This window comes from Blennius ocellaris, assembly GCF_963422515.1.
Source record: "Blennius ocellaris genome assembly, chromosome: 11".
Taxonomy (NCBI): domain Eukaryota; kingdom Metazoa; phylum Chordata; class Actinopteri; order Blenniiformes; family Blenniidae; genus Blennius; species Blennius ocellaris.
In genome coordinates, this window is record NC_137660.1 from 14,179,768 (window position 1) to 14,323,946 (window position 144,179).

The 144,179-nt window shown below is 40.1% G+C and overlaps 4 protein-coding genes across 4 annotated transcripts; 1 reads left to right on the top strand and 3 right to left on the bottom strand.

The window, feature by feature from the left end:
• Positions 1–20,671: 20,671 nt before the first annotated feature.
• Positions 20,672–30,398, top strand: LOC308136242 (excitatory amino acid transporter 2-like; the record flags this gene model as incomplete). The annotated part of the gene is made up of 11 exons (XM_080504499.1): positions 20,672–20,709; positions 22,845–22,984; positions 24,440–24,592; positions 24,967–25,217; positions 25,494–25,641; positions 26,051–26,177; positions 26,378–26,611; positions 26,694–26,888; positions 27,494–27,628; positions 27,787–28,051; positions 30,327–30,398. 11 exons carry the CDS (start codon positions 20,672–20,674, stop codon positions 30,396–30,398), a joined length of 1,758 nt encoding a protein of 585 aa, XP_080360625.1.
• A 6,158-nt stretch (positions 30,399–36,556) lies between these two features.
• On the bottom strand, positions 36,557–52,058 carry LOC308136244 (CD44 antigen-like). Its single transcript, XM_080504501.1, has 8 exons — positions 51,775–52,058; positions 43,069–43,234; positions 41,956–42,098; positions 41,755–41,820; positions 39,901–40,338; positions 39,082–39,168; positions 38,564–38,642; positions 36,557–38,429 (listed from the first exon to the last, which is right to left on the bottom strand). Exons 1-8 carry the CDS (start codon positions 51,839–51,841, stop codon positions 38,216–38,218), a joined length of 1,260 nt encoding a protein of 419 aa, XP_080360627.1. The 5' UTR covers positions 51,842–52,058; the 3' UTR covers positions 36,557–38,215.
• Positions 52,059–59,143: 7,085 nt separating this feature from the next.
• Positions 59,144–87,453, bottom strand: pdhx (pyruvate dehydrogenase complex component X). The gene is made up of 11 exons (XM_080504500.1): positions 87,307–87,453; positions 82,551–82,634; positions 80,433–80,533; positions 74,833–75,041; positions 74,336–74,434; positions 69,632–69,797; positions 68,920–69,067; positions 66,710–66,768; positions 65,274–65,432; positions 60,900–60,964; positions 59,144–60,074 (listed from the first exon to the last, which is right to left on the bottom strand). Exons 1-11 carry the CDS (start codon positions 87,440–87,442, stop codon positions 59,819–59,821), a joined length of 1,482 nt encoding a protein of 493 aa, XP_080360626.1. The 5' UTR covers positions 87,443–87,453; the 3' UTR covers positions 59,144–59,818.
• Positions 87,454–92,824: 5,371 nt separating this feature from the next.
• Positions 92,825–99,974, bottom strand: ehf (ets homologous factor). The gene is made up of 9 exons (XM_080504502.1): positions 99,858–99,974; positions 97,797–97,945; positions 97,054–97,311; positions 96,182–96,226; positions 96,017–96,061; positions 95,824–95,889; positions 95,630–95,674; positions 95,314–95,509; positions 92,825–93,520 (listed from the first exon to the last, which is right to left on the bottom strand). The coding sequence occupies exons 2-9, from the start codon at positions 97,870–97,872 to the stop codon at positions 93,421–93,423; spliced, it is 831 nt and encodes a 276-aa protein (XP_080360628.1). The 5' UTR covers positions 97,873–97,945; positions 99,858–99,974; the 3' UTR covers positions 92,825–93,420.
• Positions 99,975–144,179: the final 44,205 nt, after the last annotated feature.

The following is a 144,179-nucleotide window of genomic DNA, read 5'->3' on the forward strand; positions in this document are numbered from 1 at the left end:
TAAGTGAGTGAACTGTGGAGAATGTTTCTCCCAGAGGCAACGTGATAAGACAAGCAAAACTTGTTATGTAACAAAATTAAAACAATTGTAGATAGCAGAAGTACACTGCAGGAACATGCTAAGCATCCATCCATCCATCCATTTTCTGCCCCTCATCCGGGGCCGGGTCACGGAGGCAGCAGTCCGAGCAGAGTTGCCCAGACTTCCCTCGCCCCAGACACTTCCTCCAGCTCTTCTCGTGGCACCCCAAGGCGTTCCCAGGCCAGCCGAGAGACATTGTCCCTCCAGCGTGTCCTGGGTCTGCCCCGAGGCCTCCTACCGGAGGGACATGCCCGGAACACCTCCCTGAGGAGGCGTCCGGAGGGCATCCGAAACAGATGCCTGAACCACCTCAGCTGGTTCCTCTCGATGTGGAGGAGCAGCGGCTCTACTCCGAGCTCCTCCCTTGTGATTGAGCTCCTCACTCTATCTCGTTCTTTTGGTCATAACCCATAACTCATAACCATAGATGAGGGTAGGAACGAAGATCAACCGGTAAATCGAGAGCTTTGCCTTTTGTCTCTTTGGAGAATGTGTCTTCCAGAGGCAACGTGACAAGATAAGAAAAACATGTTCGGTAACAAAATTAAAGCAATTGTAGATAGAAGAAGTATGCTGCAAGAACATGCTAAGCAAAGGAAAGCAATTCTGAAGTCTAGAAACTAGACATCTTTCTCACACATATCTGTGTAAAACAATTCTCCCTTTTTGTAGAAGAGCCATAAATCTGTCACCCTGCTGTGCAAATATGAACAAAAAACAAGTTGAGAAAAGGAAAAAAAGAATCTTGGAAGACTGAATGGATTAAAAGTTCAATCATGATCTCTGGTAGAAACAAATGAACCATAAATCGAGAAGCAGATGTAGCTGATAACCTTCAGTTTTTCTTTAAAATATATGAACTTCTTTATCTCATCTTTAAAATTAACCTTAGGCGGGGAGGGGGGGAGGGGGGGTCAGGTTTATGTACAACACGCAATGTAATTTACTTTGTCTGTTCGTGTTGTTTATGATTTTGTCTGCTTGGAAATTAAAGCAAATCGACCAAATCTTGGACTTGTAATTGTACTGATTTCCTCAACGTCTATTTGCCAATTTTATTGAACGTTTTTGTTATTTTTTGGTTTGTTTTACCTCAAACTTTGACATTGTGACTGATCATCCCCTGATTCATGATTGGTTGTTTGGGGGTTTTATTTTATTTTTTTTACAAATTCAGATTCATTTTCTGTATAACACTTTGAAATGATTAATAACATCCACCATCATCACATGTTTCTTCTCTGCTTGTGGTTGCATATTATCCAATCACACGATGGCATCAAACACTGAAACACCACTGCAGCCATTCACCTATAAAAGCACCAAATGTTTGCAAACCCCTCTTTTGAAAACTCAAAAGCGTAATTCAGCTGATTGCCTGTGGAACGTGTGGCAATTGAAAGCACAATCTATTTGACTGTGCAATTTAGCAAACTGTATGCACTATCTTAATAAATCCGTCCTTTTTATTCCTGTGTGGAGCAGATTTATTTACTTATTTATAAGAGGAAATAAGTGATTGCTCAGAGCATCCATGCTCTCCATCACTTTTTGTTTCGTAGTCAAAACCAACAACAACAACAAAAATCAAACAATAAAAAAATAGTCTAATGTAAGTTTTCAGCAATAAATAAATATTTTCACATTAATGCAACAATATTTTTCAATTAATTTGATTAAAAAAGGCTGAAATTGCTTCACATGTTGTCCTATATTAACCAGTGCAATGGTAAAGATGGAAACGGACCCAAGGAAGCAGGCAAAAACTATTTTTACATGATGTGGTTATTTTTTATAACGTTGATGAAAAGAATAACTGATTATATAAGTGCTGGGAAATCTTACCTGGTGGTTCCTGCTGAGCAGAAAAGGGTTTGGCAAACATTACTGGCTTTAAAGAAGCCAGTTTAGAAATAAACATTTAGATATTTAAGAAAGTCACATTTAACTAGAGATACAGAGGGGGTAACTTGAGAGTAACTTAATTCCAGCTATCTAAGTCTGGATCTCTACTGTAACATAATTTAAGCAGTCAGAAGCAACAACAAAGAAAATACATTCTTCACTAAGAATAACATTTCATTCCGCATTGTTGCTTTCATACATGTAATCATCATTTTCTTCATTCATGGAAGCAAGTCCACAAATAGACTCAGTAAAGAGTCTTAATTAGAGCCACCCACACAAATGCCAGCCAGTGAGCCACTTTCATACAAGAAGGAAGATTTCTCCAGCTGTGAAACAGTGGGATATCATCGGAAAACACACACTTTGTATTTAATCATGTTTGCAGAACTGGAATATCAGCTCATTTGAAGTGCACCAATGCTCTCATGGATGAGTCAGGCGAATTATTCCTGATGGTCCACTTTGCTGCTCAATAAACTTTGAGAAGGCATACACAACCCCGGCTGCATCAATATTGGAATAACAATTTAGTGCTGCAACCTCACAGGAGTAAGATGGACAAGCTTCAGTGTTGCTAAATCTGAAGTGCTTTTTTCATACGCAGAGATTCTGCTTTTAAATTGGACGGATTTTTTTTTTGGTTTTCTTTTTAATGAAAGTGACCAGTATAGAGTTTAGAAACACCTGCACAACTCAAAAGGGTTAACTTTTATTTTTTTTAAATCAATCTGATTGTCATGGTTATATGAGCACTGGATAAAGTGACCAGCTTGATGTTCCAGTTTATGCACCAAGAACATCATTGGATTCATTCACTGGATCAATTCCATCATGTTCTGTAATTGTATATTGGCGAAAACTTTTTTTATGTGATGATGCAGCGTTGTCTCGTTCATTGACCAGTTTTTCTTTGCCACTGTCATCTTTAAGTTGGGTGGAGTGGGTGAAGCACACACACGCACGCACGCACGCACGCACACACACACACACGCACAGGCACACACACACAAAAGTCAGACAGTGGGAAGCAATCTGAGTCGTTGTTGTTTACATATCACATCATTAACACCACTCTGAACTCGGATCAGATTCTGACTTCAATCAGATAGAAATGTTGATAAGTTCTTATGACAGAAAGGCTCCTGTTATACATTGTGACAAGCACTGCAGTTGACGAAACTGCCCCCTTTAATTCCCCCTTGGTCTCAACAGACAACTGTTATATTTTACTGCAGCTCCATCCTGTCAGGTACACTTCACTGAACAAAGGGATACTTGGACCATAACTTTTCTCTACAGAGGATAGTTGACATGCGGACACAGTGCTATGTCTCTAAAGTAACAAGTAACTTAAAGTAACTTGAAAGTAGTGACTAGTAACTGGAACTGAGTTACTAATTTAAAGTAACTTGCCCAACACTGGTCACGAATCCACTTTTTGCCTTGAGCATAGTGCGCTTCGCTCTCATCCTCTAAATCACAATCGCCTGTTTCTCTTTCTTTCTGTCCGTTATCACTTTCTCAGCATGCTTACAATATTCCATCACATCATTCATTCCAGCAGTCCCGCGTGTCACACCACTGATCTCAGCACAGCAACCTCTCAAGAATGCCGTATTAAGGTGTTGTTTAAAAGGTCCATTCGGATCAGCCTGTGCCGGTCTAGTCAGTCCACCATGGACCTGAAACACGGGCTTTTCCATGTTTATCACAAAGAAAAAAGACAAAACAAATATGTGACTTTACAAAAACCATCTTGTTACTAGAACAGTTAATAGAAGGGAAGTAAAAAATACAACCCTGTGGTCAAAGCTGACCTGCCAGAGGGTCCATCTGACTCAACATTGACAGGTAGGCACATAGAAAACATAATGCAACACAGAGACTTGAGAGAAGAGATCAACTGCACCTTTATGATGATTTTGTGAAAAAAGAAAAGATGCACACTAAAGGCTGCATATTCCCACAGATTGAAAATATAGAGATCTAACTGTATTCTGCCCCACGCGGCTCTGTTAAAAAATAGCATAATGTTAAAAGTGCACTTTGAATTAAAATGTTAGCTTGTTATTGCTTTGTGACAAATGTCATGGTTTGCATAATGTGATCATTCCTCTTGACGTTACCACAATGGAAAGCATTTGGAGTTGTCCCAAAAGTTTAAGTATCTGTAAATTCAGATTTCATGACATTACATTTCAGAAATATTTAAATTCATAGTGGATTTTGGGAAGAAACCCCAAAACAAAACAAAACAAAAATATACAATTTCTTTATGTACTTGTTTCTTGTGTACTTGTTTCTGCGCTAAGGAAGAACTGAACCTGGAATTTAAAATAATGCTATGATTTTACCGGTCAGCCCAGATTCAGTTTATAGCTGGACAAAATTAGTCAAACAATCCTGATTTATTTATAAACTCTGAAGTAAAAATGCATGAATTCTCGAAGCAATGCACACTGCTGCAGAATTGATCTGCATAGGTCAACAGTGAAGATTTAAAGGAACATGTTATCTTCTATCATTTAGACTCCAGATCTGCTTCAATGAGTTTGCAATATTAATGGAGGCAGGTGGTCATACAAACATTAAAGATTGGCCAATAGGGGCAATGGAGCAGAAGATAATCAATCATGCAGCACAGCCTCTGCATGGTAAATCCACGACTTAATTAGGATACTTTCTCCAGTGGAGATGTACGTGTGGGTTTTTTTTTGTTGTTGAATTTCCATGCAATAAGGCAGATCTGGCTCTCTGTGCATGTCTTTATAAACAGGTTTCTCATGAACTTTGACAGGGAATCGTACTTGGATGTGTGTATGAGAGAGAGAGAGAGAGAGAGATAGATAGATATACAGATAGAGAGGGGTCGCGGACACACACGGAGAGAGAAAAAAAAAGACAAAAAAAGATAAATGGGTACGGTATACGCTGCATCCTCCACCAACGGGAGCTGACATTCCCATGGAGAGGAGACAAAGAGGGGGGAGGGAGCGCGGGAGGGGGGGTGGTGGTGGTGGGGAGGTAAAGCGCAGAGGAGTGAGGTGAGGCTCAGCTCATTCAGCGGGATCGTTGAGCTGCGGAGCTCCTCGGATTTTACTGACAGAAAGAAAAAAAATCCCCCCGTTTGGTCGCTTGAAGCGCTCCTGTCCTGGACGGCTGTGCGCTCTGCAGCTCCCCTCTGCACTCTGCAGCAGGCTGACCACCTCTCTGAAGCGGATGCCACAAGACCCAGCAAAGGGACAGCACCCAAAACTTTTTACATCACCGTCTGCAACAAAGGTAGGATTGCTATTTAGGGTTTATTTTGATTTTATTCTATTTATCATTTGAGCCTTCAGACTGGATGGATGGACGGACACCCAATATATGGGGGGGGATTTATTAATTATTCCAAAATACATGGCTTGCCTTTATCGTCATTTGTGACGTGGTTTTTAACCATTTATAACAGATAAACAGAGGTGAATCTTTTAATTAAGAAAACCCTGCAGGTGCACGGTAGAATGACTGCAGATTGACTGAACCCTTAAAAAGAAATACAATTCCAAATTGTTCTTTAACCACTGGGGATTATTCCTTTTTTTATTTTAATTTTCAGATTATTCATGTCCAGGTAAACTGGTTAGAAACATTCTAACAACCTGCTGTGAAAAATCCAGGAGCGCACAGCTGAGATTGCATCGCATTACACGAGGCACGCTGGGAATATTCATATTTCTCTTCGGATTTCACAAACAAAATGACACTGAATTGCATTAATTGAACACAGATTGCACGAGATTTTCATGATTTGTTTGTTTTTTTGTTTGTTTTTTTTACAAATGAACGTTGCACATGGGGCGACCTGAGGGGAGCGATAAAGTGTTGTGATTTTAGTTGACTGCAGGCTTGGCCAGCATGTTGGTCGCAATATGTGAGATATAAAACTCGAAGTACAGTATGTTTCCCCCCCTCTTGTGTCCCAGAAAGTTTCCCTTAGGTTTAGTTCATCAAAATGCGCAATGTTTCACTTTCCACTCTCTTTGCGCGTTGCTTTTTGGTGTAAAGTTGCCCCTTTTGCTCAATTAAAACGAATAAGCTGTTTTTTTGTTGTTGTTTTTTTAAGTAAACCACGTGAAATTTTTTTACAACTTCATGAAAACTACACTGTTGGTAAACAGGTTTGGGGTTTTTTGGTACAGATTTCGATGGGAACATTACTCAACAAGTTGAAAATTGAGTTGTGGTTACAAAGCGCGCTCTGGTCTAATAAATAATGCACACTGCAGGCTGAAAAGCTTACTAAAATAAAGATTGCTGCATGTTGTTTGCACTTTGCAAGCTGTCTTTGAGAATATGTGTTGCTAAATGACCAGTGCGGTAATCCCTGAAATTCCCGTAATTTTTTTCTCTTTTTTGTTGCTCCACTCAGAAAAGAAGCTTTTTTAATTGTATTCAAATCTAAGCGAAGCTCCTAGAAGGAGAATCTGAACACTCCTTTTTCACCTTACTAACGCCACCCACTTCTTAAGCCAATCGTTGAAGCCCTTTCCCTCCTTCATGTTAAAATGCATGCACGCGGAAGTGCGCGCGCGTGGACCGAAACGCTCACGCGCACACTTGCAGTTTTCCAATCGCACCATCATTGTCACCATGGAAACCATCTCTCCTGGTACCCTCAGTTGATCGCCTTCTGCATCAGTCTTGGCTTGTCTTGAAAAAAAAAAAAAAAAAAGTGTTCTGGGTGTGTTTGTAGACGCTCCTGTGAGCAGGATGGTGATGGATGCAACCTGGATGAGAAGCAGCGCTTCTCCTTGCACAGATGAGAGTGCCTGGTGGATTTTAATGGGCATTGGAGGGGCCAACCGGCGGTACCATGTGTAGTGTGTCACAGGGATGGGATCTGAAGAAGCCTTCAGTGTAATTGCTGGGAAAGTGTCCGTGCAGCTAATGCGTTTTGTCCTTTTCCCAGAGGCTGCTCTCAAAACTACTGCACTGTGGCATTTGCTGCCTTACATGAATGAACACAACAGACATTTCAGGCGAGCTCACACTTGCTGAAAGGGAAAATGATTCATTTGATATATAGACCCATGTCCTGAATCTGTAGGGACTGGATCTTCTTCTATCCTTTAACTGTGCAAGCATATCTGTTCAACACGTGAGATGCAGCCGTAACAACAAATTCACAAAGTGAGAAGTCATATCTACTTCAATAGGAGTGTGTGTGATCTCATTATGTCAATATTTAGCATCCATTTATACAGAAGACATCATTAGTGTGAGAAGGTTTATGCACTTTTATCTCATAGAGCCCCATTAATAGTAATAGTGTAGAAAACCCTTTTCTTTTTTCAAGATTATTTTTATTCTCTTTGGTTCTTTTCTGGAAACTATCTTTTCCTCATTGTCTTTTCTATTTTATTCCATTATGAAGATGAACGAATGGGAGAACGTACTGTATAAATATATGGGATGAAGTACATAAAGTACAAGAGCAACAATATAGAACATTTTCACTCTTTAATATTTTTTTTTTTTTAAAGAATCATCCTGATCAATAAGGAGCCATCTTTGTTTATGAACATACACCTTGCATGGCGACAGCAACACTTGCGATTCTTAAAATATCGCAGTGAACAGTTGGAAGTGACTAAGTCCAAACTCAAATGATAAAAGTAACAGCCCGTGCTGAGCATAAATACACCCCAAGTCGTCACACAGGAATGTTCCCGCAGACAACCGACACAGACGGACATGTGCTCAAACAAGACAAGACCCTGTGGTGTCCCTCGTCTCCCGCCGCAAGTGAAAAGAGCCAAACTCATCTTTCCTTGAATCTGCTATGTTATCCATCTGTGAAGATGCTTTAATTAGGAGAGACAACACTCGGGGTACTGTAGGCAGGAGAGGTGTTTACATGGAAACACACACACACATGCGTATACACACACACACATGCGTATACACACACACACACACACACACACACACACACACACACACACACACACACACCCACACCCACACACTTAAGGGGGATAGCAGTTGAGAAGATGAGGGTGAAAACGACGGAAAGGAAAAGGAATCAGTGGCGTATTGGCAAAAATCAATAGGCCGACTAACTGATTGCTTCTTCAGCGACTGTGCTGCCCTGCAGAAATTAAATTTCATCAATCAATAGAAGCAGTTTTATGGATTGATTAAAATAATATGATATACTCGAGGATTCATATAGGAAACACCGGCATGGGTTTGTCTGCAACAATCTGGGGTGGCTGGGAGCATAAAACCAGATGGCAAATGAGACATAACCAGTAAGAAGACATGAACTAATTAAAACAGAAATTTAATCTTCACTGTGTACTAATAAATAATTGAATCCTATAGGAATGTCGGAGGTGACAATGTCGTCGCCAAATTGCTCTAATCTGTAAATTAAAAACCTTTAAGTGGCCTGATCACTTGAAAGCTTGAAAACCTGTGATCCGAGTCAAATTTGGACATGGCGCCCTCTTTAATGGCGGTAAAAACAATAAAATATCAGAACAATGTGGAAACACCTCAGCTTCTGCCAGACAAACTGAGATTTTACACTGCCAGAAGTGTGAGATTCAGTGGGAGAGACTTAGAATGTAGGAGTGACACAAAGACAAAGAGATGGGGAGGACAGACAGTAAAATATAGAACTGTAAACAGACAAATGGCTAAAAGATGAAGTGAGTAACAGAGGAGGTGGCCTGTTTCTCCTTCAAGAGGCATCATTTTCTCTGAATAGAGAGCTGTGCTCCTGCAAGAGAAGGGCTGCATAGAAAGTCAGGAGATGGAGCATATGTTACCTGTCTGTGAGCAGACACGTCAAGCATGTCCTATCACTGCTGCCTGGAAAAGCCATAGGCAGAAGGATTCTGGGGGCAAAAAAAACAAAACAAAGTGAGTGTGGAACAAAAGAGGACATGAAGATCAAGCCCGGACAAGTGTAGAAATGACAAAAGAGGTAAAAGATAGTTGAAGTCAAGGAAGGGAAGGGAACAAACAGGTGAAACTGGCACTGGGAGACATCTACGGAGGTGTGTGGGTGTGTGTGTGCGTACATGCGCATGTGTGTGCGTGTTTGTGTGTGTCCATTCACGAAGCGCCTCTGTAGTTTTGCTGGCAGTCTGTGGCATCTAGTGCTTAAGTAATCCTCCTGGGAACACACTGAAGTTGCCAAAGTGCCATCCAGCTTCTCTTTTCACTATTTACCACCCTCATGCTTGCCTATCCTCCCTCTCTCTCTCTCTCTCTCTCTCTCTCTCGTTCTCCTTTGCACTTTTCTCAGTACTCTTCTTCCTCTTCCCGCTGTCCCTTTCATTTATATCCTAACCAATAACCTTAATATCATCCAAATTCCCCCGCATTCATCTGACCGTCCTCTCCTCTGTGGACTTTGTGCTTCGTTCCCACTTCATCACTGTATCCCGTTTGCGAATGTCTCCAGTATATGGAAGTGGGGATACATGCTCTTTTTTTTTTTGTTTGTGTGTTCTTGTCTATAGAATCAGAGTTTTGTTTCTCAGAGACTTGAACAGAGTGAGGCCTTTCCCATGGGTTGACCAAACAAAGAGCTTGGCTCCCTTCACTTCTGTATGACTGCACAGGAACAGAAACACAGGCATTCCCCGAGCGAGACTGCTACTGGGCGGCAAAACGATAGATCTCAGTTGGTCATGGTCGAGGCACTTATTCAGTTTCACCATGAGACAGGACTATAAACTGCCCATATAATCTGTGTTGATGTGTCAGGGAAGAAAACAGACCCCACCAAAGTAGAGCCATGTGTTGTTAGCATTTCATGAACACTTACTTTACCCAGCTGGCTTTTAGTGGCTATTTCAATCTGAAGTTGTGCGAGGAGGAAACATCACCTCTTGTTTTGGTTTCACATTGATCATTTGCTGAGAAAATGTACTTTTGCCCAAGGACTCAAAATGCAGGTAAAGGAAATCACCTGATACTGGTGACATGCCACCAATTCAGCAAAAACGCATAATGCAATGTGAAATATGCAAAATGCATATTTCATTGAGAGTAGGTTTATTTCGTTGCAGATACAGTTTATGCAGAAAGGAGCTTGCCCTGGTGAGATAATGCAGGGGAAAAAAAACAAGTGATGCAATCTCAACACAGAAAAATATCCCAGGTATCATATATAATTTAAAAAACAACAATCAAAAGAAAAACGACACAGTGTTTTGCAAGATTTTGCATTGCTCTCCATTTACTGCCAATTTGGAAGGTGGTTTATGATTCAATTTTAATTGAAGCTTGTGGAAAAACTAATTTGATAATTTATAGACACTGCAAGAGGTTACATGTGGCCCTCTGGCCTGTACATAGACCATGTGTTTTTTTTTGTTTGTTTATTTTGGCTTCATCTGCTGGACACATGCTATAAGTGACATTCAGAGTGGCAGGTGCACTATTGACTAAAAAAAAACAAAAACATATTTGGTCAACAAGTCTTGAAAAATACATAAATCCCTGATTTTCCTTGTCAGGGCACGCAGATATGCATTCTGTTTTGAAAGAATAAGGTCAGACATTCACATACTGGCAGAGGGCCTCCTCACCCGCCCCTGAGCGACTGAGTCAGTGATTACTGGTACAGTGAGGATCTCATCCCACCCACCTCTTTACCGGCACCACTGTCCTCCTGCCTGAAAACCCCAAACCGCCCACATCCCATTGGCACCTGCTGCATCGGAATTCAGGTCAACGGGGGGAGTCACGAAAATGCTCAGAGTGATTGGTAAAGGGAAGAGGCGGCAGGACAGTGGGGGTCTCATTTTTGTTTTGTTTTGTTTTGTTTTGTTTTTTTCCCTTTTTTTCTCCTGGCACCAAAGAACCATGCCACTGCGGACAATCGGCTTATTGTGGTGGCAACAAAGGAATCATAATTAAAGCACATTAGGTGATTTGTCCAAAACAAATAGGAGACTTCATCTGAACAGTTGTCGCAAGATTTATTCTGACAGATTCACACTGATTACCATGGGGAGCCACGTTTTGCTTTTGTTGTGTCTCTGTGAAATTTCTATCTGTTGGTTTTATGTCTATAAAGTGGAAAAGTACTTAAAAAGTACCTAAAAAAAAACTTTTCCACTTTCAGCTTTAAATGGCTTTCACTTAAAAGTGTTTTATATATCTATATGTGTATGTATATATGTGTGTGTGTGTGTGTGTGTGTGTGTGTGTGTGTGTGTGTGTGTGTGTGTGTGTGTGTGTGTGTGTGTGTGTGTGTGTGTGTGTGTGTGTGTGTGTGTGTGTGTGTGTGTGTGTGTGTGTGCATTGGGACATTTGCATTCTGGGGCAAAAATGGGAGACGTTTGTCCAGATTTGATTATATGCATAGCGAACAAATGAAAAACAAATAAAGTTTAGCTTTAAATGAGACCACAAAAATTTTAATTAAAATAAGATGAAAGTCATCTCCCACTTCACCCAGTATCCCTCCCATGCTCATCCACCTTCCTTTTCCTTTGCCCCTTTTTTACTCTTCCACAAATCCTCAATTAAGTGCGTAATGGGCCTCAGAGGCAGGTTTCTGTGCTTCTTTGTTCAGCCTTGGGGGAATCGGCCGGCATTAATGTTCCTCTTGAGTATGTAAATAGCTCGAGCTGTGGGAGCGCAAAGCAGAGCTGCCACTTGTCCGCTTAATCGCAGAGAGCTCCATCACTTTTGGACATTTTAGGGAGCCAAAACGGGGCATGCATGAGAACTGCAGTGCTAAACACAATGCCCACACTTGGAGGAGTAACCTCAGCACCCATGTCCGCCTCCCACTGCTTCCGGAGTGAGCCCCCTTCTTTACTCTCTCTCTCTCTCTCTCTCTCTCTCTCTCTCTCTCTCTCTCTCTCTCTCTCTCACTGTGTGCCTCCAGATTCCCTCAGAACCCTTTCCCGTCACCCCTCTCTCTATCCTACTCTCCCCCAAAATTGGCAGTGACCATCACTCCTCCTACTCACCAATCCCTGACCAATCCTCACTCTGCATGTGTGCTGCTCCCCACTGCTCAGCCTATCCCACCCCAGCGAGCTCCACTTGATAGACTCGACAGTCCAGTTTTGTTTACCTCACCCATTTGTCCAGTGGAACACACAACAATCCTGTTCATTGCCTGTTTGTCAGCCCCCTTTTCTGAATTAAAAGAGGAGAAAGAGAGGGGGGGTGTTACAAAAACAAAAACGGGGGAAACAATTAGGTTGCCCCTCCTCCTCATGAACCCTGTGCAAGCGGTTTCCCAGCTCTAGATTCTGTGAACTAACTTGGAGGCCTGTAAAGTGGCCCATTATTCTAGTGGAGGTGGCGTGTTCCAAGAGCGGCTTGCCTCAATGGCTGATTAACACAGAGAGGTTTTTGTTAGAAGGTTTTGGCTCACCACATTATGTACTGGTTAATTAGGAACTCTATCTATCTATCTATCTATCTATCTATCTATCTATCTATCTATCTATCTATCTATCTATCTATCTATCTATCTATCTATCTATCTATCTATCTATCTATCTATCTATCTATCTATCTATCTATCTATCTATCTATCTATCTATCTATCTATCTATCTATCTATCTATCTATCTATCTATCTATCTATCTATCTGTGTGCAAATGTCACATCTGTTTGATGGAGCATCCAGACATCCATGCAAAAGGCAGTTGTCAGCCAAAACAGTTTGATCACACTTCACTGTAAAATTAAACTTTGTGTCAGAAGGTTTGCACAAAGAAAAACCCATTTTGTCACATCAATGGTGAAAATGTTTAAAGGATGAAAGTGCACCCTTACTGTAAAATGAGGCCACGTTTCACCCCACACAAAATTCAACTTTGATATATGCCTGAAACTTATTGATGCAGGTTTTTTTTTTTTGTTTAATGCTAAAGCTTACAGTAAACAATACATTTACAGCCGAGTGATTGGGATTTCTAGTTCAGTATAATGTCTGTATAATAATGCAGACAATAAAGCTCATGTATCATGAGCAGGTTCTTTGCCAAAATCTTTACTGTAATTTCTGAAAGGTGTAAGATTTTCACTTTACTGCAAATCAGCTTATCAGTCTTGGCAAAGTGATTGAGTCAATAATTATTTTATTGATTTATTTTCAACCATCATTTAAATTGATAAACAATTACTGTAAACACACTGTTTTGATTGTGAAAAATCTGAATGAAGAGCTGGAGCAGAGCGAGTGAAAACAACTAAGATTTCTTTATTTCTCGTATATTGAAATCAGTTTTTGTGCCTCACATTGTACACAATATTTCTAATACACTGGCACAACAGGGGACCATGGGATTCCTCTTATAGTCCAAGGATTACCATGAGCCAGGGTTTGGGGGAATTTGTATGCCTTAAATCTCAACTGACGGGGGTTTACTATCCTCTGAGCTCGCTAAGATGTGTGTTCTGTGGGGATTTGGCCGGGATCAAACAGTGGAAATGTGTTGAAAACGCTTTTGCCTCAAGCTTGTGATAAGAATTGGCTGTGACTATACGTAGGCTGTCATAATTAGGTGGTGGAAAAAAGCCTATGCGAGCGCTCGCTCTCAATGGCATTCCTGTGCTGGCTGCGACTAAAGACATGTTTACATAGTTTGACAAAGTGTGCAACGAGTATTGACATGGAAAGAAAAACAACGAACTGAAGAGCAGTGGGGGTCTCCCTCTGGCATTTAACGCGTGACAACAGTTTGCAACAGAAAACAGGTAGCTATGTTTTAGGAATATGAGAAAAGTGCAGTTTATAGGTGGCAATGTGGGTCTGGAAGCACTGTGGTTGTGCGTGCATGCATGTGTGACGTGGTGCTGAAAGGACAGCTGAAAAACAGGAGCCTCAAGTTTGAGTTGAGTAAGTATGGGAAAGGAATTGAGAAGTTTCATTGTTACATCGTCATATAATTTTCCTTACGGTTGAGTTGTGTGACCTGAAATTTCAGGTGTCACTATCCACAGCTTCTCTGAGGCAACACAGCAACTAACCGGGACCAAAGTGAGGTCCAAATACCGGCCTTTGCTATAAATGTCATGTTTGTTTGTTTATATGTTTTATTAATGTATAGCATGTATTTGGCTGTGTGTATGAAGAAAAAGAAAGAAAAGCAAATAAAAAGAGTGAGAAGATAATGAGGAGAGAGTTGCATACAGTAGAAAAAAGCAACACACATGAGAGAGTGTTCAGCTGACAGCTCAGTCTCACCTCCCTGATTTCTACACTTTGTTTTAGTCATCCTTGATGTTGTGTGTTTCCCTTCACAGACAGAGATGCACGGGGAACTGGTGTCCTAATTGGAAAACGAGGAAAATAAACACAGTCCATAATTGCATCGCATTTAGAAGTTATCGTTAGACTGCATTCAAATATATATGCCGGGTCTACAAGTATTTCAAGGTCTATTTAGGGTAATAACTATAGTATCCTATCTAATTAGTGAATTTGGTGACTCACTCATCAAAGACACACAAGAAATGTTTGAACTAAGCAAAACTTTTTCATATATTGACTGTCAGGGTTTCTCTTAGTTGTATCGACTTTCACCTGAACAGTTTGAGGACAGTTTATAGCAAGAATATGTTATGTTTGATGAGCTGCTGTAGTATTGACGTCACAGCTGAACGCTAAAATGTGGCTTTCGTCTGACTTTATCTGGTTGCACTCAAAGCTTAGAATCATCACATTATCTTAATTTGAGAAAGTTTTCTTCTTGACGCAATCAGTTTTTTTCAAGATAGAAGAGGATTCAAATCAATCAACCAACTGAACTAGAGAAACTATCATCAATCAATAAATCAATCAAACTTGCTTAGATTCGCCTTTTAAAGCCATTACAGGTGTTTTATGGTACCGCAAAGACGTTGGACAAACGTGTGAGAAAACAAAACAAGGGAGGTATAAAAAAAGAAAGGTATTAGAAATGTCATAATACTAACAAAGAGCGATGCTTATTGTGAAAGCTTTCATATACATTTTGAATTATGTGATAGTTGGATTTAAAAAAAATGTTTTATACCTCTCATTTAAAACACTTCCTCGTCACTAAAGTATATAAAATGCGCATGCGTGGTGTGTGTGTGTGTGTGTGTGTGTGTGTGTGTGCGCGCGCATGCAGGAATGCCCTTTTTGTCAACACTGTGGGGTGGTGTGAGGAGAGCGGGGCAAGGCCACTGCTCCAGGCTGCACTCAGCCCCTACAGACTCCAGTGTTTAATTAGTGAGAGAACATCCATCCTCCTTAGTCCTCTTATTGGCAAATTCTGAACAAGACTGTAACCCGCGCTCACCTTCCTTCAAATACCGTGGGATTGGATCTGCAGAGATTTATGATCAGAAATAAGAGTGCAGTATCTTATGTGTGCACGTGTGGTTAAATTGGTGCTTTTGGTGGGATTGACTGTGATGATTAACGCACTGTCTGCATTCATATATATTTGAGAGTGTGTCAGGTGAGTCTAGTGATGTATGAAATGTGATTTGTGCTGTAATCCCATTTCATGGGGCCAGCTGCCTAAAACAGATGTCATCTCTTCATTTATCCACCGATAGCACAGGAGCCCTGCACCTACAGTAAATATACTTGCTTTGTCTCTTTGTCCACGTTGCTCCATCCGCCCTGGATCCAACACTGTGTCCTCCACCTCACTCATTTTTACATCTGTTTCCACGCTCATTCCTTTGTCTCCATCCTTACCTTCACCAGCCACACCTTCCTCTTTTTACCCTCCCCCTTTTTTCATTCACCCTTCCCCCATACATTGTTACTCATCTATCTTTCTATGGCATTCTTGTCGTTTCAGCCCTCCCACCCCTCCTGTCATTCCCCCCTCAGCTATAGCGGGTATACTGTAGTGGTGGTTGTAGTAGGGGGTGGGGTGGTCCTGCCTTACTGGCTGATTTAATGAGCTCCGGTGGGGAATCGGACCGAAGCCATCAAAAGCTGCGTGCCGCCGTACAGCAAGTTCTGTTAAACAGATGCGCCTCTGCTAATGATGGTGCTGTGGCTTCGCTTCATATGCAGCCCGGCATGAACACAGGAGCAGGAGGAGCGAGATGAGAAATGAGAGGGTCTGCAGTAGGTGTGTAAACCATCATCTGATAGGGGAGGTTTGGAGAAGTGCAGTAGTAGCATCTGACATGACTATGGATGATCTTCTTTTCTCCACTGATCTTTCATCTGTGCAGCTGTGGGCTGACGATGGGGGGCTGGGGGATAAGGGATATTGGATGAACAGTAACGAAATCCTTTTGGTAGCAGCTTATAAGGACCCAACAGCAAACACAGCATCGCAGTTAAGACTCTTAGAACATTATGAAAGAAAAAGGGAGGAATATAAATGTTGATCCATTGTATGGGAAGATCAGAGGTTTAAGCATGGATGACCTAAAATCTCCTTTTAATAATAATAAAAAAAGACTTTGATGTGTTCTTAACTTTAGCTCCCACTATGAAGTAGGTAATAGTTGAATTACATAATCAAATTAAAGTCTCTTTCATACATTATGCAAATGATTTGAAATCACCTAGTTCAGTCCAGTGACAAGCCGGCCCGGGAGTAATGGGCTGTCAGGACGTAATTACAGTGGGACTGGTCACATGTGAGAGACCTATGCAGACTCCAGCTTCAGCACTCGCAGAGACACACTCTAATGACTCCCTCATTATGGACACAAAGTGTTGTGCTGAACAAAAGGGAAACTTTACTGGTTACTGAAAGAAAGGCACGAATGAGCAATATATTTACTGCCTGGATGGTGATGCACACTGATTGTACAATCACAGTGAAAAATACTGAATGTGTCATAAACAGAAAGAAAACGTTATTGTGTTAAAAAATACAAACTGAAGCTTTTTATATGTCATCGTTTAGTGAGGGCATGATAAAATGTCCTTTCCGTACAGGTGAATGTGAAAACCTGCTTGCTTATGTTTATCAAAGTCAGAAGAGTGATTTGCATTCAGGAAAGAGTGAAGGCACATGTTAACCTCAGGATCAGCTGTGGTGAAAGCCACTTCAGCAGCACCTTGGAAAGTCAGTTTGACCTGTGCTCAGGCCGGAGGCTGTGTCTCTGACCATGGTACTGAATACCTGCTTCGTAAGGCTCAGCTATTCAATGGCAGACCGCTCAAATTCTTTCAGAGATAACCCTCTACAGTCAAGACACTGATCAGAAGGATATCCTTACAGCTATTATTCAATTGAAAACACATATTTCTTTCACATTTAACTGTAGCAACTGTAAAAAAAAAAAAAAGAAGGTATATATATATATCATTTTTATTATGTTATCGAAAATATTTTTGCTTTATTACTGCTTAGTAAAACTTTAAATAGAACTCCAAACTGACACATTGTATGGTGTTATAGGTGTTATAGGTTCGTGTATTTTTGAAAGTGTCACTTGATCAACAATCCATTAGCTCCTTTTAATTTGGTTCAAAAAACAATCAATGACAGCAATTGATTAGACCGGGGTGGTTTAAGCAAAAATCTGCTTCTTTCAATGTGCAATTCCTTTGGCTCCACTCCAGTCTTTGATCAGATTTTACTCTCACTCCAGGGCTCACTTGGAAGTAGTTCAAGACGGCTTTCAAGTGGACCACAGTGTGACTCTGTGAATCCACTCTCTTAAATTAACTTAAATCAAGAGGAGAGCGGTTTGAGTTCAGTGATACAACATCTAATAACTGGACACTCCATTTATCGATCCAGGATTATGTGTGCTTTAAATTAGTGTCTTTACAACCAGCTAAGAACACAATGCAGATCTAATTTAGATGTAAAACACAATGTCATACAACTAACAACTTTTCTTACATCTTTAAAACCTTACCAAGAAATGAAACACCTGAGAACTTTGTGGCTGAAGTAAATCTGGGCAGATGCTTGAGAAAATAGGCACACTGAGTGTGAATTGAAAGCAATGCATCAATTGTGGTCTTGTATTCGCACTTGATAATGCAAAGTTTTCAGACAATTTCTCCCGAAGGGAAAATGGTTTTGCAAGAGACATCTCTCGATCCCAACGACCATCTCAGGATACATAGTTGAGAGCCATTGAGACACAAAGCTTCCCTTTATTGGGATCCTGGAATTTATCTCCCACTTCCTATGCACAGCACAACCTGAAGTGTTTGCTGAGACCTTCCTTTTTGAGGGGGCGTTGGTGTGGTTGGTTCACAGCTACTAGGCAGCCAGTATGTGTGAGCCCATTTCTTCCCACTGTAATGCAAGTGGCTGTGAGGCCCAGAGGGGCCAGTTTATATCCGGAGCCTGGCCCGGCTCCAGTTGTCTTTACCTCACAATATATTGTGATGCACCAATCATGAGGACGGGCAATGGGCCCCTCGAGAGACCAGTGGGAAACTCGTATTCTCATTTACATCTCCCTCTGTGTTGTCGCATGGACCGCGACAACCACAATGAGACAAGTATAACCACAATTAGACTTCAATGCAAACACGTTGATTATTTATGTGAGTACATGATGTGAAAGGAAGAGTGGCAGTGTAGATCAAAACATGTGACAGGAGCTTGTACTGATGAAGCAGAACAACAGCCGAGTGCGGTGTCATGTAAATTTTGTCAAACTTTTTTTTTTTTCCCCCTCTGGCATATATTTCCCTGTAGTGTGGTGAAGATAAAATGTGTCTTTCTGTTTGAAGACACACACCATTCATGTGTAGTGTTTGTGGAGAGGATGTGTTTGTGCGCTGGGTATGTGTGTGGCTGTGAGCTTCCTCTTCCCCCTTCATCCCTTTTCTCTCTAAGCCACAGTGTGTTGCTAGGACAACCCCTCGTGGTCCTTACTGCACTGCAGCGGACCTCAATGCCAGCACTCAGGGAACCTCCTCGCACTGGGAAGGCTGCATAAAATTGGGATAATCGCCGTCGATTATGGGACACAATGGAGTGCCGCTTCTGAAAGATTCATTCATCCCGGAAAAAGAGACTGTGGAGGGGAAAAGAGAAAGGGGCGCCTTGGTCCCTCCGCTGCTCTCCCACGGTGGGCACAGGCATGACATCAGTGGCCTGAAAGAACTGGCATTCTGGACATGCCCACTGCCCCCCCCCAGTCCCCCCCTCACACCCGCCCGCTATACCCTTGCACCCCCTCCCTTCTTTTCTCGACCCTGCCAGTTTGGATGCAGCGCTTGGCCGGGCGAGTTGGGGCCACTGCCACTGTTTGCATGTGAAACAAAGCCCCTCAGAAGGAAGAGAGAGGAAGCAGAGAGCTTCACATGGTACCAGCCAAGAGCAGGGATGGCTGCCTCGGACTTCCCCTCACAGGCCCCTCTTTTGGCTGAGAGGTGCTACTGTGACCCCGGTACCCCTTTCTCCCCTAGGGTCCCTCTTACTCCCCCCCTGTAACCCCTTCTCCTCTATCCTAGTCCCTTGCTCTCATCCTGGAAATGCACCCTTTTTTCCCCGAGAGAGCCCTTTGAATCAGTACGACATGTCAAGGGATTTAGGATGAGTGATTTCTCATGACACAACCTTTGCAGACAAGATGGCATTCCTCTGGCTTTTGTTTTGCAGTTGATCATTTGTTTGAAGAGGAAATAGCTTTCCAACACATTTCCCTAATTAGAATAATGTGATACTGCTCAATACGATGTGAAGTCCCATGCTGCTGGGAGACTAGAGGGGAATCAGCGTGACACCATCCTCACATGAATCACATAGATCATTTGGGCTTTGGAGTTCAGCACTTTGCAGTTTGAATGAATGGTGGGAATACATATATCTATATTTTGAAGTGTGTGAGCGTGTGTGTGTGTGATCTGCATGTGTGGGTCTTTTTTTTTTGTGTCGAGCATTCCTTATTCATTACGTAATGGTGTATATAAACAGTGAATGTAAGCCCGGTGATAAATGCTGTTTTAACTACAGAGAGCAATCGACATTAAACCCTCATCCTCTGTTCAACAAGATGACCTCTAAGCCCCCAAAACATTATGGACAGTAAATCTCTTATCCATCATTCTCCTGTCATTTATTCCCTTCTCGACAAAAGGAGTACTTACAAAGCACTACTGTCCACATTGTGCCATTAGCAAGCACCATCATGCTCATCTCCAGTCTGGCCTCTCGAGCTTTCCATGTTAGCGAGATGAGTCTGGGAGCATACACTCTGGGGGGATTACAGTGTCCAGGGAATGGAGGGACCCTCTGGGATTTGGCTCTTAAGCTCATATATTGACTCCTCCCTCCACTTCTTCTTTTTTTTCTATTTATTTACTTTTAAGTTTGATGATTATGTATGTGTGTGAGTGTGTGTGTTCTTGAAGTGTAGCTGCCTGTGGGTGTTGGTGGAGTCGGGAGGGGTGTGTGTGTGTGTGTGTGTGGGGGGGGGGGGGGGGGGGTGGAGGGGAGGCGGGGGGGGGGGGGGGGGCAGACATCAGGATGAGGCAATTCAGGTTGTGGCTGTGGCTGAAGCTGTCGTCTGGACTGTGTTGACTTGCTTCTCTGTGGATGCTTTGAGCGATTACGGGGACAGCTGAGAGCGGCTAGCTGTCAGAGCAGCTCTGGTGTTTTCAGCTGCCAGCTGTACCTGGGACCTCATCTGCTGACATCTGGCAACGTTTTTGGATGGAGTAGTCGAGATTTGTGCTAACACTTGCTGATTTAAATACCAAAGCTTGGAGTTTGATGCCGGTCAATGTATATAGCACTTACCTCAACTCCACCAGAAATGAAGTAAGTAAAGTGCGTTTTTAGCTTGAGCTTCAGCAGAATGTTTGGACTAACTTTCCGTTTTTGTTCAAGACAAGTTTTGTGTGCAAGTGAAATTAGAGCCAGAACTGTCAATATTTTTTTACATCATCCAGCTGAGATTGTACATAATCTGGCTATCACTCTTAGTCCGGTTAAGACGTCATTAATTTTTCATGGCTTTATGGTTCTGTAATTCAATTAATGTTACTAAGCCCTCAGTCCAGATTAACTGGTTTAAAAGATGATCCCGCTTACAGACTGAGAAGAAAAAGAAAAAGTGGCGTGCGCACATGTCAAAATGATGTATTTTTTCTTGATATTTTACATTAAATCCAATTTGTGAAATGCAATTACTTGATGATACTCTATTATCACCACATTGACTTTATAGTGCTTTTAGATGCACTATAAAGAAGCATCTTACACCCATTCAACTGACGAATGATAATTGAAAACTTTTTAAGCCCAGTAGCTCAATCATTTTCATTTGGACACAGATACTTAATACTTAATTCTAAGATCATAAAATATTAATCAAATATGAAATTATGTACAAGATTAATAAACACATAGGTTTTTCAAAATATAAATATATATATTAATAATAATCATAATATATAATAAAATATAGATCTTGGATTATTCTTAGTTTCTTTTCACATTCATCTTTCTTTTGGTCACACAAACCTGCTCCCTCATCCGTCTCTGACTCAGTGAGAGAAGTGCTAATGAGAGAATCATGACAGAATATCGCCTGCTTCCTCTCTTAGTGCTAAAAATAATGAAAGGAAGAGTAAAAGGGGGGAAATTCAATTAGCAGTTCTCATCACTCTTATGGAATGGTATTACTCAGGACTGCATATTTTTTCCCCATTATTTTATTTCTGAAGTTCTTACAAATTCTCCCAGCTTTGTATGAAATAACACAGAGTGATAGTGGCTGTTATTTTCCTGCTGTCTGCGTGCACTTTCTGCATTTCACACTTCACTTTGAAATTAATAAGAGGAGATAGGACCGGTCCATCTGTGTGCCTGGAAGCAGACCAGGTGGTCTTCCTATAGTCAAGCTTTCAGCGCCGCAGCACATAAAACTGGGGGAGGTGTGTGTAAGTGTGTGCGCGTGTTCATGTGTAATGATTGGCGACTACTTACACAACAATAACAGCACCATGACGAGTCTTTGGTTGTGGGGAACTTCTCCACACGAGGCCCACTGACGACTGCTCCTTTGATCAAATACGCTTTGAAAAGCTGAAAAAATCTTGACAGCTGGTATAGTTAGTAAGTGAAGTGTTTTGACTCCATAGTGGGCTATAGGGGAGTGAGTTTGAGGGGGAAAAAAACAATTACCTCACGACTAAAGGACCTAATTGTGTGTTTTCAGCCATGAGCCCCAGGGGTGAGATCAAAGGTCAACGTGACCTTGTTTCCTTCTTGCTGTTCTTTGTAATCCATCGCTGGGAAAAGAATAGCAACACACGCATTTTCATTCCTTCAGAGACACAAAAAACAAGATGTCGAACCAAGCAGGATAATCTGAAAACATTGTTTCATACTTGTGACAGGAATGACGAGTATTTTGCCACGATGCCTCTTTTTTTTTTTCTTTTTCTTTTTTTTCCATTTTCTCTGATGAAGACGTTGAACACCTGCCTCACAGCTGGGTCTGCTCTCTGTGACAAATTCATTCACACATTTCTCAGAAGTGCAGGAAACTGCTCTGTGCTCTCCGTAATGGAACATCACCTCTCATTCAATTAAATATGCAAAACCATTCCTCTGTTGTAAGTGAAAATATAGAAGCAGGAGCTTGAAGTTAGCTTCCATCTGTTGTATGATAAAGTAACCATGAGCAAACTTGAAGCAGCAGCTTTGCAAAACCTGAACGCTTGACATTTATACTGAACAAGTTTTCTTTTAGCCCTTTTAGGCCATTTTAAAGTCACTACAAAGCCTTATGTATGTATGTATGTATGTATGTATGCATGTATGTATGTATGTATGTATTTATTTAAAATGGCCAATAGTGGCCAATTATGATCATGTCACATACAGTTATGGGTAATACTGGACCAAAAAAAAAAATCCTTCTCAGTTGTTGTTCCTCTGTGTTGCAGTGCCAACAGTATGCCTAAACAAGTGGAGGTGAGGATGCACGAGAGTCACCTGGAGCCCATTGAGGCCAGGCCCCAGTCGAAATGTGCCAAAATCTGCTCCAAATTGTTCAAGAACCTTCTGCTCACGCTCACTGTGCTGGGTAAGTGACCTCATCATCTCCTTCCTTCTGTCTGTCTGTTTCTTCTTTTCCTTCCTTCTTTCTTTTTTTCCTCAGGCACCTCATAAAAAAAGCATATCATGCTAAAGACGGATCCTGACAAAAACTGAGCGCAGTCTTCTGTTAACTCTGCACTCAATTATGCAGCATGCTGGTGATACGATGAGGAGATGCCATCTGTGCATCTGTGTAGCAGACACTGAGATGACTGGGTGTTCTGACCTTCCTCAGCTCTGTGCCACCTGTTGCTATCAAAAGCTCTGTGCCACACTGGACGCCCAAACAGCCTCTGGTGTTGCTTGAGCAGTATTCTGATGATAGCAATGGCTCATAGCACTGCAGGAGTGAGTTAATGAAAAAAACAAAAAGGGCAGGAATGTAGTTATGTAATTTCTGCTTTGTTGTTTCCTATAGTATGACATCTTCAAAACATAGATGCATACATGTACCAATGTAATGTTTATATGTATTCTATAAACACGTATTTGTGCAAATATCGCACCACAAGGCTGCATTCTCACATGCCAGCATGACCATTGATCATCTGTCACTTGGCAGATAAGAGCCTGAGGGGGAACTTGCAAATTGGCCAAAGAGAAAGCACAGGAAATCAAGTGCCATCCAAAATCATTGGGTGTGCAGAAACCATGTGATGCTCTTGACTGGCGGATAGACTAAAGCACAGAACATACAATGGAAGCCAAATCAAAAGAAATGGGGGGCAGAAAAAGCTGGATGTATTTTGGTTCCAATGTGTGTTATTAAACAATATATCAGACTGTTGTTATCTTTGGCAAAGAAAGTACAGCCCGAGGGGGGGCACGCAGGAGTTTTGTCTGGCTGAAGACAGACGGACACAGAGGCCAACCAGCAGGCCTGTTTGGCAGGTGGGGAGTAGACTACTCAGAGGTTAGCTTCACCTTCTGGCAACAACAGTATGGGGTGGGAAAAGAGCTGCTGCACAGTGACACAGTGAGTCTCTAAGGGGTCATATGGCCTTTTTTTTTTTTCTTAGATTAACTTCAAATGTCACAGTTTTGAGGTGACGGAGGCCAGGGGATAGGTGAGGAAACAACAAGCTCATGAAGGGAAAGTATGAAACTGGGATTATGGACCAAAGGTTCTGGAAAAATTATTTTTTTTGTTTGGATTACAGATGTTGCACCAAGACTCTGAAATGCTGCACCTATCCTACATCAAACACTTAGAGCTTTTCCTAACACTCCTTCAAACATCCTCCCTGATATGGCAAGGGCAAGATACTAAGACATCAATAGGGGCAAATCATCCAACAATCCTTGAATGATTCTTCTCAGACTAATGCAGCCCTGTAAAAATGTATGTGTTTACATGTAATAATTGATTATCTTCTGGATTTGCTTCTACTCTCTAATGTGGCACACCCAGAACTTTCATTCACATTACTTTACATTTCAGGTGTGATCATGGGCGCTGTATCGGGAATGCTGCTTCGCGTCGCTTCCCCGATCCACCCAGATATTGTCATGGTGATTGCTTTTCCTGGAGATATCCTGATGAGGATGCTGAAGATGTTGATCCTGCCACTCATCATCTCCAGTTTAATCACAGGTGCAGTGTGACTGATAAACCGCATAAAGTGAGAATATTGGATCATTTAAATAAAATACTGGTCTCTTTGTATTTCATATTTTACACCCTCAGCAGCAGGGGAGCAAGCTCACAGACCTTTGAATTTCACTGCAAGAACACATCCATTTTTCATATTTCTCCTTCACTCCCTTTGCTGTAATATCACTGAAATTGACTTATCCTGTCTTGAAATTCATATCTGACAGTTATAATTACAATAAATATATTTAAGGTCAATCGACCATCTCCAATCCTAAAAGGATTTTTGCAAAATACCAAACATTATTGAGTCAGTATTTTCCAGTTCAAATGTAGCTACCATGCAAACCTGATGTCACTTGTCTTGGCTGTAGGTCTTGCCGGTTTGGATGCCAAATCTAGCGGTCGCCTGGGCACCAGAGCTATGGTCTACTACATGAGCACCACTATTATTGCTGCTATCCTGGGAGTCATCCTGGTGCTAGTAATCCACCCTGGCAACCCCAAACTAAAGGAGAATCTGGGCGAGGGCGAGAAAAATGACGACGTGTCCAGCTTGGATGCTTTCTTTGATTTAATCAGGAACCTGTTCCCAGAGAACCTGGTGCAGGCGTGTTTCCAACAGGTAATGGATGAAGAAGATGTGGGATAGAAAAATGCTCATTTTGAATTTGATTTGAAATATCCTTTGAAGTTCAAGAATAGAAGAAAGTTCAAATATACTTTATAGAAAATATGCCATTACAATGTCTGGTAAAAGGTTTATTAAGCTGAATATGAATGTGCAAGTACAAAAGATCACACGCTTAAATACAAACCTAATAGACAAAGCATCACATTAACAACAGTTCAGTAACTTTATCCATCAGGCTGCTCGTAACTAATATTTCTTTTCCTTCAGATCCAGACAGTCACAAAGAAGGTGGAGGAGGTCGTTGTGGAGGATGTCAATGCCACCACTATGGACGGTCTCCTGGCCAACATTACCAAGGAGCCTCAGTTTGTCGTCAAAAAGTCACTGCAATTCAAAAGTGGCATGAATGTTTTGGGTATGTAACTAAGAGCACAATGCATTGAATTAAATGTTATTGGCATGTTAAAAGACCCAGTTACCATGCCGATACAGAGATAGTGTTTCTTTTTTGTTTGTTTTTTAGAACATTCACCATCTCAGTACACAACACAAGTACTGAAGTGGCTGATGGGAATGTTCTGAGACTAGTCATCACGATATGCAACGCAAGACCTTAATCGTCAGAATGATTAGGACTCATTGCTTGTGCCTGATTAGTGTTCATAGAGCATTTTAGCTTAATGCTGCTGGCATGGCTAAATATAAAATCATTTATGTTAATAAATGTTCAGGCAACTCCTTAAACCTGTCATTTCCTATTATCACCTCACTTTGAGAGGCCTCCTGGTATTCAAAGTGTGATACATATATTATTTCCACCACAGGTCTGATTGGTTTCTTTATTGCATTTGGCATCTGCATGGGCAAGATGGGAGAAAAGGCCAGACTCATGATTGAGTTCTTCAGTATCCTCAATGAGATTGTGATGAAACTTGTCATCATGATCATGTGGTTAGTATCACAAACTATTCTCATTGACTCATTTCGAAACTCATTCAAGTCATCTCAGTCAGAAATAACTTGTATTTAAGTTATGCAAAGTTATACCAGCTTCATTCTTGCTTTTGACCCCATGAATCCTGTGTTAAACAGAAATTGACTGAGTGCAATGACAATCTATTTGCTGTGCGTGACATAATTTGTCTCATCAGGTACTCTCCCTTTGGTATTGCCTGCCTAATTTGTGGCAAGATCATCTCCATTAAGGACCTGGAGGTGGTGGGCAGACAACTGGGCATGTACATGATCACTGTGATCATTGGCCTCATCATCCATGGAGCTATCTTCCTGCCCAGCATTTACTTCGTTATCACTAGAAAAAACCCCTTCACTTTCTTCCTGGGAATCTTCCAGGCCTGGATCACTGCTCTGGGGACAGCCTCCAGGTCAGCATCAGTGTGGATTGACTAATAAATGTGGAATATTGTTTATGCAAATCATTATTCATTTATTTGACTTCCTCTTCAGCGCTGGTACACTGCCTGTCACGTTCCGCTGTCTGGAGGAGAATCTGGGTATTGACAAGAGAGTCACTCGCTTTGTGCTGCCAGTCGGCGCCACCATCAACATGGATGGAACTGCTCTGTATGAAGCTGTGGCTGCCATTTTCATTGCCCAGATGAATGGTATCCACCTTGACCCCGGTCAGATTGTCACCGTCAGGTCAGAACACCCATCAATACAGTTTGAATTTGTACGACGTGACTGTAAATTGTGTTTTAAATGCAGTCAATGTTATCAGAAATGATTTTTTTCTTTTTATGTTAATTTTGAATGCAGATAAAAGTGAAAAGAAAATGAACACTATTATAGACAATCAAATGTAGATGAATAAACAGTGTGCAGAAATAAACAGAGAGCTTCAAACACTGAATTTAAAGAAGCGAATGTCACTGTGAAGGAAACTACTTACCACATGTAAACCAATGTTTGCTAGACTGCTCTTCTCAAAACAGATTTGAGGATGGATGACCTTCACTCTGACATTTTTATGGCATATAAAGTCCTGAACTCTCAAATTAAAATATCTAATCTCTTGCACTTATGCCTCTCCTCACCGCTGGTAGAGGACCCACTCTGGTCCTCTTTGGCCCCTGCTCTTTACACAAGCACCATAAAGACTGAATGTCTTTATCTGTTGCTGTGAAGAGCAGTAAGGTCTCGCTCATTAGCCATCTGTAGAGTTTGTGTTGTTCGAGTGGTGTTTTGGTGGATACGTTAGGTGCAACAAATGTGTTCAAGTGCTGCTTGGCTGTGTCTTCGTCCAGTCTGACTGCCACTCTGGCCAGCGTTGGTGCTGCCAGTATTCCCAGTGCCGGCTTGGTGACTATGCTTTTGATCCTGACTGCTGTCGGCCTGCCAACCCAGGACATCAGTTTGCTGGTTGCTGTCGACTGGCTGCTGTGAGTTTGACGAGAGAATAAGAAAATGTGGTTACATATCGAGACTGACACTTTGCTTTTGTGTTTTTGGTTTTGTTTTTCCTGCATCTTGAAATCATTTCTTCTCTTTCGACGAGGCGTGCAATTCTGTCTCCGTGTGCTATTGTCTTTGTCTTCAGGGATCGGTTCAGAACCTCAGTGAATGTGGTGGGTGACTCCTACGGTGCAGGCATCGTGTACCACATGTCGAAGGCGGAGCTGGAGGAGCTGGATGCGCACGCAGCTAAATCCGACGACATCGAAATGATGACAAAGACCCCGTCCTACTACGACGACATGAAGAACCACCATGAAAACAATTCCAACCAGTGCGTCTTAACCGATACCGCTACTACAACTGCTAGCGTCACTGCTAACAATTCTGTCGTAGTAGATGAATGCAAGGTACATTTAATGCTTCCGGACGTAGAGACTTCTATATAACCCTCTTTGCTGTTGCATGCTCACCCTACATCTCTCCCTGACTGCTTGTTGACTGCTGCATTACATTGTCATGCACAGCTATGTTAATAGAGCCCGTTTTTATCCATGAACCAATAAAACAACAGATGCATGTGTACACATTTATTGATTTCTTTGAAATAGCAGCTTTTGTGTTAAATGATCATTCAAAACATTATGCAAGATTAGAGGTATTGAAATGTAAATCTGCTCTGAGTCCTATGAATGTAAGCTGTTGAGATTTGGCTCTCACTCCAAATGCAGCAACAGATAATCCTCATCACGACCCTGAGGAATTATTTAAAAGCAATCCAAAGTTCAAAGTTTACAAAATGCTGAAGAGAATGATCTCATGTCATATATTATACATTGGGGGGGAAAACTGTTCTTATTCTACTTTTATTTAACTTTAAGTGTTATTTGACTTTCTTTCTAGTAAATTGAAGCTGATTTCAGTTGTCTAACAGGTTTATTTTTGCACAGGGTCACCATTTGTGGTACAGTTTACGGTACCAATTTAAAATACAGAGAGAGGTGTTATCACTAATTAACAGTTCATAAATACCCGACATACACCCATCTACCACATTGTCAATGAGTCATTGCCTGCTCGAGATTTTGCATTTTGACACCATCTATTTTTGCCCATTTTCTTCACTGCATTGTGAACCTGAGAACTGCAACGCATCTCCCACTATGTAGAGCATAGGGTACTTTGAATCTCAGTACTGAATGCAGTTTGAATTTTAGGCTTTTGGAATAATATATGGGAGTTCAAAGTGCTTGAGTGAGTGATCACTGATATCCAGTACACACACACACACACACACATGCACACACGCACACAGGGAAAAGTCTACTGATGAGGCTATTCATTTATTAAAGGATGAAGATTGTTGCCTAGCAACGTTGGTAGCCTGTCACACAATCCGTCCATAGTAAAATAAAATAAAAACGTATATCCTTCCCTTCGAGTCTCCTTCCAATAGTGTCTATTTATATATTCATGTGACACAAAGAGCTGCTATTTCCACTGTCTGCGATGACCTCATATTTCAGTTTTTCTTTTGTTTAGTTTCTTGTTTGTAAATACTGTGGCACACTTTTCTAACCCAAAGATGAAAACCATACTTGCAAAGTAGTTCTAACCCGACAATGCATTCATTCTTTAGTGTGTGTATCTTGTATTTGTGTTGTGAATTTTAACATTTGTTGTCAATGTTTTTTCTTGCATGAAGAGTCTGACTCAAGTCATCATGAATATGTGGTCTGTCCTGCACCGTTCGGACTGCCATAAGCATGACCATCAGTGGTTGACCAGGAGTTCCAGTCTTCCTTCAAACTTTTTGCATGTTGCAAAAAAGCAGTGCCACCTCTGAGGCTTTATTTTTTTCACCAATGTACAATATTAAAAATAGATTTGATGCAATTGAGGTTTTAGAGTCAAGTAAACACAGTGTGCGATTTGCTTCTATTTAGTTTCTATGCATGGAGGGGGCATGGAAATCAAATGTATTCATTCTAAAACACTCCCACTTAAAATGGACAGGACATGTAACCTAAGATAAAGGTATTTTGAATTGTGCGTGAGTTTTCACATATCGAGGGTCAATTGTGGACGTGATTACCTCAAAGCATCTTTTTTTCTCCCAACAAGTACTACTTTTTTGATTGACTGCACACCTTTTACACTTGCGATCATTATACGTATTGTAATTGTTTTATTTAGCTCACATTATTGTATTCCATAATTTTGTTGCTGAAATGTCTAGTTAGCTACATTATAGCTTATAAACATTACTTTTTAGGGACCAAGCCTGAAAGGCAAGTCCTCCAAAGGCAGCCATGCCTAGAGAAAAAGACCCTGATCTATTTTTAAATTGTGATTTATTCTTGAGCCCCCCGCTGCTTACGTCACAAATCGCACCCTGCGTCTGCATATATGCCACCATATGGCCTGTAGAAACACATTTTTACACAATGGATTGGTAAACTTGCTTCTTATCGTAGCAGAAGACAAAATTGAAATAAATCTGACAGATGGATGGCTTTGCTTGTTTAATATCTAATGATATTTAAGAGTTGGGAGCACTGAGTCCTTATTACAATGTTATTATGTGCTATTTTAGGCTATGTTTGAACTGAACTGTGTGTTGTTGTCTTTTTGGAATGTGTGCCTTGGGTCCAATGTTTCGATCTCCCTGCTAACTGCTTGCAGGTAACCTCAGCCACAAACGGCTCTGCTGCGGAGTGCACGCTTGTTGAGGAGGAACCATGGAAACATGAATAATGGCAGCACAGAGATCCCCTGCTCCTGGGCTCCACAAGCTTTCTTACCTGGTGATAAAAAAAGAGTGAATGAAAAGTCACATGAACAGAACTACTAATTGTATTTTTATGTAGTTTGGTTTTTCCTTTTTTTATTAGTCCCTTTAAAGGTTTTTGTAACTGTCTATCTGACTGATTTATATTTACTAATTCACTTAACCGTGAAATGATAACATAGGTATACCTCACCTGCTAGAATGCAATTGTGTCCCGTATAGCAGATACTTGCACAATATACTTCAAGGCTTGGAGAGGGAAGGAAGTGAGAAAGCGAGTCAGATAAGCCATTCTGAGCAATACATCCTGGTTCTACCATTTTATGACGAGATAAAGATGTACGACATGAGGGTGCACTGAGACCATCTCCCATAGTTCATAAAGGTGATTCATTATTCTGATTCCAGAGGAGGAGTGGGAGTTAGAGCATTAATCGTGATGACCAGTGCAATGTACTGGATTTCTTTGCATTCCTGTCAGTCTGTGCCATCATAGCATGTTCACAAGGCCACATGTTAAGAGTTTTTTAAAGGGCATTTGACTGAAGATATATTTGGCCTTTATGCTCACTGTCCCTGGAAGAACAGCATTCAACAGGAAAACCATGCTGAGATCATAGCACACAAGTACTATCAAAGTTAACACTTAAATGACAAAGCACAAATTATGCCATGGAGCATTTATTTTTATCCTCCTTTTGGTTTTCTTTTTTCTGGTCTGTGAAGAAAAGGGACTTTTTTTCTTTTTCTTATTTCTAATGTTTGTGTGATATTGAAAGAAAGTGAGAGAAAGAGAGAAAAAATGTGTGTGTGTGTGTGTGTGTGTGTGTGTGTGTGTGTGTGTGTGTGTGTGTGTGTGTGTGTGTGTGTGTGTGTGTGTGTGTGTGTGTGTGTGTGTGTGTGTGTGTGCGTGTGCATGTGTGTGTGTGTGTGTGTGGGTGGGTGTGTGCATGAGAGCTAGGGTTAAAAACATGACCAAGTCAGTTTTCGGGACCAAACAGGCAGAAAATCAATCATCTCACAGAGGCCTTTGAACTGCCTCCATGACGTCACTCTCACCACATTTATTAGGTTTTTCCTAAGTTGCCCATTTCTAACTGGCTGGTACAGCAGTTGTTATTATTAGTTATCTGATGAAACCTAAAACCGAATGCAAAGAAAACCGCTGACCCAAATTTTTACAGCACTTTTCGCCCTAAAATGAATTTGACTCATTTGCCTGTGCAATTTAAATCAATTAGCTTCGAGATCAAACTGCCATGATGGAGTGAATGACCTATAGCACAAATGAGAAATTATATTAAGCACAAATTAAATAAAACAGCACAAATACATAGGCACAACTTTCATTTTCAGTGATTGGCACGATCAGAATCACACATATTAATGTCCCATTTCAATGATGATAATGTTCAAAGTTAAAAAGAAAAAAAAAAAATTCTAAAATTTAAAAAGCATGAGGAAAAGATACTCAGGCTAGTTTGTTTACACCTTTGCAGGGAAATCCTAAAATGTTTACGTTCTCAGCAAAGCTTCTCACTCAATAAAATTACTTGTTAACAGCACAACGAAGGTTTTCACGATTTTTAAAAAATGGCAACCGTTTACAGAAAAGGCCTCTGTTGAGAGATAGTTATATTTATAATATGATAGGAAGCAAAGCTTCCCAGCACATGCAGCAGGCTCTCATATTTGAGAAGACATTCCAGTGGTTGAATGACCCTCTGAACCGGTGTACCATCTGAAAGCACAGACAGATATTATTGAACACTGACAGAACAACACAAGGTGAACCTCCAGAAATCATTTGGAAAGGAGATGCAGAGAGAAATGGAGCAGCACTCAGCTGTCAGATGGATTCTTGGCTCGCACAAACAAAGACAGATCATCGATGTAACGGTCTTCAGGAAGGCTTGCCAGCGTCTTGTTTAGCCAGACCTAAAAAGGTAAACAGTAATATACTTTCTGCCACCAGAGCTCAAGACTGTTTCTACAAACCCTAGATGCTGCAGCTGTGTGCCCATGTTAGCGAGGAGGCGTTTATAAGGAGACTCAGAACAAAACAATGGACATTCACAGCAATATGCATTATGCCAGAATGTTGACAGCTATCAGGTAATAAAAAAATATGATCCTCTCATAGAACCAAATGACTCAAGGAGATGGCAAACACATAAACAAAGCAGGACTACTGGTTGTTCATCTTTTCTAGTCTGTGTGAGCGAGACGTGAGACTTCTGTGTTGTGGATGTGAATTTGATTTCTTTGAAAGCACCGTGTTATCTCTCCTTTTGTTTCTTTTTTGCTTGTGCTGAATGACAACCTTGCCTTGAAGGTGTTCACTTCAAACATATGCCGATTAAAGTTAACAGTAGGAAGCTTAACACAATACTTAGAGCAGCACTCTTCCGTTTAGATCCTGAAGCACCGTCTCAGAAGACATCTTTCACTTTGCTTTTTAAATATGAAAAAAAAACAAAATGGGCTCACGCAAGTGTGCTTTGATACATCGTCTCAGGCACACTTGCCGTTCTGCTCAATTGACACACACACACACACACACACACACACACACACACACACACACACACATACACAGCAAACATGCATGCGCACCTGCACACACAGAGGCTTTTATTTCTATTCTAATTTTTTTTTGTTTTGTTTTACTTATGCACACATGAATAAAAAAAAAAAATGCAAACACTCTAAAACCTTTATATTGTAAATCAGTGAGCTGCAGAGCATAGCACTGACACCCTAACAGGCTCCTGGAGCCTAATTGACCTTTTGACCTTGTGATCTTCAGGAGGGAAACGTCCCTCATGCAAGGTGACAATGCAGATCGTAGCGTCATCAGTGGGGATTGAGTGTTGGACCACTATTATGTTCAAACTCACTGTTTTAGAAGCATGAATAAAATAAAATAAAATATAATTATAATTATTTTTTTGCACCACTATCTTAAAAGCATGATATTTTGAAGTGCCTCCTTGCACTTTGTGTATATATTGTAGGTAACATGTTATTTTGGGGTTTGTTTGTTTTTTTTTTGCTTTTTGGGGGGGACATTGAAATGGTTTGTAGTAATATAGTTTCATTGCTGTGACCTTTTTAATGTAACCCTCTAGAAAAAAAATCATCTATGTCCTGAGTAAAATTAGATTAGGAAAAAATGTATAGAGAGGAAATCGTGTCATAAATTGCTTGTTTTTTTTTATTGTCTAATAGCTGTTAACTAGTTGTTTTACTTACCTGTCACACACAAATATATAAATATCTTTTTTTGTATCTAATGTAAGCGTTTTGAATGTTTGTTCCATGAAGATATAAGCAGTGTGAATTCATTTTCATTGTACATACATAAATATATAATTGTTCTGTTCAGTGGCAATGCAGAAGTTTCCAGAATTTTACAGTGATCCTGAAACAAGCACTGTTGTTTGCATGAAAATGAGAAAGAAAGAGATTTAGAAAGGATGGAAATTAAAAGCGAGGGGATGTTTCTGGTTTAATAAGAATAAAAAAAGATGGGGGGAGCCAACATGAGCTATTATGTAAGAAATTACTGTGATAAGGGGTCTTGAAAAGAGAGACAAATAAAGGAAAAAGGTCATATTTGCCCTGTATGTAGGATAGAGCAAGGAATCAAACTCAGTCTAGTAGTTGATATGAGTGGAGTAATTAAACTATGTCAACAGTATTCAGATGCCTGCAACAGTATAAATTCCTCAGGTGACTCATCTGAAACATTTTATCTTTTCAAAGGGGAAAACTGGCTATAGTCTCAGGCATCTTTGTTTACCTGGTGCATGTGCATTCAAATCTGCAAAGCACAGACATCAACATCTCACTGGTTCTGTGTTTGCCTCTCTGCATAACGTCATCTAATCACATTTGACCTCAGCTGTGTCTTCAACGTTAAGGAGGTGTAGAGAAATCCAACTCGGTAAACTGCCTTTACTTGTCTTGCCTTTTTTGCGTCGACAGAGAAACTTGCTGAGCAAAATAGTACTTAAGTGACACGACAAAATAAAGCCAGTATGTCTTCAAGTATGTCCTTTTCTACTGAAATGTGTCATTTTGAAGAAGCTCCTAAACAGATCACGTGTCTCACTGCTGCCTACAATGTGCTTTCCTGATCTTACTTTTCGAGGCCTTCCCTCTTTGTAAAGCTGTCGTAATCTTGATGTAAAGGCAGAGAGTCTATGTGTGGGAAATACACTATCAAGAAAAGGGAAAAAAAAAAAAGGACAAAAATAGTATGAAAAAAACAAATGAATTCTTTCCTCGGTCTATGGTATACATAAAAAATCTGTTTCTACATATCAATGAGTGTTGTACCTTTGGTGTACATATACAAATATAACTAATAAATGTTGATTCATAACTAAATTGGAGTTTTTGTGATTGATTTGATTGTCATGAAAAACAGACATGCAATACATCATCTGTTTCAGCCATTGAGTGCAAGCAGCGATAGCCACTAGAAAGTCCAAACACACCTTTTTTTTTTTTAAATCAATATCCTATATTAAGATCAGTAATAGGAGTAATTTAGAGGGGTAAAACATTTTGGGTAGTGACATTTGTATGAAGTTTTGTGTGGTGTTTGAAAACTTAGATTTGGTAGATGTCACAATGCTCCATACTCCTGATTGGAATAAATGTCTTCTGTAGCACCTGTATAACAAACTCATTCATTTCACTCAGGTCTACTGGAGCACATAGACATCTGCAACATACAGCTGAACAAAATGTAAAAGTTTATTTTACCCTTTTAAATTCAGTTAGATAGAGATAGAGATAGAGATAGAGATAGAGATAGAGATAGAGATAGAGATAGAGATATAGTCCATCTGTCCAGGTACCTATCTTATTTGCAGAAATCTCTGTTCCCGCAACTTCCTCCAGCTCCTCTGGGGGGAACCCAAGCTGTTATGACACATTTTCTAAAAGCTTCAAGTCTGAATTTGTTTGAAAATCAAAACTACATAAACTACAGAATGCCAAACATTGAAATATTTCCTCAGGTCATACGGTCTTTAACTTAATGCCATAATCATCACAGTAAGCTTCAGGAATGCTTGAAACTTTTTGACTCATAAGTTGCGAGAAATAATGAAACAATACATTTTTTATTGATATTTTTATTATTTTGGGTTGTTTTTTAATACACCTGGAAAGAAGCCGAACAATAAGAACCACTCAACTTTACAAAAAATAGAGTAGTCTGTCCAGAGGAGGAAGAAAGAATAAACTACAGAAAGACCATACAAATGTCCAGTGTGTTGTTCTAGGTTCTTGGCCATTAAAACGTTTAATCATTAAAAGGGCAAATGTTAACCCTGGTTTATATTTGAAATAAAATTTGAACTAATAAAATGAAGATTCTAATTTTGTAAAACTGACAAAAATCTCACAATTTCCACAAATTTGAGTTCGGGTCTTTGGGATTAACTTCCTGGATGGGCTGGATGGCCAAACCAAACTCAAACCAAACTCATACATTCTTTCCGTGTTCTGAGCTTTTGCCAAGTGTGAAGCATGCAGATTTACAAGTTGTGATTCAAAACATGTGAGTGAATCATGGAGAATTTGCTAATGACACCAGTTATTGGTTTACACATGCATGCACATTATGTAACTATTAAGTAAAATAGCCAAGCTGAGGTGTAGTTAAAAAATAAAAAGTGGGGGGACAACTCTCGGAAACATAAATGATCCTGAATAATATATAAGTGGTACAGAAGATGTATGGATGAGCATAAAAGAAAATGGAGGCTGAATCATTAACTTCCATTTACATTGTGATTTTAAGCCTGGATGGTAAATGACTCTGTGATAAATTCATACAAAACAACATGTACTCTCCTCTATTGTTACATGCATTACGCGCTTTTCAATTACGCATAGAAGCTTTTTTCTCTGTCATTCAGTATGACAGCTTCATTCTTTATTTCCCCGTGTTCACATGTTCTGCCATCATGACCTTGGTGCCATGGAAACCTCACTTCCTCTCGCGCTGGAGAAATGTAACCACTTGTGTTTCCCGTCATGTCGTTCAACGGCTCACTTCTGTGTGTTCAGAGTGGTCAGAGTGAACACAAGATTCAACGCAGACTCCTATTTCTATACACATTTATTTCATTCAAGAATTTACAAATCTTTCAGCAACATATTTTGTTAATTTGTCCAAAAAAAAAAAAACCTACCTACTCTAATCACATTTGCTACCTTTCCTCAAAACAAATTGGAAGAGAAAAAGGGAAAAAAAACTATTCAGTTTGCAGGTCACTGTATGTGATTCAGCTTCATACTGATCAGCAGGCAGAATGAAAACGAGCTGTCACACAGATAATAGTATTAATATGACACAATGCATGATGTGTTTTACCAAGAGAAGGTCAGTAGAAAATAAAAACGGTTTTTGTTGACATGTTTGAACGCACACGAGGCTCGAGCAAGCACACAAGCTGAATTCATCGCAGGCCCCTCCCTCAGCTGCACATTAACAATGTTGTCACAGTCTCGCTCCTGTGCAGAAACCTCATACATTGCTCTGTGTTTACAGCACATGGGCCCCCCATTATATGTGCGAATTGTCCTAGTATCCACAGCTATGCCCCTGCCGATCACAAGCCAAAACTGAGCCTAAATTTGCATTAAAAAAGTGATTCATGTGCTATAGATGCCGTCCAATTCTTGGTTTTGTTTTTGTTCCTCATGATTGATATACACACTGTGTATAAAGTATGTATGCATAATAATTAAGACTATTCTTATCCTCAGGATAACATCCGAATATCATTTTCAAGCACTCAATATAAATTTATATTAAATGAACAGACTTCAGTGTTGCATAAAATGCACAATTTTGGCTACTATACATCAGATTGATTCTCACAGTACCCCACCCTCACCCGCTCAAATTGTAAAATCCATCCACAAGCATGCACCTCTGAGGTACAGAATCTAATTAAATAGCTCTTGGACACATTCCTTTAATCAAAAACGGTTACACATTCCTCCTTCTACCATGAATCAAAAAGCACTGGAAGCTATGCTAAGTCACAGATAGTTTATATATACAAAGAACAAGAAATGAATACAGGATGCATAAATTAAGGAAGTGACATCCCTTTGATAATAGAAAAAAACCAAAGTTCGATCAATAGGCAATGTCTGAAATATACACATGGCAAACACATTAAGCCAATTAAACAAAATGAAATATATGGAAAACATCAAGAACTGTTTGCTTATCTTCTTTCTATTATTTTAAACAGCATCAGATATCAAGATTAATTTATTATTCCCCATTTCAGCTGGCCGGCTCAACATTTGAACATTTAACTAATTCAGAATGGGTTAATGATTTTCAAATTTTTAATTGCGTTCTTCATTAAAAAAAAAAAAAAAAAACACCTTTAAGGCCGCTGCAGATCCAGCGCCGTCTATGATAAAGCCTGTCACAAACACAATAGCTGACACAGAAAACATTCCCAACACATTGTTGACTACTATTCAGTCGGAGCTAACTTCATATGCCAAACATACAAGAAGTTGGCTTCAAACATCCGGTGTGACTGAGAGGCAGCAGATCCAGATCCAGTGCAGGGAGGCGACGACCTCACATACAGACAGTGTCCTTTCAGTGCTTTACAACCCCAGCGTGTGGAGCATCCTCCCATCATTTGTCTCCTCCACTAAAAACATCCCTCACCTGTTCTCTCCTCCTCCTCCTCCTCCTCACCCACTCCTCCCTGTCTGCACTCCTCCCTTACGCCAGCTGCTCTTTATCTGGCGACTCCTCTAGCGTGATGACGGTGAACTCCTCTGTGTTGCCGTTTTCCTGGATCTTCTCCTTGTTCATGAGGGTCACCATCTCCTGCTCTCGGTCCGGGTTGTGGGAGCTGGACGCAGACGCTGCGGTGCCGTTGCCCTCGCCACCGTCCTTAGACGTGATCATGAGGGTTTGTTGCCTGCCGCACCAGCTGCAAAAAAAAAAAAACACCCACATTGACACATTAACATTATGCATTTTCAATTTTGGCATCTTTAGTCTTCAGGTAAATAAAGTGAAACTGGGCCCACTTTATGTCAGAGATGTGTGAAAACCAAGTTGTACCTTTTTCTTTTGGCAACAGCAGCACAGACGAGGAGAATAGCAGCGACTGCCACAATCACTCCAATAATCACCAGCCAGTCTAGAAGAGAGACACAACATGCCAGGTTTATATTGTGTTATAACTGAGTCAGATGCTAGAATTAACCAGGAAGCTGCTACCTTCCGGGTCACCACAGGCAATCATAAGATTGCAATGTTTTCATTTGGCAAATTTAAATGCAGAGATATAATTTCCCTGACGGAATCAATAAACTATGCTTTCTTTTGACTTTCACCCATATAAAAAATCTGTTTAGTTCAGGGTCTTGCTCCCTTCTTGAGGAGTTGGGAGTCTTGCAGACCCAAACATTGGAGGACAACCAGTAAGTTTCTCTAACCGTCAAGACTGCACCAAAAATGAGAAATACCAATACTCATTTTGAAGTGATGAAATAGGAATGTGCCCTCTGTGGCCGCGTTTCACTTTAAATGCTTTAGATTTCAGAGGGGTGGAGACATAATAAAATCAACATGCTCACTTGATGAGTCGGCGGTCTCCGGCTGACCATTCTTGGGTCCATCAGGACTGATGATCCGTCCTTTGCCTTTAGGGTTTTGTTGTGCAGCTGCAGGACAAAGAAAAACAGTGGCATTTCAATCACCCTTGCCAATAAGGTGACATACTTGGAGGTGCAGTCTTCATCAAGATTGCACTTTTTGACGCAGTACTCGTCACATTAAATTGTCTTGAATCCTATTTGTATCTCCCTATGTTTGTAAGACTGCATGCTCGGCACACCAAGAAACACCCAGCAGTGACATAAAATAGTTTACCTTTTCCCTCAGTCTGAAGCATTTGTTCAAAATTTAAGTGATTTCATATGGGGTTCACTTATAAATTCACTTGACTTGCAGATATGTTTCAGTTCCTCTCTTAAATATGTGGCGTGTTTGTGAAATAAAGCAGCACATCTCCCTCCATAGCCCAAGCCAACACAAGGGGGCGTCCTACGTTCTAAAAGTTACTTCAGTTCTCCCAAAACCTGTTGCTTCTGCTTTCAGGATGTGGATCCTCTCATACAAACTACATACAAATGAGACTGGCTGTTTTTCTATATGTTGACATAGATAGGGATTAGGCACATCAAAAAACAGAAAGTTACAAAGGTGATAATGCAATCCAAACATAAATGTAACGGGATTGGTGCTTCAAGCTTTTTTTGGGCACAGTCTCTGGAAAACATTAAGCTGATGTGCCGAATGGTAGTCAAGTTATGTCGAGTTCTGAATACTACAGGAAGTTGTTACGCAAGTTTCCAAGAAATGTGACTTGTACTTTAATTAGCTTTCTTTCTCACCCTCATCCTCTGTTTTGGCAGCATCACCTCCCTCCGGCTTTACTTTCTCATCATGAGGTTCACTTCCCGGAGGAGCCTGTGTTTTGCCTGACGTGCCGACAGAGGCCGTCGGTGAGGCTTCCTCCTCCTCAGAAATGGGAGGCAGCATCCCCGAGCCCGCAGTCTGATCGAACTCTGCTGGGGTGAAGGTCGGCCCAGCAGTGTTGTTCTCACTCCCCCCGTCTGGGTTTTCTCCCACAGCAGGTTCCTCAGATGCGGCCTCCGGCTTCTCCGGGCCCTCCTTCATGAGGGTGGTGGTGGGGGATGGGGTCTGGTCCGTCTCCTCCATGGCACCATCTTCCCCTGGGGCAGCTGTTGGGTGCCAATCCTCACGACCTGCAGCGTCCTCATGTTGGGGACTTGGAATTGTCGGCTCGGCTTTATTGTCATCCGAATGAGCTGATCAAAAAAATAAGTGACGGTCATGCATGTATATAATCACACAGACAGGACCGACATAAAATATTGCTATGTTATAAAATATAGTTCTAACGATAATTATAAAGGTTAAATTTCCCCTTCCTGCTGGGAAAATGAGAAGTTTGTGAGTGCTCACAGATTTGTGGTTTTTGTGGAAGTTAAGAAAGTACACAGGACCCAGATACAGAGCAGTGAAACAGCACATGTGAACACGGTATATTGGGAGGTAGGGACCCTCCCAAAAGGGTTCAAAAGAACACGTCCAATCTCCAGCTGCATTAATACACTATATTTTACAATACTTGCTGAATGCATTTTTGTAGGATTCAAAGTGTTACTACAGAATACATTATATGAGAATAAAGCGTGATAGCTGTATGTTATCAAACTGATTATGTACTAATATAATAAATGTAAAGAATTTTAGACCAACTGACCGTGTGTTGAGCTACATCTTATGCATTTAAGCTTTTTTAAACTTTGTATATCTATTTGTTAATCACATGATCTTTTAGATATGTCTACTTTTGTGAAGCACTTTGTGACCACTGTCGGTGAAAAGCGCTATATAAATAAAGCTTACTTACTTACTTACTAGAGAAACTAATAAAACCCATAATGAATGACATGTTTAGACTCAGCCAAATGGTCACAATGTTATATTAATAAAGCTCATCAATATTAGATTGTAAAATGTATTTGATAACACAAACTGCTTGACAACATATTATATTGCTGCTGGTATGAAAAAAATGTTTTTTTCAAAGAATAACTGGTATAAATTTAATATATTCTCAGATAACTGTTCGCAGAGATTATTTGTATCAGAGCATTTCATCTTTAAATTATTATTGATTAGACAAGTAAAAGCAGAGCTAGTTTTATCAGTACATACACATTTGGTACAATTCATGTACATTTGTAGGTTTTTCAAAACTAAATAGAAAAAAAGGTTATGTGAGTTCACTGCCACTGCTCATAGATCAGGTTGACTGTGCAGTTATGTAATGGAAGCAAAACTCATTGGTTTTGGTTGTGAAAGTCAAATTTTACTTGCAGTTGTGGCTAGAACAATGAACCTCAGCCAACATTTGCACCAGAGATGGTTTGGGTTAGCCACATGTTGGGTTAAACAGCCAGGAGCTGTGTGTTGGAGGAAAGTGCAGAGATGAATGAGATCATTTGGAAACCAGGCCGGGCATTCAAACGAGGTTTCATTTTCTTCTCTTCAGTTACAGGCATTTGGATGTTCTTGCGACTGTGAGATTTGATCTCTGTGCATTTCATGATGCATTCTAAATATGTACATGATATAACTTGCGCTACTTTTTTTTTTTTTTTTTTTAATCTAGCCTGATCTAAGACAGGAAATGGAAAGTGAATGTACAAACAGACCTGGTTCATCTGATGGGAAGCGTCCATTTAATGCAAATGCGTTATCACAGTTTACGTCCGGCCCATCTGACACATGGTGGAACAGGAAGAAACCATCCCCAAAACAGGGGCAAAAATGCAATCAAATGTTAACAATGCAGACTTTATGTGCATCAATAAAATAGCAAAATGGAACTGATTATTTCCTCTCAATAAAGTTACCTTGCTCATCATAGCAGTATGCATCAAAGTGATCTTCTGCATTGACGCGAGAGTTAATAATCAGCCCGGTCATGTTCCTTGAACAGTTTTCATGCTGATTCTGTCTGAGGATGGCGATGCTCACGTTACTGATCCAGCCGTTTCTGAAAGGACATCACAGCACTATTATCAAAGGCAAACATTTGCTGACACACAATGCAATCTGTCTCGGGGCTGCAGGGACTAATCACATCACATTCAGCTTAAAAACACAATCAGTCAGACCGGTCAGGTAAATACAAGATGGTGGTTTCCCTTATTAAAGGTGGCATTTCTGTCGTGAATGAAATCACTCTATTAAAGACTTTTTTTTTTTAAATTGAGCATCCTATTAGCTACAGTGTATCAAAAATCTTTATTTATTTATTGCTATTCACCCTATAAAATTTGGTCCACTGAGTAGAACACTTTCATATTTAGTTGGTCGTGTGCCAGTCCAAGAGGCATGAAGATAATTGCCTCTGTTAACTGTAGAGTCATCTTTTTATTTTGATGGATGTTTTATCAATTTTTTTGTATTGTGTCAGTTGTAAATTAATATTGTTGATCACATGCAAATTATTATCTTGATTTGGACTTTTAACCAGAATTTGGGGTGGAGAAATAAGCCACTTTCTCACTTTTTGTTGGGTGTAATTGATATCTCTGTGTCTGAGTCAGTTAAGGCTTTGTCGATTTGTGTTCATTTTAGATATTATTGATCTAAACGCAGAGAAATTGGTCTTTCACAACCCTGTACTTCTATTTTAGCGTGTTGAATAAGATTAACTTTTTCATGTAAATGATGTGGGTTGTGTTAATCGGAGTGTATTTGTTTGACGTTAATGATTATTGATTTGTTTGGTTTTTTTTCCGCCAAACTGCCAAAGTCATGGAGATTGTGATCGTGAGAACTTTGCTTGTTTTACTCATTGAGCGAGAAAGAAAAAAGTCTCGTGAGATTCTCTCACATTGGAATTGTTCCAGTTCTAATTGTTAATGGCCATTCCTGATGTTGTGATTGTGGATCCACTTGAATAATCTTTAAAGATGTGTCGGTACAATGTACTGGTGGATAAAGTTCAGATGCGTTACCTGCATGTTTGCATGTTTTTGTCGTAGGCCGCCTGCAGTTGTTCTGGGTTTGCCAGAGTACTGTTCAGCCACTCACACACCTTCTGAGCCACATCAAAGTTCAAGGAGTGACGGCTTGCTCCTTCCACATGAAACACCCCGGCGAAGCTGCAGCCGCGGGAATTCACTGCAGGAAAACAAAGAAACAGAATGCAACACATCAAATAGGACCCATTATATTGGAGATGTATAAAATAATCAAAACCTGCTTTGCAGTTTACTAAAGTAAAATAATAAAACTAATGGAAATACACTCAAAAGTAACAAATTGTTTCACACTGTGGAAATCTTTAAAGCTCACTATTAAACGACTGAATGGCACAAGGTAATTTGGAGTTTAACTGGAACACATTTTTGAATTTTAGCATCATATACAACAGCATTATCAGCATATGGTTCCCTTTGAATCAATGATGTGGCTTAGTTTAAATTTCTTGTAAAATCAACAAGAGACAAACAGCATGCTAGCAGAAGATTCATTCCATAAATGAAGAAAGTGGTGACTCCTAATGGTGTTTTGTTTGGTTTTGGATCTGCAGATCATAAGCTACTCAAGCCCCTCAATGATAATATACATAAACACATTCCCAGCCATAATGCATGCAGTATCTATGGCCTGGTTATGTGTGTTGTTTCTTGTTGCAGCATTCAACAAGAAGTCATGGGATATTTGTGCTGTGATGAAATTTCAGAGAAAGAATTATCAATAGACCAGCAGCATTCCAATCTTCAATGTTTGACCCTCAGGCATTTCAACCATATTTCGGTATTTTTATTAATATGTTTTGCTCCAAGCAATGAGTGGAAGAAATTGTCTTGGACAGCTAAACAAGGGTACCCCTTCATACATATTCACAATCATATACACACAAATACACATGCAGCCTGATTACTTCATCTAATTCCAGTTAGGACACGATAAAAGCGGCAGCATGTCAGCATCACAAAGCTTCAATACACACTAAGAATGTGAGAATGGAAATAATAACAAGTATATGGTTGAGCTCACTCTCTGCTTTTATGTGTCGTCATGTTTGCATTGGCTATCTAGCAGTGAGCAGAAAGTGTAACAGTGTATATGTTTGGACGAGTTCAATCATAAACCAAATGTCTGAACTGTAAAATGTTGTCATCTAATGTAGATATTAAAGAAACTCAAAGAAAATGATCATGTCATTTCTATATCTACTGCAATATATCCACCAAAACTACAAGTACGGGTCACAAAAGGGAAATCAAAACAACAACATTGAAGTATTTTATTTTAGAAATCTGAATGGTTGCACTGAATCTTCTTGTTAAGCCATGCGATAGATGATATGTTTTTGTTTTTGTTTTTTTTACAATAGGTGACAAATAGCTCTGGATTGTGAGCACTATATCCCAGCATGCTTGTCAAAGAAAATGAGTGAAGTTGAAAAGTGATATTATCTCATTAAAACACAAACGTCATCAACAGAATCAAATGAAGGTTATTGCAGACACAGGAAAAGGCATTAACTGTAAAAAAAAAAATAAAAAAAAATTATTTATATATGACAAAATCATGCAAGGTGTCACAGGTTGCAGTTGCAGGTCATAAAGACTGACTTAACAGACTGTTGCAGCAAAAGCTTGCATTCTATAGACTTTTGTGCATTTGGATCCTTAAAAGTCCTTTCCAATTACAGCATTTATTATTAACTCCGGACGTCCATCACTCAAACAAACATCAATACTTTGAGCAATGTAAATCATAGGCAGAATGATGGTTGAGAATTATTAGCCTGCCTCTCACTCCCCATGCTAGATGGAAAGTAGCCATGGTTTACAAAACAAACTCAGAAGGAGGATGAGTGAACATTAAGGGGAGTATTTTCCGGTCAATCTCTTACAAATTGCATCAGGCTTCATAACTTGTTGATCCAAAGGTTTTCTAAACATTATCTGCACAACTGTTGTTATCATCTAGCACCTTTTTTCAGATTGTTCAAAATGAGAAGTGCCACAAATAGTGCCAAATTAATCTCAGGTTTTCTGAGGATGAGATCATTCAACATCTTTGCTGTGTGCTGTTGACACAGACAAAGACACAGACAGGATCGTCACTCGGACAAACCTTTGCTATGGTGCCAAAATCCAATAAAGGAAACATGTCTTTATAAAGGACTGATAACAACAACAAAAAATGTCTTATATTGTTTTGTTTTTTTTGTTGCAGTTTTTAATTGTTGGCAATCAGTAAGAAATGTGATACTTGGATTACAACTTATATTTCAAAAGGCTGTTTATACTGTTTGTATGCCCTTTTATGAAAAGTATTATTATTTTTCTTTTCAGAACATTACAAATTCTTAACGTGAAGCTGAAACCAAAGTCTGAAACTTTTTTTTAATGTTTCGAGGATCATCAATTTGTGAAGTTTGAATAAGAACTGAAATATAAAATCTGGGGGCTAAAGCAGAGCAACAAACCGGTGTGTTGCCTAGGTGTTTCTCACAAGATCCTTTAGGGAAATGAGTTTCTGACACGTAAACGTAAACAAGAAATGGGCTGAGCAAACAAGAGCAAGCAAGGGTTTGTGTGCTCATGGTGACCACACCTTTCAGATCACCACACATAAACCCCCCCCACAAAAGGCTCTGAAAAACGGCCAAGAAATCATTTATGAGAAACAGACACCTGAGGGATTTTCCTGTCATCGACAGGTCAACATTTGTATTGAGGACAAGCTTTGGAAACGTCCTGTAGCCTAATAGACTTGAAACGCAATGCTCTTATTTGGATATAATAGCTTGAATTCATTGTGACACTGAGTGTCATCATTTCTGTGGAAGTCTTTAAAAAGTTAAGTGGCAAAACATCTAATTAACCATTTCCGATCATTGCGGGTTTCATGGGAAATCATTGATAGAATCTGAACTTTCTTATTAAGACTGTTGAAATGGCACAATATGAAATCTGAAATGAATGATGGGAATAATGTGTTGTTTGTGGATGTCTAACATGACTAGCATGACTAATAATTGCAAAATACAAATGCCCAATATTGAACAACAAACATCACACATGCCATGTGGATTTATTTTTTTTTGCTTCACAAAGTAAACAAAAGCTTGCTCAATGTTTGTTAGATAGCGTTGCCATAGTGCATGACTTGTGTAAGCCATGATCACACAGCAACAGGAAATGAACAAACATATAGTGGCAGCCGAGCAGCACTGCTGCTGCCGGTGTGAAAAATGAAGTCTGACATGAACTTACATCTTGTACAAAGATTTAAAATCAGTTATTAGCTTTCCCCGGAAGGGCCACCAGGCATACTTTACTGCAAATATGAATTAAGAAGAGCCATCAGTAAACATACAGAACACCTCAAGAACCTTTATTTTGTACAGAGTAAACAAATCAAAAAAAATTATGCTTGACAATTACAGTGTATTGTTACCCTATCCATCTGTAACTATCCTCAACACCATGTTGATATGTGCAGACTTCTTTGGCTGCACCCCGGAGTTGTAGCACTTCATGAAATGATCAAATAAACACATAGTTTAAAAAAAGATATGAATCATGAATAAATTAAATAAAGAGAAATTACTTTGACGGAAAGCCTTTAATTACATCCAAGCTTTGTATGCATCAGGTAGTAGAAAATCATAAACACCCAAATTGTAATTTGGTGTTATCATTATGCCAAGTTAATCTCCTTGTTTTGCAGAAAGCAGACAGCTAAAACACAAGATACGATAAAAACACAGCCCACCCACTTTTTCACTGGCTGCTATTGGTAAACAGAGCACTAGTAGCAGCAGGAAGCCACTGTGGCAATTGGGCAAGAGCCTGCTACAGCACTTGTATTATAAGAAACGTACACACACGCACACGCACACACACACACACACACACACACACACACACACACACACACACACACACACACACACACACACACACCTACCACCTTTCAGATCCAGTAACCTCAGTCTGACCTTCAAACACGTCTTCACCCAAACATCTATTGAGGACTGCCATTATTGTGCCCATAATGTAGTGCGTAATGGTTCAGGTCCACAATAGAACAACAAGACCACACACCTACCCACACACACACACACACACACATATATATATATATATATATATATATATATACACACATACTCACAAACGCTTGTCAACCTTGACTTGTCCATTGTATTGACATGATGAAAGCTCTCGTTCCTAACCTTCACCTTTACGAGCACATCCCATTGTTTAACCCTGACCTCAAGAACTGTGGCCTCAGCTTCAAAGCCATCTTGACCCTTGAAAATAAAGCATCCAACCTTTGAAGTAGGGACAACAAGGTAGCTCACATCACAATTCTGGAATCGTCTTAGGGAATCTGACCCCACAAAGTGAAACACAGAAACACACACATTTAGTAGAACCTCCACACTTGAAGTGACTGTGGACTCTTTTCAATTCACAATGTTGGGGAAAAGACAGACAGCAGTCTTGGCCTTGCAAACCAGCCCAGAGAGATCAAAGGGAGCACAACTTACCATCAGCGAGCTGAAAAGCAGGCTGACATCAATCTGAGAAGTAATCATTAGTATGCAGAGGGACTGATCATGAGTGTCTTTATACAGTCCAGAAGCCTGTTATGCCGAGGCACTGACTCTCCCAAAGGCTCTATTGTCACCTAATGGAGTTGAAACCAAGGAGACTGTGGAGTCTGGGTGCACAGAACCCAAGAGAAAGGGAGCTTTAACTCAGCGTCTTGCCAAAAACTCCAGCTGCTCTACAAGTTATTGACAAACCCAACTTTTCTCTCTCTTTATTTTCTTTTTGCCCCTTCTCTCATTTTGCCTTGTTGTTTCTCATTACTCTCTGTTTGTCTTTTCTGTGCCAGCAATAAAGTACAATTTACCCCCTGCACACAGGTGCGCAAACAAAGAGGCAGATTGCAGATACACAACAGCACACCTATGAGTTGGCTGATTATTTCTGCACATCGGTGCAGAAATACAACACGGCATGAAGACGCACTGAGAGAACGTGCATATTTACAACGACAAGATTACCAGTGCACAGGATTTTATCCCCTTATCTTTCTCAGTTGCATGTTATTGAGAATGTTCCCAAGTTTTCTGACGATTTCATATGTAAAGGAAAGACATGCTCCAACAAAGAGTCTACTGTACATGCTTCGATGCTACTGTAAAATCCTCTTAGCTATAGGTCATCAGCTGCTTCGAAGGGAGACCATGTTGCCACCATCTCTCACAATGCTCCAGTGTCCTGCATTATCACACTTGCGTGAAGTTACTCTGTCAATAAACAATGTTTCCCTCCACTCCACACAACAAAGCTCCACCAGGCCAATGGGACAGGCGAAATGCAATCTAGTTAAAAAAAAAAAAAAAAGTCTGACCATGCACACACACATTACCTGAAGGTCACAGGAAGGACTCTCACTGTCTGATTTTATCTACGTATGATTATGTCTCACAATCTGAGTCCAACAGCTCCTTCAACCATGTATAAAGGTAGGTAAGCATTTTTTAAAGAGTGCAAGGCAATGCACATTCCTCTAATTTTCCCTAACCTTGAAACCTGGTAAGACCAACTTTGATCATTGTGAGAAGCAAGAAACTTAAAACATAAAAAAAAATGTTTTTAGTATATCAGAAATTGCAAATTGTATCTCCGTGATCCATTATATACTCATCTAAATAGCCAGCAAGATGATTATTTCTTTTCGCCACTCAAAAGTTAAGATACATTAAGACACCCATCTTGCATGGAGAAAGCCCTTTAGCTCTTTTAGCTAATGCTGACAAAATGCTGCAGTTTGTCCACATTCTCTTAAATGTCTGTTTATCTGTTGATATTCTTGATGAGAAAGTCAGTTGCTGTTGAAACTTTTCTATTCAAATGTTTTATGAACATCTGATAGTTAAATATGCTTTCTGGGGAGGCAGGGATGGGCAGACCTCTTTCTGGTCTACACATTTATTTTTCTGCTGGATAATTTTATACCACTGGGGTGATAATAATGCATAGTGACTAAAACCCGTAAAACTAAAACTGCAAAAGAGTAAAGTAAATTTGATTTGTCAGGTCCGACGTAGTAAGAGTCAAAATCACTTAAACTCTGAACTCACAGTCAGGTTTCCTCAATTGCGCATTTTAGTTGAATGAATTCGAGCCTTTTCCATGACTGAGCCACAACAGCATGATAACTAGAGGCTTTCAATTTGAAAGCAGAAGTGGTGAAGAGTTTCTTTGAAGACCACAACTGGAGCATTGAGGTCTACTTTTTTATTTTATTTATTTATTTAAATGAAATGTACATTCTCCTATCCTCTATTTAATTTATTTTCATTATGATATACAAGTTACAGCTTCCCGAGCTAAACTAGCCTCATCTTCAGTTCACAGGTAACATAGAGAGTGACACACACTCTCTATGTTTCTGCACTATTTATCAGAGGGTCACTTTGATGACCTTATAGTGTGTCCCTCACTGAAGACACTTGGCTGATGCTTAATAAGAGGCCTGTAGTTAATCAATAGGTTTCGTAAAGTGCACTCTTTTGTGTGAGGAAAGTACGTTTGAAAAACGACTGTCTTAAACTGGAAAGTAAACTTCATCATGGGTCTTCCTGAGAAGCATTCACAACAAGGCAAGGTCTTTGGTTGATGATTGTGAGGACGAATAGTGAGACTGAGGCTCACAAAGAGATTTACCAAGGAAATATATTAATTTTCCACAAAACATAACAAAACAAAAGAAATGAGGGAGAACAAGAAGTCTTGCACCATCCAAGACCAGATGAAACAGCAGTAAAGGGAAGTTCGTGGAAGGAGGCAGGCCAACAAGAGTGGAGAACTTTTTTATATAAGATGTTAGTGCTGGGTCATTCATATTCAAGGTGGCTGGATTGTAGCAGAGGGTACACTGGTAAAAGAGGCAAACACGTGTCTGGAAGAAGCCAGAGCCCATGCAGGCACAAGCCTTCTTTGTACAGGCCCGGTCCAAGGGGCCTCTGACCACCCCTCACCTTGAAACATGACACAGGCACAAGCAGGAGGTTTTACTAAACTGAGGAGGCAAATACAACCATGTTTGCAAAAGCAGGTGGGCCTGAGTTTCTGTCCATGAGAAAGTAACAGAAACGTTTTCTGTTGATGGACAAGATTCACTAAAGTGATAATCTGTGAACCAATCTGACTTGTTCTCTGAACAGGAAATTAGTCACAAGAACGCATGTACGAACTAGGAGATATTTTGTGTGTGCTAAAGTCTTGCATATTGCTTCATTATGAACAGGGTTAGCAAATATTACAAAGTTGTAATGAAATTCAGAAAAAGATTGACATATTTCCAAAGGGATTTTTCAGTGCAAACCATTAAAAACAGTTAAAAATGAATCCTATCAACTGTTGAATATACTATTGATTGCCTTTGGGGCATTACTGTATGATTAAAGACACTACGTTAAACTTGTACTTTTGCTCCTCGACAAAACCACTCATTAGTGTCCGTATCTAAACCTTTGATGAATCTCATCCTGGTTTGTATGGAGTTCGAGTCAGGCCACATGTTCACGTCTCTTGTCTTCAAATGATCTGCTTTGGGAAGCTCAATGTATGAAGTTCAGAGAACATCTGAACCAGAAGGACCAGTGGCTACAGTAGGACGAGGTCGATTCCTGACACAAATGAATGTCAACATTTAGAACATAGAGATAAACAGAGGGTTTGGGTTAGTCTCTCAAGTCGTCCAGACACAAGGAGCCTCCAGGGGCAAGCACATGTTGAAGCACAAGGGAAGAAGGTGGATCCACCCCCTTCTTCATCCCCCTTGCACTCCTCTTATGAGTGGTCGTCCCTTATTTGCCTTTAAATCCTGGTCAGTTTTATAGCTTGATGTTGATTGTTCTTTGGCGCAGTGCCAGAAGGAGTCTGTGAACAACCAGTTCCTCAGGGAACAAGCCAGACAATCCCAAGACTTGTTTGATTCAGCTCTAACTTCACCTCCAGAGATATATTGCCCCAAGCAACAATCCGATCGAACCGTCACACAAAGATCACATGTGAGAGAAACAGGGAGGCTTAAGGGGGAAAAAGGGACATTAAGGAGGGAAATCTAAAGCGATAGGTAACATCCTTTGTGTCTGACAGTAAAGCATGAAGCGTAGAAGAAAAAGCTTGAAAAGAAATCCCTATTTCCACCTTAACCGTAAAAGAAAAGCTATTTTGTAAAGCGACCCTTTGAGATTTAGAAACCTTGATAAAAAAAAAAAAATTACGTGCAAGCATGCGTATGAGAACAAGACAGAGTAGGAACCCGAGCGCCTGTCTCCTTTGTGTCTATCAGGAGTCTCAGACTGCCAGACGTAAGCCTGTCTGTGCTGGTGTACCACATGCGCTCTTGCCGGCATCCACTCATCCATTCAACAAGAAGCAGCAGCAGCAGCAGCAGAGCACAGCCTCTTTCTTTCACAGGTTTCTCTTTACATGAGCTCTTACATCCATGCTTCATAAGGCTAAAGAAAAAAAAAACCAGTCTGGCAACAGAACCTGGTAACAAAGGAGTGTTGCCAGTGAGACCGGCAAGAAAACAAGAAAAAAATAAATAAAAAATAAACCCCCAAACAAAGAGCCATCCAGTGGGCAAAGGCATGGTCTCCTTACCTTGAGGTTGTTCCGACCTGGAGGAGGCCAGTAATCCAAAGATGACCCCTAAGAGAAGAGTCCACATCCTGGGCAAAGCGTCTGGTGATGGCTGGGTGAGCTGCACTGGAATAAAGGTGTGTAACAGTTCTCTTGTGGTCCTGTCTTCCTTTTGCCAGGAGGGATGGCTGCTATGTGTGTGTAAGTGTGTGTGTGTGTGTGTGTGAGAGCAGTTGGGAAAAAAAAAAAGAGAGACAAGAAACCCAGCTCTGTGGAGAGAGTTGCTCTAAGTGTCTGCTTGCTGCTGTCGCTGACTCAGTTTTTGCCCCCAACTTTTCTATTCTCTGTCTGAGACACACACAGGCTGGTGGCTCATACGTAGAAGGGGAAGAGTGGTTCATGTGAGCACACACCCTTCTGCCTCTCCCACACTTGCCCCACCCCACCCCACCCCACCACCCCCCCCCCCCCCCGCCCCACCTCACATAGACTCTCTTTTTCGTCTCTTGCTCGTTCTCTCTCCATTTCCTGCCTCTGCAGTTTGTAATTTATATAAAGAAGGTGATCTCTCCCTCTGCCTGGCTGCTTGTCCTTGTCTCCTGCCACCCCCTCTCACTTCCTCTTTTCATGCTCCTGACAGCCATAGTTTCTGAGCCCATCTGGTCTTTTGTTCAGTCCTCACTCCATTGTCAATTCATCTGATTTTCTTGTCTCTGCTCCTTCGCGCTCTCAGTCATTCCCTTTATGTTTCTTGATGATCCGGTACCACCGGCTGAAAGAGATCACAGCGTTTCAACGAGACAGGAGTATATTTAAAAAGTCGCACACACTCAACTGTGCCTTACTTTTATTTGACCTGCCTATATCAAAAGAAACACATCCAGAAGCAGCCATCACTTAAAAATAAAGCATTTTACTGAATTAAAACTTTAGTTATGTAACTTAAACCCTAACAGGCATTCAGATTTCATTTATCTTAAAAATCTCCACATCGAAAGTTCCCACTCCCATCATGTGAAACCTCCATTCTTAGTCTGAGTCTAACATTTCACTTCATCAGGTGATGGAGGAAGTCATCTCAGGTTTCTGGAATCTCCCCATCAACAAATCTGGTGTTGTCTCCGTCCGATTGTGTAACATAAAGACTATATAGTACATATAAAAAACAGAAAGATAAGAAACATGCTGTAATGCAACATGACATGCTGTAATAGTGTGACTTCCCCACCAACCAGCCTTAGAGAGTGTCTAATGGCTCAGCATGACCTGTAAGTTTGTAGTCATGGGAACAGTCGTCAAACAATGAGTGACCTGGCTCTTCACTTCCCAGCAGTCTTTATTTCACTCAAGCACATGGTGCTTCCATCCCTCGCAGTTCCAGACTTGTTTGTATGAAGATCTGACATGCAGGGATGTTTGAGGTAATGGGTATGAAGGATAAGACACAAAGAGGAATAATTTGCCCTTGTGATTATTACTAGACTGCTCATTTACATTTTTGGAGAGGAAAAGCTGCTCCCACTCACTCATGCTCATTTGCTGCAGGCAGCACTTAATTCAGCTACCTTCCACGGTTGTTCAATCACCCTGATCAAAAAAACAAAACATTAGAGGTTTGGTATTGACTGCTATTTTCATCTGCTTTAAAGGCCACATTATGAGTAATCGTGTGAGGAAAATTGGCAGTCAAATGGAAATCTGGGAACAGTTGGAACGTTCTTGCTTTCTTTAACTCACGTGGGATAGATAAAATGATAGTACATTATGACGCTCATCAACGACATTAACTAACAAGTTTCTTAATGACACTTTTACGTTCTGCTTTCTGGCATGACATATTTTATTTTCCATGGGAGCCACTGTGCTAACTTTGCTACACGGCAGTGTGTACATGGTACGTCGTTAAATAAATGAACAAACATTATCCTTACTTATTAATCTAATCTGCACACAAACAAGCAGTGACTGGACTGATTAGATAGAAGAGGTTGCTTGGTTTCAACAAATGAGATCGCTGGGAATGCAAAAATCACTATTTAATTGGAAAGTTCTGTTTTTAGAGCTCTTTCTGTCAAGCTCCTTTCGCACATTAGCAGAGGGTCTTAAACACTTTGAAGATGAAAAAAGGAAAATGTATAAACAGATGCATGCATCATGAATTAAACACAAATTCAGTGTGATTTCACTTCGGGAGCAAAGGTTAAGATGAGGACTTGTACGTTCAAGTATTTCACACATCCTGCTCAACGGATCAGAGTAACTTCCTGTTTCAGCCGTTGCTATGGTGACATTTTTTTCATTTGTAAAAATAACGGTAAACAACAGTCTGTGGTTTGCTCATTTTCTTTTCACTTTGATTTTCATGTTAGCTCTCTTGACCTGTGCATCTGTGTTTGAAATGTGTTGAATGAATTCTGATCAACCTTCACTGATGTGATTCAATAAAGTTTTTGATGAGTGACAAAATGATCCACTCATTTAATCAATAGTTGGGTCAATGTGTAACTGAGTCTATGAGTGATGTCCCACCATCTAAATCAGAAAAGAATTGACTTGGTCTACACTCTCAGGCACAATGGAGAACTATCAGTCACTGTCAGTCCGTCTCAGTGAAGCAAACCCTTTCACCCTGGTTGAATCTACCAACTTCAAGAGGTTGTGTGAAGTGAGTTTGGGATATTATGGTAATTAAAGAGCTTAAATGTACAGATGTGAACCTGAATAATAAACTGAAAAGTCAGTTGACTGATGTTGTTTTTATTATCTGGTCTTCTCTAGTAGGCTATCATGACATTACAGCAGCATGAAAAGAAAAAGAAAATTCTGGCAGTGAACAGCTGTACACTCGACATGACTAAACCCTAAATTAAACAGCAGACTGCTGAGTCAGCCAGTGGTCATCCAGCAGAGAAAAGAAATTTCCATGACAGTTTTCCTGGGTTCTCACTGAATAAAAAACATACGGATACACTTTCATCCAATGTCCTTGTGGGCGGGAGGACTTGTGCCAATGGCTGACTGATGGCGGCATTCCTGTTTGGGAACGTATCTTTTTCCCCTTCAGCCAGCACCATCACTGGAATGTCCATAGAAGAGATGCATGATGTCCATATATGCACAGAAGCAGCAAGATCAAATCCACCATTCATGCTCCAAACATGCAGTGAGACTGAATGCTTGCACAGATGTGGTGTAATGTTGTCCACCACATGGTGTACCACATGATGTCCCCAGGGCGTGTCCTTGTGTGCACCCACCGCCTTTCGTACTTATGGCCTGGAGATTGACTTTCCTTAAAGAAATACAATGTCAATGACCATAATGACCAAGTTATATAATGTCTTCCTTGTCCATGCGGTTTTAATACTTCCTTTTACCCTTTGGGTATTGTTGGGATCTCACATGATCTCACAATCAATGTACAAAGTTTATAATAAGGGCAGAATCTTTGGTTGCAAAAACATCCCTTTTCTACAGGAAACCCAGAGGAACAAGAACTCTGTACAGATGTTGATTCCACTGGGTTGACCAATATATATTATGTGAGGTGATAACATTGGCTGAACTTAAAATAACAGGTGTGTATATCTGCTCTTGCCGGGGTCGGAGGCCTTCAAGGAAGTGATCAGGGTTGTTAGGCATTGTGTCGATGTTGTGTTACTATGAGCCAGGCTATGCCTCATGAGTTGAGTGAGTTATCCCGGCGTCATAGGAGTATGACTGGGCTGCTTCAAAAGGCTGGACTTTGCAACAACAACAACGCAAGAGCCTCATTTCTGTTTGGGTGCTGGGACGGCAGAGAGGGCATGTTTGGACAGTGGCACAGCAGCACTGTATAGCCAACTGGAATGTCCAACGTCATCTACACTGTCACACCAAAGGGCCATGAGCTCAGGACGTCCCACAGGTGCAATGTTTGCAGATGTTGCTTGGTTTCAGGGGAATTTACGTATGACACCCTTCAGAAGTGTCAAACAGGATGTGTGATGTTGAGCTGTAAAGAAAATTATGTTTAAACTGAAGCAAATGAGAAATGGTTCTGAGAGCAGCAGACCTGAGACAGAAGAAGGAAGTGGAAGTTTAAGGTGGCACTTTGCAGCAGGCGTGGAGAGCAGGAGTAAAGTACGCATGCCAGCTAAAAGACAATTGAATAGAGATGTGCTGGTAGTAAGGGTAAAAGGGGGAGAGCAGAGGAAATCCTGTCAACAATGGTTGAACAAACTTGAGCGTGAGATAATGTGGATGAGAACAAGGCTCTGACCAACCCCGGTGATTATTCACAAAGCCTGTTCACACAGGGAAATGCTGTGCAGTTGCTGTCTCTGTGTATGTGGGAAAAGTCGGGACTTCTGGGAGGCAAAACAGACAAATAGGTAATCATATAATTATGCTGGATCACCATCGGTTTGTTCATGAAAGTTGGCGAATCATTCAGATTGAGTCCACATTTTCATTTCCAGTCTGCTGCTTTGCTTGAGAACAAGATGCAGAATTCCACAAAGGATACATATGTACAAATCCTTTTTTCTTGATGTGAAGTACACACGCAAGGTTAGAAATTTTTAACATTTATCAAGCAAATTACTTTATTTAAGGAAGTTGTTATTTCTCCTCAGTTTTGTGTTGTTTCCTTTTGCTTTGGCAAAGCATTTCCTACACCCAAATCAGTGGACATTTAGATCTGATTAATATATAGACTTAAGATTTAAATAAAAAAATTAAATCATGCTACTTTATTTAATCACATAGGGTGTGTTACATTGTAGAGGGACTCCAACAGTATTGTTTTACCTTTTAGCTATACCTTCATTTAAAAAAAAAAAAATCTATTTATTGACAAAAGAAAATAAAGACAAAGCAAAAGTTTCCAAACTTCTGAATAAAAAGGAGCAGAAAAAAGAAAAAAAAACTGTAAAGTGCCCATTTAAATAAAACAATTAGTTCACAATGAACTAAAACTATTGAAAACTATTACTATTAAAATTTGTTTTGGTATTTTAATAAATTGTCTGGTGTTAATTAGATTGTTAATTACCTAGATTCTCCATAAATTGACCCCTTTTAAATAAATGCATCGTTCCATTAATTTGGTCCTAAATCTCTGCTCATCTGCTAGTTTTACCTACTTTCTCTTACAAATCAGTTCTATACATTGATGGGTAAAGTTTCTTTACGAGGCTCATATATAATTTGCTGAATACTATGATGTACTATATCGTGAATGTCATTTTTTTTCTGGGTTTAGACATTTGTCTGTGTGGCCAAATGTGGTTTGTATGAACTCTAGACTTTGGTAGGTTGGAGGTAATGCATCAAGAAGAAGGGGCTAATTGAAGTGGACCACACACAACCAGATCATAATGCAGGGGATGTGAATTTCAGTCACTGGTGTCACTTTTGATCTCTAGACCAACATGTTCATCAGACTTTCAAGCATCAGCACAACAGAGGCATGCGCTCGTCCTCTTTGGTCTCCATGGCAACTGCCTCCACCGCTCCGCACCACGCTGCGTGTCCCTGAGCTTGACCTACACGGCAGCAGGAGCCCCCACATTATCTTCAAGACCCCACACACAGTCCATCAAAAACCTTGGTGAGAACACATCTTACACTTTCCGTCTGGCAGCTCTGTTATCCAGCTGATACACATAACAAGATTGCTGGGTGGAGATTGGCGGGTGGCCATCACAGAACTAAATGTCAGGCTGTGACGGGAAAGCCGAGAAAATGTCAGAATCTGTTTTGCTGCATTCGCTGAGCTGATATTTGGAGGGGCATTGTTCAACAGCTCGATTTAACAACTCCAGCAGTTGTACTGCTGATGGCAAAATGTGATTAAATAAAAAGGCCTCAGAGAGGAATATGATTTCACCTGCTTGGCGTTGGACCAACTCCGTGCTCCCATTAACAAACAATGGACAACACCGGCCCAACAAAGGTTTTTCACCTACACACCTTCACATGCTGTATATGCATACTTTTTTTTGTACTTTGCAGGCAGCTCATACATTGATTGCACCTTTTCATGCAGTGGTGTCACTTTGTGCATTAGACCTGATCTCCGGTTGAACCGTGAATGCACTCTATCTCTTCTCAGCAGATGGGGAAGTTGTGCACAGAGATAAATGCTCACGGTTGCAGCGGCTGGATTATGAGTGCGTCTCACACGGTAGTGACACATTTATATTCAATGAGGAGGCGATAACGGAAGATGAAGAATAGGATCCGCTTGACTTCGGTGGAGCGAACATGATGTCAGATGATGGAATATCACGTCTAATTTGTTAATAGGACGATTGTGGCTCAGAACATTTTGAAAGAATGTCAACTCCATAAAAAAGGAATGAAAAATACGTCATAGAAATTGTTAAATGGACATCAGCTGTGACTCGAGCTGAGATGCTAGAAAACACAGTTCTCGTCCTCTACTTCTTTTTTGAGTGAGCCTTCGATTACCTTGGCAACCAGCACCGTGTGTTTACAAATGCCTTACTGAACAGTAGAGATACTGTAGAAAACAGCTGGGCCATGCCAATTGCCTGTACCACCTCCACCACAAACCCCCCTGGCCCTATGTGCACTTCCCTGTGTCTATCTCTCTCCACCAATCCTATTTCTAAATGTGAAGCCACAGCAACCACAGAACAAAATGTCCTTGCTTCACAGTTGTGGTAAAGTGGTTAAGTGTGTGAACAGCTGTAGAAAACGTAGGACAGTCGCGATAAAAAGGTTGTTCAGAATTCATATCGGTATTTTTCCCTCGACCACCCTGGATAAAACCACATTAAAAATGAATGCTGTTCTTGTAGCTCTTCTCCAGTGCTACCTGCATAATCCACCTCACCTCAGGTCATTTATATTCTGAATTTCAACGGCGAAAACCCATCTTGTAAATGAGGTGCAGCACATGGAAAAATATCCACGAATTCCATAATAAAGTGCTTCAAGAGCGGGATTTTATTTATTTTTTTCTTACTGTCAAAATGCATCACTGTATCGACTCCCATACGTTCATTTAAGAAGCTGCACTTCAGAGATATGTAGTGTGAAAATCTGTAATCTCAACCGTTCACGTGTTTGTGGATTCATCCACAATCTCGAAGACTGTCAGACTGCACTTTTTCATATCTGGGTTAAGCTCTGCCTGACTGGTGTGGATACATTTGTAAACAGCTGTTCAGCCAATGCTTACAGCAAAGATAAACATCTGCCAACTCAGTCTGACCTGTCCACTCAGCCCGGCAAATTATATTAATTAGCTTGAATGAAATAGTTATGTAATCCCTTTAGATTCCAATTAAACACACACTCAGAGGTGCACATACTGCCATGATTTCCCTGTGAGCTGTAGATGAAAACACATTTTTAATGAGGCACGCACACACACATCTGAAGGTTGAACAGTGTCTTTTATTGCCATCGACAAAGACCCAAAGCTTACCGTAACCCGTGTACACATAAACCTGAACACGTCGTCCAAATGTGTTACAACACAATTATATGAACAAACAGTTGTTATTGAACTAGATTCTGGAAATTTGAACAACTGGGAAATGGTTTATTTGGGTTTACCCTGGTTGGAAATGGGATCGGTCAGTAATAAATATCTTTGACAAATGTACAGAAAAGGAAGGCTTTACAGGCCCATTTGCATGTATATTATTAGTCGCACAAGAGCCGATAAAATGCAAATAGAGCTGTAACCAGAAGCCCTTCTTAAATATATGTACACAACACTAACATGGTAGCCCAACTACCTATTTCAAAATATGTGGGACACAGTTTGCTGTAGGACCTCTGTATTGGTGACATTTGGCACCACTGCCAGAACTTTTTTTATTAATGTGGAAGAAGCCTTGAGCACCTTCATGACAAAGCCTGATGTTTATCTGCCAGAAGCTGAATTTCACATTATATACACACACAACACTACTCTGTGCACTGTAAGGCGTCTTATTTAAGCGCTCTTCCCTTGTAAAAGAACAATCCAAGCTTTGTCATGTAGCTGTTTGCTGCCGTATTATTTCTCTTCAATCTCTGTCATCAATTGATCTGCCCATGTCTTCTAGGCGAGGGCCATGCGTTGCGGCTGTTCCAGGTTGGCACGGAATTTATCGAGGAACCGTGAGGCCAATTCGTCATCCACGAGCCGCCCGTCACTGGACAATGTGACTGTCATCAGCTGCTGAGTGCGCAGGGTCTGCTCATCCTCGCACATTTTCAGCTCAGCCCTGGAGGTCCCGACGGCCAGGATGCACGCCTGAGGAGGGTTGATGACGGCGCTGAAGCCACTGATTCCGAACATGCCCAGGTTTGATATACTGCCATCGGGAGGCGGGGGGGACAAAAAGAAGAAAAAAAAAGAAAGAAAACGCACACATGAAGAAGGGTTGATAATCATGCATTATTAATCTGCCACAAATGAGGATAATGCATACAGATTAACTAAGTGGATATAACACTGGTTCTATAACAGATTCCACTTTGCCAAAAGATGACATAATCAATTACAACAAGAAGAAAAATAAAAAGAGAGAAAAATCTGAGGGTTTGTGTGAATATTTGATTTTCTGGAACAGACGGTGAACATGGAGAAAACACAGCTTCCTTTTATATGTTGTATATGGTAAGTAAGACTGACCTGGGGGCAGTTTGATGTTTGCCTTAATGAGACTCTTTGCTCAGGGGGATGGATGGGGGGGGGGGGGGGGGGGGAGAGGAAGCATGTACACATATATCCTCAAAGGGACAAAAGAGCTGCATCTCCCTTGAAATTCATTGCTCCCGCCTGACACAGAAACCCCATTTATGTCTAAATGACACCATTAATTCTAATGAGTTAAAAAAGCCTCACTTCCACTTTTCTGCAATTGATGGCATAGTTACTGATGAGCTTTGTCTCCAAATGACCACGCTCTGTTCAGGCTCACATAAAATGTAGAACATGCATAATGTATTTCTTTTCTGTGAAACCGGATTGAAATATTAATAGTGAAAATGTATGACAACTATCGCATTATTGGGTGAGATCAAATGGTGAGACAGAATTAGAATTACAAAGAAAAAAAACCTCTTCTACATGGTTAGGGATAGTCCAAAGACTAAAGATATCACTCCACACATTTACGCAAGAGTCTTCTCTTTACCTGAAAGAGCCTCCCTGGTACTCTTCTGGCAGGAGCTTCCCATCTCGAGCTTTTTGGGCCAGAGCCTGTAAAAACACAAGAGCAGACTCTTACTTTGTGTAACAGAGAAGGGACACTGCGTGCAATTCAATGGTACACCATACATACACACACATAAACTACTATAAAAGAGACGATGATCTCATTACAATTGTTTTCAATGAGAAGCAATTAGAAACACAGAGGTTTTTTTTTTTTTTAAATGATGACAACATTTACATTTCATCCATCCAACTTCTAAACCTGCTGATTGAACTCCACTATGGATTTCGTTGTGCCTCCTTGCTGCCTCTTGGGCAGGTCGACATTGTAAATGAGAACTGAACCTCAATTGATCTACAAGGTAAACTAAAACATCCCCAGAAAAACAATGTGCACACAGGAAGAACATGCAAACTTCACACATAAAAGACCCGGCGAAGCAGCAAACATTGACATGAGAGAAACACAAACACGTCTATCTGAGACGAACTTCTGACACGTTTCATTTAAAAGTGAAAAGCAGTTATGTCAGTTATATACTAATTAAAGCTTATGGCAGAACGCTATAGGGAATCATTTTCAAATATGATTTTTAAGAAAAAAGATTCACATCTCGTAACCAGCACCGACATAAATGGAAGCTAGCGGACCGTGCATTGCTACAGATGAAGGAAGGGGATTGACAACACCCAGAACAGAAGATCGGACATCTGGCAGCAAATTACTGAACAAATTACAGCAGGCAGGTCGTGTGAATGCTTGTCCTTCTACAGCATGAATGAGACTGACAAGGCTTTGGAAAACCACAATGCAACTGTCGGACTGGAACTGAGGAAATGTGATCATGGTGTTATTTGTGGTGTCTGCACTTTGCCAACTAAGGTTTTGATGAGAATGATTGTTGAGAGCCAATACAAGTACAGTCTGAAAAGAAATCTACTATGAGTGGATAGGTTCTACAATATCCTCCAGCTCCTACTACACTTGTTCTGACTCTCACTGTGGGAAAGCCTGAAAGAGCTAAATGTCCATCACTGCATCATGGAAAATGAACTGTATTTTTATGAAAATGTAGTTAAAGGTTAATGCAGGGCCAGCACTGACAAAGTCCACACTGGAGTGGGCACATTTGAGATAAGAGCACTCTGACTCCCAAAGAGCCAGGAGCGAGCTCAAAGTGATTTTGATTTGAGACCAATAAATGCCGGCTAAATGTAGATTTAACTTGAAGTAGTAGAGTCACTCATGAATGGAGGTAGGACTGCAAAAACCCAGAGTGAAATGCGAACCGCGTTGTTACTTCTCATGCATTAGAAACATGTGAATGATATATAATTCTGACTTGGATTCATAAAGGCAATCAGATACTGTGTTATTTGTCTTCACAATATTCAAGTGTAGCAACAACAAAGCCCTTTTTCATTTGGCACAAAATTGATCCATAATGGGGAAAATCTGCCATCTAAAACTACTGAAAGCAAATACTGCACATAAAGAACCAGAGGAACTTCAGTTCTCTCCACAACCACATGCTTGGTTGTTGTTTTTCCTTTTTCTTCTTTTAAATGAAAAGAGGAAACAGCAGCCCAAAAAAAGAAAAAAAAAAGAAAAACTCTAACGGTTGGTTTTGTCATTATAATTTCTTCACCAAACGGGAAGTTGCTTTTTTTTAATAGCTTGTGCAAAACGGTCAGAAGAAACGGCACACTTGTGTTTATCGGTATCACTGCTGATGAGAGCAGGAGGAGAAATGAACAGGGGCGTCCCGTGTACTACGATTTGTCCACTATGAGATCTCATTTGGATGGCATTTTAATATTCAGCAGGACGACGACTACAAACGTGTGCCAAAAGCCACTGAAAAGCTTTTCAGGGCGAGGAGGTGGAACGTCCTCAAGTGGGGTTGAGTCCAACCACCTGATCTCTCCTTCTTCGCCGTATTCCTCTCCATAAAGGCCAAACTAAAGACTGAGCCATGCAGACACACAGCTGAAGTAAATGCAATGACTTATTATCATTATTTTATTGAGTATTGTGTGTGTCAATCAAATTACTTTTCAATCCGACGCGTCTCCCTTTAACTGCCACAACTGTGGTGGTTCCACAGCTTCAGGACCCTCAGGTGTCATGAAACATGGCTGTCTTTGCCGAGTTCTTTGGCTGAGTGTCTTTTTTGCACATTCAAGGTGCGAATCCTGAACCACAAACAGACACTTTCCTCTATCGATACCAGACCTGGGAAACTTCCAGTTGCTCTCATTCTGGAGGCTGCTGCTTGTGTAGGTTGGCGTGATGGGTATATCTGCTCGTGAGATCAGAGAGAATGCCCACAGCCTTTCTTCGAGACATTCATGGAGGACTCAATGAAACAAAAGGGTGGGAACCAAAGCCCTCGATCGGGGTGTTTCTACACAGTTTAATGGGGTCACATTCTGCCATATTTCATCTTGAATGGGCTGAATTAGTGAAATAGTGCCAGAATATCTTTTACAAACTCACCCTGACAGCATGGCGTTTGGGTCCCAGTGTTGTTTTGTGTCAGATACTCTTAATACATTTGCTTTAAAAACAAATCAATGTCTTCTTTGAAATGATTACACTTTGCTTGATAGTTTGTCCAGATTGGAGCCGGATTTGACACACGGGCCTTATGTTTAACACCCCTGACCTCCAAGGTCCCTGCAAGTCCTGCGCATGATTGAGTTTGTAAATCTTGTGGGAAACATGGGAATTTTCTAAGGAATTAATCAACAAATTACTGTATATGTCTAGTTGTGGGTCAGGTGGTTCAACAGTGTCGCCTGTGGTTCTGTCATCAGCGCCACCTGTTAAAGTGTCCTTGAGAAGACTTTGAACCTCTTTGCCGCTGGTGAGTTCAGTTTGTGCATGAATGAGGTGAAAACGTGCTCTACAATTGATCTCAATTTATCGCATGATGTGTTATTATGTGTGATTGAATGTGCACTGAATGCCTTAATATTTTCTTTACATATTACGCCGAAATCTGTGAAACCGCTCATTTCATGATCGGGCCAGACATGCAATTTGCTTATTTGATGTTCATGATATGGGGAATTATAGAGATTGGATGCAACATTATAATACATAGAACACCACATGTGGAGCTGATGCATGAAATGAAATAAGTACTTTGCTTTGACTTCACTATTAGTTAGAAAAGCAGCTAAAAGGCAGTGGGTTCATGAAACGAATTGCAAATTAGGAATGATATGCTGTATGTTTCATAACTGTATGAAAATGCAGCTGCAACCATTAACCTTTTCAGTGACTTGTTGGAGGAACTGATCGCCTCCCTTCACAGTGAAGCACTTAATGTCGTTACCAGTTGCAACATTCAGTACTGAAGCAGTTTGTCCAGACAGTCAACACAGATGCAATTACAGTACATATACGACAACTACTGATCACATGAATTTAAACCATTGCAGATTCGTCATAAATGCTAGAATCTGAGTAATACCATGTCGAAAACCTCATTATCCACCCATTCACTTCCTCTCATCCCAACCATCAACAGCTCTCACTGATGCCCACGGACAAACTGGGTGTATTCCACACAGAAACCACTGCACAGCCTCTCCTCCCTGCACATTTTAAATTGGTACCGTCGCCACTGTTTGTTTATTTTGACTTCAGCTCCTGTCACTGCAAATACTATGACAGCTACTCCAGCTACTGTTTCTGCAACTATTTCTGTTGCTAATAATCTAAGATAATGCTAATATGCTACATTTTTACTGTGTAACTATGGTTGCAAAACATTATGCTGCTCATCACCCTAACTTAAAAATGCATCTATTTAATGTATCTCTTATGAATGAGGTTTAATGAACATATTCATCTATTTAGACAATTGACCTCAGCTGTTGACTATCAGCAGGAGAAAGATTTCACCATTGTTCCCTTATCCTCCATGTGTGGCCAGTGAAAGATCAAACCAGCAACCCAACCAGCAAATGATCCTAAAGCTACAGCCATCTACAACTCAAGATATCTCGATGCATAATCGGGGGAAAAAAGCACTTTAAATAAAATAATATTTATCTAAATGGCATGCACACCTCTACAAATGCTGCGTGGCTGCAGTTAGGGCTCAATTACTATATTTACTCCCATGTGCAAATTACCAGAAAACTCCGTGTCTCCACCTATAATGATACACTGAACACCCTCACAGATTTAAGATACAACCTACCAAGTAGCGAAGCAATCCAAACAAAACTGTCCTTGAAGAAGCCTTAAGGAGACTCTCACCCGATGATTTAGTCTGTACACATCGTCCTTTATCACTTTTTAGGGGCTTATATCTCCTCTTTTTGCTGTGATCTTTACCTTAGCATTCGAGGAGATCTCCTGCACGCCCTTGTTTGCAGCATCTTTGATGATGGGTGTAATGAGCCCTTTCTCAGTTGCCACAGCAATGGAGATATGGATTGAATCCAGCGCTTGCGGTCCCTCACCAGACCAAGTTACATTCACTTCTGGCATTTCCTTGGGGAGAAAAAAAAAAATGAAGGAAAAATACAATAAAATAAAAAAAAATTTAATACACAAAATTAATTTTAAACATAATAATGTGATACAACCAAGAACAAGTCACTTTGCAGCAAGTGTAGGAAACAATTATTAGGTTTAAAACGTTAAATTGGATTGGAAGTGAAAATACTTATTGAAATATGTAAAGATATTGATACCTGATCCGGAAAACATATTTACAACATTTAACAATATAACATTTCCACAGAAGATCTATGCTGAATTGCTGGGGTTTCAACAACACAAGAGAAAGATAAATGGATAATGAATGGACTCTTTCTGATGTTCTTGCATCAACCTCAGGAAAGTACAGTGGCCACTGGGGCACTGAGGCCAGAGTGTAACAGCGAGTGACTTATCTTTGTTTTAAAAATGCAACCAAAAACAGGTGTTTTTGCAACACATGGCATCTGGGCTCTATCAGAGCATTTCAGTGGCTTGCTACTTTGTACCCGCATTAAGTGGGAAATGCACATGTATGTTCCACATTCCTCACATTTACAGAACCACGTGTACCAAACAGCCAGGTTTCTTGGTTTAGTCTTCAATTATCAGTGTTTCATGCATATTGTCTGTGTGTGCACCAATGATATTAATTACATGCAAATGTTCGCGGCAGAGAAATATTCAATGTAGCAAACAATATTTTCACATGTGTGAAATTTATTATGCAATAGGAAATAATGTTCTTATCAGATGCAGTTGTGACACATTCTTGTCTGGAATAACTAAATTACGAGAGGACACCATGCATTTCTAACCCCAAACACCTTCCACACATTCCTCTAAGTGAACAGCAGCACAGTGTCTTTCTCCACGGCAATGACTGGGATGGAAAATGTTTTAAACACATTTTGAGATGAGCATCCATCATATTTTAAGGCCTTGCAGCTCAAGGACATCACTGTCAGTATGATATCTAAGACAGTATGGCATGCAGGACATCTGTCGAGATAACATAAAAAATACATATTGAATCCGACACCTGCAGGCAAATCAAAAATTCTATAAATAATAGTACTGCAGATGGTTTGAGAAAAAAATGAACAATAGTGTACGTACACACACACACACACACACACACACACACACACACACACACACACACACACACACACACACACACACACACACACACACACACCAGTGACAATTTCCATTCAGAGCATTCAACCTCTATTACAAGTAATTACAATGTGCAATATGCATTAAGGTCGTGGAACAATACTTACTTTAAGCGTAACAGCAGCTGCTTTGATGACAAAATCATTAACAGACACTTTGATCTGTTCTGTAAAGGTAAAAAAAAAAGAAAACAGGAATCCACATGAGTATGTTGTGCCTCTCACTTCACAATTATGCAAAGACATATTTAGATAACCACACAAAAGGGAAAAAAAGTGTTGTTGATTCAATGACCGTCAAAAGATATATGGGGAAACAAATACCAGCCATTCGATATCCCCAAACCCCCATACTGCACATATCCTGTGCAAGACAAATCCTTACCAATAATGAGTGCTACTAAGGGAATGATGGCATAACATTATAACCAGTAACATGTGAAGTCAATTGCACAAGCGTCTTTTAACAGTTCTGGTGAACTGGTGTTCAGCAAAAAAAAAAAAAAAAAAAAAAAAAAAAAAACCAGAACTACATCCATCTATCTTCGATACGTCTTTATCCAAGAGCCCGGACTCACACTGGAGTAATCTTGCATAACAACAGCGTTTACGTTACGAGGACTAGTATAGATATGGTGTGACGACGCCAAGTTTGGTCTCTTTTGGTTACAAGAGGGGCCCTGCACAATACTCGGCAGGTGGGTCCTGATGTTGAAGTATACATGCAATACAAGTGGGGCAACAATATGGTGTAGGGTTAGCGCGTATGGAGATGAGCAGATCTAGCCACCCTCGAAGAGGCACAGTTACTGCCGTTTATTCCAGTGATACGAGTGAGGCGGTGCGGGCTTCGACGAGCAGCACTGCCAACTTGAACTAAAGTCCAATAGTGCAGTACCAGACAGTTATGAATGCTGCGAGCGGGATGATTAACGAGCTAACCGTGAAATCACACTGCTCCTGAACAATGAGAGTCCACAAAAACAACCGGACAGAGAATCCCTCAGAACACACACAACCTCTCTAATAGGTCTGGAATGGGCGTCCCGTTTCCACCGGCACAGAGTCCGGACTGGGCGAGATTTACTGTTTGTTTGAGGACGGCAATAAATACAGATCATTTCTGTGATATTATGTTCAAGTAAACGTTTAAAAGTACAGAAAAAGTACAAGGAAGTCTTTTAATAGGAAAATGGGGAGAAAAAAATCCAACTTATCTAATCATAACACATTTTGCCAAAATGTGGTGAAGCTATTCCTACTTCCTTCTCATATTCCATTAGTTTCACTCAATCTCCTGTGTTATTACCAATGTGAATAGCCTGAACCATTTTCCTTTGATACAGTAGCCTCACACAGACTGAATATACCAAAGAATCCTTTTTTAAAGCATTTTGAACCAGAGGAAAATGTTTTCTCAGAAATCAAAACCCTTCAGTCTCGCAAGAGTTCTTATGTTCTTATGTTATCTAATGTTTTTACATGAGAGTGAGCAATTTCAAGCCAAGACAGCCTTATATATTGTGAAAGTAGAATGATACATTTGAGATGTGGCTGATAAATACACAAGACAAGCTATATCTCATATAATCACACCATGGTGTGACTCTGCCTTGTGGAACCTGTAGGTCTGACTAGTTGTTAACATGTCACTTAAACACAATTTATGACTTATAAGAAGTGTCAACTTTCACCTTTAAGCAGCAGTTATAAAAACAATACCGACTAAAAAATATTAGATGCCTTCAAAGACAGAGTAGAGAAAAAGAAAAGAAAAAGATCCCTCATGTGAGCAGGTATCTGGTTTCAGGCATAGAGTGAAACTTGGCACAGTTCTCAAGTCTTAGCTGATTCTGCTCCTTTAAGAGTCAGTCTGGGATTACCCCAGACTAACACTATGATGTTCGGAAGAGGGAATCTGTGGAGGCTCCATCATCTGCTCCAAGCAGCTGATGGTAAAACTTGATGGATAAGATGAAGTGCCCAAAACATTTCCAAAAGTCCTAAACACAAACATCTGCCTCACTGTGTTGACAGACAAGAGCCATGGGATGGAGATGAAGTAGGTTGATTTTGACCTGATAAACATGACTATCATTACAGAGCACATGTATTTTTTTTTTTTTTTTTTTAATGCATGAGCAGTCATGTGAAAACCCTGAAATCTGCATCTTCACGGAAAATTTGCCCTTCACATCTTTCTGTCAAACACTCACTGAAGGACATGACGCTCACATGTGCATAAAGAGAATTGTGCTCATGTTTGCACACTCACTCCGTGCCATGTATTTTCTTTTCTTTTCTTTTTTTCGTTTTACCTTTGGCCAGGTGTTTGCGGAGTTGCATGACAGCAGCCATGTCGCAGTCAATGGAGGCGTACGCATGCGGGATCGTGGTCTTTGACAGGGTTAGTCTCTGAGCGATCACACGCCGTATATTTGAGGCGGGCAGTTCTGTGAAGGTTCCCTACAGAGGACAGAAGGGAAATGAATGATGGAATGAGAGAGGAGGGAAAGGCATTATGAGAGAGGCAACAAGGAAAGACAAGTGTGCTGTCGCGACATGTCCCATTTGCTCATAAACAGAAAGAGTCAACCGTGCAAAGACTGGCAACAAGATTGTGACAAAGACCCATTAAAAATATGAAAAAAGAGCATTTCATTGATGATTAAATAGAAATCTGTTCAAATCAAAAAAAAATTAAATAAACATGCCGTTTGTGTTGCTTCCCTGTTTTGACCAAAAAAAAAAAAGTTTATCAGCTTTAAGACTGACAAATCAATCCAATGAGATGAGAATGATACAATTTACAAGCTGAACGATTGTCTGAGGAAATCCGTGACTAAACACATGACCCCAAATTGAAAACACTGAGTGTTTTGTGTGTGTGTGTGTGTGTGTGTGTGTGTGTGTGTGTGTGTGTGTGTGTGTGTGTGTGTGTGTGTGTGTGTGTGTGTGTGTGTGTGTGTGTGTGTGTGTGTGTGTGTGTGTGTGTGTGTGTGTGTGACGTAAAGAAGTGTGAGTGCTCACTGGTGTTCCTGGTTTCCCTGGAACAGAGAGAGGAGGTATGTTGGGTCTGCTGCCTGGGGGTGGCGGGGCAGCTGCTGGGGTAGGAGCAGGACTCGGGGCAGCCGGGGCAACCGAAGCTGGCGTTGCTTTTGGAACAGGAGACCCCTTCAAAAGATTCAGCGCGTCTCTGTTCAGAGTGAAAGCAAATAAAGACATACAGTTGTAGAGCATTATAATGACGATCAAACAATCACTCACAAATTAATTATAGTTCTAAAAAGGTCCTGATACTTCTGAACCATTATTACAGGGACACGCCCACATATGTCAACAAGAAACTGAGTGAAGGACTGAGTCAACACAAATATTCACAATGCTGTCTCATGATCAAGTATTTGCTAAGTAATTACAAAAACAAGGTTTCCCAGCTTTCTGAAACATTCCGACCAGTACTTGTCGTGCCAGTTATATTTGGGTTCATCTTTGTTGAACTGAACTTGTACACTGGATAATTCCCCAACCGGAGCCAGTTAAAAAGGCAAACTAATTCATGTCTCTAGCAGACGTATTCTTTTCACTGCTGTTTTCTTTATTTATAGAATGACGGCCTGATTTTAACTACAAAAACAACAGCAAGACGCAAAGTTTTCTTTATTTCTTTATTCCGCTTTGTCCAATACAAATTAAAATTTTAACTGTGTCGCAACACTTTCATGTCGAATGACAGCAGAATAAATGTATTATTCTCCCAGATGCTCCCACAGGACTCAGAAGTACTTCTCTGTTAGTTTTACTGGCTTTTTGTTTGCGTCAGCAGGCACAGAGAAAGGTAACTTTCGGTTATCTGTGGGTGGATGGGTGTCATGAGAATCGTATGGTAAGCTGCAAACAAAACAGGGCAGGGGGGGGATCAGGTGTCAGCTGCAGCAAGGGACATGCTTATTCAAAACCGTGGCTTAATTATACTTCATACCGGCATTGTGAGCCATAGGCATCTATTCCTACCTCTACAATGAGACAAACGAGTGTTTCTGATAACCTACGTACAGCTGCAGACTTGAAACAATCCTCCTTATTAGAGACTGCCTTGCTGGACATGCTGGGGAAAATTTCTCTGTAATTGGCTCCATTTTCAAAAGGGATGTAGGGAAAGTGATGAGAGGAGTTGGAAGTGCAGACCACTATGCTCAGCACTGATGGGGGGAAAGAGAATGATAAAGAATGACAGTGTACTAAATAGTCTGCCCTGTGTATTTAAAAAATTTTTTTTTTACTCATTAATTTTGGTCTTGGCAGCAGAAGCGCTGGGAGGGACAGGTATCAGGTGTGCCTGCCTGCAGCCCTCTCGTTCCGGTTCAGTGCACTGGGGTCCACCTACCCACACGTAGCCGAGCTTTTGTCTGGACCAGCTGCCACTGACCTTATCATGCTGCCAGAAACCGTCTGGGCCTTACAGCTATGTTCTCCTTGTCCTTCTGTGAGCTGTGCTTTTTCTTTTCTTTTTTTTTTTTTTTAATTCCCTCCAGCACACAAGTTCCTCCTTTTCTCTCACCGATACGTGTATTTGTTTGCAGAGGAACTGGGGCAACCTGGAAATTCCCCAGCTAACCTGAGAGGAATACGATGAGCGGTTATTGATTGCAGAACAACATCGGGTCTGAAGCCAAAATGCAAACGCAAACAGAAATGTTAAAAAAAAAAAAGTTTCTGTTGTGACAAAGATATGAAGGAATACCAAACAACCAGCAGGGAGCACTTTAAGATGACACCCCAGATTGCTTTTGTGCATCTGTCAGCCATGTGGTTTTCACACCAACCATTTACAACCTCGCTGACAGGCAAGGCAAAGGAGCTTGGGAAAGACTGGCACGAGGTGACTGGAATATTAAAAAGGGAACTGGGCAACACTCCCATGCACACTAAAGGAGAAGAAGACCCGACTGTTCACGGGGATATTTTGTCTTCTGCTGCCACCTAGGACAGTCCAGCAGAAGGAAAATACGTTCATGGATCAACCTGGCAAAAGACAACACAATGCATGAACGATTCTAAGTTCAGAGGCCATTTGAAACAACAGAAATTATTACAATGGGACACATCAAGATGATTAAATAGTTTGCATGCTAATCACTAATATTGAGTGAAGACTCCCCATTAGGAATGAAGAAGAGCTTTAAATAGCAAGCTAATTCTGGAAAGAAAACAAAGCAAAACTGAACTGAAGGAGCTGCCTGATTTTAAACAAATGACAACAATATAGAACCGAAAACATAGGCTGACTTTCTTATCACTTCTACAATACATGAGAAGAAACATCAGTATACTGTGTAACCATCTTAAACTGATCTCTTTCTTACGGATTAATATTAGGTTGCTGTTTATTGTTTTGAACATAATAGTTTTGATGTAATCTTTAAAACATAATGGTTAATAATGAACATACTGTCATATATCTGTAATCAATAACATGACAATGTTACATATACTCACAATGCACAAGAAACGCTTCTCTATATGAATGACAGTGTTTTATCACGATTGTAATATGATTTAAATGGACCATTGTCCTAAAACCATACATTTCAATAAGGAATAAGCCAACTATGGCTTAAATATTGAAATTAGTCATTAACATTATGGACAGGATACACAGAAATACACCCATGCCCCATTTTGATTATGTAACACGTAATGATCTCATCTCAGTGTTGCGTGACCCGTTATTCATGCCCGATATAGAGGGGGCCTTACTGAACAGAGGGTGGATGGGAGGAGTTCCTTCCACTGGTTTCAGGCTTATCTGATGTGCTGCAGGACACAGCCAAGAGAAAGTGGGCCTGTTATGCCCCCTAATGAAGCTCCAAAGCCTGCGTGAAACTCTTTGTTTCACAAGCAAAAGAAAATATTTTCATGAAGCATATGCAAAGATCTGATTAGGTAGATTACGAATTTAGGTTTTGAGAGTTCAGTCAGTGAAATTAAATTAAACAATACAAAAGTCAAAATATCAAAAGACATAAGGAAACTAAACGAAAACAATTGAAAATTAAATTAAATCACAATCCCACCAGTCCATTTTGTGGTCAAGCAAAGGACATCATCATTTAGTAATTACTCATATTGGCAACCCAGAAAATAAATGGATAAATCTGTTTTCTCATAAAATCTTGATATTAATAAACCAAGAAACTATACGTTTAAATCCTGAGTTACAAAATGCCTTAACAATAAACCTCTGTATCACAGATTTTTCTGACCAGCACAATTTCCAAACCAGCAAATCTTTCAGTTCATGGAAGTCTTCTTGCAAGCAGACTGCATTTATGTCTTCCTCCCCACTTTTCTTTCAGCAGCACCAGCCATTTCTTTCTGGAGCTAATTAGCCAGCCTAAGTGTCAGGAATTGAATTAGCTGGCAAACCATTCATGCAAATGTGGAGTCCAACACTGGGTTTAAGTGACAGTATCTGAGCAGACCTGCCAAATTGTGGGAATATAATTAAAACAGCAATGTTAATTAAACAATTTCAACATCAAAACCAGAAAAGAACATTGGCACCAATGAGCCATACAAAATGTTAAAATTCATGAACCTAGATGATTATGAGCATGTTTATTCTAAAAAGAAAGAAATGCTGAACCACATCCTCCATAACTGTCAAGGAACGTTCATAAACTGTTTTTAAACTTGCCATTTCCTTTTGCATTAAACTGGTGAATCAGTGGGTATATGAGGGATGCTTGTAGTAGTAAATTTAAATGAGCCTGATTAAGAGAGGTGATTTTAAATACCGAAATGATGATCAGTGATGTGATGAATCCATTAAAGCCACAACAGGAATCCTTTCGGAGTCACTTTTTGCACAGCGCTTGGTTTTAAAAACTTCATGGGTATTATTCTTACCTTCTCACACTATCTTGAAAGCACACAGCCTATGTTTCTATGGCCACCAGTGTGTCCTGGATACTGGGTTGCTATGGTGACAGAAGTTTCTTAATGAGATTTCCCAGCAGGGTGTTCGGTGGTGTAGCAAGAGCATTCAATCAGGTCTCCACTGATGGCAGGTAGTCATTGCTACCTGTGTGTGTGTGTGTGTGTGTGTGTGTGTGTGTGTGTGTGTGTGTGTGTGTGTGTGTGTGTGTGTGTGTGTGTGTGTGTGTGTGTGTGTGTGTGTGTGTGTGTGTGTGTGTGTGTGTGTGTGTGTGTGTGTGTGTGTGTGTGTGTGTGTGTGTGTGTGTGTGTGTGTGTCTCTTCTAGACTTTATCTTTTCACAGGGAGATCTCTAGTGGTGGTAGCTCCTGTGTTAAGATTGTCTGCTTCATCAACGAAAAACCAGGTAATAGTGACATCACTTCCTGTATAAACATACGAAGTACCCTCAGCCTTCTGGGGGGGGGGGGGGGGGGGGGGGGGTTGCTGGCCTATGCTAGTTTATGTCCCTCTGTGGTGGACCAGAGAGTAGTAGCATATCAGAAACAACATCAAACAACATCAAATCTGGATTAGATCAGAAGGAAATATATATATATATATTTTTTTTTTTTTAATCCTCTATAAGTCAGAGAAAATGGGAAAATTCCTTTATCGATTCTTGATCTGTTACTTTACTTTGAATGGTGAATCGTAAAGTGATAGTTCTAGCCTTAAAAACATGTGTTACAAGTCCTATGAATTAATATTGCACCTATCACATTATATGTCTCTAAGCTAAGTCACACTACTCACTCCTTAGTAATGAGTCCTCTTGGTCCAGTGGGTGTGGCCAGTTTGGGATCAATACCATGGGTGTCCAAAATGTGCCTGGCTGCTGGACTCAGACGTAACCTGAACGACAAAGAAATGTTAAAGTATTTAAGTAGAAAACGTATTTCTTTATAGTTTGAGTTGTGCCATTCTTAAATTGGAACGCATTCACCAAACAAAACTAGTACAAGTACAAAACTCAGACATTTTGACGATAATGTGAGATTTAAAAAAAATTAAAAATACCGTAAAGGTTTATCTATCTACCATCTTTGCTACTATCAAGATGTTGTTGCCAAAATGCAAATTTGAATTACCTCAGCATAACATGATTGCATAACAAATAGTTTTTGGGTTGCAGCTACTTTGCTTTGTCAACAAATATACAAAGTAAGCAGAAGCAGAATCTCACATATTTTGTAAGGTTAACACAGAGACTTGATGGCTCCAATCCAAGCCATAAGAATTAGGGCACTTACGGTCCTGACATGGCTGGTTGAGGTGGGGGCGGCGGAGAGGGAGCAGCAGGGGCCACGACTGAGGGAGCGGCTGAATGTGTCGCAGGTGGAGCTGCAGCTGGAGGCGCAGCATCTGGAGCAGGGATTTCAACCTGCTTCCAGTCCTGCCCTTCCTCCACCATGAGGGCAATCAAAGTTCCAAGGCGCACATTGCGACTGCCCTCCTCCATCTGTGGAGAGGATGAGAGAAGCATCATCATTGTGCAGAGAAACGTTTGCAAAACTGGTTTAATTATTGCACAATTGCAACTGAGATCACTGAAGTTAAAGGGGAAGAACTCTCGAGGTAGAACTCTGCAGCACTGAACAAAAACAGATCAAAGAAAAGTGATATTGAGGTTGAGTAATTAACTAGTCATGATTAAACAAATGGTGACTGCATTTTTATTGACATAATCATTTCAGTTTGTGACTGTCTCGAAATATCGGACAGTCCTGGAATAGGTTCCCGGAGTATGCGGGATGTCTTATTATACTGCTCAAAGCTGTCAACCATTGATTCACTATCTTGTTATGAAGTAATCCAAATCTACTGCAAAAAGCTTCTGCTACTCCTCCCCGAGCTCCACGACGTGTTGCTCCTCACATATTGATCAGTTTAAATGAAAGGCCTGGCACATCAGAGGGCTGGGCTGCAATTCATCACTTTTCAAAAGGTATCCCCGATCCCCTTCGTGAGCCGTCTCTTTAAAGCCGCAGCTCAATACGGCGAGAAGGAGAAGAGGCGGGGCAGCAGCGAACCGTGCTGTTGTATTAAACCACCCCACATCATCACCGATCAGTCCAAAGAGGATAATCTGCAATTCTAAGTTGACTAGCCAAGTCGGAAAACACTTCTCGATTAGGTGATGCAATTTTGAAGGGATAACTGTAAAACCACAGGAGTGGATGTATACTCCTCCCGCTACACTCTCCCTCCAGCCGCCTTACAAAATCAAAAGCAGCAGTCCAATAATCACATCCACCAAACTGGAAAGAACAGCTGAGTATATGAACACCTGCGCTCACTAGGAAATAGAGCTGAACTTCAATGTATTCTTTGCTGCTTCTGTCCAGGAGGAAGGTTGCAGTGATAAACACATCATGATGAATCTAGATCCAAATAATACCAGAGCTCCACAGCTGTGATGTAAATCCAATACACTAAAAATAACTATTTATATACAGTCTAAGCAATGCTTGTATATTGGTCAAAATACTTACTAGTAAGTAAACTACTAAGAAAACTTTTCGTTACAGTAATCCTACTTTTTTTTTTTTTTAGGAATAATGAAGTCAACAGCTCATTTAAAGCTCCCATATTTTGCAAAATTCCCTTTATAATGGTTTTCACAGTAATGTGTGTCTCCACAGCCTGTGTATGAGGCGCCAGAAGTAAAGAAAGTCTGTCAACTCCCTTGCTTGCTTGCTCCACCATTTAGTGAACGTGTGCTTCTACGCGCGATTCAGAGTTTCCCTCCATGACGTCAACTGGGGAGATGACCACTCCCTCTGGCAGTGGATACTCACTTTGACCCTCCCTCTGGTAGATGAGCTCTGCCTTTTAAAATGATAACAGTGTGCCATTTCTTTCCTCCTCGCAAACACTAACGGAAAACAAACGTGTGGACAGACAAAGTTCATGAATATTTAAAGGCACAAACATAGAAACAGCCAGTTTTCATTATAGCTCACTCAAGAGACTTTAGACTGGCTGAAATTGAGGACAAAGGCTGGGCTTGGGGCAATAGACTTTGGAAACAATGTTGTTGGACCTTAACAACTATGTGAATTTGTTAAAAAAAAAAGATTTATAAGATGAGACCTTTAAATTTTTTTTAATAAATCTCATTTAACCCTTTAACATTTTCTCAGGGGATGACTAAGTCATGTTGTTTATGCTTAGTATCTGTACAGCATTACTCAGATGGAATTAATGGATCAATGCAACTATGCAGGCCATTCTAAGAATCAGGAGATTCTAGTTATATTTATAAGTATTAAAAAAAACCTAAATGCGGTAATTAGAGACAACAAAACTGTTCAAAGCTTTTTAAGTATCTAAGTTTTATTGTCACAGATAGAGCGTCTCAAATCCATAACCTTGTACAGATACATCATACAAGCCATAACCACTATGGGCCGCTACATAAACAGATGGCTAGTACACAGAAGTAGTGTGGGGCTCAACACTGCCATCAAATGGCTAGAGAAAACATAAAGCCTCTAGGGAATGTAAACTACAGTTACACCTTTGTTTGGGCTTGTTGAAAATAAAACATTTCAACAAAGATGGATTGGCCTGTGTCCAAACAGCTCTCGCTGTCAGGAAATAAAAGGCTAGCAGCATATTTTATTTTTACTGTCACAGTGTCAAACATTTAATAATTAATGCCTTTACATGCCTATTCACAGATGAACTGTGAAAGAAAAGTCAGTGCAATCTACACAAACATGAACTTTTGGCGAGGAATAAAACTATAGAGTAAATATCAATACTAGAGAACCAACTTTCAAACAATAACATTTTCACTACAAATTGTTGATTTATGCACTGAAGAGATGGAGCCTTTTTTGTGCATAAACTAACATATGAATGATTGAAAGGTGTCACAGCTGAGGTCCTACCAAGGAGCAGGTTGTATCTGCACTGTGCAACCTTGTATGTCAACTTTCTGTTGACAATACGCTGCAGATTATTTTATATTTTACTGGTAGAAAGCCAAGTTTAACAAGACACAAATAAAGCGTTTGTCATCTTTTTTTTTACACTTTTAGGAGCTGTCTGTTATAATAATCAAAATTAAAACAAATGTTTAAACATTTTAAGCCAAAACATGTTCAAAGGAAATACTTTGAAGTAATTCTGAAGTCACAACAAATATGACTTTTCCACTAACAATTTTAATAACATAACAGGAACTATCCTTGAATCACTGTTTGGAATTGAGTTCCCTTTAAAGGGTTAATAATTCTTACAAACCTCACAGGGTTCTTTAGAGGGCTCTCTCGAGCCTGTCTGCAATTCTAATGATAGAAATTCAGACTACACCATCCACCAGGTTTAACCTACTTTTAACCAAGCTATTGTTAGACAGTAAAATACACCAGCAGAGAGGAAATATCATTCAGTTACAAAACAGATTAAGCTTGGCAGCTGTTAACAGGCATTTTACTGTGGTAGCGTGCTGGATCTTTTGGAGATTTTAATTTCTTAAAACATGATAACTTCAGCTTGATCAGCCAGTTGTTTGAAAGTTGCAAGTGCAGGACGAACAGCCACAGCACACAGAGCTCAGACCGCAATAACCTGATATTGCAGAGAAGGAACATGCTTGTTTGTAAAAGGAAGCTGGATTTATACAAGATATACACAAGAAAAGCAGGGATCTTGTTTAGAGAGTCAGGTTTGTCTGTGATCAATAGTGCACGGCAGTGACTGCTCAAACAAGATTGCAGCCACATCCTCAGTCTGCCTGCCAGTCCAAAGTCATTTCACATAAATAAAATCACAAAGACTCACACAACTGAAGAAGGAGCTTGGGACTCTAGAGGGCTTTGTTGGCTTTACAACCATATAAAGGCATTGCATTCAAAAAAATTGACCAACCACATTCAAGAGGGTTTATTCTGCTTTGTTGTATCTCTGTTTCATGCGTTTTACTCTCCAGTGATTATATTTTAAATTTTTCTTATGGTTTGTTGAAATCTATTGAATACCAAACAATTTTCTCACTCCAATTAATTCACTTTGGCTCTTTGCCAACAGCTTAAAAGTCATATAGGTCATATAAAAATCATTTTGGTGAGGAATTCTGGAGCAGACAGAAGACACTGGTCTCTGGGCAATTTCAACCTCAATGTTCCCCACAAGGTTAGAAAGTGATTTGTACTGAAGATTGATTTAGAAGACACATAGCTGGTGTTTAGTTCGTTGAATAGATTGCTTGGCTGACGGTGTGTGGAGATGGAAAGAGCAGGAGGGGATAAGTGGAAAACTGACAGGTAAGTGCTGCAGAATGTGCTGGACAACTTCATCAATTTCTGTGTCTCCATTTATCTTTTCTGCCGTTTGCTAATGCTCTCAATCACCACAACTAATTCACTTTCAACCGCTGTCTGATACCTACCAAATCCATACCAAGACCAGTTGCTCTCTCCATGCTTATTAGAATTCTTGTTTACATATACATGGACACAAGAGCCAAGAGCATCTGTGTACCGATAAAAGTGTCATTTCTTATGGCCTGTGATTGATCGTACATGGGCTATATTTTTTAAATTGAAACGCTTGGGTCAGGGTGGAGCAATGCAGCAAGAGCATAACGACATGCTGTAATCTGTGTTGATGTTTCCTGCACTCCCAACGCCTACCCTCCACGAGCAATATGAGCAGGCTCCATCCTCACTTCTCTCTCACCCTGAGAGGAGATGGTTGGAAATTGGTCAAGGGCCATAACTGCACTGGACCCCTATAAATATCCCCTGCGGGGCACAAGTCCCATGTCCACTGTGACCTGTCCAGGCATTCGGCCACAGGCAGGAAATTATAGTCGCCTCTAAATTTGAAACCGACTGGGTGTTTGGAGAGCCACAATTACACCACCGAGTGCTTAAGCACTCAGACTATGACAGAGGGGATGCCACATCTGCCACACCATGTGTGCAAATCTGTGAAATACTGCCAATGTCTGCTGTTTTTCCTATTAACTAGACACACACTCTGTGTTACACGCGGACAGAGAAAGAGCTAGGGGGCTTATCTAATGCAGACCATCTTTCTTTGCCAGCTAAAGCCCCTACCCCCAATTCCTGGATGGTTGCTATGGAAACTACCTCATCCCCAACAGTAGCCAAGAAAAGGAGGGAGTGAGAGCATGTGAAGGAAAAGGAGCGAAAGACATTAAAAATTACACATTCGCTTGCGTTGATATTGCTCCCAGTGTAGCTATGTGGTAGACCGTTCCCTCTTGATGATGTGAGGCAAATGTATGTGCTCTTGTGGTTTTTAATTCATTCACAGATGCAGAAGCTCCTGACAGGCATTTCACAGTTCTAAAAAAAAAAAAAATGACCAGCAATAAAGTAAACTAATAGTCAAACCATTAATCTCTGTTTAACCCCACTTTACATGCTGTAATTGGTCAAGAGTGGGCAAGAAAAGGCTAAACAAGATGGATAATTGTCATCCTGTTCAGGATGACAAGCATGTGGTGGAGTGCTGATGAACGACAACCCATCGCCTGGTCGTTGGCAGCCCATTAAAAATTCAAACAACAAACAGCACACAAGGGGATGGAAAACAGAAATATTTGTCAGTGAAGACACCCCATCAAAGCTTTGCTGTCATTGTATCGGGAAAGCAGATTTATCAAGCATAGCCAATTAGAACGGGTAATGAAGAAACCCTTAAAGTCTCACTAATGTTAACAGGATGATATTCCTCTGCAAATAGAATAAGGCTATAGAGTATAGCTAAGCTGAAAACTGCAATACAATTACACCAAAGTGGAACTGTCGTCTGTAAAAACAAATGTAGTTATATTACGCTTCTCTTAATTTGTGTGTTTGTGCTCACTCACCAATATCTTTGCCAGGACGCCATCATCATTGGATTCCATGGTAACCACAGCCTTATCCGTCTCAATCTCACAAAGGGCATCGCCTACTGCCACAGGCTCACCTGAGGAAAGACAAAACCCTTCTGAGAACTTTTACACCACTTTGGGCATTCAATTCCCAAGCAATTTTCTCATTGTCTGTGTCTTAGAAACGAATCTGATCGTAATCACCAGTGGCAATGCAGAGACTTAGAACAAATTAGTAACCATGAATATGAAAGAGCTCCACTGAAAGGACAAAAAGGCTGCACAGGAAAAATATCTGCCCTGGCTTTGGATCACATGCCAAATGAGGGGCTCTATCAATTTTTAATGGGAAATACTTTAAGATATGGAAATGTGGCACGTCTGACAGAAAGCAAGATCTTTTTCCAATCCTGAGACTCCCAGCAGGTTTCCAGCAGTCCACTTCATAAAAGCCCTGGAATATATTATCATGTGATTAAGAAGATAACAATTAGACGTTGCTAGTTCAGTTTTTCTATCGGCATTTACCCCCATGGACAGCTCGTAAAACAACTACAAAACGTCCTTAAAGTGAGAGATACATTAAATTAAACGGGTACTGATAGCATTTTGGAAAAGGAAAAAACACAAGAATAGCAAAACAATTATCAAAGAAAAGCTTTGGAATCAATAACAAATACTTGATAACACTCAGGCCTGCAGCATGTTTGGCCAATAGATTTAACATAGCTGGCAAAGATGAAGCAGATGATGATTTAATCCTCTTTATGGCACATGTCCAGGTGTTCAGATGTAAAAAAAAAAAAAAAAAAAAGGGTATGTGAGAAAAGGGGTCAAGGGTTATCCAGATCTGACATCGAGTCACATTTCTTGTGGCAGAAAAACCTTTTAGGGGCACATCAGCCGGACATGTAGCACAGATGAGGGGAATCAAGGACAGTGGGAGGACAAAAATAGAAACAATTGAGTTTGTATTGTTCGAAGTGAAAAGAAAAAAAAAATGTGGGTTAAGGGACAAGCAGTTATGGATAGGTGGGGGAGGTCTGAGAGAGAGAGAGAGAGTGAGAGAGAGCGTGAGAGAGAGAGAGATATATATAGAGAGAGAGGGTTGATGCTGGAAGCCACTGGGTGGAGGAGGAGATTGGATTCATATGAGGTTATAACACTGTGTGATCCCAGGGGTTAGGTGTGAGGTACAATATTAAAGATTAAACAGATGACCCCACCAGGCAGGCTCGTATATGTCAGCTATATCAAAATGCAATATACATGACAACAAATAAATACGATAAATACAGCTGTGCTTATGTGTATTGCATATCCTTAAACTCGGTGATTGTTTTAATTTGGGGCTGAAAAAACAAAGAAGGGACACTCTGTGTTAGTGTAATCATTTGAGAGAAATGCTTCACGCCCTTAATTTCTACTCTAAAACTTTGGATGAGAACAATCTACTTAACTGCATACATAATGTGTTCAGACAAAATTATTCCTCCAATACAAATAAGAAGCTTTACATATTTTACCGTCGGAGTAAACTCATGGTGTTGCGTAAATTCATTCTCTGCATGTTTTTTCTTGTCACTGTGAATTTGTTTGTCCTTTCTCACCAGCACACACATACACGCTGAAGTCACAGAGAGCACATGGCAACACATCGGCGCAGCCAATCAGGATTCAGCATGCGGCTCCTGATAAATGAACATGGAGCCGAGGCGTGGGGCGGAGCAGAGTTGCTAAGCAGTGACAAATAGTGACTGCTGTGAACCTTGAGACAATTAGCCACCAGAGACCCTCAGGTGCTTCACTTCTCAGACCTTTACCTGACATACCAAAGGGATGTCATTAAGTTAATGATTAGTGCTGCTGCTGCTGATAGATGATCGGGGGGGAAAAAAACCGTTGGTGAAGTGTTCATTTTGATGTGCAGATGCAGAGGCTGCATATATGCGGACTGTAAATGAGCAGTAAGGCACCCGAAGGAGGAAAATTACAAGTAAACCGAGCCGTTGGCTCCTATAGGTAAGACATAACAAAATCTATTTTAGCAGATGAAAATGTGGTATTGTAGCCTATCTGTGGGAGTAATATGTTATCATGTTCTTCATTTACCTTCCTTTACCAGCCATTTGACTATATTTCCCTCCTCCATGGTGGGGGAAAGAGCCGGCATTTGCACTTTGAGTGGGCTGACACCTGGAGGACACAAAGAGAACAACATATATATACTGTATATATCGCATGGAGACAGTAGCACGAGCAGTAACTAAGCGTAAAAGCAGAACATTTCCATAAAAATCCCATTCCGAAGCCAAGCCTTTCCACTTTCAGTGTGATATTTAGATGCCGATATACATCATGCACCACACACTGTATGTGCAGTGTTTGGCTGCAACAAGGCCTTGGGGCGGGGCAGCAGCATGATCAACTCACAGGAAGAAACAGAGTCACTGTGAAAGAGGGGGCTCGGACAGGCCACTTACGTAATCGTAATCCCAGCTGACACCACCACCAGGGGCGGTACAGGCACTCATATTGTTGCGGGGCGTGGAGCCACCATCAAAACCTCCCTGCCGTCACTTTGAAGGCCAGAGCTCATCTAGCTCATAGCATTGTGCTGGACACTACATCTCCAGATGGCCACAAAAAGCACAAATCCAAACCGTGGAGGCATTGTTTGTTTTTTTCTACACTAGCCTGCAGTCCTGCAGGAAAAAGAGCAGTCGGAGATAATGTACTGAAATGACACATCGCAGAGGGAAAATCCCTTTGCATAGTGCATTCTTCGTGATCAGTGAACTGCACATATGCTGCAGACATGTGCAATACTTTGTGTACAAATAGTATATGTAATATATTATATGAACTGTAGGCAGAATAAAGTGATAAAATAAAGCAGAGGATGAGGACGAGTGAATACGTGACTATGTACGGGTGCAATATGATCCACGATTCTTTTTCAGAAGCGGCCACAGCAGCTTCATCGGAACTAATATGATCGAGTTCTTAACATGTGATCCGACTTGTACACGTACAGAAAATAATAAACTGTGAACACAATGTTCACAGCAATTTCAAGCCATCGGCATATCTTTTTTTTCTAATCTTTCTGTGAAAATCACTTTCAATTATGACATACGAGCACATGTTCATGAACAGTTTTTCCTCATGATGGTTTGGGGCCAATGCAATTTCACGAGATACAATTTTTGTTGTTATTTTTTCCTGCTTGTTCCTATTTAAGAGACCAGGCATTTTTTTTCCTTTCTTCATATGAAATCAACTTGTACTAAAATGTGCACATATTCTGGAGCTCAACTTTATGCTGCTGCCATCTGCTGGACATTTGACAATGTCACAATATGTGCATATACTGTAGGTAAGAAGTTTTACCTTTATCAATTTGTGTTTGATTTGTCAATTTGTGTTTGATTTGTCTTTACAAGACGCTCGTCCAATGAAACCTCTGACTGTGGTCCTCTGTATAGCAACATTTATTTTAAATCCTGGTCCTCAACTATGCTGTTCAGATATTTTAGACCTACTCCTGCTACAATACAGCTCACACAGTGGGTCATTGTCAGCCCGTTGCAGAGCTTGATAAGGATGGGTGCAAACTGTCAAGCTCTGGATGATGGTCACACAGGGATAGACATTAAATATAGACTTTCATTGACACCAATAAATCATCTTTCGACTTGTTACATGATACAACTAGGTTTGTACAAATGTGACATTGCATCGAGCTATGTATTATAACATACAGTACCTAGAGGTGATCTTTATTGCACAGGCAAAGCGCTAAACCACACTAAACTTGTGGCTCAGTTGGTAGAGTGATTCTCTCTAAATCGCAAATTTGCAGCTTCGATTCCCCATCTTCCCCCTGTTGAAGTGTCCTTAGGCAAGACATGGACCCCAAATTGCTTTGTTTTTGGGGCACTGCTCAAGAGGTGGAAAAATGCTTAATAAGTGAGATCCATTTATTATGTGATCAAATTCGACACTTGTCTAAACTCATTGTCCTGCATTGCTCATTGTTATTGTTTGCAAGCCATTTTAAAATTCTGAGTAATCACAAGAATGTTCAAGTATAATAATTAAGGCTGTTGAGTGGATGGTTTTAGTCATCAGTGCATGTTTTGTAGTGTAAATCCCATGCCAGTGCCTTTTCCCCTTGTTGCACAGCTTAGAATAGAGCCATTAGTAGTACATTAAACTGCACAAATGTGTAATTGAACAGCAACACAAAAGTAATGAAAAGCCAATTTCGGTCCAACATTAATACATAAATGTAGTGTTCCATTTGCTCATGGTCTAATTATTGTTATTATTATTTTATCTATTCTTCTTATCTTTTTAATCGTATTGTATTATTTCCTTTGGGGAAATTCCTTTTGTAACAAATTGACCCATCGGTAGGCAGCCACACAGAGCAGCGTTCGGCGGTCCTGCATGTTTTTATGGGACCGTGGGAAGAAACCAGAATACCTGGAACAAACCCACGGGGAGAATATGCAAACTCCACACTGAAAGACCCCTGGTAGTATTTGAACCGACGACATTCTTGTTGTGAGGTATGTGCTAACCAATGTGCCTTTAGTTTTTCTTTTTACGTTCAGCACAACTGACACTTTCATGTTTTATCATTCTATGGTAAATACTGAATTCTTTAGTTTGCACAATAATTTGGCTCATAATGATTCTTAATTATTTGTAATTAGCTGTTTTCTTTCCAATAATGGCACTGCTTTTACTACTGCAGTTTCATAATGGTCTCATTTAATGAGAAAACTGTGAATACTCGAAGACCTCTTGATGGTATAAGAAGCACCAGATTTTCTCCACCAGGTACTTTCTGCAATGAACAGCTCATTCAGATATAAGTGATTTAAAAGTTAAAGAAAAGATAGTTCAGTGGACTGCAGTAACAAGGTCTGACTGACTTTCTTTTCTCATCACTTCTAGTCGACATTGATAGAAGACACCCTGGGGTCAAGGACAGCTACAGATAAATTATTCCTAAGAAATACATGTGCAATAAGACAGTTAAAGAAATGTTGCTGTTCTTACACCCTAATGCATTGTTAAAGGTATACAGGAGGATTTTCAGGAATTTTAGGAAAGAACCGCCCTCTCCACCGTTTGAAAAAAATGCGCATGCGCAACGCTGTACCTGCTCCCGAGACGGAACGCCTACTAAAACGCGTGCGAGAGACATGCACGAGCCCAGTTCTCCTCGTGCACGCTCTGTTTACAAGTCATAAGTCGGCATCGCTCACATAAGCTCACTTTACAAGAAGATTTGCACCAGAGGGGGTGAAACTGTGTAAAAATGTCCGAGAATAATGCGTCGGGTCGGCCACCGGCATGATGAGGACCGTGTGGAGTGAGCTGCGCGCAGGGACGGGCACGTACGACGGGCTTACGTCATAGATCACCAGAATGATTGACAATTGGGAGGACCAGTTATTTTGATGATCCACCCGGAAGAAGAAAATCCTCTACTATACCTTTAAGAGAGGATAGATGTTACATAACATAGAAAACAGATTAATGGACTTTGCTGAAAAGAAACAACAATCCAATAAACTAACTATGACAAGGACATCTCAATTATTGTTCTCTGTGCACCATGCAGGGCATCTTGTTGTAAACTAATTTAGACAAATAATAAAGGATTTGGTAAAGATTTGTCTAAACACTTGTGCAGATGTAATGTAGAAATACAACACTCAACTTCAGGCCATGATTTAAATGCATACTTCACTACAATACGTGTAATGGTCTGTGATAATAGTCTGCAATGTATCCATTGATTTATTTATCAGTTTTGTTAAACAACATCTCACGAGGTACCAAAAAAGTTAAGTTAATAACATTAAACTTCGCCTTATTACGATAGATAACAAACGTTCTGATATTTAAATACCAAACCTTGTTTGGACATTACTTGGTCTGATAGCGCTTTAAATAACTTGATCTGATTTCTTGAAACTTCAGACGGAGCGCTACCGCAAGTCCTTCATCCCCACTGCTGTTAAGACTGTACAACAAGACTGTAAAGTAACATGCAACAGTATGTGCAATAACCCCTGCATCTATGCCACTTTATCTGTGTCACTTTATCTACATCACTTTATCTACGTCACTAATTGACCACTTGTTAGGACTGAACCTGCACTGCCAACACTGGTATATTTTTTACTATAGTATGTTTATTCTACACTTTGCCCCCCCCCCCCCCCCCCCCCCACCCATCATAGTTTATTTTCCTTGTTTTTCATCTTACTGTATATTTTGCTCCCCTTAGAACTTATTATAGTCTGTGATTTTTATCTTATTTTTTAGTCCTATTTTATTTTATTTACTTATTATTACTCTTTACTGTAATTTTTTGGTCCTAGAGTACTTGATAGTCATTGTATATAAGATACCTCTATTCTTACCTAACTGTTTGCACATTTCTGGTCTTTCCTAATCATGACTGTCCTTAAGAGCAGAATGTAACAAGTAAATTTCTCCATTGTGAGATCAATAAAGGCTTGTCTTATCTTATCTGATCTTCTATTGTTAACTAACCAGCATTGTATGTGTTTGTTGTACTGTAAACACTGTGAGGTGCAGCAGTAATGGAGCTCCAGCTCTCTGAGACAAATCAGTGAAAGGTATCAGATACCCTAAGGTTCCCTGGCTTGTTAATGAGGTTTGACCTGGATATTACTTGTGTTCGTGATTTTAAATCGGAGCCAAATAAGACATTTCTCGGACAGTGATTAAATAAAAGGCGAATGACGATAGCGAATGTCAGCGGTTCGTTGCAAAGAAAGGACATCAGCCAGCGCCACGCCGGCCTGTCAATACTCACCGAGTATCCACGGCGACTGAAAGAAATGCCTGACATGCTCTTGACATGGGTGGGCTGCCAATAAACATTTGTTCAAACTGGACAACCTGAGCCCAAATAATATCCCCTGACGACCGAGAAGCAAGGAGGCCGCCATGTTGTCGTCCTCCGTCGATCGGACGCGTCTTCATGATTGCCTGACCATAAATCAAAAGAGACGGAAAATAAGGAATATGCTGTGTAAAATAAAATATTTTTCACAATAAACGCTTAGTAAATAAGATTATATTTTTACGCATATAGCGTGATGGTGTATACCATTCATAGATATTAACAAGCAGGCACAAATGCGTCGACCTCTTTAATGTGTGCAATTCAAAACATGTTGTGTTCTACTGCCCTCTGCTGGGAAAAGTGGTAAAACCATGTTTCCAGGTTTACGCGAGGCTAAATCAACGTTTATGAATTGGTGAGTAGAAGGAAATGAAATCAGGCTGCTTCACCGTCCTTTTTTTTTTTTTTTTTTAAGTAATGTGTTCTCTTTTAAGGTGGAAGTAATATTCAGTGTTTTGGGACGCTAATAGTTTTGTTAGAATCGTTTACAAGAATTATATTTTACTACATACAAGTCACACCATTTAATCTACTTTGTTAATTTTAAAATGGTGGGTCATTTCGGAGTACAGTCACAGTTCTAATTTGCATAGGCAAGGCACTCATTTATTTATATAGCACCGTTCAGATACAAGGCAATTCACAGTGGTTTACAAGGAAATAAAACAAATGCATTAAAACAAGGTGATTAAGAAATACATAAAAGGAGACAAAATAAAGTAAAAGCTTTATTAAGATAAAGGTAATAAAATTAGGAAAATCTAATGTTTACTGGAAAGCCTGAGACAGTAATAGTGCTTTAAGAACTGAGTTAATAAAAGGGAGTGTTTCAGAAGTTCGGGGATTTGTTCTACAGGTGTGGAACGGAGGAACTGAAAGCTGCTTTACTCTGTCTCTGTTTCAAAGATTACAACCCTATATCTTCCTTTTTTTACATAGTGTAATTTCTCAATATTTTAATGTTTTTAATGCGATGGGATTTCAACACAAATACTTCAGGTGATTAAACTGGAACAAATAATGATGCAGATGATAAACATGAAGTGATAAAAATTGACAAAAACTTTGGTACTTTTACTTGTAATTGAGTTTAATCCCAGCAATGCAACGATAGTTTAATCTTCGTACAGAATTTCAGTGACATTTCCTCCTTATTATCATTCAGCCTTGGATTACAAAAAGAAAAAGTTCTGATCTAAGGTTGTCAGCTGATTACCACAGCACAATTATTATATTTTAAGTAGCTTATTGTCAAAATCAAATGTGCTTCAAAGCAGATTTGTGGGACAATATTAAAGGTAAGTCAGAACAAGTATCAGCTCTTTGGTTTAAGAGATGAAGACCACATCATGTATTTCAGCTCGCTGCTTATTAGTAACATCTGTCTAGCACAGGAATAATTGTAGTAACATAATTATAGTCTTAACAGTTGTTTTTTTCTTGAGAAAAATATTTTAGGAAAAGTAAAACATTTTTAATTGTATGAGAAGAATAGACAAACCTTTGTGTAGCTTTACAGTCCCTGCTGTGCTTATGTATGGCTCAAGTGTTCTTTTGAGTGAAGTACTGAAACAACAGGAAAGTCCCATGTTGAAGGCACAGTAGCACAAGGAGCATATTCTTGTCTTTGGGGAATGTTTTACGTCATCGCTCTAATGGTCAATAAAAAAAACAAAAAACATAGGCAGTCTTCTTGCTCGGTAAATGTACTGCATTGTGCTATTCATCATGTTTGTTTTGTAATTTGTAATGTATTTAAAGGAACTCTGACAATGACTGTATCGCCCCACACAATCTATCTCTCTGTCTTCCCTCTCCTCTCCACTCCTCTATCCTCTCACCCCAACCGGTCAGCAGAATGCCTCCACCTCTGAGTCTGGTTTCTGCAAAGGTTTCTTCCTGTTAGAGGGCGTTTTGTTTCTTTCCACAGTCGCAAATAAACTTGCTTGCTCACGTGGATTTGTTGGGCTTTTCTATTTTCTCTGTTAAAAGCACCTCGGAATGACTGTGTTGTATTTGGTGCTATATAAATAAAGTTGAATTGAATTAAATTGAATTTATTAAAATGTGTGTGTGTGTGTGTGTGTGTGTGCGTGTGTGTGTGTGTGTGTGTGTGTGTGTGTGTGTGTGTGCGTGTGTGTGAAAGACATAGTCTGAAAATATTTACAAAAAAAAAAGCATTTGTCAGAAATCCAAAAATCTGAACAGGAAATTGGCCTCATAACAATGTACCGTAACAAAACATCTCTACATCGGCAAGAACACTTCCTCTTGTTGTGGTTTTCACAGGAAAATGCATTAAATACCTTAAATAAATCACACTTTCCCATCAGTTGTTTATGTAGTTGTCTTCATCTGAGGATAATGGTTTTGTTTTACAAAACATTCTGAATGAGGCGACTGATTCTTGAGTGTCGCCTCTCCAGTAGGGCATTTTGCTCTCCTAAAATCATTAAGTATTGTGCCGTTTTGTAGAAATAAAGTGAGACTGAGCCCTGCCCTGCCAAAACCCTCTGAAAAAGTAAAACTGCATCAGTGACACAGCTCTAATCTGCCCAGCTCTCAGTTTGGGCTGAATGCCTCACAGGTCCATTTGGGTGTGAAGAGAGAATGATAAGGGGCCCTGATAAGCTGGGACAGTGTATCTGCTGAGAGAACACAATAGCCCCACTGAGCAGGCGTGGGCACAGACACAAAATCCCGTCTGGCTCTTCATGCCCATGCTCAGGCTATCTTTTATCACTTCCCTGTTCTTCCTCCAGCATCTATCTGATTGAATTAATGTTCTCCCATTTAAATAATAAAATAGCCCCGGCATAGCTTATTCAAATTTGAACATCATTTTCCAACAATGTGAGATAAAGGCGCTCGTGAAGCAGGTATTGCATGTTGTTTTCTTCCCACAGAAAGACAGGCTTTGTTTCATCAGAGCAACCTCGCGTAACAACAAAGCCCAGAGATAAGTTGTCCGATGCATACGTTTTGTTGTCAGACGGCCGTCTGCACTATTCTTTTTTTTTTTTATAGTTAGTTAGCAATGAAAGGAGTCACTGTCAACCTGAGACAAGACGACTCACAATCTTTTACAGGTGTACATGAGCCGCCTTCTTTGTCTCCAGATCTGTTACAACTGGTTTGGTCACATGTTTGTGAACGTGTCATCAGTGCCTGCTGGTGAAGCTTTTCCTTCAAGACTTGTGTATACGTGTTTTGCTGGTTTAACGTTGTTTTCGGGTAAAGCGCGGTCTCCGACTCGCAACTGCTCCAATATCACAACGCAGAGAATTGCGAAACCTGCTCACACGCAGAATTAGATGTGTGTTGAGGGTAATGATTTCTTTCTGAAAGGCAAAAGGCGTTGTGTGCTCTCACAAACTGCAGGTAAAGCCGGAGCGTGCGTTTTCTGGATAGTGGTCTGTTAGGAAAATGAAGCCCTCCTCTGCAGAGGTTAGATCAGACGAGATCATTTGCCTAACTGTTCATTCATCCTCAGCCAGTCACATCAATATTTCTGTGTATCACGGCTCACGGCAGCATTCACATTACTCCAAAAGCGAAGGTCAGATTTGAGATTTTCACGTCTCTTTATGCCTCTAATGATTAGATGGAACCTGTCTGTAATTTTTCATTGTCTCCTTTTGTCCTTCATAACTTTACTGTTCCCATGCAGTGCTTAAAGAGCCAGTAATGAACCAATCAAATGCAATAAAACATCCACATTATATAATAAATATTGTTGTTTTTGAGATGCACGTTGCTTCAAAGTCATAGGGGTTTTTTGTTTTTGTTTTTTTTCAATCGTTAAAACCTCCACCTTCTATGCTGCTTCTTTTCATTCAGGGTTGCATTAGGCTGGCGTTGAGCCCAGCTGGGTGAAGGGAGAATACACCCCGGACAGGTGGACACACTATTCAAACTGATAGGGCAATTCAGAATCACTAGTTAGCTGGAAATGTATGTTTTTGGACTGTGGGAGAAAACCAGAGGACACAGAGGAAACCCACATCGGGAGAAAACGTGCAAATCCAACACAGAATGGTCTGAAACGAGGGATAATCTCATTGCGAGGCGAGAGCATGAACCACTACACCACTGTGTGGCCCCAGTGAAGATATAACTTCACATCTGTAACTGTACGGAAACACAGCTGTATTTGATGTGTGCATGTGGATAAAAATAAGAATCTCGAGAAACTACAAGAGTAATTGCTGCATATAACAACACAGAATCAACACAATGAAGTATGATGGATACTTCAGTTTGATTTGTATGGTTTGCTCGTTTCATGCCATATAACAATATGGTAATCAGTGACTATTATTTCAATCTAATCAGGCGCAGTCACTGGCTCTGTCATTTATCTGATGCAATTTTCTTTATTTCATATGATCATGAATGAATACTTATGGAATACAATGGGAAATTATAGTCGACTCAAGTCAAAAAAGTTTCCATCTGCAGTTCATCATTCAGAAACTCTCTCAAGTCTGATGATAGACGATGCAGGAATAAGTTCCTAATAACATGGCATGTGATTTCCCATTGTTGACATCAGTATCATTATTGATTTATGACACTCACGCATGAATGACAAAAGTGAAAGAGAAGCAAGCCGTGCGGTGAGCAAGTCCTGGGGCCATTGTGGGAAAAAAAAAAGGATAATAACAGAATGGGATTTCAGTCAATGTCATGCCTGTCAGGTCTCTGTGTCTACCCCTGTGTGTTCTCACCTCGTGTTTCCAATCAACCAATGATCTTCTCCCTTTGTGTGCTCCTTTTGTTCAGTTCCACCTGTGTGTTTCCCTTACTTGTGTATTTAAACCCCTCTCCCTTTGTTGTCTTGGTTGGTTCGTCTCGTCAGCTTGTCCCTCCTCTCGCCGCCCTTGTGTCTCCTACGTTCCCTTGTGTTCCCTGGGCTACAATAATCCTAGTTTTTATGGAACTCTTTGAGTCTGTGCTCGGGTCCATCTGCACGCCACCTCCTATCACAATGCCATGTGAAGAGGGGTTGGAAAAGGCAGATTAAACGGAGGGAAGATTAGGCGTAGATTTGCGTGTGAACACAGGCCAATGAACAGGAGCCTTTTATTGACAGTACTCTTATCTGGCGAGCCATCAAGGCCCAGTCATTTGTTAGCAGCCTGCAGGAACCATCTTGGCAGCTGTGCCACACACCTGCAGACAATTAACTGTGAGGAATTTCATACTGTCATGATGAAACAAACGCTACTTGCCCTGGCTCTTTCAAGAGTCGTTGGTCTGCAATTCAGCGAGGCCAAGTGTCAAAGTTGGAGTTAATGTTATTTACAAATCAGGGGAAGAATCAAGTCAGATTATGTGTTTGACTGAAGCCAAATTTATGATGCCACTGGTTTGCTCCAAAAATCTACACATGTTGTTGTTGTTTGTTTTTTTTATTGCACATACAATATCTACACAATACAGAAAAAAAGCACAGATAGAAATACAATTGCAAGCTTTATTTGCATTTAACCTGAACAAACATATACATACTTTCTGCTGTCAACAAGTAAATTAATGTACATAGTATATGTGCTGTAGATATGTATGGTTTATCACTTGTGTAAATATTCAAATACTTCATTCTTTTTTAAATGGTGATGAAGCGTCCTTCCCGGGGGCCAATTCACAGCATCAATGTCAAAACAGTCCACAAATATATATGTTTTCCATACATGCATTGGATGCTCTCTCATCATGCGTTCTTTTGGGACTGAAGGAAAACATGTCATAGTCTGTAAAATAAATTATAGCAGTTTTTTCACTTCTGTTCTTCATCTGGAATTCATGTAAACACACATGCGGGGCTTGACTGCTAATAAGGCACAATAAAGAGGATCTCAGTGCAGTGTCAAAACAAAGGAATTAGTTAAAGGTAAAGACTGACAGAGAAAACACAATGTGTAAACAGTTCAAATATATCAAAAACAGTCAATGAAAAGAGTAATAAAACATCACATTTGCATAGGTGGGCCAGAAAAACACAAGTTAGCGAAAGTGTCATTTTTCAGACTCTCTCCATCCTCGTGCGTTTCTTCCAAACTTGTAAACCAGCCTGCGTCCGTCCACTCGTTCAAGGATTTCTCTTTTGTAGTAATATCTGTAAAAATGGGCAAAAAGAAAAACAATATTTGGATTAAAAAAAAAATGTAAACGGCATGAAAAACTGTATTGTACTTGTTGTTTTAATGATTTATAATGCAGCCGATTTGACTGGATTAATCATTGGTACAGTTTTACTGATAGTAGCGTGCCAACATATTTACCCCACGGTTCAATGATATCTGTCAATCTTTTACACTTCACATGCCCATTCAGTTGTTTCAGTTCCTGGCAGCAACTTTCACTTGCCTATAAATCACCTTACATTGATCAGCAGTTTGCCGTCATTCTTAACTATTTGCACATCTTATTTCCTGTTTACAGACACGTTGGCAATTCACCTGCTGACTGCTTTATCTGGCGATAGTCCTGGCACGAGAAGTTGTGTTTTCAGTTGCTCGAACTGTGGTGTTTGCACTTTGAGAACACGTCCTCACACCCATTTCTGTAGTCATATTGACACATTTCTGCAGCTGCAAGTGTTCTTTACGATACATGCTGTATAGATGTAGGAATGTTAGATTAAGTTCAGTTCAGTTCAGTTCAGTTGGAGAGATTAGAACTCTGCATTTGGCCACATTGCCACACTATTGTGGGTTTAAGGGCCTTGCTCAAGGGTTCATAGTAGTGGTGATGATGGTAGGGACAACTTATGGCTTTCACTCTCCAAATCTGAATCTCTTGTCGGTATAAGGGGTTGAATTTACAACTTTCAATTGCTTTCAATGGGCAGAATATTTATTTAAGAAATAGCAAGGTTTATTGGAGGTGTGTGCAGATTTTTAATTTGATCCAGACGAGATGACTATTTAAATAGTTTGAGGCAAAGGAAAGTAAATAATACTTTCCTTTGTTTTGGTTTTGCATTACTGACTTATTTGCAAATTTGTGAGATGATGCCATCAAGTTGTGAATTCTTCCATGTTTCTACAGCAAAAAAGAAAATCAGCTTTGTGGTCACAGTAACAATACCTGCAGGCACATTTTATAGTTCCCAATGGTTTGCACTACAATGAAATTAAGCTCATTAGATTAGCTCATTTGGATATAAAGCTGTGACTGCTGCTGCATAAGACTTTCTGAAGATAATTATGTTCATTTGGGAGAAACGTGAAACCATCAAGCTATTTCAAAATAACCCCCTTTTACGTAATCAGCAAAGGGAAATGGTGGAAACGTCTCCTAAAGCATTTAGGTCACACAATTTAAGCGTTAAGTGTTAATGTTGTCACTTATAACCAGCCGAAGTTTCCCAGTGAATGTATGTTAATGTTACGGTTGTCTGTTTTAAGAAGAGAGTGCATTCTCAGCTTTTTACGTTAATGGAATTAGGAACCATACAAGTTCATGTACTGTTACGTTCCTGTTCTTTTGAACAAATTCCAAGCCACCTTCGTAAGTTGAGTATCCTGAAGGTCAACTCAGGATAGCTCTGAGAACTCCAAGTTCAGTTTAAACCATGATTTAATCTTGTCTTATAGCACCTGGAAGATTTCTCGCTGTCTTAATGGCATAATGTGCGAATTTAAATGTAGGTGGAATACTTGTTCTCCAAGCACAGCAGTATTTCTGGGTTTTTCCATTTTGAAGCAATGTCGCGCTGCAAAAGGAATGACCAAGTATGACACAACAAAAAAGTAATGAGTCAGAGAGGAAAGCTTTTCATTTACTGTACGTGTTGGAAAACCAACTCAGGTCAAAAGAATCCAAGGTTATCATTTTGCTTCTGTCATTAAGTAATTTGTGTAATTTGTTTTTGGATTCAGCTTTTGTTAAACTGAATGAATTTACCTCATCGCACGACTTAGTTTCTCATAAGTCATGCTGCTGTTATTCTTCTTTTTCCCCCATAACTGGGCCACTGCCTCCGACTTCAGGAAGCGGAAAACCCCCTCTGTACGATCCTCCCACTTGATCAGTCCTGGGTTTCGCTCTGGGTTTAGTAGAATATCCCTGATGAACTCCCACAAGTGGGTTCCCCTCGGATCTTTGAGGGAGGGAAAAGGTACAGTACATAGAGATGAAGTGATTAACATATCAGAACATTAACATCTTATTAAATACAGGAGAGCAAAGTAAAATATGTTGACGTGTTTCTTTTACATACTGTGTTTTTTGACCTGGTGAGGACGACTGAAGGACCGTTTGATATCTGAAGAAAACACATCAAAGGATTAATTATGCAGTTTATTTTTACCTTTATACCCCTTTGCGCTATTTTTTCTTTTACTGCATATAAATCAACAACTATTTATTGATGTACAATATATTCATATTTTACATATCATGTGGATTTCTCACCTGGGCTGGATGGTGTTGGTGAGGCATCAGGCGCGATGTTGTGAAGAGATGTCACATCATAGATATCTAAAATAATGAACAAAAAAAAAAAAAAAACAGCTTTTCAGAAATTTTAAGAATGAAACAGGCAACATGCATAAAACAATGCAAACAAATACATATTTTATCGGCAGACTGAATAAAACTGCAGTACCTGTTGATGGATAGTTGAGGTCTGGAAATGGACAGGAGAAGTCTACTGTAAAATACACCAAATGTGAGTGGAAGCAGAATTAATTTACAGATCTATAAAATACAGACATATCTAATTTCAGAGTTTCAAACATTTTAAATAAGAGGTTGTCCAAGAGATCCTTACACTCAGGTTTGATTTCCATGTGCCCAATGTCCATATGGTAATTCCCTGTGGGGAGTGTTAAAAAAAAGAAGATAGGTTGCTCATGTAGTACTTGGAGATATTCATCATGTGTATGGTTAGACATTAAACAGTTATTTCCCTAATTATTTATTTCATCATCATTATTATTATTATTATTGATTAGAATATACATACTTAAATACAATTTCAGCCAAATGCAGCTCACTATTACTTTCAGTTGTCTTCCTTTATATATGCATTATATATTTATTTATTTTTGTTTGTCATGCCCTGTCATCACAAACGGTTTGAAAATTATCCATAAAGGATTAAAAAGCTACAGTTTGCTTTGTAAGAAACTGCCCTGGTGTCTGAGTTTGAGACAACAATGGCCAGTCTGTGTTTTCAGAATAGTCGGAGAGGCTTGGTTTACCTTGAATTTCTGGTAACGTGTTGGCAAAACCTGTTGCGCTGAGTTTCCTGGAACAATACTTGTTTTGAAATGCTATTAACTCCGATGACTGATTTAATTTGATGTGCTGACGCAAGATTATAAAGTTTCGTTTACACTGTTTCTACTCATTAGAAACAGAGGATGAGCAAATTCTCGGCTTGTTTCTCAGCGAAACACTCCTCCGTGCTTTGTTCGGAGATCTATTCTTGCTATAGCAAACAACAAATCCATCATATCCTTCTCTTTAACTACTCTCTGCAGCGCCATGCAGTGTGACCCCTGACCACCTCTGTGTTCTCTTCTCAGCAACACTTCATCAAGACTGTACTCCAGATACACCCGGCTCCTCTGTTTTTCAGACTAATCATCCGCTTTGTGTTGCCCCGTTCGGCCCCCGTTCCCAGATTTTCACACTCACCGCTCCACTTGAGCTCCGTGATGCTGTGGAAGAGGATGTGTCCCACGCTGCCGGCAGCATGGATGAAGTCCTGGTAGTTCAGGCTGCAGAGCTGTTGGCCATCCATGTCAAATGTTTGGAAGGGGATGCTGGAGGCATCGATCTGGTGTATGTCCATGACTTGCTGCAGCCACTCCCACACCTGGTACTTACTCCAAAACTGAGGCTGAGAGTCATGAGGCCAAAGGCGACTTGAGTAACCAGCCATCACCAATGAACCTGGTGAAAACAGCCATGCCGTACGGTTATTTAACCATTTTTAATCATCGTGTTTGTTTATGTCAGTGCATTTTGTTTTAATCTGAAGAAGTACCTAGTGAGGGAAACATGAATTCACTACTCAAGATATTTGTCAATAATTAATCTGCAAAACAGTTCTCTGAAATAGCTCTAGAGCAATTTCTCTGTCGGGAATCCTTAATTCGTGTCTTGCGTTTCAGAGCTCTTGGCTCACCAGGTAAGCGATACATCAATTGCTAATTATTGAGTGATTTTCACTTTGCATGGTCGCTTTATAACCAACGGCTGGATCGCAGGATCGTTTAACAGAGAGCAATCAAAATCCGGCTGCAGAAAATTTCTGCATATTTTTCTCAAGGCCTTTCATGATATTAGTCAGACAATTTCATTAACTGATTTGATCAGTGTATATACTTGGAAAGCATGGAAAATTAAATTGTGTGAGGTTGGGTGTTAATCCTCACCGTCAGCATAGGAGTTCATAGGCCCCCAGGAAGTGGTCAACTGGCTATCCAGAGGCGTGGAAGGAATGACACTCATATTGCAGCCTGAGTAAGCTGATGTACCATTGCCCAGGGGCTGAGACAGAGAATAGTGATTGTAGTGGTTTACCCTATGGATCAAATAAAGAACATGTTTCACATTAGTGATGCAACCGAAATGCTGTATCTGAGATAAGATGCCAACATTGCTCTTGCCTTGGATATATTGTGTTGTCACATTGCAAACCGGTATGAAAAACTTAGTATTTGTTGAATCTTCTAAACCTTTATTGCTTTCATTGCAGTAATGGCATCAGACATCTGACATCTGAGCAAAATTACTTATTCAATTGAAAACGTGCCTTATTATCTTCGTTGTTACTAAAAGTAAGTGACACAAAAGCAACTTTGCATTATCAACAGTTTGTGGTTTGTGTAAATCCGCGAGACACAAACGAATAGGTGTGGTGAATGTTTGACAATAATGAAGGTTTCATTATTCGTGTACAGTCCAGTGTTTCATTAGTTTGTTTTCTGTAATCACAATTATGTGGCTCATTGTTGTAAAAAATAACAGGAACTGACATTAACACATGAGACTCTTGTTACATATCCACTCACTGTGTACCTGTGCTTCACTGCTGCAGTTACTTTTGAGAACAGGACTGAATACATGCAAAAAAAAAAAAAAGCATACCTCTTCTATATTTGCATCCCATGTAAATAATGCAGGACCAAATTTCAGCAGTGCCACTGTTTTCATAGTAAATGTGTTATTGTGTAGCTGTTACAGCTGAGTCATATCTTTACACGGCTCTCTGCCAACTTCTGGTTTGTATAACTGTCGTATAGAATTGCAGTCTGCATGCTTGGAACACAAGACCTGAAATACCAGACGATTTGTTGAGGTAATGGTGCTGCTGTTAGGACAAGAGACTGTTCAACTTTCATCAGATTGTTTAGTTATTTTCCAACTTTAAAAATGAGGCTGGTATCCTTTGGGTGTTAGAAATGTGTGTAAATAAATGTCATCAAGATTGACCTACTTTTTATGTAATGCTCAATAAAACGTTGGTTTTTTTTTCTCCACCTAGTGACCCATACTGTACCTGTACCTTCGACACTCTTGGCCATTCTTTTATTGCGAGCTATTAACAAAATGAAACCACTATCTGTCACATATTTCAACGGTAAACACTGTGCTTCCCAGTTAACACATCTGTGACTTGCAAACAGACAAACTCATCTCCTCAGAACTGGCAAAACACCTTCAGAACACTTTCCACTCAAGACATCTGATTGAGATTTCCCCACGGAGATATAGGTGACACATGTCATCAAGCCAAGGCAGCTCAGCCCCTCAGTTGACAATCTGCCAAATGTACTCAAACGCCTTCTGCTGTATGTTAACCCAAACTGTCTCCTGCTGCCAAGCATGCATCTTGTCAAAAGTACTTTCAGTCAGTGCAAAAGTTCAAAGGAAAAGACGTATAGTTATGGATCCAGAGCATGTAAAGAAAAAAATTATAAAATCACTCCTCATCACCACAGTATTCGAGCAGTATGTGAACACTGCATTGTTTTCATTTTAGTTTTGACTGAGGGAGCCTGAGGTAACATTGTAACAAACTCAGCTGATTTTTTTTTTGGTGCTATTCCGTTAACCTCAAATAAACATATGAGCTCTGTCATACAATTGATCTTTCTGGAACATCAAGATTTAAAACAGTGTGACGAGGTGAAACAATGATAGCGTGAAAGTGTCCCGGACAGTGAATGACAGATAAGCACACACAAATATTTTATGTGTAAGCCACTATGTCACGAGATTTAAAAAAAAAAAAAAAATGTTATAACTAAACACATTGGTAAAGACAGAAAAAACAACAACAGCAATGCCCTCTGTTTAAAAAGACTTGAAAATTCCAAAGACACATTGTTAAAAAAAAACAAAAACAGTTTGTAATTAAACTGATAAAAGCAGAGTTGTTTAAGACAGTATTCAATTTGATTCTCCTGCCCAGCACCAGTATGTCAGCCTACCAGAGCAGCAGAGAGAGGTCCAAACAAAACTGATGGAGGTCTCAAGTAGATCCACTCTCAAAAAAGCTGAGGAAGAGAAAGTCTCCACAGACTCCAAGACTGGAGGGTACAGGTGTTCAGAGCTTGTCAAGATGAGTTCTTTGGCTTCGCAAGTATGTGAATTACCAGATGTGTTCACACTCAACAGGTGCTCCCTCACTACAATGGGTTTTTTATCCGGCTAACTTCCTCATCCTGTTCCAATTGGCTACCTGTACAGGTTTATTCCAGGTTGGTATTTGCATAATTCACACCCACACACACACAGAGACAAAAAAAACATACGCACATTTACCAACATTCAAACACACCTACACACAACACTGACACACACACGTGACATGGCGGCTTTTTTTCTTTTTCTTTTAAATTCTGTGCGCACACACACTTATGATGGAATACAATAGTGGATCCAAATGCACTCCTAATCCCACAAAGAGGAAGTAAAATTGTTAATAGTTGTTCTACACATGGTTTCCTAAAATAGTATTTAACCTCAGAGAAAATTCTTTCCCCTATTACAACATTTCTTTTTCCTATTTCATCGTGATGAATGAGGTGCTGACAGCTTAGATAGGCGGACCTGAGAGATTTCTTTCCTCCCTGCCTTTCAAAGTTGCTGTAGCTGCATGTTATGTAAACATTAGTAGCTGTGTGCGTGCCTGAAAATACTCTGCAACAATGACTACATTGAGATACACATTTAGAAATGCCTCAAAACTTTCTACTCTCTCTTCCGCGGCCTATTTCGGCGTTGAAATTTGCAAATTAACTTCACGCTGTGCGTCTGTTTGAGTGATGATGACTATTTAGGACAAGATTGTTTTAGTCTTGCTCAGAGCTATATGATCTCGCTGCACTGCAATCACAACAAACTTTGATCACCTCCTATAATAGCTCCAACCGACACGGGGCAATCCACAGGTGTCTGAGTAAAGACTGACAGATGACAATTAGCTTTGGTATGTGTTTCATGAATCCCAGTGAGCATCTCACAACAATGACAGGAGCGGAGAAAGAAAAGCAGCTTAATTATGAAAACATTCTTTGGCAAGACAAGCTGTGCTCCCGTCATGGATCATGTGTTGCTTTTGTTACAATTGTTTCCACGAGGGTATCAGATAGTACTATACATGACCCTCTGTGTTGAGCAAAACTCTGTCACGTGGAATGGGCATAATTTGTAAAAATGTACCTCGTTTCAAAGCAGTAATTGTATGCTACAAGGATATAAGACAGGGACTACAAATGACAGCTTTATCAGGTTCCTCAAAACATGTTTGTCCTGTTGAGTTCCCCCCCCCCCCCCCCCTTCACATCAGCCAAGTGCAACAACTCGCATTTCCAAATAAAATGGATGGAAGAAAAACTACTCTGCAGAAGTAAATGTGTCGAAACAGCAGTTTTAGTGAACACGGTCACCCCTCATATCTTCTGTTACCCCCCTGACAAGATTCAGAAAGAGTTCAAAAAGTCTATTTTGGCTTGACGCCAATTAGAGTTTGGGCAAATTGTAACATGTTTGATCTTCGATCTGAATTGGATCTGTGGCATTGTACCACCAGGATACCTCTCGGGACCAGAGGCACTGACAGTATCATGTTGATAATTGATGTGACTATGAGCAGGGTTGAACTGTATAATAGGCAGAAGCAAAGAAACACCGTGAGGGAAGTGTGTCAGGCTTTTTCTGGGAGTTGTGCCGAAGCAGGAAAAAAAAAAAAGACACATGATTCAGAACAAATAAACTTAGATAATATTTGACTTGGTTAATCATGAATCACTTTCAAGTTGTGATATTTGATAACTTCAGTGGAACCAGAGTAAAATATACATAATCAAAGCGCAGAGTTTATTTGCCCAATGGGCTGATAGAAATATTCATAATTTCATAGATCCATACGTTCGGCAGACTGATTTTGGTGAGCTCCACAGTTCACACTGAGCTCACTTTCTCTGAGTGTGTGTGTGTGTGTGTGTGTGTGTGTGCGTGCGTGTGTGCGTGCGTGCGTGCGTGCGTGCGTGCGTGTGTGTGAGAGACTTGGACTTTTGCCCACAGCTCAGCCTCAGAGGTAATGAGGGAATTCAGTGTTAGCATGATTATCTCCGAGAGCTGCCCTCATCTCCCCATGCACAGCAGATTGCCACAGTACTAATGGTAAAATCCACCCCTCCTGATCTCCCTGCAACTCCCTGACACCATCCTACCTGCATGGGTTACAAGATAAGTTGCCCCTAGCCCTCCCTCCAGCCCGTCTGTTGCCTATTTGTAACACAGGTGCTTTTTTCTGGATTTTTTTATTAAATTTTTTTTTTTTTTTTTGCAGCGGTTTCCCAACCTCTTTCTAAAGGGTAAAGTGCCTCCAGGGTGTAATTTGGGACCTAACCCGCATTTGGCGCGGTCCCACTGTGAATGCCTGACCAGATTTTATTGCAGTAAGATTAATATGGCCATCAGCAGCCAAACGGAAGGCATGCACTCCTCATCACAGCCAACGGTTTGGCCTCCTTCTCATTTTCTTCTTCTTTTTTCTTTTTTGTTCTTTCCCTATGATACTTTTCATTTGCCATGCCACAAACAGAGTCTGGTATTTGGCATTTCATTTCACGGGTCTTTGTCCGGGGCGGACGCGGATCGACATATGTAAAAGTCCACTGGGAGAAAAAGCAAAAGAGAGAAGGAGGCAGAGTGGGAGAGATCAAAGTCTGTCATATGGGCTGCACTCTGTATGAGTCAGACTCTCAACATTGTGAGAAGGAGTGAAGACATCTTCCCAGACATAAGAAAATGTCATCAAAAATGTTGGCATGAGAGGCAGTGTCATCTATTTTTAAATAGAGTCAACTGGAGGCTTATGTCACCCTCCAATAATAGCATGCCACTTGATCCATTTATAAAGCGGATTATAACTTGCTTAGCAGTGCTGTGAAATATTCATGTTTGATTTGAGGATGCGGTCAAAAGTTGCTCTTTGATGGGAAAGGCTGTCAAAGCTGTCAGTCAGAAGAAACAGACAAGACATGAGGAGGGTACAGTTGTATGCTCTAATGAACAGGAACTTATTAGCTGGAGTATGTCTATTACTGTCCCACTTGCCTCCCCTCTTTCATTAACTGCTTATCACGCCCGTTAGTGTCATCTTTAATACTTCACATTTTGATTAGCATATGATCCACGGGGAAAGAAGGAAAAATCATTTTATTAGTGTCAATTACTGCTACAAATGACAATTTCACTGCCTAAATTGCGATTTTACATTTCCTCCTTGTCAAAGAACAATGGGTGTGTAATTACAGTAATGAGAAGTGCAACAGAAAAATGAATTATTCACAACCCCCCCCCCTTTTATTTTTTGTTCTCCTGAACACCCACAATGACTTATTTGCTTGGCATCTGTCTGTCTGTGTTAACGACTCTGCGTTGAGAACACTGGTTCTTCATGTCTCACAAGTGATGCGTTCAAGGTATGAGGGTGCTGGAGCGTAGTATGAATGATGTAAAAATAACATTTCACCTGTTCAGTGTGGAAGAGCACCACTGCACTTGACATGGTTGAAGTGCAGCTCTCTGCTTGACCCATAGGTGCCACTGTTGTCTCAGGTACTGCTGGGCATCCTGGAAAATAAGGCGATGTGATGAGTGAACAAAACCAGTGTGACGTGAGAAAGTGTCGGCACTGAAACATGCCTCCTTGACAGCTACTCACTATGGTGCCTTTGAATGGTGTTACTCATAAAGGCTGCAGCACCTCACATATATTATTACACCACACATTAAATATGATTTAAATTAGAGAGATTGGAAATGAGAAGGAGAGGGAAGAGAGGACTTCAAGGGGCTCGTGGCCCTGTTGTGATGTCGCCATACTGTTCTACAGATTTATCACAGCTTGTGGCAGCCCCCTTGTGCTTCAATTAACACCCCCCTGAGATAGACCACCGACACTGTTCTTCCTGGGCATCAATACTTCAATGAAACAGGCTGGTATTTAAGAAAAGAAACAGGTGCCTGCAATGCAAAAGAGTCCAGCAGACTGTAGAGACAGCTAAGTAGCCAGGTCACTAATCAAAAGATTATCAATGAGTATGGAGGTTGGTTGTAATTGATCGTGAGTGTGCTCAGTGACATGCATCTGCTGCAACAAAACTGTTTTGGCTCTTTCACACCACTTTTATCAATGTCATTTTCAAATACCGGTAGGTTTCAGGAAGAAAAATAAATGGCTGTAAAATAAAAACAAAAAAACCCCCAAAACAAACAGTTGTATGCTTCCAGCTCTGTCTGAAGAAGCGGCAACTAGCTGGAGCACACATTGGGCCATTGAGCAGCTAAAGAGCTACATATTTCACTCAGATGGTGGCAAAAAGTTAAAACAAAAACAAAAAAACAAACACAGAAATTGAAAGCAAGAGTATTTGTCAGGTTGTCAGAAACATGACGGATATTTGTAAATGTGTTTGTGAACAAGTCCCAAGTTCACCTTAAAGAAAACTTAACAAAAGTATAAAGAAGTTCAAAACTAAAAGTAGTCATTTGCAGGATGTTGAAGTATTTATTTCATGTATTTATCTTTTACTCGCATGTTTATTAAATTATTCGGTCGTGTTGTCTAATTTTCCCTTTATTTTCCTCATATACACATTACAGCAAAGCAAAGTGTTGTGGTTAGTATTCTCACCTCATGACCTTTCTGTGCAGAGTTTTCATGTTTTATCTTTGGATTCATGGCTTTTCTTCACGCACTCCACAATCCTCCAACAGTATGTGTCGGGGTTTGCCCTTACTACAAAAAAAACTAATCTTCCTCTTATGCATGTTATGTCGTTGGATGACCATCATTGAAGGATGGAGCAGGTATTTGTAAATGTCAGCGCAAAGTGTTATGTAGGAGAATCCCTGGAGGAATTCGTATCTCTCAACAGACCATGTTTGCATTGTCATCAGGGGAAGTCTAAAGTCTATTCATAATTGTTCAATGTACCTTTTCGATTTCTTGATTTAGATATACTCCCTGAGTTACTCCAGTATTTTCTTTAGTCTTCCCTGTTATTTTTTATGAGTCTAATGTCTTCGCTATCATCAAACCAGCAAATATTTACAATAAGCTTTCTGCAATACATTGTTCAATAGAAAACAGATTTTCTTGAATGTTCCGAGTGAAAGTAACAAAAGTCTCCACAAACTATGGATGAGTGATGCTTTGGAGAAAATGTACATTTATGAGTATCTTTCAAGTGTGTAATTTTACTCATGCATAGCATACACTGTGTAATCTACTCTTCTACTTTTAAAACCCCAAGTCTGTACTAAGTTACATCAGCAATTTTAAGAAATATTCAATCCCACTGAAATGCATTTTTGGAACCTTTGGAAGTCTTTGTTTGTATCTACGTTAGTATATACAACGGACTACAGTTATTATTATATATGCAAACAGTAAGGATTTAATGTTGATACTTTAGATCAAAGTCAATGCCTCCCATTAAATATGCAAATAAAACGATTAGAGAGCAACAAATAATTGATCGTTTGACTTTTTATTGAGGTGAATATGAGTAGTGTAACAGCAGTTGTACTCAAATTGAACATGTTGTACTTTTCTACTATTTCTTCTGTTCATGTCTTTATTACACCTGTTTTTGTTTGATAGAGCCAGCAAGATGGTTGCATTGCAGTTTAAAGTATTAAAACAGCAGGGAGCAAACAGTAAGTTACACAAGAAAATCTGCTCACATTCACCTCTGAAGCTTTTTGGTTTAAAGCAATATAGTTTTAAAGTCCACAGAAAATACATTGTGGCTTAAATGTGGGATGAAATAGATAAACAAGTCACAATTTAGAAATTAAACCTTTTGCTTTCTTCTCTGCTATCTCTATATGTCCATGTTCTCTTATTTAATTAATCTTAAGGTTGATTGTTTTGACCCACCACTTAACCTGATTCAGATGTGTTTGAGTGTGCTGAAATGGTTTGAATCTAACAGAGAACATTAAATCAGATGGTATTCCATTAGAATCAAATATTATATATCTACAGTTCAACTCAATGACTGTTTCTATCAAATATTTTCTTTGAAATAACAGATTGTAACAGTATTTTAGTGTGTTTATATCATCCACATTTGGCTTTAAATGATTCCTCAAATTTTGCATAAAATATGCCACAACAATATTGAACACTTTTTATGAAATAATGGCTTGAACATTTTCTGGGATATATTTAATTTGGCTGCTGATTCATTTGTAATGACAAAAGTAGATAATTCTTGTGACTTATTATCAAATCTCTTTTTCCTTTATGATTCTTATTCTAATTTCTGATGATAATTTCCTATCTTAATTTGATCTTTTGTGTTTTTTTGTGTTTCTTTCATCTGCCATGAAGCATATAGTAGGATTAGCACTTTAAAATGTATGAAAAACAAAAGACACACTGAATGTGATTTCACAGAGTGGTACCAAATTTGATCGTCAGTCAGTGTCTTTGCACACAGCATTGTGTAAATACTGTCGAACACATCTATAGGCATCATATAGGTGCTGTAAGGGCAGGGAGGTGAGTGCCAGGGAAATGAATGTCCATAAGCACATGAGCAGTCTCATTATGTAATTAAATGGGTATTGGTAAGAGTCAAGTGTGTAACGGTTGTCATGGAGACACTGAGCGAACATCTCAACTTTGCACACTCCTTCAGGATTTGGATGAAATGAGAGCGATTATCAGTTGTTTGAGAGAATCATGTGACTTACTTGGAGGGTTAAAACCACAAACCAGCAGACTGACCACCAGGGATGATGTTTCTTAATTTAGTGAATTGGTCTTAATTATGTCAACCTTTTCCTTAAATTAGTACTTACTGTGCGCTCTTGACTGAGGTCGTCTAATAATTCTCTGAACCTGCGTGTTGTAGAGTAGATAATGAATTTTGACCCTCCCTGGCAGAGGCAAACCTTTAGTCATAACGTAGAACAATATTAAGCGTCTCCACACAATTTACAAATGAATATGAACAGGAGCGTGTAATAGAAGTCAGAAAACAGCAGCTTCCCATGATAATGAGGTATAATATTTGTGGCTTGTCATTTTTCATTGGTGGAAAGAGAAGCCTGGATTATTACAAGATGGACTGATATTCATCAAATAGAGAGAACTCTGTCCACACGGTTGCCTTGTGGGCATTTAGCTTCAATCTGGGGACCAGCAGAACAGGAGGAGCTCTGCAAGTCGAAAGAATAGATTTTATGAGAGCCTGTTTTAAACTACTCATATCCTCATCTCATTTACAGTGACAGTTATTGGGTCATTGCTCATGGACTGTGAAGTGCTCCCCTACTACATAACACGTGTCAGAAAGGAAAGCTTTGCGCATCCCAGAATGGCTGTATATGGTTGGAATTTTGGTTAGATGACATAACGTACCAACCAACAAATTCCACAATGTTCAACCTTGAATCACCTGGATGTCCTGAATGACAATTACAGTCACTAAGCTCCATAGTCCTATATATATTAACGGCATTAACAAAACAGCGGAGATAAACAACAAACCTGCAGAAAGCAGCAGTTGATACACGGGTAATATCTATGCTAAATCACCACAGGAATTCTCAGTGTTAGTTACAGTTGGACAGTCTTCATGGAGCTGTGAGGAGATTCCAGTTAACGAGAGGTGAGGACAGCAGTTAAGTGAAGATAGGCGAAGCCTCTGAGTTGAGAAAAGTCACAAGTTCAATGAAACCTAATTGTGAAAGTGAGACTGATTTCATCACAGTAATTGGCCATGACTTTGGCCAAAGGCTGACTGTTCATTGAGAACAGCGTCGTGGCGAAACACTAGAAGAAAGCTTACAACCTGAAAGTCATTGCTATGCACTGGAATGCTGATTTGGCATGCACTTGACTCTAAAGGTATGAAGCCCCAGCTTCCCTCTGTTTTGAACACGGCTGTTATCACAGTAAATTTTGCAAAGTCAAAAGAAGGATTTTTTCCAAATCTACTTCCGTGGCCGTGCAAATGTTGCTCTCCTTCGAGGTGCCTTGCCAGTGTGAGTCATCACTCCCTTACCGACTGCAGTGGAGACAGCAGAGCACCCGTTTGCATACCAAAAAAATTATTTTAGAGCCTTCTCAATAAAAAATCGATAAATCAGTCTTTGCTGGCACTATTGTTTCATTTCAATCAGTTTCAAAGTTTAACGGAAGTCCATCAGAAACACATTACGGTACTTTAAAGCTGACGTTTATGCTTTTTAAAGAGCCATTTGATTATTTATTTAGTTTGGTCTACAATGGCATTTTCTTCAATGTGGTCTCTTAAAATACAAATTGTTCTCTCATAAATTTCAAACACAGCTACCTCAGTAAGCAGGTTTTTACATTTTTTTATTACATTTTTTTACCAAGTTGTTCATTGTGAAATGGTTGCGTGGCCCAGCACAAGCACTTGTCCTGGTTTACCCTCCTAAGAACTGGTTTTAACAGACATTGCCTTTTTTGACACTGCTTCTGTGGGCTTGGTCTTTATTCAGCAAACTCTTTCAGGAAACAGTTTGTCTTTTGTCTGTTAGAAAACAAATTCAGCATTGTCTTGACTATTGCTCTTTATGGATTATGGTTTGGAAACAACAAGTAAATGTGACCATATACAGTACATGCGCTTTACTCGAGTTCTGATTTGAAGACTCTCTTTGTTTCTGAAACATTTAGAATCAATCATACATCATAGCACAGTGTTTCCTTGTATCACTGCGTAGTATTACGAGGAGCATGAGGTGACAGCAAGATTCTTCTCAAACAGGTTGATTTGCTTGAATGAGCCTCAGTTAAGTAGATCATCGATGAAAAGATAAGATTTGAGTCACCCAGATCATCTAAATCCTCCAAAAGCAGATTCCCGGCCCTGATTAGGAACAACAGTAATCCTGTTTCCAACAAGGCAAGGCAGGGCAAGGCAAGACACATTTATTTCTACAGTATAACACCATTCAGATATACAGCAATTCACAGTGCTTTACAAGGAAATAAAGGGAAAACATTACAAGGAGATTAAGATAGTCAACACAATTTACAAATATACGTCAGAGAGAGACAGTATCTCCACAAAATAAATGACACTGTTGCTTCTGTAAATAGGAGTTTAGTTAAATAGTAATAAAGGCCGTCTTCTTCAGGTTGAACAACAGCTATGGTAAAAATAATGAGCAAAAAATGTATTGAAATCTCTGTGACTGTAATTGTAGTCTGGATTTCGGAGAATGAGGTAAGTTACGAGCATTTTAATGCCAAGACTTTCACTGGAATTATTCACAGTTTTAACCAAATTTTGTTCTGTATCTTTGTATTTCTTCTAAAGTATTTACTATAAATTTCTGCACTGACAAAAGAGATATGCTTGACCCCCAGGTTTTTCCTACTGTTGCATCCAGTCATCAACAGTAGAATATGGCTGGAATCCACACACTAATGCAACAAGTAAAGTTAAAGTACCTTATTTTAGGCAAAATATTCATCAAAACAATTTCAGCTCTCATTACTCAGTCATTATGGGACAAAGGGTCATATTTGATTGCTTTGAAGCGATTAAGATCAAACTGAACTAAAATTAATTTGACACATGTTCGAGAAGGTAATTTTGTGTTGCTCGGGTTTGTTTTTGTGTGAGTAGTTACTTTTATGTGTTCGTGTCTTAAGGGCCTGGAGATCCATTTGACTGTGGTTACCCAAATGGATGAAAAAGTAAACATGAGGAGAATTACACCTCCACCATTTCTTCTTCTTTTTTTAAGAGGAAGAATTCATTCTACTTTTCTTTTTTTTTTTGTTTCTATTTTCCAATAAGGGATCTTGTGCTCTACTCAGGCAGAATATTTTATAGCAGCTGATAACAATTTCTATTGTGTGAAAATATATAATCAGGTATTTTGCTGCTGTGCTAACTTCTATTTAAATTCATCACTTTCCTTCTATGATAGAGAGCATAGTGCTTGGTAAAAACAGTTATATATTCCCACCCAAGAGGGGGAAAATGTTCCTTGTGTGAGCGAGTTTTCATCCTGATCTGTGTAACAAACCATAATCCTCAACGCTTTAGTATGGATCTTTTAGCAGGAATGGGGGCAGTGGATGAGGATAGCAACAAGTGTGGTTTTGCATGCACAAACAAACAGTTTCAAGCCTCGGCTGCTCCATGATACTTCAGAAACCCCAATTCTTCTGATTTAAAATAAAAATATTATCCTCAAACAGGATTGGGCTGGATATTCATCCGTAATGGCAGTGAGGCTGCAGGGAGCCATACATGCCATACACCAATCACCACACTACACGTACTGCTGACCTATTCCATGGAATGAGTTACATTATGATCGAGTGAGCAGGAGACAGACACTAATGAGGGGTGGAATAAAGGAGGTGTTGTTTTAAGACAGATGAATAACATAGATGGATTATAATTTTAAAAGTTACTCAAGCCCCTCAGCTTCCCATTCTTGCTTTTAACTTCCTTTCAGTTCTCTCTCTCTCTCTCTCTCTCTCTCTCTCTCTCTCTCTCTCTCTCTCAGCATTATAAAGTTAATAGGTTCACAGCAGGGACATTTAAACTGTAATTTGAAAGCTTTTCAGAGCAACTTTGACAGTCTAAAAGTGGCACATCATGCCACCTGCAGAGCGAACAAACCAGGGTAAAGAATGAGGATGTGAGGACCTGTATGGAAATAAAGTGAGTGAGAGGAGGAGAGCAACAATTAGCATTCCTGGGGCTGCATGTGTAACTAATTATGTGTGAGCATTGTGACAGGGTGGCTGTTGAGTGCAGTAATGGGATCCCTGCTGCTTAATGAACGTGTCACAATCTTCTGTCTTAGCTGAAGGAAAGAGACTGCTTGATGACCGCTGGGTGTGGACATTGAGTATGTCCTGGAGCTTCTCATTGCTTTGTGGGCATACATTCGTCTGAGACAATTTGCTATAGTGGAGTGTGTGTGATTGCCACCTCATTGTCAATATTATTAACATACAACGTGTGGTGTGTTGCATTGTTACATGTGATGTCTTCCTTAATTAGAAATCCTATTGTGTCTGCACTATTTGACAATCAACAATACGTAATGCTGTCATTGTAGTTGATTGGCTCTTCTTCCCATGATACAGCCTTGCATGGATGCTTAAGTGGATATATATTAATGTCTAGTATTGACAGTGCTGAGCCTCACAGGATGTCACAGGAAGAACCTTGATTTTTAAGTCAGCTATCTTGAACAATAATGATTATTGATTGTGTTGTTCGAAAGGCCCCTTAGCTCCAGCTGCTTTGTATTAATCAATAAGGGTTGCAGGTTTTGCATGCACAATCTGTTTGTATAAAAATATAATAGTTTCTGAAACTTATTTTATATTAGAATTGGTCATATTTAGATATTGGTGTTTTAAGTAATGTTAATGTATACTGTCGCTTGAGGCATAACCCTTTTCCAGGGACAGTCAATTCACATTGACTGCTCTGATATTGTTGCAGTTATTTAAGACACAGGTGAAGGATTATGAAACCAGCAGAGCTACCATTTGTTAGATGAAAAACGTACATCATTTATTGACACTGAGGGAGTACTAACTGAGAAAAAGCCCATTTATATATTAATATTCTTTGAAAATGAAAATAATTTGAAAATATCTAATATCATAATGTGGAATAAAACAAATTATAAGATTATTTGTGTATGAAATAAGTAGCAGCTTAACTGTATTGTAAAACTGCTGGCCTTCTGAATATTCTAGCTTGCTGTTTTTTTAGAAGAGTTGAAGGGGTGATGCACCTTGTTCGTTTGAATTAAACTGCCTGTTCTCCTTAACATGATTTTTAAAAAGCCAGACCTATTTCATTGATCTTCATTACAAGATAACAGACAGGTCAAAATGCAGGCGATTGACTCCATTCACTTCTCTAGCGTACATTAAGATTGTTGAAATTCTTTTCACCCCTATATCAGAGCCAACATGTATTATCTCTGTTCAGCTGAAGGACGCCATAAAAATCCAAGTTATCTTTAGTGTCTTGTGATACAAGTTTATAGAACATGAGAATGTGTGCAGTCTTTTATCACTGTGTCCTCGCTGGGCCCTTTGTGACCTTGCTTTCCCATCTGATGCTCATGGCATACTATCTGTAGTATCAGGAGACTGTTTAAGATTTTAAACCTTGAACATCGAAGGAGAGAGGATGGGTGGACTATTAAAACAAAAAAGACAGGATCGCCTTTTCAGTGTGCAGTCTGCTTAAATTTGCACAGGGTACATGGCAGTGAATAAGTTTGATTATTTTTTTAAGCAGATGTTATACCCATCAGCGCTGACAGGTCTGAGTCTATGGTATTTTTATGTAGAAAGATGACATTACTTCATTGGGCTCAGGGAGAGAGCCTCACCCAAGAAGAAGTTTTTAAATATCTCTCTGTTTAATTCACGAGTGGTTGCCGCAGTGATCGTGACAATGGCCGCAGGCTGAGATAAGTGGTAGCAGTAATGCGGTTGATGTGCCAGACTGTTTTGGTGAAGAGGAAGACAAACTGTGAGGCAAAACTTTCTGGTTACCTGTCTGTCTATATCGTCGCCCTCACCTCTTGTCTTGATCTTCAGCTCATGACTCTAACAAAACGTAATGACCAGCACAAGTGGTAAAAGCTTAGGTTTCTTCAAAGGATGGCACAAGGGTCACAGGGTTTTCAATTTGGACATCCAAGACAAACTCAAAGTAAAGCTAGTTAACCTCTGTGTTGAGAAAATCTTGTTGAGGTCAACGGGTAATCTAATTAGGATGCCTCCTGCTCATCCGAGGAGTGTAGTGAGCGGGCCAACTGAAATGGGGATCCATGGTCGGGTGGTTGAATCATATGGACTGGTCTGATCCTACCCAACCAGATGACTTAGCACTTATTAGATTAAAACATTTACAAGCATAGGGAGTAGAAGATGGGTGGACAGGCGGGATGATAAATAAAGGAATGGATGCATGGTTTAAAAATACTGTATGTGGGGGCTTGAACATGGTCACGTCAACATACAGTAGAATATTAAATCCAGTCATGAGGAAAAAACAAATTATAGGAGGTCGATTTTTTTCATCATGAACGAAGAAAAAAGTAGAAATAAAATGTTAAGATTCTATCCAATATTACACATCTGTAAAAAGTTAGTGAGGAGAGTGGCAGAGAGCGACTGTACATGCTGCACAGTCTCTTCTAAGCCCTAATACTGATAACTACACTGTGTCTGTGAGCTAAAAGAAAAATAATTTCTTTGTTACTAAAGCCGATTCTGAAGTAGAGTTTCACCAGTCAAACTGCCTGCAAGGCATTTTGTCGACGCAGTCACAGGTGCTGGTTATTTCAAGTTTTTGTGCATGGTGAAAAAAAAAAAAATCTTGAAATCGTATTTTGACTTCTTTTTATTTTTTTTTTAAGTGCATGATGAAAAAAAATCAACCTTTCTATCGTTCTTTTTTTCTCATGAGTGGCCCTAATACTCAAATTAATGATGTGTTTTGGTCAATCCAATACATACAAAACTTGACGAATTAAAAACTTGATCTTTTTACAAATTCACACATTGTGACAGTTTCATTGCTTAAAACTACTTCAATAACCTTTTTAAAGGGATAAAAAAGGAAGCAAGCACATATGATTTTGTGGGAAATTCTAAAACCACGAGTCCTAAAAAAGAACAGTACACCAATCAACTTTCAAAGCACGTTAGTTTTCCATGTGATGTCACGTCACTCACATGACAGCATAATTATACACTATGCAGGTATTAGAATAGATGATTTATGGTAATCATTGTCTTTACAAGCATTATTCCTAAGTTTTGAAGTGACCCAAGAGGCCAGCAGCAAGCCTACAATGCCACTCTGACAAGTCCTCTTCTATGGTCAAATATATGCAACGCGGAAAAACTCCTCAAATACAATTAAGTCTGCATAATCACTTTCTAGAAACGACAGCGACAAGAGAAAGATTAATGGTTTGGAAGAGCAGTGAGGGAGGGGAGGCATTCTTCACCATCTTGCCTCTCTCGCTCACTTCCTTTCAGCCCCCATCCTTTTTGAACAGCTGAAAAGTCTGAGATACATTATTGGAGCTAATCAGAGTCGAATGAGGAAAGCGCTGAGGTGAGACAGCAGAAATCACCTCCCTCCTCGCCCTGCCTCTGTGCCCTCTTTCACTGAGCCCCTGTCCACATGTTCTCTGATAAAGGTAGAGGGAGATGAGGTGGGGGTAGCACGGGCAGTGGGTGGGAGAAGTGTGCATGCCTAGACCTGTGACATTTGCTCCTTGAAGTCAAAGAGGGGAAATCAAATTATTCTGTAAAACAATGAAGTAAGAAATGAAAAGAAATTACAATTACAATAGAAGAGGATGAGAGCTTAACAGGACGTACATTTTACTCCTTTGTTGTCTCAGCACTGGGAGAACTTGTGAAACTCTGCAAAACCAAAATACCAGTGAGTTTGCAGAATTTACTATAACCAGTGATCCAATATAAAGCTTCATGTGGACACATTTACACTGGCTTGAATTTCTAATTTTGGTGTGGATGTGATATCTCTCTCTGCGCAGGACTGGAAATGGATCACAGCCTGAGCCTCTGGGTTGAGGGAGGATTTCCACAGCTAGAAGAGGGATGACAGGTGGGAAATATATGAGCCAAGCACCCTAGCAGATTCCTTAAATTGAGGTTTTGGTTGCCAGGTAGTGTCAGCAATCTCCTACACACTTAAAGTAAAAACATTGTAAGATTTCTGCCAAAACACATTTATCATATCAGCATTTCCAGAAAATCTTTACTACATCTTTCCCTCACCACTCTCTGTTTTGTGTGACTGTTATTTTTTTTTTTTTGGGGGGGGGGGGGGGGGGGGGGGGGGGGTGTCTGGAGCTGGGAGTTTGTGATGCTCAGGGAATAATAAGCACATTGAGACGAGAGTGGTGAGATGGATAAACGGCTGGATTTAAGTTCTGAAAGCTCATCACTTTGTGGTTTGGAAGTTTTTTAATTGGAACTTTTTATTCAGCCAAGCTGAGTTCAAAAGACTTTTTTTTTTCCCCGCTAAAGAAAAAGAACACCTTCAAGCTGTACTTTTTTTGCTGTATTTTTATTGGTCGTAATATAAGTACTGTGTAAGTTTGTTTCTTGTGAGCAGGAGTGCACACCAACCCACACAATGATGCTGACACAAACAAACAAGATGTCCTGTTTCACGCACTCGAGTACACTATCACCTCTTCAGCATCTGTCACCTCACAGGATGATCATCAGGTTTTAGTAAGCAGTGACAGCGCCTCTGCCCCCTTCTCATTGTCCCTGCGAGCAGACCACTTCTCTGCCTGTCCCCTTCTGTTATGTCTCTGCACGTGGCATTCCTCGCCTGCGGATGGACAAGAGGGCTCAAAAGGTTCATTAGGATTTATTTTTGCTCATTTTGCGGGCCGCCTATGGAGTGCTGCGGTGCCTACGCAACAGGACTGACCCTGCGGTTCAAACGCTCTAACAGCCCATAAACAGAGACACGGCCTGCAGATGACAACCTGCCACTGCCCGGGCTCACTCATCTGCAGCTCGCCAAGCCCTTTAAATAGGTGTCTGGGGTGTCGTCGTCTCCGAGGGCTGCCTTATGGGGAGGCGCATAATAAAACTACGACCATAAACCTGAGTGTAAGTGGCACAGCCTGGCCCATGGCTCATGCTGCAACTTTTGAGAGAAGCAGAATGTACACGGTATGCGTAGCAAGAGAAAGAGGTAGGGAGAAAGAGAGAGAGAGAGAGAGAGAGAGAGAGAGAGAGAGAGAGAGAGAGAGAGAGAGAGAGACGAGTGGAACGAGGAAGGATGTCAAAGAGGTGACGGACGAACCTTTATGACATTAAGAAATGAAGGCAGTAAATCATCATTAATGTCAAGCTGATGTATTCTCTGCACCTTTTTCATGCATGCTGTTGGTTTTCCAATGACTGTCCAGTATTCACCTAAATAATGGAGTAATGTTAATCTTTTATGCATGCTGTTGTAAAGGAAGTGGGCCTATTAAAGACATTATAATATACTTTAATTTCATTTACTTTAATTTGGAGGCTATAGAAAAAAACCCAACACTGATTAATTCTGTCTACTCAGACCCGGTGCATTCTTGAGCTCATAAAGACTCCTGGAGAGAGTGTGGTTTTAGCAGTCTTATATGTTTATTATCTGCTACACTGTGTGATATCTAAAAGTAAAAGGTTATTCACTTGATCATCTCGGTACACCCAATGGTCTCCTCATAGAATAAACAAGCAAAAAGAACCAAGAATGAATGTGGTGTTGAAGAAACATATACAGTATGTGCAGAAAAATAAAATCTTGGTATGAATGTAAAAGTTGATCCATCATGTTGGAGATCTACTACAGTACCTGTTGTTTTAGTGCTTTTTTGCTGAATTTAGCAGCGAAATGTAGCAGTCGTCAAATTTCATCCTGACTGCGACTTATTGTTCCACCACAGTAATAGTAACGGGCCAACATGGGCTTCATTCACACGAAGATGGTCTGTTTTGAGCCTTTGATTAAAAAAGAAAAGTGTTCTCCAGCAGCTATATAATTGGCTTTAGCTGTATCATCCAAGAAGAAAAATGACCAAGAGCCATCTGCCAAAACCTGAACATCATGAGCAACTGCTGTGCTTTTATGCATATGTTCGCTTTTCTTTTTACATTATGTTGTTGACGTCTTGACCCTCAGATTCCAGATGGAAGCCTTCAGAAAAAGCCTGGAACAAATAATAGGTGGGGAAACATGGGCTTTTCACTGTGATTTATGAATGCAAATGCTGTAAACAGGCCGGTGTGGGGATTTTACAAGCGATTTGTTCACAGTATCTGCAGGAGGATGAATGACTGATGCTGTTAGTTTTTGTTAGTTCGTTTTTTTTCCCCCCGCCAAATGTCCTTTCTCCATGATGTGTAATGGTAATGGTAAGGGGTGAAAGGGTGATGAAATGATGCGTTGCATTACATGACTGGTTGCTGATCTTGTTTTCTTTTAGCTGCAGTATGTGCTCTTAGCCATCACATGGTGGGCTGTATTCATGGCTCCCCCACCGTATCTGCGTAATGACCACCTTCCTGCAAAGGGTCCCTGTGAGAGTCATTATCCCTGATTCAATCGACGATGACAGGGAAAAGGGATGGAGTGGACGGATATAAGATGACAGGCGTGGTGCCTTCTGATGTCCCCGCCTCGTGTCTCCAGGGGAAAGACTCACAGGCCCCACTCTTACAACGAATCCACAAAGCAACAAAAGTAATCAAGGCTCTTCAGCATCAAACTCAGGGATTATGTTTTCTTTTCTGGGAAGCCACATATTTACTCATTGATGTGCTTCATGAAGGGCAGCCTACCAGTTGTGTACAAGATAACATGCAGGTCACTGGGGTTTAGAGGAAAGCCTCCTCACACACCACATGTTCCTTGACATTTGGAGATGATGTTTCTATCATTAAGGGGCTGAAACTGCTATTTGACTGAAGGGCAGTTGTGCATGCCACGAGTTTTCTTTCTGGCTTTATATGCATCAGCAGATCAGAGTTTGTAGTGGAGAACACCATTTCTGACCAATTAAAGAAACAGATATTGCAGGGTTGGTAATAGGTTAGAAAAAGGTATATTTCATTGTAGTTGAATCTGATAAAATTCCAATGCTAAAAACGGAGAAAAAAAAATCTATCCATCTGCTATGCTGCTTTGCCAATTGAGAGTTGCTGGAGGTTTCTGGCACCAACTGACTTATTGGTGAGAACAGATCCTCATCACACACACACTCATATTCACACAGATTGGCAATTTAGCCACCAGATAACCTCAATTGCATGTTTTTGTACTCAAGATCAAACCCACACATGAGAGAACACAGGAATTCTACATACAAAAGCTCCCAGTCAGAGGTAAACAAGGAATAACTCACTGTGAGATGAATGCTAAGTACTAAATTATGTAAACACAACACTTTATATAACAAAAAACCTGTTTTCTTGAATGTCCCCCCCCAAAAAAACTCAAATATATAGCTGAGTCGCTTTTTTTTCCCCTTCTGTTTCTGGCAATGCTGTATTAGCAGCTGGCAATAAATCTCAGGATATATAGTATAATGGGAGCAGATCAGTGAACTAACCCATCCTTAATCCTGGAGATACAAATAGTGTTTGATAAGTCAAATGATTTTTCACACTTTGGTGTACTTTATTTTAGTTATTAAAGGCAAAATGTCATCTGCATTTGTTTTTTTTGTTTTTTTCTTTAAACCTGCACAAAACTACTAAATGTGATATCTTGATGATCTTAACCATTTCAGTGCCCGTTTATTTATTTATTTATTTATTTATTTTTTGCTCGATGTCACTGACTTTGAAAAACACATAATCAGATGTCAAATATTAGTAGGAATATTAAATTATTCATGTTAGTTTTTGTATAGCATCAGCCTTAAAAATGTATTACCCTCAAGAATAAGACATACTATTTAATTGTTTTCTCTTAATGACTCACTGTGTTCCATTAATGTGAGACAAAATAGAGAAGATAACATTTCTTATATTCAAGCAGTTTTCGACGAGAGGTTCCATCTACAACTAAAATAGCCACATGCATGAGTTTCACTGAAATAGACAAAAATGTCCATGATGATGCATGAGGACTGAAGAAAATAACGGAACAAGAAAAATCATAAACCTTATTAAAATTCACCTATAATCCATCAATGACTGTTTGCCATGGGTGACACATCCCACATTTGATTAACGTATTATTCAGCTTTCTATTTCTTTGTCAACTTTAAAATCTCTAGCATCTCCACATATCAACTGTTTGCATTACAGATTTGCATTCACCCGAAATTGCAATGCTAAATTCAAATGTGTCTCTGTAACTGATACAAAAGCTAGGGTGCTTATATATTTGGCTTTGAACAATCCTTGTTTCAAACAAGAAAGAGAACAACTTAATAATCTTGTCCCATAAAACCTGTTTACACGCAACCTTATTATTAGCTTTTAGACATGTCCTGAGGTTTCTCCCCCCTAATTGTGTTAAATTAATTACACCTTTGCAAAACATACTCAGACATTTTGGTAGAACATTTTGAGGTGAATATATTATCTATTACAATATTCTCTTTTGCAATGGATACAAAGATTTATACTCAAGAGATTTATGTCTCCGAAATGCATTTTGCTTACTCGATCTGTATTTTAATGTGAATTCACAAGATAAAAAATTATGCCTTATTTGAGAGCACAAGCGAGGATGTTTACGTATAAATTAACTGAATCTTTTTCTGAAATGGAGCATGCTCTTTCCAGTGTTGCTGTGTCTTTTGTTTTCTATTTACAGCTGGTTGGCTACCTCTGTAGAGAGCTGTGTTTTCTTATATGAGTCGGGCCGGGACACGCTGCGGCTGCTGACTCTGTACTTTGTCAGAGTGGTTCTGTATTTAATGCCATTCTCTATAGTCAGGTAATCCACCACTCTGTTCGCTCTTTTTAAAGCCATGAAAGGCACATAACATTTTGCTCAGTGCTTTTTCCTTGCCTTTGAATATGAGCAGTCTAAGTGTTACACTTTTGTTATGTTCAATTCATTTTAGAGTCCTCCCAAGGCCCAGAGGTGAAGTGACATTTAAGAGAATAGATAGCTTTTCTTTTATTGGTCTTTTTTGACTTGGGGATTTTTGAGAGTCAAGAGTGACACTGTATTAATTTGAGAGGTAGCGATTTCTATGAGCTTTTTTTCAGTCTGTTGACACAATTTCCAAATACAAAAGTCTTCTTGGAATGAAGTTCACATTTATTGTTTCAGCCAAAAGTAAAACCTTTTAAAAGCACTGAAGACTGACGAAAATCCCTGCAAACGGTATGTTTCACCCAAATAGATTGGCACTTAAAATATACACAGTAAAATTAATAGGAATGACATTACGGTGGAAAAGACCGAACATCTGGGATAAGTTCCCAGTCAACAGAAATGGAATAAAATGGAAGAGAATATTAAACAAAGAAGACAATTCATTAAAAGTTTAGTTAAAGGTTGATTGCTTCATTATGACAGTGGAGAGATGGCAAAAAATACTGTCAAATCATTTATCTGGAAAGATCATGACAGAATGATGTAGGTTCGGGTGGTGGATGTGCATGCATCCATACCAATATGATTGCTATTTAGAAAACAGGTTATTAATGCAAAAGCATATATTAATAAATATAACAAGAAGAAGCTGAATGCTAGACTATATGTAAAACTTTAGGTGCCACAGGTAAGATGATTTTCAGCATCAGAAAAAAAAAAAAGATTACGTTAGTTTCGAGTTGAAGCATTTTATGGACTGTAGTTTCAGAATCGTTATACCCATGAAGGAAGTTCATTCATTTTGGAGAAAGTCTTTTAATATGCCCATCACAGACAGTAGGACCAGTCAGTTCTACATCTTTTATTCTGTATTGTTACATATCTTCTGCCAAGATCATATACCACAGCTAAAATACCTTTTGAAGGATTTTTCAAAGGGACTTTTCAAAGACAAAAATACACATCGAACATCATTATGTGACATCTATTCATTAGAAATCTGTGGGAAGGGTACGAAATAAACCAGATTTGTACATATTTTGGGATTCACATTTCTCACTGGATTTCAGTTAGACAATTCTGCTTAAAATGCTGCCAGACTTTATTATATCCTCAAAATGTTGACAACAAACAGATGTCCTGATTCGGAGTAAGGGATTTTTTTTTTTTTAAGGAAATAGCATTAAAAAAGAGTTTGTGTTTTTGTGGATGTATGAGATATTTTATGCAAGCATGTCATGTTTTGTCTTCTATCTACACAAGGAGCACTGATTTCAAAGTTTGAAAGAAACAGGGGAAATTATACCGTGACACAATATTTTCACTTGACCGATAAAGGGTTAAAACTAGCAAAGGGACAGTTCAAGGAACGTAAGAAGTAAAAGTTACTCAAGTCATGTGAAATAAAGTACAATAACGTATTTTTTGCCTTTCCCCTTTGGATGCAGTGTTTTTTCAGGACTGGCCTGATTCCATATTGTAATTTATTTCAAGAATTTGAATATGAAGAAGTTGAATGTACTGCATGTCTGTTGCACTTGAAACCACGTTATTTAGTTAAAGTGTCCATAATTGAAGTCTTTGATCTTTGTTAGATATCATCATAGGCTTTTTTCGGATCATACATTGTAGAGGCAAGCACTCATGCCTTTACATGAAAATCCTTGGTTTGATTCTAGGCTTCCACCTTTCTCTGTGCATGACTAGCATAGGTTTCCCCCCACAGTCCCAAAAAGGGCATTTTATGTTGATCAGTGATAATAAATTGCCCATAACTCTGTGTGGTTGAATATCAATAGATCTTTGCCCTGTGATGGACTGGTGGGATTATCTCCTGCCCACATTATAAAAGATGGAAGCAAGGGTACATTTTCTGTTTACTGTAACCAAACTTTCACTTTTGATTATCCTATCACCTCACTTCACCTCACCTCACCAGACAAGACTGTATTGATTTCTGTGTGTGCTTGTGTCGGTAGAGAATACATGTTTTTTCTTGTAGTTAATGTCCTGCCTATGAGCAGTGGCTTGGGACTAAATACTAAAATGTCATGTTACAGTGAAAGGTCACCTGTTTTGAAATACATACAGATGTTAGTTAGAGATGGCAGTCAGAAGATAGATGTTATGACCACTACAAAATGCAGATAAGCTCACAGCCACCAATGGGATCCATAAATTGCCGAGTTGAAAAGGACATGGTGCATTATGGGGTGCTGCTTGCATAACTCACCTTGAAAATGTTGAATTATTCTGTATGCTTATTTTCTCATTACTTCGATGATAGTAGTCCATTATCCTGGACTGACTAAAGATCTGGAAATTATAGCAATTAAAAGTAAATAATAACAACAATTAAAACAATTAGCAATAGTGACATAGCGACATGATGCTGGCTGTCTCTATGCTTGGCCTGTTTCTACATCCGCTAAAGAATGCAGGTTGTAAACGATTGGCTGGGTTTGGCTCAGATGACAGCAACAATTGTCTGATCCGATTTCCATAGTGATGGCTCTATCTAAGGCACCAATCAGGAGGCTTTGCTTTGCAGAAATCAATAAGATATGTGTGCTTAGTAGCATCTCTACAGATTAGGCTGCTGAATAAAGAAAGAACTATGAAACAGATGGAACAGGTGTGAGATAAAATGACACCCTGGAGGAACATCTCCTGCAGGCACTGAGGACTCGCACACAAAATCACAAACAGTTTGCAGCCACAAGCAGTTTCTGCACACTCACCTACACACTAGTATGCCATATTATATGTGCACACACAATCATGAACTTGTTTTTTTATTTTTTTATTATTTGATTACATAATTGGAGATGTTGGTAATATATGTGGCTGGAGAAGGAGGGTATAGCAGTAGAGAAATGCTCTTCTATATAAATATACAGCTAATGCTCTGTTGATGACCTTGAGTGTGACATTGCTGCATCACCTTACTTGATTTCATTCTCTTATACTAGCACACGAGAACCGTAAAATCTCAATCCATCAAGCTGTTTACGACAGACCTCTTGTAAACTGTTCTAATGGTACATTTATATGAAGCATTAAACACAGCTTGGCTAGATTTTGCTCTATATTTACCTGTATTTCACTGTGACCCTAATTACATTAAGCAAACTGCTGATTCAAACAACAGACCTTTAACAGACTATTACAGACTGCGTTTAGAAGCCATTTGGAGCACAGAGAAGCACTGCTAATATAATTTTGCACTGGAGTTGTATATGATATAACAACATACTAAAGTAATGTGATTAAATCACTGCCCATGCCTGTTATCATCTTATTGATGATAGCGGTCATTGATCCCATGAGCATTTTATTTCTATTCATCAGTCATGAATGTTGTGCTTTCTGATGATGTCCTTAATTAGTTATTGGGATAAAAAAAAAGAAGACACTGGTAGTTGGTTTAATCTAGCAGCCATTAAGGAATTATGGCTCTGTCTTCCGCTTAGGACAATGTATTTCCTGTCCTACAGTTGTATCACCGAGCATTATCTTCTGCCTGTTATGGTTGCAGTCGTGATGTGCAATGACAAACATGAATGGAGTGGGATTATGTAAAAGGGTCACATAAGTCTACATTGATTTATTATCTTTTGTCTCCTTCATTGTGACACTGAAGACTGTGTGATGAATTGCATTTTCTTCTCACTGAGAATTCCATTGTCTTCTAATGTGGACGATTGTACCCGGGCCATATGGGGCCGCTCAAGCTCTGTCAAGCTGTCCTTTATTTCACACTTCAGCGGACTCCATTCTTTCAATGCTATAGGCATGATGTGAATGCGCTTTTGACTGGTTGATACATTATTATACTCAGATAAAGGCACAATAACTCCACGGCACAAGGTATTTTATTCCTCCATTTGTGATATCTGTTTAGGTCTTGCCTCCGAGCTACATACAATTAAATATTGTGTTACTTTTTGAAGATATTGTCCTTGTATTTGCTTACAGTGGGCATACAGTGAATAAATAGACTTTCAACAAATGTATCAGGTTTTATTTGAGGTTCAGCTGTGACTCATTTCAGTAATGCAGAAGTTAACTTTCGGGTGCCTTTTCTAATAAACACATTTTTATGGTGACTTTCAAGCAGGCGGAGGTTGACAACAGTGTGAAAACAGCTTTTGAATCCCTTGGCACTGGGAGGGTATGTCTTTTTCAGGAAGACTGCTCTTTTTATCACCTTGTTTTTCATGACGTGTCAAAGGAATGTTACTCAGTCGTTGCATTGTCTTTTTCTCTCTTTTTTTTTTTGTCTATGTCAACATTCCTCCTTTTGTTGGTCCATTGTTCCTACTGCACTAACCTAATGCCCTATTCCTTCACCAGATGTTTTCAAACATGCACCTGCTGGCTGAAGTTGTCATTCAGAACACATTTTATGTAAGGAATGTAGTCTTCTACTTCCAATTCACTGATGCAACACCTTAGTATGGCAAAAGCACACCATTAGCAGTCTCCAGTCAACATGTGCACTTTCAGAAAACTGGCAAGGTATTCCACTGGGGGTTGTCGACTTTATGTGTGTGTGTGTGTGTGTGTGTGTGTGTGTGTGTGTGTGTGTGTGTGTGTGTGTGTGTGTGTGTGTGTGTGTGTGTGTGTGTGTGTGTGTGTGTGTGTGTGTGTGTGTGTGTGTGTGTGTTTCATTCCTTGCAATGCCCCTGAGAATAAGCATTCACTCTGTCTTCGAACACAACACTGAGGGATGGTCACACCGCATTAATCAACAACAAATCCTTCTTTTGTTTCAGAGGGGGTTTTTTTCTGCCCCACACCTGTATCCTTTGTAAAAGCCTACACAAATCTATCAACACATCAGCAATACACCAAGACTGGTCTGTCTGGTGTGAAGAGAGACGAGCCTGATTCAACCTCACTGCCTGTGTTTCTGTCCTTCCCCACGTTCTCCTTGTGACTACTGTCCAGGTCGGTTCAGATTTATAATTGGGTCGACGGTGGGACATCTGGTAGATAGATAATGGGACACCCAATTTCTCACACACACTCAAGCACACACAACCCCACCTTCACCTACCATCCATTCTCTCTCATCAAGGCTACTCACAACCTCACAGTATGTGTGTATGTGTGAGATGGGAAACTCATGTATCCTTATGCTCACCATTGCAACCACCTCTTCACTATAACATGATAATATGAACTCTGACTGTGCAGTGATGGATAACTTGTTTTACTACTCCTATGCTCACATTTGGTGAGGATTTTCTCAAAATCACTTTGTATATTGGTCTCTCTGCACTGTATACTCTTCTTGACTCTGTCATAACCACAATGGTACCCTCCCCAAAACAAAAATTTTGTATCCAGGAGCCCTCCAAAAAACTGAAAGCTGAGTGTGAGTGTTCAACTTCAGTTGAGGGGTACTTCACACACACTCCAGGTTTCGAAGTATGTACGCTCTCCCTCGCGCTCCTCTCTGTGTTTGTGCTCGTGTGACTGAATTATTAATACTTGACAAATGGCAGCCATTTTGAACAGGACCCTCCACTCGACATCGATTAAATATAAACAATGCGCATGTGTGAGCAAATGTGTTTCAACCACGGCCACTGCAGCTTCCAACCACATTGAGCTTGGTCGAGGGAGGCAGAGATTGTGGCTGATGGCAGTGGAGAAATTTATGGTAGCAGACAGTCACTTGGTATGCAGGCCGGGAACAGGCAAGACTGTTTTCACATAATTGCTCCATCATCTTCTTCACAAAGATATGCTTTTATTTCTGCATTTTTGTTTTCTTTTTTTGTCATTCTTTGTGCTTCTTTTTTCTTGTTTTGTATACTACTTTTTGTGCTCATGAGGGACAAAGAGACAGTGCAAGTCGCAGATAAGGGAAAACAAAGTGGAAGAAAGAGAATGTATGCAAATTTTTGTTTGTAAAAGAAAAGAAGAACAAATTGAGAATTGGCAAGAGTGGGCAAAAATGGAATATAGATGGCAGCATTTTGGTGCATGAATATGTCTGTGTCTGTCCATGTGTTCACCTGTCCACATTCACCTGGGAGGGAGAAAGCTGAGAATGAGATCAAAGGCAAACAACTTTATTGGCGGTCTCCATAATTCAGCAGCTGTACCAGGGGTCATAGTCTTTCCTTTGAGGTTGAGCTGCAGAGATGAATGTTTAATGCACTCCTGCCTGAAAATAATGGATGGCACGGGCCAGCTACTACCCAGCGCTGCTGCAGGAACTTAAGAGTGGGGAAGAAATGAATGGGTTTGAGGGGGTGAGTGTGTGGAAGTCATGTAAGAGCTGGCGAGCATGAACCCAGCGGAAGATGTGCAGAAGAGAGTGTGTTGTGTGTGCTTTACAAAATATGTCACTTCTTGTTCTTATGAACATATCTTGGCTGCCGTATGCATTATAGTATGCATGTCGTGTGTGTGAGTATGTGTTGCACACGTTATCAGTATGCTGTACAGGCTGACTTTCCCCGGATGACAGTCTTTTCACAGCCGCGTAGCTCTGAGGAGCCCTCAGGGTAGGGGGATGATTGAGCTGCACCACCCTTCCTACTGTAACCCACTAAGCCTTTATGCCCCCCAGTGGTCCCTTGGCGGTCCTACCCTGGTCCACCTGCTCTTTCTGCACCTGGACTGGAACGGCACGTGCATTCTCTCGCGGAGGGAGAAAAGTCTTCAGGACCTCCTTGGGGAGAAGGAACAAAGCTGCTGCAAAGCAGGTAAGGCAGAACCTATATAGTGGCTCAACACAGTCGATAGGATAACTAAGCCAGTGCGTTTGTGTATTCAGCCTCAACAGGGCCTGTCGATTACAGCCATCTTCTTGAGAAGAATCCTTGTCAGAGTGCTGGGAAATAAACACATCTATTGATACTCAATGTGGCCTCTAATTGGGTTTGAGGATTCCAGTTCAGTCAAGCAGGAATATCATATCCATGTCACCATGTTGTAGCTCCGTAGCATCTTCTGCAGAAATAGGATGGCTTTAGTGTTACCCATATGTTATCTTCCCCATATACTTCTGTTTACCCATAAACAGGCCATCTCTAAGTTTAAGTACCCCATGTTTATTTCCCTGACGGCCAAGATGAGCTTTAGTCCTTCTGATGTTTAGAGTGCTGTCAAAGTGGTGTCACGCACTGCACTAACATGCTAACATACTGCATAGCTGTGCTTCGGGGGACAGAGGACAAACTATCACAGTGGAATAGCAAGAGTTTGTATTTTCCTCTCAGTGAACCAGTTTGTAGGTATGTTGCATTAAATCATATCCACACAGTGCAGCATATTTACCAAAAGTAATGTATTAAAAGAGCTATGTTATATTATTAGAGAGAGAGAGAGAGAGAGTCACACACTCTTGTGAAACTGGGTCACCCACAGCCGAAATGCGGAGCCGGCTCGTCTGAGCCGAAATGAGGTATAAAATACAAACAAATGAGCTTGCAATGCAATAAACCAAGCACCTCACATTGCCCCAGCCGTTTTCCTCTCATACACACACACACACAGGCACACACTTCACATTTCAGCTCGCACAAGATTACATCTCAGCGTCTTAGTCAATCAAACCCTCCCATTCCCTCCCCCATCTCGATCTCTAACCCAGCACAGTGGGGGACGTTGGTGCCGGGTGGGGCGGGTGTGGTGCAGGGAGGAGTAACAGGTTTTCTGGGAGATGACAGGGGGGGAAAGAAAGGAAAGAAGAGAGGGCGAAAGCAGTTGTCTATAACATGACAGGAGAGAGTGGGAAAAGGGGGACGGGATGTGAGGAAAATGGGGAGACCTTTACCCCTCACAATAGCTCAAAGTGGGTGTGAAAGCAAGCAGCCACATGGCAACAGGGTACTCAGGATAGTGGAGGAGAGTTCATTACGGAATGACATTGACTCAGCCTGATTTGCTGAGACGAATCAGATTGCAAAATGAGACATATACATTTTTTTTCTCCTCTCAATTCCCATTCCCTGGCGTGCAATGAAATATTAACTCGTTCTGTATGGCAGCCCTTTAAATTGCATGCGCAGCTCACACAAAAGGCCCAGCAAATGTGCCATTACCTTGTTTTATTCTGAACCATTTTCTCAGCTGCCTGCCTACTCACGTCTATCGAGAGAACAGATTGTTGATCCGAGGAACCGAAATAGGGGACAGAAAGACAATCCTGCTTGAGAGTCTTCAATTCCTCTTTCACCTCATTTTCAGGACACCCATCAGCTGATGAAGCTGATGTCTTTTATCAAAAACGTGGGGAAATCAGGAGATAAACTGTCAACGAGTGCACAGTGACATGCTGTTGCACAAACTTGGCTCACAATGTTCTTGAGTAATGATCCAGATGTAGATATAGATAAGACAGAGATTGTGATTCACATGGTTGCTGAGATCACATCAGCAAATAAAATCTCCCTTATTTTTTCCCCAATATCATTAACTATAAGAATTAAAAGTTACCACAGAATTGAGCATAATATGCTGTCACTACACTACAACTACTTGAAAACATTTGAGGCTGAAAAGAAAAAAAGAACAAGTAGAAATTTCGCAAACACTAAATATATAGTAACTTTAATTCAAAAAAATATTAAATTATGTATTTGACAATGTCTTTGATAGTATAGCCCTAGCATTTTCAAGTCAGCTCATTCGCACATAATAGTTGGATTTTGCAGCATTCAGACTCTCCAGACACTTTTGATCACTATGATGAAATCATGAGTGGTGGTTAAATCATGTGGTGGTTTCGCTGGGTACTCCAGTTTTCTCCCTCAGTACTAAGTACATTTGTACATTTGAGGTTGTGACTCTTAGGCCTCATTCACGGGATAATGTTTCAAGTAAAAATGCATATTTTTTGTGTTGTCGCATCAGAGAAGTTTCCACAGCAACATTTTGAAAATGATGTGTGTTTACAAAGAAATGCTGAAAATGATAGTTAACATGCTGGGCCACTAGTGCTTGTTTTTTTGTGATGAAACCACAAACACATTACACACACAAGCACAGAGACCAATACTCTGAGTCTGGCCGTGAGTACCTTTGTTGTGGAAACAGACACCCAAAATGCAAAGTTTTCACCTGGAAACGTCGTGTAAAAAGGGCATGATTTGCTAATGTGGGATGATCTGTCTCTTTGAGTTTGTCCTGTGATGGAGTGGCAGCTTGTCCTGAATGTTCTCTGGTCTGTCTCTTGTCAGCTGGGATCAGAATCAGCTTGATTGATAACACCTGGGACTTTAGTGAGGTTTGCAATTTCAGTTGCTCTGAAATGACAAACAACCAATGTTGATCTGAATGTAGGGTGCAACTCCAGAAAGTGCATCATTGTTGTTCTATAATGTGTTGGAAATCTTTGTTATGGGTCATTGAGTAAGAATTAGTTTTATTTTCAGTGTGGTTCTATCTGTCTGCAGTGAGTAAGATTTAGAAAATCAAGACCATGCAGGTTTGGGGAAGAAAAGTTTGTTATCTATGTGGATGTGATTATTTGAACACCTTTCTTTTTCTTTTTACGTTCCAACATCCTTTGTAAATGACACTCCAGATGGTTTGTTACCTTGTGAGAATTCATCCTTGGAAACTCTGAAAAAAGGGCTATGCAAACAGTAAAAAATGACTTTGCAAGATCATTAAATTCATGATCTGTCTCTGAAAAAAACAACATTAACCAATCAGACAGAGGGTGCTACAGATGTGGTGGGCGCATCTTGAAGTGACGCATAGAAAACAAGTTGCCAGGATGGCTATTATAGCATGCCAACAAACAGGTCTTGCCATGTTTCAAAAGGAAAACTGCCTATTCAAGCAAAAACAAAAAACAAAAAAAACACCTTTTTAAATTGTCAATTATCCATAACTGTCAGTGCTAATGGATCTTTACGAGTTGTGGTGAGTTGGGAACTCAAACATGTCTTTTTAAGTCTGACATGATGGACTCTTGCAAAACCAGCTGCTTTCAAAGCTGACAAACATTATTTGTTGGCCCTGAGGATGTTGTAACTGCTGCTATTATAGCAAGGTACTTCCAAAAAATGTCCAAACACATGGAAATACTCAACTCTAAACTCATTCACTGTTAGGACCAAATCTTTTTTTCACTCCAACAGATTAAAATAAGTCAGAGAGTTGTATTGCGTTTGTATTGTGGTACTATTAAATATACCTGTAGTTCCCCTCCTAATGTTCCTCCCAGGGATTTTATTAGGGCCTAATTAGCCATGTTGATTGATTGTATAGACCATGTGCTATGCTCTTTACACAGGGTGGTGGGCTGTGGGCTGTGAGAGTCTCTAGAGTCCATGTTGAGGCAGTGCTTGCCTTTTGGAGAGTGCTAGCCATTAGCAGGCCTCTCACCCAGCCAACACAGGGGATTATGGGAATAAAGGAATGATACTGCGTGACCTTGGCCTCGCATAGCCACTCCAGCACATCAGCGCATCACATTGCGGATGCGTGTTTGTGTGCACTTCTGTGTGTGCCTGTGTGGAATGTTTGTGTGTACATACCGTGCCACAAGTGTGTGTGTGTTTATGTTGGGAATGCCCGTGCCGTCCCTGGAGCTGTAAGGAAGGGGAAAAAAAGTAGAGAGTGAAGAGTTCACACATAAACACTTCCATCAAGGGCAGCCCTTTCAGGCAGGACCACCTATTCTCTGAGACTTGTGTGTTCTCTCTGGCAACAAGTCAAGCAGGAAAACCACTGAGATCTAAAATCTATGTGAAAGCTCTCCTCACTGCACACTGAGATGTGACATTCCTCTCAGGATGAGCTACAATTTCAAGGGAAACAATGGGGAAGAGGGAATAGCATTTGAGTGTACTCAGTCCGAAGTTGCGTTCTATCTTTTGGTCTGTCTCTATCAAACCATCAATTAACATCAAAAGGTTCCCGTGGAAGCTGACAGCATGACAGTAGCTTCATAGCAAAGCCTTCAAAGCCACACTGTAGTGTTACCTTGAGAAAACAAGCAGACAGTGGGTAGGGTGATGGAAAACAGGCGAGGCGACTGAAATGTGCGCTCACTTTTTCTGCGGCATCTCTTACTTGCTGTGGGATAATGTGACGAAGCAGCAGATGATTTCTGTCACAATTGATCCGTTGTGCTGAGTCCTTATGCTCCCCTGCCAGCAGCTCTTTTTTTTTTTTAGAGCAAATGCCATCCATCCATCACCTGTATAGATGAATTGCTGGGGAGTACATAAATCCAAGCCATTCAGTGATGCTAATCCTTCCTTTTCCACTGCCATTCGACAAAAACTTCATTTTTGAAACATTTATTTCTGTTTCTGTACAAATAACATGTGTATTCAAGTCAGGTGTTCAAGCATGTTCGCAGCCACACAAATGCAAATGCCCTGCTGTCTGGCATAAATGACAGTTGCACCAAAAGCCAGTAGAGGGAAACAAAGTGCTGCCATTCTCCCCCACTGACTGCAACTGCTGTCATGGTGGTCCTCTGCTGGCAATGTCATGCAAGCTGCAAGCATACCATTCAAAGCCCCTCCACATTTTCCACCCACAGCAACATGTTTTTGGGAGCTTGTTAAAAAACGTTGGTTTTTTTTGCAAAATCACTTGCAACTTGCACATATTGCCTCAATGATTACGAGAAGTATCTTGGGGTGGGGGTCATCCATGATGAGAAAATCCTGCTCGCCATAAAAGTCACATAAGAATAGAAATCAGTTAGCAGTTTTGTCAGAATAGAAGGCACTAAATGAATAGAGGTGTATTATACTGCTCAGCAGTTTGAAACCTCAGAGGAGAGAGAGACTCCACATCATTAATTTCTTTGCACTAAGCCGTAAAGGTATAAGTGATCATTCTCCAGTCAAAGAGCTTATTCTGCATTGCATTTAAAACAAATCAGACCAGAATGTATGAGCTGAAGAGACGAATTCAATATATTTATCTGCAGTGCTAGAAAATATTTTTTTTAATTAACGTTCTTATCATTTTACTTCACGATTATTATCAACCTATGTGAATTCAACAGAAACTGTCTCTTAATTTGCAACCTTGTGTAGCAAACATGAGTTTTGAGAAAGTAAAAAGATGAAAGAATTCCAGTTTATTCAAATTGCATCATTCAAGCACATACACTTCAAGGATTTTCAGATATGGATATCTGGCATTAGTTATATCTATTTTGAATCAAATGATAGCAAAAAGTATCTATTGGCATGCTACCTGCTTAGGCCAAACCCTTAGAGCATGAGAAGGAGTACAATACATGAAAGCTGTGTTAATACTACCCATCACTGACTTCATTTAAATAGTTGACTTCATTGAAATACATTATTCATACAATCAACTTGCTAATCATCTTTTATAGAACATCGTCTAGGGAATGGCTATTTTTACTTTGCTCATTTTGATTTGGTGTTTTCATTCACTTCCAGCTGAGCAGAGTGTGACAATAATAACAATTAGGTTGATGCACAGAAAGCAAAATGAGATGAGAATGTCAGCAAAAAAACAACAACCAAACAAAACAATCAAATGGAAACCAGTTCAAAACAATTTGTTCTCAAGTGTTGTACATTGATGCTCCTTCAAAACCAGAAACTCCCATCAAGGTTCTTTCTTTTTTTTCTGTGTAAAGCGATCTGCCGTACTTGCAAGTGCATGCTGTCTACGTGTAAAAATGTGGGCAAAATTGGGGGATCGATAGAAGGTGAGTACCGCCACCATACGGATTTGGAGCATGCAGATACGCTGTAGCGCTTTTCGTGCATGAGAAAACTTTCGCTGCGTTCGGGCTACGGATTCACCCCTGCACGCATGCCTTCTACAGCCAATGATTGCACAATGCACTAACTCTGTGAGTCTTTTAAATTTTAAACTTAGTTTAACATTGCAGCAGGGAAGTAAAAAAAGCAAAAAAAGCATGTTGTTAAGTGAATTATTTGTAACATTTCACTGGCCTAGGATGAATGGTATACATTAGAAGCTGTATTTCTGAAACCAAATAAGCCATAAAGTTAAAACGGACACCCGCCCTGCTGGGTTTGCAGGGCTCAGAGCGACGTTACATGCTTTTTCTGAATTATTGATTTCAAGGATTGGATTTCAAAGTATCTCTGTGAAGGTGTCACGACATGATTTAAATATGACTGATACAGTCATGAGCCAGGTGGAACGTGTATGCACAGTTTCGGGGTGGGTTGGGCGTCCTGTGCCCAAAGAAGACCATTCTTCATGAGAAACATAGCCATATGATACTATACGAAATATATATGGGCACATACCAGATATATGAAATGTATATATAATAATAATTAAAAATAATATTTAAAACTATATTGTACAGGATTTATTTTCATCCATGGACACATACTTACACCTTGCGTTGATGTACTCCCTCCCTGCTCTTGCCTCTCCCTCCCCACGTTTTCAGAAAAACGTGGCGGCCGTGGCCTCCCCAAAAAAACATACGGACTAAAAACCTAACCCTAACCCTAACCCAGGGTGGGTTGTGACCATTGCTTAACTCCTGAACAGATGATCTACTACATCATTGATTTGACATTTTCAGGCGTAATCGCATGTAGAGCAGAATGTGTAGTACCACAAAGACGAGAAAATCATTGAAAGTTGACTATTTTCACCTAAAGCCACAAACAGGATTGTTGAAAGTTTCAGAAGGGGGACTAATCTGCTATGACAGGTGCCTCCGTCCATCATATCACAGTGTTTTGAGCCAACATGTCAGGCCAGCGCTTCCATTCTGCAGCTGGATAATCACTCAGCAATGACAGATTCAAACAGCTGCTTCAGCATGGTGGGTAGTGTATAGGTGGGATCAGAATTCATACAACAATTTTCAAAGTCCTTTGATAATGGAAGCTTCGAAGTAGTCCTCACTGCCATTGGATTCAAGACAGCTTTGCTATGATCGACGTGGACCAGGATCAACTGTGTTCAGATCTGAATATACGTCTACATGCATTGTCGAGTTTTTCAACCTGAAAAGAAAACTCAAGGATCCTGAGGAGACCTTGAAATGGAACCAGTTTACTCTTTTCGGGAAAGTAAGAGAAGTCAAACATTCAGCATTACAGGCACTCTTTTGTATGTCTAGCCTGTCTTTTATCAGGTATTTTTGAATTATCATTTCTTCGTGCTATTTGTTTTTTTATGGTCTGTGCTAGAAGGTGGAATACTCATTAAATCTCATTGATGTGGGAAATGCAAGGGTCATGCTATTTCGCATTTCATACTTGTTTGATGTTTTCGTTTCTAGTGGTACACTGTTTTTTTTTCTGATTTCCTTCTTCGTAATATTTTTTCAACAGGCAAAAGATTCCTATGAAGGCTTAAAACAGGCTCTGTGTGGGACAGATAGCAGAAGGAATTAACAGCCATTTCACGCTAGCACCTCGGTGGCCGAGCAGGGCATGGGGAGAGGGAAGCAGCTTGGGTGCAGCCGGGGCACTGACGACCCCCGAGACACTCTGTAATTGTACTGCTCTGAAGAGCAGGTAGGTGTGCAAATTACCAAATGTGCCGTGTAAGCCCATTTCAGCCAGCTCAATCACTGTCAAGCATTTTCAAGTTTTGAGCAATTTCATTTTTAGTTCATTTCTGGTTTTTCAGAATCATGAATAGAGCTGATTCTTTTCTGTCCATTAGGATTCCAATAGCAATGGCTGTGTTGATTATTTTTAAAGTGCTAATGTCTCTTTGTGAAATATGTACTTTTTTCATGCGGGGGAAGTCTTTGTTTTACTCCTTTAGATAGAGATCGTACACTGATGAATTGGTTCAGTCAGACTGACAGAAACTGAGTGTCTCTCAGTGTCTTTGAAGAAGTACTACAAAAAGTGTACCGAAAGGTCTATTGATGAAAATATATCCTTAAACTATAAATCAATAATATATTTCTCTTTGTGTATTTCACTTTGCCACTCTATTCAACTTTTCATTGGACAGAGGCTGTTTCCTCTTGATGTATTGCCTTTATATAAGAAAGTGTCAAAGCTGCAGGAATGTGAAGGATTGCAGGGAAACCTAGGAGTGCCTCAGGGTGGGCAAAAAAAATACCAGCTGATGTCACCCTGGCTTCCGCTGACAGAGGTAGGCATTGTTAGGTTGGGGACCAGAATGGGTACAAAGGAAAACACTGACCCCTGGGGGATTGGTCAAATTGGTGGCACCACCATCGAGACTAAACCATATGCACATACCCCTGGCAAAATGTGCCTTGATTTGTTTTCACGGATTCACTGATCTCAACGGGCCACTTGTGGGGCAGTTGCCAGCTCTTCTAGGGCACAGGTCCTGCAAGCTGTCAGGTGTGAGCAGGTCTGTGCCATTAACTGTTCACACCTAACCTGCTACGTCTGCAATCACCTGAGGCAATGAAATGTCACCAGAGTCAGTGTGCAAGACAGCTGAGAACTTGCTCCTGTTTTCAGCACTCAAAGAGAAGCGTCTTTTACGTGGTGGTGACACTGACACAACTTTCAATTAAGCGAATCATTGTGTGTATTTTCAGGACCTCAAAAGTTTGTAGGTTTGTTCAGTCAGTCATGTGATGTAATAAGGAAACGTCTAAATCGGGTGCTTATAGAAGACTGTTCATCATACATTTTTTTGTCCATACTTAAACAATATCTCTGAATAAACCTGGATATGTATTTATATTTGAACTCTCCACAAATGCAAAATCCTCAGTATGCTGAACTTTTGTTAAAAATGTCACATGCAATCCAAAAGGCCTAAATATTTAAGAAGAAACAGTCAGTGTCGGTTTCTTGTCATTTTTCATACTTTCATTTCTTTCGTATACAAGCTGAGAGTGCTGTGAGGCATTTTAGCTGAGTCGCTCTGATTTATGATGATGTATGATGTGGCATCTTTTTTTCTTCTGGTAATTGAGTTTGATTTGTTTCCTGCTTTGCTTCAACATCTCAGATCATGGCTTACAGAGGAATTTAATAAATTCAGAAGCTTACGGTATGCTTTCGCCTGTCTGGGCTCTGTGTTATGTAAAAACATGCTGGCTTCTTTGATCTTGTGTGTAAATGGAGAAATACACCATGACCTAGCTCAGCTCATTATGTGAATTACTAGTGACACCATCAAGCCTTGAAGCCTCCCCAAAAATTAAAATGAGGATGAAGTTAGAGTGGGATGGATAATTTTCACTTGCATGTTATGTTTTTACATCAAAGTTTTCCTTATTTTTTTAAATTTCAGCATAAACTTTTCTTCCCCAACAACAATTCAATTAATTCAACCATATAGCGTAACCATGTATAAACCTCACTAATGAAAATCACTCTTTCATTTGATTCAGCTGCAGTAAAAAGTTGGCAAGTTAAGTAGCAGATTTAGGCAAGTGTTTCATGATCTAAAATCGCTTTGCATGTTTGAGCATGAAATATATTTTCAATTTTAAATCACTCATTGTATATCAATGAGTGAAAGAGGTATGATATTTTACCCATTTCTATTGGTTCTGATTCAGCTAAACTGCATTCAAACTTCATGTTCACAAGGTGTTTGACATTTCAGGAAATAACTGTATCACATTAAGGATCATATTAAGGTTGAAAATTAAAATAAGCAATATCACCGACAAAGCCTATTTCAGTCCAACCAAACACCTTCTCATGTCATGTGTTAGAGACACACAGTAAAAAAAGAAAATTTCTTAGCACCCTGAATCCTCAAGGCTGGCTTTCCTACAAGATTTGACCATTTATATTTCTAAACATAGTCATTTAAGCACCGCGGACATTAAAATTTGGCCCTGACACTCGAGGCTACAAATCATCTTACACACGATTTATTTACCAGCACTTTTAAGGGATAGCACAAGTTCTACTATAAACTTAGATTTGTTCAACATTGAATATTTTTGGTGTGATTAACTAGATTAAACTGGTTGGAAATCAATATAGGCCACACAGAATAAGAAATTATGCAGCATCAGCAATGGGATTCCAGGAGTTTTTCTATATGGATTCTTTGCTCTTTGCCGTTGTTTATTTCAAATTTTCTTCTCTGTGTATTTTTTTTAATTATTATCTATGAACCTGTCAAAGTGAGATTTTACAGTGGAGATCCTGTGTCAGGTTACGTTTGGATGCATTGATGGCTGAATAAATGCAGTGGTGGTACTAGCAAAAGAATAATGGAGGTGAAAACCCCCCCCACACACACATTCTGGGATCCACATGCCGCCACATTGTGTGGCTTGGAGTGCCAGTCAAATGACGCAGTATTTGGAGCGTTGCAGCGGCCACCAGCATCTATGGCGACGGATGCACCTCAACTGTAAAATTGTGCGGGCATGTTGACCTGCTAGTTTCCTTGTTGGCCCTGGCTCCTCAGTATTCAGCCGCCCAGCCAGATCAGAAGCTACACCGTCTCTTTCACTCATCTCACAGTAGAGAGCCTCTCTGCCCGTTTCACTCAAGTGCTCATGGTCCACGGCGCAGCGATAAGACAACCTGTTGACGTGTGGCACCTAACTCTATGTGTCATGGTCTAGAGTGTTTTTCATTCTGTGCTTGTCACTGTAGTGGGTGGCCAGTTGCTACACTTGATTGGTTCTCTGAGCAGACAGAGCTACTTCTGCAGTGTCGCTGAAAAGAAAATGGAAAGAGAAAAATTGTTGCGATTCACCAGCAACAATCTATGTAAGAAAGTGACTTCAAAGGATAGGCCGCTCCAGTTCTACTTTGACTCATCACCTAAACACTGAAGTGATGAATGTGGACTTGTAGGGCCCCGTAGACAGACCATTGCACACGAGATGAAGAGTTGGTTCTATATTCAGCTGAATCATGCGTGAAATTCTGGCCACAGCTTTATACTTTGCCGTTTTCACAACCCCCACCCCCTTTCCTGCAATGCACATCATCTTTTCCCTCTGACCATATTTGCACTGGGAATATCTGAAAGTCACTGCTAATGAAAACACAAACACAGGACAGCAGGCATTAAGGACTTCATCCCTCACCCACGGCAGAAGCCGAATCAACTGGATTCTTATCTAAATGTTGACACTTGAACCTGAGAGCAATATCTTGAGGAATTATGGTTTTAAGTCGCCCTTAATGGCCAAGACTATGGATCGAAATCAGCAGTCATCCAGTAGCCGCAGACTTGCTGCCCCCTTGAAACCCAGAAAAGTGGAGAGGCTTGATTAATAATATATCCAAAAGGGAAGCCAATATGACAGCAGGAAATTAAACACACTAATACTAGGAATGGAGGGCAGGGTGATCAGGACTTAATTAAAGACTTTGAGGAGTAGAGGGCATGATTTAAGGCCAGAGATATACCACTTTGCTGCTGACATCAACGACGATGAGCTAAGGATTATGGAGACACAGCATTCGGGTGGGTTTCCAGAGACCTTGTGCCCTCTTATGACTCCCATAATGAGTTGCTATTTCTGCTGTGGGATAATTATGACCCTCCACATGTTAACATGATGTAAGTGTCTGGAAACGAGTCAGCTTTCTAATAATACATGTGCTGACAATGAGCTTTATTTCACCGCACTCCAACCCACTAAAACATGAGGCCATTTAAAAATAAAAACTGAACTAAACAGAGAGACATTTGTTTTGGGGTTTTTTATGCGCATTAGATGTTCTGTTTAATTATGTGTAAGAAAGTACCAGCATCTTGTTTTCTGCAGAATATCCATCTTATTGTACAGTACCTCTCTATTAGAGATGCGCCACACATGACAGATGCTATGGTGAACCGGACAATCACTCAGAGAAACTGCAGGTGCCATCTATTATACAAGAGAAATGAAAGAAAGGTAAATAAAAGCTCTACCACTCTTCCTCAGCTTTTAGCAGCTGCTTCATACATCTCTCTTGGGGGGTTTGAGGGGGAGGTGGCATGAAAAGGTGCCTCGCACCACTATTCATCTTGGGTGACATGTTTATTTTTATTTACACTCTCTCCGTCTGGCTATTCAAGTATAATTTCATATTCAACCGCACATGTTGTATGCTTATAGATAAATCATGATCTTTTGGATAATTTGACCTTGTATTAAGTCTCATATTAGGAAGCAGAGCAAGTTGCTCAAGGGGGATTCTCATGAGATGATCAAGGTGCGGAGTGATATCATAGATGTACATAAATTACACATTTTGGAAAACAAAGAGGATTTTTGCTATACTGCCTGTATAGAACAAAAATCGCAGTATTGAAAAGCTTCCAGGGAATGCAAAATTTTGCTTTTGGGTTGAAAAGTGTATTTTGGGGGGGAGGGTTGGATTCACAGATAATTTGGTTTGTCATCTCGAAAGTTTTGCATTTTATTTTTGTGGAGGTTTGTTTTCTGAAATAACTTCCCTTATTCAAGTAATGAGCTGCTCCTCGTACCAAAATGTAAAAATGCGTTGTTTATTTTTATTGTTTTATTTTGGTCCGGTTTCAGGATAGTTTCTCGAAACGTCAGAGTATTTCTTCAAAGCAAATACATATTCACTTTAAGTCAGATTGAACAGCTGCAATCACAAAGGAAATAAGAACTGATGTTTGCTCATTTTATTCAAGCCTCCTGCAGTTCTATGTGTCTTTTATACGAGTGGCTCAAACCCTGCACCTTTCTTTCTTTCCTACCTTCACTTCACCCTCCCATACATAGTGGATGTACAGTTGATAAATGGAGCTAATTGTTTTATGGCATGGCTGCCCTGATGCTGGCAGTGCAATCAGGCTGAATGAGGAGGCCTGGGGGAGGCCATTACCCTTCCCATTGTTATAAAGGACAGGAGGACGAGGCTAGGCCAGTGCACTCTGGAGGGACTGGGTCACTGAGAGAGACCCTCTGGCACTCTGCACTGTGGTAGTCTCTGAAACACACATACACTCACTAGGTGTACATCACCTCTACAATTAAATAAAGGTTTTGTGGATTTCAGACAAGGAATACTTGTTCACGGAGTACTGTTCATGTAATGACTTTCCAAACACCACTTCCTGCTGGTAAACCAGAATGATTTTAATCACTTATCTGCACTTAAATACAGTTTGGAGACAAGATAAAGCACACACACTCAACTAGGAATGACAGCTATTTGCTGATACTTTAAACATGACAGCCACAGAGGTTATTGCAATCACAGCCATTATGACCCTAAAGCAAGGAAGGCTTTTCAGAATTACTTCTTTTCACACATCTTTATCAAGGGTAACGTCAGCAGAGTAAAAGTTGTTAAGTATTGCAGGTAACTTTACTTGCATGATAGTGCTTTATAGTCAGAGCTGCCCGAGTTCCCATTTACTATTTTCATGAACATCTTGAATTTGAGCCAAATAAATTCTGAAGGTAAACATTAGGGTCATAAAAACTTTATACGGGGATGTATAAGTTGGCATTGTGCTGAAGAAAAGCTGCGCAGCAGTGAGACTCAAATACAGATTCTGCGTTTTTTTTTGTTTTTTTGTTTTTTAATATGAATGAGGCCATTGTGGAAAGCATTGAAGAGTGCATTGCAAGATTCAATTGTTGTCACAACAGTGGCAATCGAAGTACTCATGCTTTCTCATATGTATCATAAATGCAATATTTCATGGATCACTTCCAGTAATTTGACCCTGATGGGAAAATACAATACTTGTTATTCTTCTTTGGCCCGTTTTCAGAGTAGTTGTCAATGTGTGCAGTTGCTGCATTCTTTCCAAAAGTTCTCCCTTCACAACAAGTACACTACCAAAGTACAGCATAACTTGGCAGCAACGAAAGGTGCTTCTCTTTCAGTTTATAGCCAGTCTGCTCTGGACTCAGGTGTTACAACACCTACATTGTAAAAAAAAAAAACATGTTCCCAGCTGCAGTCAATGCGATGAGGTTTTCTGGGAAATAGCACACTTGCATCCTCTGACTGAACATCCTCATTTCAGAGGCAATGAGTGGTGGTTTACTCAATGGAGTGATCGTGGTGTGACATCCAACCATCTGATTCAGCCATTGTCGGCCCAAGTGGCAGAACTGGTCACCTGATGAGGAACTCACATGATGTTCAAAGGTGAGAGGAGAGCCAATTTCACCAGCATGATCACACTCAGAGTTTTTTTTTCCTTTCTCAAAAAAAAAAGCCATTATTGGCTATGGCGTTATGCACACACAACTTTTGCCTTGAAGGGCTTGAAGAGGAGAAATATACTCTCCTTTCAGTGAGGCTAGTAGATGCATAGTGGTCAGTCCACTCAGGCATAAGATAGAGATGTCGGCGCTCCTTTTTCCCACATTCCATTTTGTTACCCTTTATTTCTTATTACTTGTGTGGAATTGTATTGTTTGCATTGGCATTTACATTACTGCTCTTTGCAATCTGTAGACATGTATCATGTCTGCTGCAATTCACACAATACAAAGCCAGCAATTAAAAAAAAAAAGTTCTGTAATACCACAAGAGGTCAAAATCTCCATATGACATGATTAAACCTGTGAGTAATGCTTCACATGTTAATACTAAGTACTTCAATGTCATTAGGGAAAGGCATTTTCTGCACACACTGGAGTCTTTTTATTACATTATTTTTTATTCTGAATGTGTTCTGCTTTACCTGTTTTAACTTTGTGGTTGGAGTCACACACATTAAGCACTGTTCTTTTCCATTTGACCATGAATCCACATGGTCTGTGACAAGATTAGCTGTTTCCTTTTATTCTATTTGTTTTTTTCACACCGAGTTCCTTCTTGTCAAGAAAAGAAAAAATCTATTCCCTCAGTTGTGTTTGTGTCCTCATGTCCCTACAGTTGCTCCTGTGCTTGCTTAAAGCATGTTAATATTTATTCTAAGAGATATCTGAAAAGTCTTTTTTTTTTTTCTTTTTATGTGCTTTCAGGTTGGTCATTAATGTTTGTATGAGGATCAGTGCCGAGATTGTTGTCCACCTTTCAACACCGAGTTCCTTCTAGTTGTTGTGAACATATTCAAATCAAGGCAAGACTTTCATTCACTGCAGTTCCCTTCCATCGCTGAAGCCGATTACAACCCCAGCTCATCAGTTTCACAATGGCAGTGGATATAAAGAGAGTTAGTTTGTCAGAGGGCAGTGAATGCCAAATGGAACTTCTTCACGCTTTGGTTCACCCTTTGCCTATTAGTTAACCATCATTGTCTCCTTCCTCCAGTAAATCCCCAAGCATCATTTGGCTCTCAAAAATCACAGAGGAAAAAAAGCAAACAAAAAAAAAAAACAATCCCTCATGTCTCGTCACTTTTCATACACGCCAAATTGCAGCTCGAGCACTTAAAAATACTGAACAGACAACGCAACGCTTTGTTCCTACATCAGTGTCAGACAATAGATTTAGTACTTAACCCGTTAGCCTGTGGTCTTTTTTTCATCAGAAAAACAGCTCTTTCTCAGATCTTTGTGATTGTGGCTGTATTTTTCTCTAAATGTACAGCTCAGTTATGTTTGTGGTAAAAGCTAAACTATCCAGACTTTCACAAGATGTCGAAACAAATCAAAATCACATTAAACTTTCTTTATATAGCACTTTTTGTACCACCCATCTTCCCACCCCCTGCCATGTTGAAGACAAGTAAAAAATTACATATTCTAAAATCCTACAACAGATCAATAACATTAGTTAAAAGCTTTAAAAGCATGGTTCTCCGGCAGGCTGTTCTGTAAACGTGGAGTGCAGTGGTGGAAAACAGTGTCACCGTAGGTTTGTTTATTAACGGTGGGAATCAATAAAAGGCCAGCGCCAGAGGGCCGGGGGGTTCGCAATGGTTCATACGATGAAATGTAATCTGTAAGATAAGAAGGCACAAAACCACGATGAAATGTAATCTGTAAGATAAGAAGGCACAAAACCATTAATAGAACACAAAATGTAACCACGTTTTGAGTTTCTACTTGAATATAATACTTGTACTGTCGTCTCAAACTTTGCAAATTAAGTTTTGAATGAATGCATGGTGTCTATAAGAAAAGTAACTGCTCCAAGGATGGGACAGTGTCATCAGTGACAATTCCGTCAGCATTGCACTCAGCAGGGATCATCTTATCATCTCATGGTGAAAATATCCCTGGTTTAAGTCCAGAAATAAATGTGGCTGTGTAACAGGTGCATAAAACTGAGACATCCACATTTTACAGCATTGTACAAAAATTGCATTAAAATATCACAAGATTCACAATGTGGATTTAACTGCAATGGACACTGTAGACGAGAGGAATCGTGGCATGGACGAGACAAAACGTTTGGTTAAAAACTCCTGAAATATGCTTAGAACTACAAATTCCGGCCAGACTGTCAAGCATAGCATGCATGATTTATTTGCAGTCTGAATGTGGAGGTTTACAGCTGGGAGCGACTGTCATCAAGGACTGGGCCACCTGTGAGTGCTTTGGGCCCGGGGAGGGCCTGCGGCTGTGCCTGCTGCTAGTTGAAATGTGCAAGGCCAATCCGCGCTACCTCACTGTCTCCAAAGGCACCTGATAGAAGTCATCATTTCAGTCTGTATTTGTTGTTTTATGAGTTGCTAAAAGGGCCTGAAAACTCAGGATTTAACTGGTCATTAGCACAAAAAGGATCACATTAACAATCAAATGGAAACAAAACACCACAACAACAAAAGCTCAATCTTTATAGGATAAGCCACATAAATGTGACAAAAACACAACATATATAGAAGGGAAAATTTTGGAGATAACCGTGACAAAAACAATGTCATTATACACATTGAATGTCATTAAAAACACATGCTAAATTGGTATAAAAGTTATATTTAAAAATAAACACACACATCTTATTTGCAGAGCGGTACATAACAAAAACATTTACACAACCTGGCAGAGCACTTAGCAGCATGACTTCAGCAATAAACTGACCATGTTGAGTTCTACATAAAGAAAGTAATTATAACAGCATTTCCTTTGTCACTACTACTGTCAGGTGGTAGGTAGAACAATAGTGAGTTTCCATAGAAAATGTCTGTATTATGTTATCAGGTAGTGGTAATTATCAATGGTTTCTTTCCCTATAGACTTTCCATGGTGCCCAAGCTGACAGATGGATTGCTGTGCTCTGCATATCTGGGGTTGGAAGCATTGATCTCTGGGATTAATACTGGCCCCCGAGGAGTTGATGGCAGTCAAATAGTGTTTCTGTAATTATACATCTACATGGACGACTATCTCAAAAGGTGCTGACATAGACATGTTCATGCTGCATAGCCACTAAGGTAGGGGGAATAGAATAAAATCCTTCCTGCTCAACAATGCTTCTTTGTGGAATAAAATTAAATGACCATTCTGCGCCTCACAAATACAATGATTTGGAACTTTCCAGACATTGATGAAATCCGGTTGTATGCATTCACACAAAATTAATGATCCCAGGTGAAAACTCAGCACTATGGTGACAGCAAAGAGGCAACACCCAATCACTAATTTATAGCCCAAATGGGTGCTGATATATTGATAACCTCACTTTCAAATCCCATAGGCTGCTATTTAGCCTGACCTACCTGAATGATGCATACATTTGTCAAACTTTCCATCATTTTCTGTCAGGAGCCCGAGGGATTTAAGGCACATGACTTCCTGCCTATTGCTAGTTCTCACATCAAAGAGATTTTTCACAGTCCTTTTAATATAATGCAGAATTTCTGTGCGGCGAA

What these genes read in the sequence shown, in the direction of transcription:
- LOC308136244 (XM_080504501.1), bottom strand. Translation starts at nt 51,841, where the DNA reads ATGTGGACTCTTCTCTTAGGGGTCATCTTTGGATTACTGGCCTCCTCC. An exon ending in TGCCAAAACAGAGGATGAGG is followed by an intron (nt 39,169 to 39,900) that starts GTGAGAAAGAAA and finishes TTTGTCCTGCAG; the next exon opens with CTGCACAACAAAACCCTAAA. An exon ending in GGAGACCGCCGACTCATCAA is followed by an intron (nt 38,643 to 39,081) that starts GTGAGCATGTTG and finishes TCTCTCTTCTAG; the next exon opens with ACTGGCTGGTGATTATTGGA.
- ehf (XM_080504502.1), bottom strand. Translation starts at nt 97,872, where the DNA reads ATGAGTGTCATTCCTTCCACGCCTCTGGATAGCCAGTTGACCACTTCC. An exon ending in CCTCAACTATCCATCAACAG is followed by an intron (nt 95,890 to 96,016) that starts GTACTGCAGTTT and finishes TCATTATTTTAG; the next exon opens with ATATCTATGATGTGACATCT. An exon ending in ACCAACACCATCCAGCCCAG is followed by an intron (nt 95,675 to 95,823) that starts GTGAGAAATCCA and finishes TGTTTTCTTCAG; the next exon opens with ATATCAAACGGTCCTTCAGT.
- pdhx (XM_080504500.1), bottom strand. Translation starts at nt 87,442, where the DNA reads ATGGCGGCCTCCTTGCTTCTCGGTCGTCAGGGGATATTATTTGGGCTC. An exon ending in GCGTCCTGGCAAAGATATTG is followed by an intron (nt 75,042 to 80,432) that starts GTGAGTGAGCAC and finishes TCCTCTCCACAG; the next exon opens with ATGGAGGAGGGCAGTCGCAA. An exon ending in CAACCAGCCATGTCAGGACC is followed by an intron (nt 74,435 to 74,832) that starts GTAAGTGCCCTA and finishes TTTGTCGTTCAG; the next exon opens with GTTACGTCTGAGTCCAGCAG.